The 136,253-nt window shown below is 57.5% G+C and overlaps 7 protein-coding genes across 23 annotated transcripts; 6 read left to right on the top strand and 1 right to left on the bottom strand.

Moving 5' to 3' along the window:
- Positions 1–19,087: 19,087 nt before the first annotated feature.
- DDX25 (DEAD-box helicase 25) lies at positions 19,088–49,808 on the top strand. 3 transcript variants are annotated; one of them, XM_075909606.1, is made up of 12 exons: positions 19,088–19,217; positions 21,341–21,494; positions 23,688–23,738; positions 31,577–31,712; positions 34,009–34,101; positions 34,883–34,985; positions 37,399–37,486; positions 37,797–37,974; positions 40,759–40,996; positions 41,958–42,120; positions 43,718–43,906; positions 49,561–49,808. In XM_075909606.1, exons 1-12 carry the CDS (start codon positions 19,161–19,163, stop codon positions 49,620–49,622), a joined length of 1,512 nt encoding a protein of 503 aa, XP_075765721.1. In that variant the 5' UTR covers positions 19,088–19,160; the 3' UTR covers positions 49,623–49,808. The 3 variants fall into 3 exon arrangements, with proteins under 3 accessions (XP_075765721.1, XP_075765722.1, XP_075765720.1); XM_075909607.1 differs by having other exon boundaries at positions 19,089–19,217; positions 21,341–21,407; positions 37,372–37,486; XM_075909605.1 differs by having other exon boundaries at positions 19,089–19,217; positions 37,372–37,486.
- A 2,722-nt stretch (positions 49,809–52,530) lies between these two features.
- On the top strand, positions 52,531–61,810 carry PUS3 (pseudouridine synthase 3). Of its 5 annotated transcripts, none has more exons than XM_025184262.2 (5): positions 52,531–52,640; positions 57,764–58,162; positions 59,759–60,327; positions 61,167–61,357; positions 61,479–61,810. In XM_025184262.2, the coding sequence occupies exons 2-5, from the start codon at positions 57,773–57,775 to the stop codon at positions 61,808–61,810; spliced, it is 1,482 nt and encodes a 493-aa protein (XP_025040047.2). In that variant the 5' UTR covers positions 52,531–52,640; positions 57,764–57,772. The 5 variants fall into 5 exon arrangements, with proteins under 5 accessions (XP_025040047.2, XP_075765724.1, XP_075765725.1 ...); XM_025184261.2 differs by having other exon boundaries at positions 52,581–52,883; XM_025184260.2 differs by lacking the exon at positions 52,531–52,640 and adding an exon at positions 52,669–52,845.
- HYLS1 (HYLS1 centriolar and ciliogenesis associated) lies at positions 54,601–64,671 on the bottom strand. 10 transcript variants are annotated; one of them, XM_075909622.1, is made up of 3 exons: positions 64,329–64,420; positions 60,179–60,244; positions 54,601–56,079 (listed from the first exon to the last, which is right to left on the bottom strand). In XM_075909622.1, exon 3 carries the CDS (start codon positions 56,032–56,034, stop codon positions 55,114–55,116), a length of 921 nt encoding a protein of 306 aa, XP_075765737.1. In that variant the 5' UTR covers positions 56,035–56,079; positions 60,179–60,244; positions 64,329–64,420; the 3' UTR covers positions 54,601–55,113. The 10 variants fall into 10 exon arrangements, with proteins under 10 accessions (XP_075765737.1, XP_075765731.1, XP_075765736.1 ...); XM_075909616.1 differs by having other exon boundaries at positions 54,601–56,066; positions 64,329–64,419; XM_075909621.1 differs by lacking the exon at positions 60,179–60,244 and adding an exon at positions 57,495–57,597 and having other exon boundaries at positions 54,601–56,066; positions 64,329–64,366.
- Positions 64,672–64,683: 12 nt separating this feature from the next.
- RPUSD4 (RNA pseudouridine synthase D4) lies at positions 64,684–74,482 on the top strand. The gene is made up of 7 exons (XM_075909613.1): positions 64,684–64,901; positions 68,531–68,696; positions 69,632–69,833; positions 70,676–70,769; positions 70,927–71,077; positions 73,505–73,602; positions 74,006–74,482. Exons 1-7 carry the CDS (start codon positions 64,731–64,733, stop codon positions 74,210–74,212), a joined length of 1,089 nt encoding a protein of 362 aa, XP_075765728.1. The 5' UTR covers positions 64,684–64,730; the 3' UTR covers positions 74,213–74,482.
- Positions 74,483–74,637: 155 nt separating this feature from the next.
- On the top strand, positions 74,638–89,857 carry PANX3 (pannexin 3). Its single transcript, XM_075909611.1, has 5 exons — positions 74,638–77,054; positions 79,107–79,249; positions 80,377–80,591; positions 82,275–82,939; positions 85,493–89,857. The coding sequence occupies exons 1-5, from the start codon at positions 76,874–76,876 to the stop codon at positions 85,558–85,560; spliced, it is 1,272 nt and encodes a 423-aa protein (XP_075765726.1). The 5' UTR covers positions 74,638–76,873; the 3' UTR covers positions 85,561–89,857.
- A 105-nt stretch (positions 89,858–89,962) lies between these two features.
- Positions 89,963–96,261, top strand: SPA17 (sperm autoantigenic protein 17). 2 transcript variants are annotated; one of them, XM_075909624.1, is made up of 5 exons: positions 89,963–90,103; positions 91,029–91,197; positions 93,034–93,104; positions 94,840–94,899; positions 95,987–96,261. In XM_075909624.1, exons 2-5 carry the CDS (start codon positions 91,044–91,046, stop codon positions 96,146–96,148), a joined length of 447 nt encoding a protein of 148 aa, XP_075765739.1. In that variant the 5' UTR covers positions 89,963–90,103; positions 91,029–91,043; the 3' UTR covers positions 96,149–96,261. The 2 variants fall into 2 exon arrangements, with proteins under 2 accessions (XP_075765739.1, XP_075765740.1); XM_075909625.1 differs by lacking the exon at positions 89,963–90,103 and adding an exon at positions 92,816–92,944 and having other exon boundaries at positions 91,058–91,197.
- A 16,711-nt stretch (positions 96,262–112,972) lies between these two features.
- Positions 112,973–132,240, top strand: NRGN (neurogranin). The gene is made up of 3 exons (XM_075909627.1): positions 112,973–113,214; positions 123,111–123,324; positions 130,593–132,240. The coding sequence occupies exons 1-2, from the start codon at positions 113,200–113,202 to the stop codon at positions 123,315–123,317; spliced, it is 222 nt and encodes a 73-aa protein (XP_075765742.1). The 5' UTR covers positions 112,973–113,199; the 3' UTR covers positions 123,318–123,324; positions 130,593–132,240.
- The last annotated feature ends 4,013 nt before the right edge of the window (positions 132,241–136,253 follow it).

The raw sequence follows: 136,253 nt of genomic DNA, 5'->3' as shown, positions 1-136,253 counted from the left end.
TAGCCCCAGGGCCCGGGCAGCCTGGGCCACTACGGGGCCCGGGCCCTGATTTCTAAGCAGTCAGACTCCTGCCCGCTCCCCTCCAGGCTCCCCGCCCCCAGCCTGCAGTGCAAAGAGCTTCCAGTAGACGCCTCCACCCACCCTGGGCTGCCCCCCAGCCAAGGGACCACGGAGGGATGGGTGAGAGCAGGGTCAGGCCTGTGAATCTCTGGCTCTTTTCTCTGCCGTGGGGGGAGCAGACGTGGGCGAGGGGCTGAGACCCAGGCTGAGACATTGAGGTGTTCAGCTGGGCCCAGGATCAGGCCTTTCAGGGCGCAGATCCCCCGTGGCTGGGAAGAAAATGGGGGGGCTAATCACAGGAGACCGGGACGTTGCTGCAATGCAGCTGCCCCCCATCACAATCCTACCCCAGCGCTGGGGCCCACCGGGCCCAGACTTGTGCGCTGCCCCGTGCGCAGGCCACGGAGGGGTGGGGCTGCGTGGCACGAGGGCCCTTTGCGGCAGCCGACGCGACAAGGAATGAGGCGCAGACCCCGGCCTGGCCAGCGAGGGCCCTGTGCAGACCGAGCAGCCGTCTGGCAGCACGGAACAGCCGGAACCCGTGGCTCCGTTCCTCCCCTCTTGCCATCGTCCGGTCCGCAAGCCCTCCAGCCGGGAACGGAGGGGAAGCAAACGCCACAGTCCTCACACAGAAAGTGGAAATGAACAGCCCTTCCCGGCCTTCTCCCTGCCGGAGAGAGGCAAGCACAGAGCCCCCCTTCTGTTTCTCCGGGCAGGTCGCCTGGCTTGAAGCTGGGCCGCCAGGCCCCCAGCCATGCTCAGTAGGGGGCAGAGGGAGCCGGCCTGCAGCTGAGTGCAGAGAATGACTTGGGCTGGGCTCCTCCAGCAGCACGTTCTCCAAGGCAGCGGTCGGGTCTCTGGAGACAGCCGATGAGGAATTAGGAAACGTGCAGATAGCACAGGAACCAGTGACGGAGGTCAGAGGCTCTGAAAACGGACATGGCACCAGGGCAGGGACGTGTTCTCGAGTGCGCACAAGAACGGGGGGGACTGGAGAGGTTTGCCGAGGGCTGGCTTCTTCATGGAGCGGTCCCTGAGGACGCGGGAGTGAACTCAGCTCCGTGCCTGCATAAAACAGCATCTGGGGAGGCGGGAGGAAATTACTAACCAGTTGGCTTGGCGGGCTGTGGAAACACCCTCGGAGTTATTTTAAGGCACAGAGCGGAGAAACGCTGGGATGTCAGGAAGGGGAGACTGCATTTCAGGAGCAGATGAGATCCCTAGTGTCGCTATTGGCCCTGGGTGCTCACGGAGGACATGCGAGGCATTCCGATGGCCCGTGGCTAGCCGGGCACATCCACGCTCCGGAAAAGCTCTGCAGCTGATGGATGAAGCTAGCTGGTCTTGGGCGTTCCAGGCAGCCAGCATGCACACAGCAGCTGGAGCTCTGTATTTGGTAGAGATGCTATCGACTCTCAGGTCTCAGGGCTTCAGAGGGGACCCCCCCCCTTCCAATCGTAATCTGGGGGTGCTCTGAAGCATCAAAGCTCTAGAGCCAGAGGGCGCCACTTGGGCCGGGCCCGCGCTCTGAGGTGGCACAGAGCCCTGGCAGAGGCCGGGTTCCTGTCTAGTGCACGTGCTCGGGCTCTAACCGACTGCCAGATTTCAGGGGAGGAAGGAATTTCCCCCAGCTCAGACTGGCAGAGACACTGAAGGGTTTTCACTTTCCTCTGCAGCTTGGATGCCTGGGTGGGACCATCGGGGCGCCTCCCGACTACTCAACTCCCTGGCACTGCCCAAGCCCCAGCCTCGTTCGGGCCTGGGGCGCCAGAAGGAGCCAACTGCTTTGATTCGGCTGCCTCCCATGCGCCTGTCTGCATCCCCTCCGGCTGAGCCGGAAACGTGCCTTCCCTCGTGCTTCCAATCCCCCCCCCTGCCGTGCCATTGATCGTGTGAACTGTCCATTCACATTTCGCCCTTCGCTCGCTCACCTCAAGCTGTGTGAGGGGGTGGGCGCTTCATCAGGAGTGTCCAGTCACGTACGGGAAGTGGGGCGTGTGCCCCGTTTGCTAGTCTCTCTGCCATCGCTGCCTGGTGCCTCCCACCTGCTCCCCTGCCAGCCTCCCTGCCCCTGCAGTCCCCAGGGGGCGCTGGGGCTTGGCTGCAGGGGTGTCATAGGGACAGCCCAGGCACTATGGCAGGATTGGGCCCAATAGGTCAGAATCTGCCCCATCTCGCTTTATCCCAGTGCATGGACCCCCGCATCGGCCAGTTGCTCGCCCCCCGGGCTCAGCTTGCCTGTGCAGATGGGGTAGCAATGCCACACTGAGGCTCACTGAATGCTTGGCCCTTCCAGGACCACAATACACCTGCATCATGTGCCACTACCGAGCCAACCCCCGAGTTCCATCCGCCGGCAAAGCGCCCCTTGGGGCCGTCGGGCTGTGGCCCAGTTACACCTTCTCTCCTGCTTGGCTCACTCCGAGAGCATCCTTGAGCAGGGCCTGAGCCAAGGCAAGGGCCCACCCCTGCCTGAGTGAGGCAGGCCCTTCGGCTCATGCTGCTGCCTTCCCACCTTAGCGAACGAGCCACTCAGAGCCCTGGTCGGCTCCTGGGGCGGGCCCCAGGCGCTGTGCGACCCTGCGCCTTTGCTCGGCTGCTGATCTAAAGGCAAATGCCAGAATCGAGAGGGAGCCGGAAGCCCTGCATGGAGCCATGGCCGCTGTCTGGTCTAAGGATGTAAAGGACGAGTCGACTAGTCGCTCCTCCCCCTGCTGCCCCGGGCTCCGCGTGCATTTCAAAGTGGCTTGGAGCCTGGGATCAGCTGGGGACTCGCCGGCTGCCCCGGCTTGGTGCAGTGCTGCCGCTTTGAAATGCCGGGTGGAGCCAGGGATCAGCTGGGGACTCGCCGGCTGCCCTGGCTCGGTGCAGCGCTGCCACTTTGAAATGCCGGGTGGAGCCTGGGATCAGCTGGGGACTCCCGGCTGCCCCGGCTTGGTGCAGCGCTGCCGCTTTGAAATGCCGGGTGGAGCCTGGGATCAGCTGGGGACTCCCAGCTGCCCCGGCTTGGTGCAGCGCTGCCACTTTGAAATGCCGGGTGGAGCCTGGGATCAGCTGGGGACTCGCCGGCTGCCCCGGCTTGGTGCAGCGCTGCCGCTTTGAAATGCCGCGTGGAGCCTAGGATCAGCTGGGGACTCCCGGCTGCCCCGGCTTGGTGCAGCGCTGCCGCTTTGAAATGCCGGGTGGAGCCGGGGGACTCCCCAGCTGACTCCGGGCTGCACACAGGTGCCAGCCTTGAAGTGTACAAGAGTGCCCAGCGGGGGACTTCCCGCAGGCGGCCTTCCACTGGGGCTCTTGCACGTTTCAAAGGCAGAAGCGCTTATCGACCAGTCAAGTAGTTGAGGAATTTCCATCGACTAGCCGAGTAGTAAATTATTCACCACTTAACATCCCTAGTCTGGTTGCATGGCCGAGGCTTTGTAGGGCTTGGTAGGACGGTGCCTTCCAGGGAAGGGTGCTTTGCTCGCAGCTCAGACACGAGCCAGCCGCGGCTCCACGGGGCTGATCTATGCTGCTCCACGCTGATGGCCGGCTGAGGAAACCCAGGGATGGTCGGAGCGCTCCCGCCTGTATTTCCTGGAGTATTTTCTCAGAGCCTTGCCTGTGACCTTGCCTTGCTGTATGTATTTGGCTTGGCGCGAATGGAGTAACGCCCTGAAAATCTCCAAGTGTCACATTCCAGGCACCAGCCCTGCTCCAAGCTAGTTTTTCTGCCTTTCCCGCCTCTCCCCAAGGTCCCACGTGCACGACGGCCGGGCCTGGGCCATAGCAGTCGGTTCCGACCCCCCCAGAGCTCAGGGCTGTGTCCAGCCGGGGTAGGAGCCGCAGCATTGGGCTCCCTGCGATCCCAGCCCACGTTCTCGTTCACGTCTTGTCCGGGTGCTAATCGTAGGAGGCGTGGAACACGCCAGGCTGGGCCCTTTCCTGGCCCGTGGCTCTCGGACTGAGACTTTCTGCCTTTTCCTCAGGCCTAAGGCTGGGGCAGGGGCTGCTGTGCCAGGCTGGCGAGAGGCCCGGGCTGTTCCTGCTTGGCTGGTGCAGCGGCTGGTGTGGGGGTGGGTGTCCATGGAGCATGCAGGCTTCGAACTCGTGAAGAGGACTAATAGCGACGTCCTCCTGGCCCTGGTCGCATAACCCTCGGCTGCTGCAGCCTCCTGTCCTCTGGCATCGCCCGATTCCAGCGTGCCCAGGACACGGCTGCCTCACCAGGCCTTGCCCCATGCCTCGTCCTACCCCCAGTCCTCCCACTAGCTCCCCCCACTTCTGGACCCACAGCTGAGCACAGGCACCAAAGCCAACCTGCAGGCTGGGACCCTGCTGCCCTAGTGCGCTGGCCAGAGTGGGTCAGCACTGGGCTAACGTCAGCCAGGCCCTGATCCGCCGCGCCCAGGACAGAGGTGCCGAAGAGCAGTCTGCGAGGATGTGGAAGAAAGTTCTTCTCTAGTCCTGTTGCCAAGCATGCAGGGGCCTCAGAGACGGGCACCGGGGAGCCAGGGAACGCGGCTGGGCTGAAGAACCCACCCAGGAGTCTGCATGCGAGCGGGAATGAATGCAAAATAACAGAGCCAGCCTGTCGGGGGCTGGGAGATTTTGGCTACAAGCTGATTACGAGGGGGGAATGGCATGAATCAGGGCTGCAGGAAGGGCCCTCCCCTGGAGCCCCGGGAGCGGGAGGGCTGGCAAGCCCGTGCCAGGACGACATTTGTGGACGGTAAGGGCAGTGGCTAGGAAATAAGGACATTACAACCCAGCTGGTTTTTAATACACAGCGAATAAAAAATCTTAATTGGTACTAAATGAGCAGGCTCCAGTTATAAGCCTCCAAGGTTCTTTTCCACGTCTAGTGGCGTTTTAACGAATGCGTCACTTTTTCCTTTCTAGGCTCGCGTGCAGGCGGCCGGGGCTTGGCGGGTGCCGGGTGCTTGGCCTGGGCGGCCCCATTCGTCCGGGGAGCGGATTCCGTCCCTTCCCCGTTTCAGTTCCTTGTTCCTGACACGCGGGGTCGCCCCAAGCCGTAAGGGGCTCGCGCTCGATTTCCTCGGAGGCGCCCCTCTCCTGACTGCATCCTGCAAAGGCAGCGGCCAGGCAGCCCGGGGCTGGATGCCGGTTTGGTGCCAGACACGCCAGCCTTTGGGGGAAGAGCCTGGGCAACGCCAATCATCCCGAATGCTCCCGTAGCGTTGCCTCAGTGCACCTCAAAGGCGGCAGCATCGCAGCCCCGTGTTCCGGGTGGGGAGCCCCCAACACGTCTCGCCGGGGCAGGGCCAGCAAGGCCACCACAGCTCTGGGCTTGGCCCTCTACCAGCCGCGCCTGCGAAGCCGGAGCTGAACCTGCCCCTAGGGACACTTCCTCCTGCCACCCGGGCAGCCAGGCCTTGGCTCGGCTCCTTCCCCTGGGACCCCAGGGCCCTCGGGCAGTAACCAGAGGCTGCCCCCGGCTTTGGGGCTCTCCCTGGCCAGTGGCGGGCTGGCCCGAGGGCCGGGACCCCAGCTGGGCAGGGCTGGAGCACGCTGCAGTACAGCTCTTCGTGCCCGCCGAAGGCCAAGCGTGACTCAGAGCAGCCCCGAGGCATTTCCTGGAGCAAGCCCAGGCTCTGGGCGGGCAGCCCCGAGGGGCCAGACTGAGAATGGAGCTGGCACTGGGCCCAGGGGCTGGCGGGCGTCCCTCTCACGGGGGTGGCCCAGCAGCAGAGGAGAGGCCCCATGGGCAAAGGCAGATCTACCCCAGGCTCAGCCGGGGCGGGCACCCACCAGCCAGCGGAGATGCCGTGGGGGGACCCCCAGCCCCTCGGGCAGGAGGGAGCAGCAGCTCAGAGGATGAAAATGCCTGGAGAAGAGGCCGAGCCAGACCCACTCCACAGACATCAGCCTCGCTTATACCAGCACCGCCTCAGACCAGGCCCACCGCCGGGGGCAACTGGCCCGGGGCCGCTATTCGAAAGGGCCCAGGGCGCCTGGGCATGGCTGATGCTATTGCTGCCACCAGCACCCCATGCCCCAGAGCCCTGCACTTCGGCCCGCTCTGAGAGCCAGGGGGTGCGCTGGGGGTTACCCAGCCCCACCTATTCCAAGAGTGTGGAGCCAGCCCCCCCGCCCCACATTGCCCAGGGGCCTGGTGAGCCTGTCTGCAGCCCTGCTCCAGCCACACACAAATCCACGTCTAACCATCCCTCTCACCTCCAAAGGGCTCATGTTTTCCACTTCCCTCCCCAGCCCAAGGCAGACAAAAGCTGGCAGAGCCAATCAGCCCCTTGCTGCCATATGCATGGGGCAGCAAGAGCCAGGTCAGCCTCCTGGTCCAATAGACGACATATAGGCCCAGGTGGTGAGGGGAAGGTCAGCGTCCCGGTGCAATGTACCATATATAGGCCAGGGTGGTGGGAGCCAACCTAGCCCCTTGGTCCTACAGAGCAGTGTTTCTCAACCTTTTTTATCAAGTACTCCTTTTTCAAAAAAATATTTATAAGGACCCCAGTACTTACAGTTTTCAGACACACGCAGGTTTTCTTCTACCATTGCAACCCATTTGTTTAAACAACTTAATCGTAGCCAGGTGGGCGATGACATTTTTGGGTGTAAAAAGTACAAACATAAAACGCTGTAAAACGTAACTGAAATTTGAAGAAAACAATGTTTTGTGTTGATGTACTCCCCCCCCAGACGTCTCTCGAGTACCCCTACGGGCACTCGTACCACTGGCTGAGAACCACTGCTCTACAGCGCGTTGGCGTGGGCAGCAAAACCCCAGCAGCGTATCAGCGCCACGCGGGGCAGGTGGGGGCAGCTGAGGGCGTCAAGCGATCCCAGTTCTACAGCCCAGCGCCGTTGGTGGCAGGTTACTGGTGTATCCAGGCTCCACGAGCCCCTTCCTTGGGACTCCATGCGCCTTTGGCTGCATCTCTGCACCAGGCCGCATTCCTCCCGGCCCCGGCCCCACCCGAAAGCAGCAAACAAAAGGCCAACAGCCACCGTGGCGGGTTGGGGAACTGCTGCCGCAGAGCTGGGGCCCAGCCGGGCCAGGGCAGGGGAGTGGTCCTGGGCGGGGCAGCACGTGGAGAACCTGGGGCTGCCTTGGCAGGAGACAGGCGTTTGCAAAGTGCCGTGTTTGAGCTTGCACTGGGAGACTTGGCAATTGGAAAGGATCTGCAGTCACCATAGCAACCAACGACTAAATAATGACAATTAGGTGGAACAGCAGCGGGAGCCCGGCCAAGGCAAACAGCATAAAATTACCTGCAATTTCTCATCGCCAGCGTCAGCTCTCGCCAAACAGCCCATAGTTTAATTAGAATTAATTGCTCGTTACCTAAAAATTGCACTATTAATCCTAAACATGAGCCTACCTGTGAGGAACCCCTTCCAGCTGGAGCCAGAGCCAAGCCAAACAGCCCTGGCCCCGTGTCTTCAGCCCTGGCCCCATTCGCCTGTAACCTGCGGGCCCCCGGGGGCGGGCCCCTGCTGGGAGCTGCTGCCATCCCACCCAGGGTCTTTCGGCAGGTGGGAGCACGAGAACGGCTTCCTGGCGTGGCGCCCCCGTGGGGCCTGCTCCATCTGCCGCCCTTCCACAAGGGCCCCGGAGAGCTGGATGGCTGCAGACTGTAAGGGGCACACTTGTGGGGGGCTACCAAAGTTGGGGTGAGGAATTCCTCCTTCCTGGACACGCTGGGTGCTGGCCTAGGGACGGGCAGTGGGCCCAGGACCCCTCCTCTTCGCAGGGAGAGCTGGCTGCTGGGGGTTTCCCAGTAGGGTCCCAGGCCTTTTAACCACGTTATCCAGGCCTGTCCTGAGCCGTTAGGTGACGCAGTGGGTACGACACCGGCCCCTCGTCTACACTAGGGATCCCATGTCTGCCAATAGTGCTGGTGCAGGGATAGGCTGGAGAAATGGTCGTGAGCAAGAGACTAGGCTAGACACAGCCTGAAAGAAGAGCGAGGGTTTCCCTTAGCCCACCCTTTTGTTGCCCGGGCATAATACAAAATGGAGTCTGAGAGGTTCTTTTTCCCTCAGAGCAGTTTTCCCGCCAAAACAGGTAAAGGAAAGCTGTGCACCCAGCACTAAACCTGTGCACTCAGCACCAAAGGCTGTGCACACCGCCCAACCGTCTGCGTGCGCACCCATTCTTTGCACACGGCACCCAAGTTTTATGCACCCAGCTCTAGTTCTCTGCACCCCGCTCTCTTCATGGTTTTCCCGCCATGAGGTGTTTATATACCCTTGTCAAGGAGCATTCGTGTTCTTTGGCCCCCTTCATGTCCTGTGTGTGCGTCTGTGATCATCATTGTTCCCCGGCGTCATTGTCTACCCGGAGGAGGCCAAGGTTCCAGCCTACAGTCTGACAAGACTACCCACTGCTAGTGACTTTAACTGGAATAAGGGAAGCCTTTTCCGCTCCCACTAAGACTTTGGGACTTATAACACTGTCTCGCTTACGGATACTCGGACAGGATCCGGTGCCCACCAAGCGTCAGCTCGTAGGAGGCGAGAAGCATCCATCGAGGGATCGCTCCGTTTGTCCTCCCTTAAGGCTTTTCACTAGCCACGAGGTTGAAGGTCACGGACATCGAACATCAATCGCCGCTTTGAATGTAATGTATACCCTTGTGTGTGTGGGACTCTTCTATCTTCTTCTTTTCCAGGGTTAGGGTGGGACTGTTGCCAAGTTGTATGCTGTTTGCTGATGTTTGATCCTACATTTAAAATACATGGTTTGGCCCTAAATTCTTGTTATTTGGTGATTTCTAAGCTGTTTCCCTGGTGATTAGATACAGGATACCAGGCCGAATCTGGCTTCTGTGGGAGGGCACCTTAGGCTTTAATTAACTTGCATAGCCCATAGCACAGCAATTGTTTACCCCAGCTCTCCGGGTAACACTTTGTGGAGGAGCGGAACGGCCCCTGCCTTTTCCACTCTTGCAGGATGAATTTGGAGCACAGGAACAGCCAGGGGATTAGCACAGGAGAACCGGGCTGCAGGAATTAAAGAGAACACCATCCTGGAAACGCCGGGCTTCTCACCAGTCCAAACAGGCGCCTGGGCAGAGCGGGCCGTGGCAGTCCCAGTGGTCTCCAGCAGCAATGGATCGAGACCCAGCGGGCTCAGGCTCCTCCACTCAGGGGGCCTCTAAGAGCCAATGCTTCTCCTGCAGTCACTGAGCTTGTGCACCACAGGATACCACAGGGGAGGGAGCCCAGCATTAACCACGGTTCACAAGTGAGCCACGCCCGGCAAACCTCCACCCCTCAGCGCGCCGGACAGTGCTTTTGCCTCAGTTTCCCAGCTTGCGGTGTGAAAGGTCGCCCGAGGAACGTCCTCTAACACCACCGCCTGACGTGCCCCTTTGGGGGTCAGAGGTGAACCCCTGTGAATGCCCCTCCGAACGCTGGGTCTTCGCTGACCAATGGCAGCAGGCGGGAGGGGATGCAGAGGGGGTGGAGAGGGTCCCATGGTCACATGCTTGTGAATTGTGGTTGTGGTGTTTCCCTGGGCCCAGCAAGTCAAGGGGCTACCCCACTGGCGCGTCAGTGAGTGGAGACGGCTCTTTGGGGTGCAGCGATTGCACAGAGGATCGTGCTGTAGCGGACAGGGCTAAGGCAATTGGGTCAGTACGAACGTTTCCTATCCTCGTGGTTAGCTCTTCTACTGCCTCAAAAGGCTGCTAGCCCCCCTCCTTCCTGTTTGCTCCCAAAGCCGAGCCCCAGGGCACTGACAAGGGCTGACTTGTGCCCGCTGCTGCAAGTCAGGAGAATTCCCTCCCCATGGCAATCGCATGGAGCTGGTGCCCGGAGCAGCTGGCTGGCCTGAATTCTAAGCCTGGCTTTGCTGGATGATCCTGGACCAGTCATTTCATTTCTCCCTGTTCCAGCGGCTCCCTCTCAGGTTAGCTGCAGGGCTTGCATTAGGCACGGTCCAAAGACCAGCCCCGCTGCCCGGCGCTCACCTGCTTGCAAAGAGCCCAATTCCGAGCTGAGCGGAGCAGCGTCTGGTGTGCCCGTGCGGCGCCACAGCCCAAGCCTGCTGCCCAAGGGGGATCCCGCTCCCCCCAAGCGGACCCAGCCGGGCCAGCGATGCTGAAAAGCAGCAGCTGTGCCTCTGCTCTCCAAAGGCGGCTTTTCGAACTTCAGACTCACAGAACCCTGAGGCTGGGAGGGATCTCGAGAGGCCACTGAGTCGTCCCTGTCCCCCGCCAAGACAAGGCTCAGTCTGCCCCGACAGGGGTTTGTGCAGCCCGCTCCGCAGAACTCTGCAAAGGGGACTCCATACCCTCCCTTGGAGGCCTGGCGGGTCTCACCCACACGACCCGTGGAAAGTTTTCCCACCACAGACTGAGCCTGTTGCAGCTCGGGAACAACTGACCACGGCCTGTCCGAGACGCTTCTCCGCTCCTACTTCAGTCGACTTTTCTCGGGAGCACGGCCCTTTGTTAACCCTTTCCTCCTAGGGCGGGTTTTCTAACCCTTCCTGTTTCCCAGGTCTCCTCTGGTCTCTCTCCGCTGTGTCCGCATCCTTCCTAAACCGCGCTGGCCAGGCCTGGACACTCCAGCGCCGCCTGGCCAGTGCTGAGCAAAGGGGGCAATTACCTCTGGTCTCACACACAATGCCCCTGTTAACAGACCCCGGCACGTTAGCCCCTTCACAGCTGCATCACGGTGCTGACTTGTACGGGATCTGTGATGACTCTAGCCCACTCCCTCCTAGCAACACTGCCCCCGGGCACATGCTTCACTTCCTTAGCCAAGTCACTAGTGGCCCCGGCCGGACCCCACCGGCTCCCCCGGTTTGACAGCGAGCCCTGGGGAGCCGCGCTTTGCATACAGACTGCACCCACCCTCATGTAATACCCCTGTGCAGCAGGGCTGGAACCAGCTCCTGTCCCCGCGGGGGTACAGCTGGGTGTACTCAGCATTGCCCATGGAACTGCCCCAGAACGCTGCACAACAGAGGGTGCCAGGGCCACAACACGTGTCCCAGGCACATCCCTCGGCTGTGCCAAGGGAGCTGTGGGAGGGAGGCTTGAGAAGAGCTTAGCCAGTGGTTCTTTGGCACAGGAATTGTCTTAGCATCCACCTTGGCCGCGAGGCCCCTTCCCAGCCGTTTCCTTTTACCCGTTAACCTGCGCGCTGTTTCGTGGCGCCTCTGGCTATGGCCTGTGACCCTCTGCAGGGCTAGAGCAAGGGCACACTCCCAGAAGGCCCCAGTGCAGCCAGGACGCCTGAGGGCAGAGTTCCAGCCTCCACTGCGTTGGGGGGTGTAAAGGTTAAACAAGGGGTGGGTACTCGCTTCCGGGGTGATGGGGTGCAGCATGGGCAGGGACTTGTGTTTTCCTCCTTGCTCAGGACAGATCCGCACGCAGCCGTAGCCAGGCTGGAACGTGTCGTGAACGCTCGGTGCTGGCAATGCTACCGGCCCCATTCACTCAGAGACCTTCAAGTCACTTCTCCGGCCCCCGTACCCTGCCGCTTCAGGCAGTGTGTGGCACGAGCCCTGCAGGCACCCAGGGGGAGCGTAACTATTCCTCCCCGGTTCAAGCTCGGCCTTACAGGGGTGGGCCCACTGCTCACCGAGGGGGTGTCACGGACAAGCACGTGTACAAAGATGGAAGGTGACGAGAGCTGATGTGACACCGAGCGAGGCCCTGCACCTAGACGCGGATTCGAGCAGCACCAGGGAAAGCTTGTTACCGTGGAATCACAGCACCCTGCTGCTCACGGAACGGGACAGCGGTGAAGGAGCCAGCCGCCCGCGCCTGGGTAGGGCTGTCAGGGCTTTACGTAGGTTTCACTCAGCACCGAGCCAGAGGCACCTCATTTTATGAGCTCTTCTGGTTTCTGTCAGCCCGGCATCTGGAGCCGGTCGGTGCCAATTGTCAGTGGAATCCTCCCACGGACAGAGCGAGCCATGGAACAAGCTACGGCCGGGAGCACCTCCCAGCCAGTGGGATTATGCAGCCCGAAGACTGGGCCCTGGCAAGAGGCACTCAGAGAGGCATGAGCGCCCCAGCCCGGCCCCGCAGCTGGTTCCAATGTTCTGCACTAACTTTATGGAATGAAAAAACACAGTTTGGCCGCCTCCGGCTTCGTTGCACGGACACCGGCTGGCCCGCAGGGAGAAGGGGAGGCGCGGGGCTGTTCCTGCGCTGAGCGAGGCCCTGCACGGCTGTGACAAGCAGCCCTTGCCCCTCGTAGCAATCAGCAAAGCGCTGGGAGCGGGTGCAGGGCCCGTACCCATCACAGCTTCCAGCCGCCAGGCTGACGGGCCACGAGCCAGGTCCCACGTGCAGTAAGGAAGCCAGTGGACACCATCTGACTTCGCTTTTGGCTGTGACCCAGAGGCGCGTAACACCCTCGCTACGCTCCTGCTGTGACCGAGCGGCCCAAACGCAGCCCTGCTCCGGGCCCACCAGAGGCTCAGGGCCCAGCCACGTTCACACCCTCAAGTCTGGTGAGCAAGGAGAGTCTTTCTGCTTCTCCGGCGGCGACTTCGTCAGTGCGATGAGGTTTATTTAGGGGGGGGTTGCGTCTCACTTTTGTGCAGCCACTGATTTTCTGTGGGACAGTGGCCCCGCCCCAAAAAAGGCCACCCTGGCCTAGAATATGAGTGGGATGGGGTGGATCACAGAGTTCAACCCACACCCTATGACTAGGGCAGAGCCAACTAACCCTCGGCCAGGCGCTGGATGTGTCCAGCCCGTTCCCAAAACCCTCCAGTGAGGGGTCTCAGTCACTCATGGGAGCCCAGTCCAGAATATAACCCCCAGAAGTGCAGAACCCGGCTCCGGCACACTGCAGGCCACGAGGCCCCTGCACCCAGGCTCCAGTAGCATCTACACAAGAACGAACCAGCCCCAGGTCCACAGGCCTGAGCGAGCAGCCGTGGGCCAGCCACAGTGTCGACATCCCTGCCGGCAGGGAGCGCACACACCCTGCTCAGACCGAAACGCACCGCTCAGCTCGCTGCCACAAACAGGGACACTCCAGCCTGGGGCAGGGCCCAGCAGAGAATGGGAAACTTCCGTCGTGAGGGGCAGCTGCATGGAGCGCTTCGGCCGGCCAGGGCCCTTGACCTGGAGTCTACGCAGTAGGGGAAGCTGAGAGCAGAGCTCCAGGCCTGCAGCCCAGCGCCCTCTGAGCGGCAGGCGGGCAGTCTCGCTGAGAGATGGCTTGAGTAGCAGGAGGCGTTACTGTCGCATGGTTTCAGATCACCCACGAGGCGCACGTTAGTGGTGATGAGCACCACAGACGTGACTGCAGCACCAATACTTGCCGTCAGAACAAGCCGTCTGTAGGTGCAGGACAGCAGGCCCTGTGCACTTGGATATTGCACCTGGTTTTCAGCCCTGGTGCCACGGAAGATACGCAGGAGGGAAGGCCTGGGTGCTCTCATTCCGCTCCGCCTGTTTCCCAGGAGCGTGTGCAAGCAGTGAAACGTGCACTCCGAGCTCTTGCTCCACCCAGCAACAAGCAAGGAGTTCTGGTGGGACTCTGCCACTAGCAATGGCGCATGGGGCCCGTTTGTTACGGGACACGGAAGCAGGATTTTCACATTCACGTCTTACACCAAGGCGGGGGAGCAGGCACAAAACCCTGTTTGACGCGGGTTAGAGACTTGGTCCTGCTGACGAGCTTCCTTTTTAACTAGGCCTCTGCTGGAAGAGGGAAACGAAGTCGATCTCAAGGTAAGCGCGGGAGCTACGAGCGCTGCAGCCCGTTCTTTGGGGTCGGAGCAGAGCCAGTTCCCTTTGGACAGCAGAGTGAGATCGTTTACACAGTTGTTTTAGCGAACTTGGTCTGTGCAGAGCTTCCCTGGGCTTTGGAAACGAGACCATAAATCTCCCCAGGTTCACTCTGTGCTGAGCCCGTGCCAGACACCTCCCGTCTAGTTGTCTGCCTGTACAGGTCAGATTTTGGAAAGAAAAAAAAAGCCTAAGTAGGGGGTGTTGGCAGATGCAGCGAATGACAACGTTGTCAACACTCTGACCTAATAAAACACTTCAGCCTGAAAGTCAAAGAGTAAATTATACATTTTAAGGACCTATTTGGCAGCTGAGGAGCAGCAGCATAACTCCCTGGTAATTATTTTTAATTCTACTTCATTGCAGATTGTGTCTGAAGATACCGGTAGTAGAAGGCTGAAACCCACCAAATGGGCTGAAACCGAGCTCAGCCGCGCTTCCTACAGCAGGTTATAGAAAAGGGGGAGGCTTTCTGGTAGCTTAAATGAAGGCAACAGCTATACTCCTCAGCAGGTGTATGTTACTTCGACACTTTCCATGGGACATTTAGCACATTCCTGAACATGGAAGACAGAGACGCAACCACCAACCTCTTCAGCCAGCCCGCACTGACGTGTCAACCTGAGCCCAACAGCCCTGATATGTATTCAGGGTCTCCTCCCTTCTCCCGTCTGCAGAGGCTTTTCAAAGCACCATTCACCACAGAGTTAAGAGGCTGGTTACAGGCTGCGCCGTGATCAGACCTGGTCCCTACCACTGCTGGCATTCATCACACACTCGTCGGTCAACCTGACATCGGACAAGGCACCCGACCTTTGCTGCTGCCATGGACACTTGGCTAACGACTCCTGGACCCACGCAGGCTACTGACCCAACACAAGGGAGGAGGCTAGACATAATGTAGTTGCACTCCAGCCTGGGAAGCCAGGGCCTGCTTTGAAATCCACAGGGTGTGCCAGAAGGTACAGACCCGAGAACCTTATTTGCTGAAGTCCCCCACATGACCACCAGCCAGAAGGCTCTGCAATAGCGACCCGATCCGTCCGTACTGCTCCATCCCACCTGAGCACGCCAGCTCCTGCAGCACCGACAACCTGTGCCATGCGCCCACCACTCCCAAGCTCAGAGCACACAAACCCTCCGGGCTCCTGCACTCGAGCTCCGCTCAGCGGTAAAGGCAGTCAGCACTACGAAGAGGCGGGCCTCAGCAGTGGTCACTAGAGCAAGGCAGAATGGGGTTGGCTGCCCTATCGCCCTGGGCAGGATTTGGCCCAATCGCAGGCCACGGAAGTGCGGAGACACGTGGCCCGCCCAGGGGAATCCTGCCTTAGCCTGCGCAGGGCTGGGGGTGAGTGGCAGACAGAGCCCTGTGCTGTGGCTACCGCTCCCGATTCCAAACGCAGCGCACGGTTCTGTCCGTGTCCCGCCGCCTGCACAGGGCTGCTACGGGTGCAAACGAGTTCTGGGAGCAGGGACAGGGAATTCGACAGTGGAGCTCCTTGTTCACGGACACTTGACATCCCTGTAGTCACTGCGCTTTTCACAACAGCCTCTCTCTGCCGCAGCAGAGAACGGGCCGGTGGAAAGCTGCCAAAGCTCCCACTACAGGCTGGACAGCAGCCCGAGCACAGAAGAGCAGCGCGTGCATCTTGGAGACACACTAGGCCCCGTTGTGGTGCTGGGCACCCATACGCAGAGGCGCTGGGTCTAGACTGAGGTGCACGGCGCATAGCGGAGCAAGCGCGCCATACGCAGCAGCTCCTTGCACTCTGTCTGGCTCTGGAGTCCTGCTTCCCAACGCCATTCTCCTCAGGCCCTTCTGCAGAGCCCAGTGCCGGAGCCTCCGGGCCCATCGCTCTTTGCTGCAGCATTGGCCAGCAGAACAACTGTTACATGAAAACGGAATCTGAGGTACACGGCCCAAGGCCCCACAGCTCTGTGGTGGAACCCACATACCGAGCCCCAAGCTGCTTCCCAAGCCCTGGATCAGGCCTTGCACTGCATCTCCCCAGGCACCGTATTCCTGATTAGAGAAGGGATACATATCAACTAAGAAACTGACTTTGAGGAACTGAATACCCCAGCTTTCCACTGCCGGTACGTCGACCGAGGAGCAGGGCAATCAAACCAGCAGCTAAACATCCCAGTAACACAGTGGATGCAGAGACTAGCTCCAAAAAGCACCCTGGTTGTTCAAGGATCCCTGAGAGACACTGTTGAGGGGAAACACTCCCAAAGCTGACTGGCGCCCCCATCTGCGAGGCAGGTCAGCAGGGAGAGGCTGCTGCGGCTCAGGAATGTGTCTCCTCTGCCCTGAGCTCATCTTGGCTCCGCTACAAAGATTTTCACTTAGGCTCAAAGCAGAACCTCTGCAAGAAAAGAAAACCTGGCTCCCCACGTGAAACGCCCAGCCTGTGCGGGCAGGATTTGCATGTGGCGTAATGCTGCCATCCAGTGGTGAGGAATAAGCACAAGTATGATTGGCCCTGGGATTGCAGCTCACTCCGGCCCAGTGCAGTAACCGCTAGCCCGCGCTGCCCAGGACTGCAGCTCCCTCCAGCCCAGTGCAGTAACCGCTAGCCCGCACTGCCTCCGGCCCAGTGCAGTAACCGCTAGCCCACGCTGCCCCGGGATTGCAGCTCCCTCCGGCCCAGTGCAGTAACCGCTAGCCCGCGCTGCCCGGGATTGCAGCTCCCTCCAGCCCAGTGCAGTAACCGCTAGTCCGCACTGCCCGGGATTGCAGCTCCCTCCGGCCCAGTGCAGTAACCGCTAGTCCGCGCTGCCCGGGATTGCAGCTCCCTCCGGCCCAGTGCAGTAACCGCTAGTCCGCGCTGCCCGGGATTGCAGCTCCCTCCAGCCCAGAGCAGTAACCGCTAGTCCGCGCTGCCCGGGATTGCAGCTCCCTCCAGCCCAGTGCAGTAACCGCTAGCCCGCGCTGCCCCGGGATTGCAGCTCCCTCCGGCCCAGTGCAGTAACCGCTAGCCCGCGCTGCCCGGGATTGCAGCTCCCTCCGGCCCAGTGCAGTAACCGCTAGCCCGCGCTGCCCGGGATTGCAGCTCCCTGCAGCCCAGTGCAGTAACCGCTAGCCCGCACTGCCTGGGATTGCAGCTCCCTCCAGCCCAGTGCAGTAACCGCTAGTCCGCGCTGCCCGGGATTGCAGCTCCCTCCGGCCCAGTGCAGTAACCGCTAGTCCGCGCTGCCCGGGATTGCAGCTCCCTCCGGCCCAGTGCAGTAACCGCTAGCCCGCGCTGCCCGGGATTGCAGCTCCCTCCGGCCCAGTGCAGTAACCGCTAGCCCGCGCTGCCTGGGATTGCAGCTCCCTGCAGCCCAGTGCAGTAACCGCTAGCCCGCACTGCCTGGGATTGCAGCTCCCTCCAGCCCAGTGCAGTAACCGCTAACCCGCGCTGCCTGGGATTGCAGCTCCCTGCAGCCCAGTGCAGTAACCGCTAGTCCGCACTGCCCGGGATTGCAGCTCCCTCCAGCCCAGTGCAGTAACCGCTAGTCCGCACTGCCCGGGATTGCAGCTCCCTCCAGCCCAGTGCAGTAACCGCTAGCCCGCACTGCCTGGGATTGCAGCTCCCTCCAGCCCAGTGCAGTAACCGCTAGTCCACGCTGCCCGGGATTGCAGCTCCCTCCAGCCCAGTGCAGTAACCGCTAGTCCGCACTACCCGGGATTGCAGCTCCCTCCGGCCCAGTGCAGTAACCGCTAGTCCGCGCTGCCCGGGATTGCAGCTCCCTCCGGCCCAGTGCATTAACCGCTAGTCCGCGCTGCCCGGGATTGCAGCTCCCTCCAGTCCAGTGCAGTAACCGCTAGTCCGCACTACCCGGGATTGCAGCTCCCTCCGGCCCAGTGCATTAACCGCTAGTCCGCGCTGCCTGGGATTGCAGCTCCCTCCAGTCCAGTGCAGTAACCGCTAGTCCGCACTACCCGGGATTGCAGCTCCCTCCAGCCCAGTGCAGTAACCGCTAGTCCGCACTACCCGGGATTGCAGCTCCCTCCAGCCCAGTGCAGTAACCGCTAGCCCGCACTGCCTGGGATTGCAGCTCCCTCCAGCCCAGTGCAGTACCCGCTAGCCCGCACTGCCCCGGGATTGCAGCTCCCTCCAGCCCAGTGCAGTAACCGCTAGTCCGCACTACCCGGGATTGCAGCTCCCTCCAGCCCAGTGCAGTAACCGCTAGTCCGCACTACCCGGGATTGCAGCTCCCTCCAGCCCAGTGCAGTAACCGCTAGTCCGCACTGCCCGGGATTGCAGCTCCCTCCAGCCCAGTGCAGTAACCGCTAGCCCGCACTGCCCGGGATTGCAGCTCCCTCCAGCCCAGTGCAGTAACCGCTAGCCCGCACTGCCCGGGATTGCAGCTCCTTCCAGCCCAGAGCAGTAACCGCTAGTCCGCGCTGCCCGGGATTGCAGCTCCCTCCGGCCCAGTGCAGTAACCGCTAGTCCGCACTGCCCGGGATTGCAGCTCCCTCCGGCCCAGTGCAGTAACCGCTAGCCCGCGCTGCCCCGGGATTGCAGCTCCCTCCGGCCCAGTGCAGTAACCGCTAGTCCGCGCTGCCCGGGATTGCAGCTCCCTCCAGCCCAGAGCAGTAACCGCTAGTCCGCGCTGCCCGGGATTGCAGCTCCCTCCAGCCCAGTGCAGTAACCGCTAGCCCGCGCTGCCCCGGGATTGCAGCTCCCTCCGGCCCAGTGCAGTAACCGCTAGCCCGCGCTGCCCGGGATTGCAGCTCCCTCCGGCCCAGTGCAGTAACCGCTAGCCCGCGCTGCCCGGTATTGCAGCTCCCTGCAGCCCAGTGCAGTAACCGCTAGCCCGCACTGCCTGGGATTGCAGCTCCCTCCAGCCCAGTGCAGTAACCGCTAGTCCGCGCTGCCCGGGATTGCAGCTCCCTCCGGCCCAGTGCAGTAACCGCTAGCCCGCGCTGCCCGGGATTGCAGCTCCCTCCGGCCCAGTGCAGTAACCGCTAGCCCGCGCTGCCCGGGATTGCAGCTCCCTCCGGCCCAGTGCAGTAACCGCTAACCCGCACTGCCTGGGATTGCAGCTCCCTGCAGCCCAGTGCAGTAACCGCTAGCCCGCGCTGCCCGGGATTGCAGCTCCCTCCGGCCCAGTGCAGTAACCGCTAGCCCGCGCTGCCCGGGATTGCAGCTCCCTGCAGCCCAGTGCAGTAACCGCTAGCCCGCACTGCCCGGGATTGCAGCTCCCTCCGGGCCGGTGCGGGAGGAGCAGGCGGGTGGGAGCCCGGGGTGGGTGCGGCCGCCTCGTGCTGGGGGAGCTGGCGCAGGAGCCCCGCCCCGCCCCTCATGAATATTCACGAGACTTAAATCCCCCCGCAGCCGTTCTTGGCCGTGGCGCCTGTAACGGGCGGGCGGGGCGGCCATGAGCTCGGCGGGGCGCGGCTGGGCCGAGCCGGACACCGCCCGCCTGGCGCGCAGCGTGAGTGGCCCGGCCCGGCCCCCAGCGCCCCTACACCCCTGTTACCCCCCGCACCCCCGCCTGCCCCCTGTTACCCCCCAGTTCCCCGAGCAGCCCCCGTTACACCCGCCTGGCCCCCATCATCCTGCCCCTTATTACCCCCAGTCTCCCGGGCGGCCCCCGTTACCCCCCCGCCTGCCCCCCGTTACCCCCAGCCCGAGCTCCCTTTAACCCCACCTGCCCCGATACTCCAGACCCTGAGCTCCTCTTACCCCCCATCTGCCCCGTTTCCCCCAGTTCCTGAGCTCCCCTTACCCACGCCTGCCCCCATTACCCTTGAGCTTCCCTTACCCCCGCCTGCCCTGTTACCCCCCAGCCTCTGAGCTCCCCTTACCTACGCCTGCCCCCATTACCCCAACCCCTGAGCTTCCCGTACCCCCGCCTGCCCTCTGTTACCTCCCCAGTCTCTGAGCTTCCCTTACCCCCGCCTGCCCTCTGTTACCCCCCAGCCTCTGAGCTCCCCTTACCCACGCCTGCCCCCATTACCCTTGAGCTTCCCTTACCCCCGCCTGCCCTGTTACCCCCCAGCCTCTGAGCTCCCCTTACCTACGCCTGCCCCCATTACCCCAACCCCTGAGCTTCCCGTACCCCCGCCTGCCCTCTGTTACCCCCCCAGCCCCTGAGCTCCCCTTACCCACGCCTGCCCCATTACCCCCAACCCCTGAGCTTCCCGTACCCCCGCCTGCCCTCTGTTACCTCCCCAGTCCCTGAGCTCCCCTTACGCCCGCCTGCCCTCTGTTACCCCCCCAGCCCCTGAGCTCCCCTTACGCCCGCCTGCCCTCTGTTACCCCCCCAGTCCCTGAGCTCCCCTTACCCCCACCTGCCCTCTGTTACCCCCCCAGTCCCTGAGCTCCCCTTACCCCCGCCTGCCCTCTGTTACCCCCCCAGTCCCTGAGCTCTCCTTACCCCCAACCTGCCCCCTGTTACGCCACCCCTCCTGTTTCCCCCGAACTCCTCTAAGCGGGCCCCGTTACCCGCACCTTCCCACCTGCCCCCTGTTAGTCCCAGCCACTGAGCTCCCCTTATTCCCCACCCCCCTCTGTTACCCTTCCCCCCTTTGCACCTGCCCCCTTTTACTCCGCCCCTCCTGTTACCTCAACCCCTGAGGTCCCCTTACCCCGTCTGCCCTCTGTTACCCCCAGTCCCTGAGCTCCCCTTACCCCCCCGTTACGCCTGCCCCCTGTTGCCCCCAGCCCTCCTGAGTGGCCCCCGTTACGTCCACCTGCTCCCTCTTACCCTGCCCCCCTGTTACCTCCAGCCCTGAGCTCCCCTTACCCCCCCCCCCACCCTCCTGCCTGCCCCCGCTTACTTTGCCCCTCCTGTTACCTACAGCCCTCCTGAGCGGCCCCCGTTACCTCCGGCTGCCCCCTCTTACCCTGCCCTTTTACCCCCCAGCCCCTCTGAGCGGCCCCCATTTCCTCCTGCCCGCCCCCTCTGTTTCCCCCAGCCCCTGAGCTTTCCTTACCCCCACCCCCCGCTTGCCCCCTATTACCCTGCTCCTCCTGTTACTCCCAGCCTCAAAGCTCCCCTTACCCCACCCTTCTGCCTCTCCCTATTACCCCACCCCTTCTGTTACCCCCAGCCCCTAAGCTCCCCTAACCTCCCACCCCATCACCTGTCCCTGTTCCCCCCCAGCGTCCTGAGCTCCCCTTACCCACACCCTATCACCTGCCTCTACCCTCCTCTACCCTGTCTTTCTGTTACCCCCTAAACCCATTACCTGATTGCCTGCACATTGTCCCTGGCCCTCGTGTTGCCCCAACCTCCTGAGCCCGTTACCTCCATTATCCCATTGCCTGCCCCTCATTATGCCCTGACTCCCGTTACTCTGTTTTCCTGTTACCTCTGGCCTCTCTTATCCTGTTACCCCCAAACCCCTGTTGCCTTGTCCTCGAGTTACTCCCATCCCCCTGAATCTGCATCCTGTGGGGCCACCACAATCCCTTTCTTACCCCATCACTTGGCCCCCCCCATGCCCCTGTTACTCTGTTACCCCCACCGTCCCAGTCCCCCTGCCTCTGGTGTCCCTGTTGCCCTCTGCCCCATTGCCCTCCTGTGTGACTCATGTCCCTTCTCCCTTCCAGTTCTCTGGACTCTGCACCCCCCAGAGGAACCTCGGGAGCATCCGGAATGTCAGCTTCCCCAGCGTAGGTAAGGGCCTGGCTGGGGTAGCAACTTCCGTGAGCGCTGGCCTCGTGACTGGGGACCCGCTCCATGGCTCCGCCTGTCCCACGGCAGGTCAGTCAGAGGAAAGGGTCTGGCTTTGCTTTCCCCTGGGTTCCCAGTCAGGGCAGTGACCACTTGTGTAACCAAACCCTGGGAAAGCCAATGCAGAGTAAAACTGAATTGAAAGCAGAACAGCCGGTTTTGAATTCCGGCCCGTGTGCTGAGTCGACTATCTGACAAGCATTTGCTTATCGGATAGTATTTTGACTAGTCGATATCCCCTCCTTTGCTGCCTCTATAAGATAGAGGCAGCGAAGGGGAGGGAGGGGTACTTGGTGCTGCCACTTTGAAACCCCCAGGCAGCTTTTCAAAGGGGCAGCTCCAGCACAGCTGATCCGTGGATCAGCTGTGTGGCAGCTGCCTCTTTAAAATGCCGCCTGTGCACCTTTCAAAGGGGCAGCCGTGGAGCCCGGGAACAGCTGGGGAGTCCCAGCTGACCCCTGGTCCACTGCCCCTTTAAAACGGGCAGAAGCAGCAGTTTCAAAGGGAAGCAGCCGCACAGCTGACCCTGGGCTCTGCGCAGCATTTCCCTGAAAACCAGGGTCACGGGACTCCCCAGTTGATCCCGGCTTCCGGGGAATCGCTGCAGGGAGTCTGGGGTCAGCTGGGGAGTTGACATGCATCTGACGAAGTGGGTCTTTGCCCATGAAAGCTTATGCTGCAACACTTCGGTTAGTCTGTAAGGTGCCACAGGACTCCTCGCCGCTTTTGCAGATTCAGACTAACACGGCTACCCCGCTGATACTCGTTACTAAGGGATAGTTAATCCGAATAATGTCCTGTGTAGACTGCCCCAACAGTGTCCATATATTGAGGAGTAGCTGATCCTGCTCTTTGGATTTGGCTCCTCGTAGACCTTCCACTTCTTGGCAGTGTAAATAGCCTGGCCCACTCTGCAGACGTTCAGCTGATTGCCACATTGTCTGTGCTGTTCCTTAGGTTGGGAACAGCCTTTTCAGAAGCTCAGTCTCTTCTGCGGTAACCGCATCTCTTGAGCTCCACCAGGCGCATCTCCATTCTTGTCCTGTGGACAGTGCATTCTCTCTGACATGCCATCTGGTGCCTGCTTGTTCAGTTCCGTGTTTCTTGTGTGAGGCCTGGTTATTTGCACCACAGCGGTGTGGAGGCAGGGAAAGGGGATTTGTGTGCAGCCACAAGAGTCAGGCTAAGTCTGTGGCCAGACAGCGCGAGAACTGTAAGAAGCGCTGCCTTCACCTCTCGCCTCCATACGGAGATAAGGATGGAATGCTGACTCCATGAGAACCTTGAGATAAAGTAGCATCTGGGAGGAACTAAGAGATAATTGTTAGCCATTGTTGTATGTAATGGGAAAGTATATATATTGCTGCTTTTATTGTTTGTATTCGAAGATCTGTATGAGGAAGGGGGAGGCCACCCTCCCTGTCCGGCTGCAGTCTTCCCTTGCAATTGCTAGTAAAATAAACTGACTCTGACTTGTTGCTTGCAAACGCAGAGTGAGGACTTTCCACAGTGGTAATGTCTGCGTCCTCTCACCTTTCATCAGGTGACTCAGACCCTGCCCTTTGCATTTGATCCTCTATAAGCCACTCTGAAGTGCCCCTGTCTTTTGGTTTGATTTCCCCATATTTATGTTTCTAATTTGTTCATGTAACCATGGGTATTTTCAGTAGGTGTACAACTGTAACCCTTTCGTGCATCTCACTATGCTCTTGGACTAGGGCAGTGACACTTGTGGCAGAGGGTTCTAACAGGTTATGTACTGTGTAAAAATGATCTCCTTCTCCAAATTTCAGTTCATTCTCTTTCAGTTTCATGGGCTGTCCTATTTTCTCTCTCTCTCTCCGTATTAGAACAAAAGAAGTGCTTTTATCTACTCTGTGCCCTAGTCTATAAATTCGTTGTTGCCCTCTTCTTTGTCTCTTTTCTAAAAGAAGTGTCCTGCCCATTTCCGTGTGTCATATGCAAATCTTTCCATTTTCTTTGTTTTTTCAAAGTGTATTATCTATGAGAAGTCCTGTGGCACCTTATAGACTAACAGATTTATTCGAGCATATAGTCTGTGCTGACTTCTGAGTGGCTGTATCTTTTAAAATCTTGGCTTGCGAATAATTGTTGGCTATCCAACAATCAGTGTGGCACATATCATGTGTTGTTTTAAAAATGGATGTATTCTATTGTATGCTTGTACATTCAATGTAAGTTTTGTGATTTTCTTTCCTTAAGGGAAAAAATATGCAAATTATGGAGAAGAGGAGGATAAGGAAGACGATAAAGGTGGGATCACACAACTTTTTTTTAATTGTATCCTTTGGTATATATGGCTGTGACAATTTTCTTCCACTATTTGATCTGAGGAAGTGGGTCTGGCCCACGAAAGCTCATCACCTAATAAACCATCTTGTTAGTCTTTAAAGTGCTACATAGTCCTGTTTTTTGTTACAGCTTTTTCAGGCTCTACTTGATTAAAGGGCCACTGCCAAATCTATGTAGTTTAGAATTAGAATCTTCTGGCTGTGTTTTGGCTTTGTGGATGTGTGTACAATGACTCCACTTGTCCCTGGGAATAACTGGGCAGTTATTCAATAAAACATACAAGAGCTCTGCATTCTCAGTCCTTCAGGTGACAGGGTTCTTGTTTTTTTGATTTGGTGTTTGCTCCCATTCGTAATATGTCTGGAAAGAGTAGTGCGGTGTGGTAATGAATAAACCAGTGTTAGTCACATATGGTGTTATCAAACTATTAAAAAATTACAGTCGTGAGATTTAAATAGTCAGAAACAATCACAATTTGAATCACACTTAAATAATAATAGAATATCAGTTTAAATTTAGCATGGAGGCATGCAGTAAAATATCTGGCACATAAATACCTTGCAATGTTGGCTACAACAGTGCCATACAAGCATCTGTTTTCACTTTCAGATGACTTGGTAAATAAGAACTGAAGGGCATCATCTCCTGTAAATGTAAACGAGCTCCATTGTCTCTACAGGAAGGAGGACTGAATGGACTTATAGTCTCTCAAGTATTACAACATTTTGCTTTTAAATAGCATTATGTTAAAAAAGTCTACATTTGTAAGTTGCGTTCTCATGATAGAAATTGCACTACGAGGTAAAAATACTCTCTCATCCCTTTTACAGTGCAAATATTTGTAATAAAAATAATATAAAATGAGCACTGTACACCTTGTATATCATGTTATATATTGACTCAGTGTGTGTGGAAATGTAGGAAAACAGCCAAAATATAATGAATTTTATTGATATTCTGTTGTTAAACAATGGAATTACAATTGTGATTAATCACAACTTTATCTAGTTAATTTATTTTGCATTAATTGATTGTATTAACATCAATTAATTAACAGCCCCAGTTGCAAGATGTATGTTATATATTTATTACTTCATAAATGTTCATTCTGCTTCAAAAGTTATAGAAACAGCATATTCTCTGCTCCAAAGAGCTTATAGTCCAACACGCAAGACACGTAATGCAAATGAGGCAAAACAACTTAAATTGTATTTTTGCCATGGTTCTTAATTCTAGAGGAGGCTAAGTTTCTGTAACAAAAGTTTATTCTGGTTAATTGGTTAAAATAGATTCTCCTTACTTTTGCTCTCCCATTCTCAAAAGGTATTCTCAGATTCAACAAGATTCTTATTAACTTCCTGTTTTAAACATTTATGTTGCAGAAGTGACGGCTGTTCAGTTGTGAGTAAAGTCATTCCTGTGTACTGTTTGTACAGTCAAGTGTTTAGGGTTTTGTTTAGATGGGAGGTGCGATATAAAAGTGAAATTGACATTGAGATCCGTAGGGGGGGGAAGGGGAAGGGGGAGAGGGAGAGATATGAAGTGGTCAGCCCCACTAGGGCTCTGTATATGGGAATTTGTCTTCGCCACTCCTGGGTTACATGGTTATAGCCCACTTGTTGATGTGGTATATTCGAAACGGAAAATGTTTCTATTTTTCATCATAGCTATTTGTTACAAGTCCCTGCTTTTAGTACCACCCGCTGTCTTTCTATTGTGTCTGTATGGCACCTAGCACAAGGGGGCCCTTGGCCATGACCAGCATTTCTTCCTTGCCGTGGTCACCAACCCGTCGATCGCGAAGCGTTCGGGCAACCCACCCCCCATTTTCCCCCCACCCCCGAGAAGCCCCACTACCTACCTCTAGTGTAGTGCCAGCTTCCCGCGGGGTGGACGGAAGTCCTCTCTGAAGCCCGCGTCACTTCTGGGAGTTCTGGAAGTGCGCGGGCTGCCCCCCCTCCCACAGCTCGGTTGTGTGCTGGGGGAGGAGGCGTTGGCCCTAGAGGAGGAGTGTGGAGGCTTCCCTGCACCGCCGGCGCTGGAGGGGTGAGTCGGGCGCAGGGGTTTGGCCGCGCTGCGGGAGGGGAGGGAGTTGGCCGGGCCGCACCGTGGGAGGGGGGTTTGAGCCCGGGGCAGGTGCCCGCGGGGGTTGGCTGCGCTGCAGGAGGGGAGGGGCCACACCGCGCCACGGAAGGGGGGTTTGGCCCTGCCGCGGGAGGAGTGGGGGTTGCCCCTGAGGCAGGCTTCCACTGCGGTTTGGCCCCGCCGCAGGAGGCAGGGGTTAGCCCCGGGGCAGGCACGCTCAGGGTTTCCCTGCGCCGCGGGGGGCCCGGAGGAGGCATGTCCTGGCTTCCCGCGGGGGGGGGGAGAATCCTGGGAGGAGGCAGATGCAGGTGACTCTGCTGCCACTGGCACCCTGTCCCCGCTTCCCAGACTCCACTCCCCGAACTCTGTCCCCACTGGCACCCTGTCTCCAGTTACAGAACTCTGTCCCCACTCCCGTCCCCACTCCCCGAACTCTGTCCCCACTGGCACCCTGTCCCCAGCTACAGAACTCTGTCCCCACTCCCATCCCCACTCCCCGAACTCTGTCCCCACTGGCACCCAGTCCCCAGCTACAGAACTCTGTCCCCACTCCTGTCCCCACTCCCCGAACTCTGTCCCCACTGGCACCCTGTCCCCAGCTACAGAACTCTGTCCCCACTCCCGTCCCCACTCCCCGAACTCTGTCCCCACTGGCACTCTGTCCCCACTCCCATCCCCACTCCCCGAACTCTGTCCCCACTGGCACCCTGTCTCCAGCTACAGAACTCTGTCCCCACTCCCATCCCCACTCCCCGAACTCTTTCCCCACTGGCACCCTGTCTCCAGCTACAGAACTCTGTCCCCACTCCCGTCCCCACTCCCCGAACTCTGTCCCCACTGGCACCCTGTCCCCTGCTGCAGAACCGAGTCCTCTGCCCTCCCAGTACCCTGTTCCCTCTTCCCTGCCCCCAGCCGCAGAACTCTGTCCCCACAAAATGTATAATTATAAATGCTTCATTTTAGATGTAAATAGCATGAATAAAAAACAGACCATTTCTTTCATAATTATAAACACGTGATTTTAATTTTATATATTGCATAATTTAAAAATAAAGTGTTTATCAGAGTGTGTAAGTAAGGGCTGGGGATAGCAAGTGATGGACAGGAGGAGAATAGAGAGGGCGGGGCTTCAAGGAAGGGGCGGGGCGGTAGATCTTCGCCTGTTCTGAGATTTAAAAAGTGATCTTCGGTGTAAAAAGGTTGGAGCCCACTATGTTACGACAATACAAATAATAAACCTAATCATCAAGGTTGCCTGACACTTCCCAGTATAAGACCTTGTTTTCAAATGGCTATAGCTTAGCCACATTTTAACCATTTGGGCTGAAACTTTCCATGTCAGTATCTGCTTCAGGCTGTGCTGTTTTTGGAAATTTTTAGCCAAAATGGTGTAGCTATTTCTGAGAACAAGGCTATGGAAAATACATTATTGTGCTATATTCTGTTTGCTCTGGTTGAGAAACTTTAGTGCCCCATTCTTTAGAGAAGGGACTAGAAATCTGGCAGGTGGATCGATGGCCTTCGGGTCAGAGCTGTGCCTGTGCTGTTCTAAGAATGTGCGTCCAGATCTGGCGAAGTTAAGAGCCATTCAAAAGTCTCTTTGCATGTGCACAGTAGACTTGCTGGAGTGTCTAAAATCAGTTCTGCCAAGGTTCTGTGTGGACTGAGCACATTCCAGCCCTTCAGTCCCTGTGCTTGGCTGCTGCAGACTGGGCTGGGATCAGGTGGATGTGAGAGCAGGAGATGGATCCGCCACGTGCGCACGGGCAGCCTGGAGAAGGAAAGTGTGTGGCTTGCATCAGAGGAGACAAGAGCCAGAGCAGAGTGGCATGGGATGCAGATTGGGACTAGACATCTTCGGGGAGAAACTAAGATTGTCAGGGTAGGCAGCTGGGGATTGGGCATGGATTGGGGACTGGGGGGAGAACCATCTGATGGGGAGAGGGAGCAGGGAGAGAGCTGGACCCTCTGGGCCAAAAGACAGGGACAGGGAGGGGGTGGAGCACAGAAAAGAGCTGGAGATTGGATGAGGCGCCCGGAGTGGGGGGCAGGGAGGGAGCAGTGGAGGTTGGTGGTAAGACGGGAGAACTGGCACCGTCTGGGCAGAGGAGGCTGAGATGGGGGATGGGACTGTCATGAGGAGCCGGTGTGGGGAAGAAACAGGCCGAGGGGCAGAGCAGAGGGGACATGGCAGAGCTCCAGGGAGAAGGGTCTATGCCCACTAGGGCGGGATTTCTCAATCTTTTTTTTAAAAAAATAAAGTACCCCTTTAAAAAATTATAAGTAACCCCAGACCCCTGTTCTAACCCAGTGCCCCCCCCCCCCACAGAGCCAGGCACCCCCAGCCCCTGCTCTAACCCAGTGCCTTCCCCCTCCCACAGAGCCAGGCACCCCCAACCCCCACGCTCTAACCCAGTGCCCTCTCCCCCCCCCCCCCCCGCAGAGCCAGGCACCCCCAACCCCCCTGCTCTAACCCAGTGCCCTCTCCCCCCACTCGCAGAGCCAGGCACCCCCAACCCCCCCGCTCTAACCCAGTGCCCTCTCCCCCCCCCAAACTGAGTCCTCAAAGCAGCATTTTTCTTTCTTCAAAGTTCAGTGTCGATAGAAATACTTTTGTGGTTTGGTTGCATGCACTGAAATTAGTGTTTACTGATTACAGATCTAATCCTTCTAAGACAAATCATCATTCATATACATAATGGGGGATGGTGACTCAAGGCTTCCTGGCCCCATGAATTCTGGCATTTCCTAAATTTTAAGTGTTTGATTTTGCAACCTTAACAGTCTTTTCGTGCAGGTTTTTGTGTATAATTTTTTTTTTTTAAGAAACTGAACAAAAAATCTATAACGTGCAGACGACATCCACATAGGGCATCAGCAGGGTTGGGACCTTAGAGCTGGTGCACAGAACTCTGGCCTTTGAGCTGAGGTGGTAACTGTTAGTAGTAGGTTGTCATCCTCTCTGTGGACCAGCTCTAGAGAGGGATGGAACGTTTTGCCAGCAGGTTACACAGATAGTTGCTGACAGCAGAGGAATGGAACGACTTGGTTCTCTTTTGGATTCTCAAAGACACAGTCCCCCTGCCTGTTCCCCAAGCTTTTCATTCCTTTTGCCCGATTCACTGCAAGACGTCTTCAGCCTAGTTCTGTTTCTTCCCCACCCCGGCTCCTCGTCCCAGACTGTCCCCTATCCACTCAATCCTACTCTCCTTTTCATGGCTTCCCATCCTAGCCTCAGTTTCTTTTTCCCCTCCCCTTTCCCAGACTCCTTGTCACCAGTCTTCTTCCCCAGTCACTTCCATTCTTTCTCCTGGTTCCTCGCCCAGTCGGTCTCCCCGTTCCTCCCTCCCCTGCCAACACCGAGGCAGAGGCCGTGGCTCGCCTACAAACTTGCTCAAGTCTTGCTGCGTCAGTCAGGTGCTACGAGGTGTTGGGAAAAGCCCTGAGTACAGAGCCAGAAGCACAATATGGTCTCTCAGCTGCACCCACATTGGGAGCACAGACCAGCAGAGCCTTCCAAGTATAGATCCTGGCTACTCTCCCTCCCACGGCTCCTCGCTAGTCTCCCATCCTTGCCCCAGCTGCTTGCCCAGTTTTTGTCCAGTCAGTCCCAGTTCTCCCCCATGCCCCAGGGCATCGGATCTGTCACGGGGGGACTAAGTGCATATTGCACAGGCGTTTCTAACTTAATTCTGGCGTTTTCTAACTTTTGAGCATGTGACTTTACAGCCTCAGTATTTGTACGTATTTTTGTGTAGCTTCAGATCACTTGTCTAGCCACTGAATCGGCTCATTCTCCTTCCTCATGCATGTGTCCAAATAGGAGTGGCGCTTTGGTAGGAGACTGGACCTCTCAGGGTAGGTCCCTCAAAAGCAGAGTTTTGCTGCCATTCTATGCTAGGAATATCGGATTGTACAACATGCTCGTTGCACAGAGCTGTGTCCTAAGCAGAATCCCTGCAAGTAATTGTGGCTGTTAGAAAAAGCTGAGGCTTGGAGTTGGAGTAAAACCCTATTCTGATTGTGGGTCATCTGAACAGCATTCAACTAGAATGACTTAAAATGTTGCCTACACATGGAACTATTCAGGAGCAGCTCTTCCTGAAGAACTCCCTGTGCGAATGCTTTTGTTCTGCACTTTTATTTGTATTGTGGTGTTTGACTTGCCATAGAGCTAGGAGGCCTGGTCATGAACCACGACAAGCGCAGAGCAAGTGACTGACTATGCCCCAGAGTGCTCTCAGAATCGGAGGGTGGGTGTAGATGGAGAGAGTGCGGAGCCGGTCGGATGTGAGGCAGCAGTCTCTCCGCACAGATTGTCAGGAGCCGCTCAGTTTGTAGACGAACTCGAGTAGTGGTCAAGTCCTTTGTGTTGAGGATGAAGGGGGGATCAAACCGTTTCATGCAGTACATAGAGCTCTCCGTGGGTTCTGCATTTCAAAACAGCACCAAGTGCACTGCTGAGAGAAGAAGAAAGGGTAAGATGGGAGAATCTACAGAGGAGCGTCAGGGACAGCACAAGGTCTCTGGGGTGAAAGAGGCAGGGTAGAGCACTTGCTGAGGAGGGCAGAATCTCAGAGCTGGAGTACCAACGAGCAGTCCTGTGACACCTCAGGGTATGTCTACACTACCCCGCTAGTTCAAACTAGGAGGGTAATGTAGGCATACCGCACTTGCAAATGAAGCCCGGGATTTGAATTTCCCGGGCTTCATTAGCATAAGCGGGGAGCCGCCATTTTTAAATCCCCACTGGTTCGAACCCCGTGTAGCGCGGCTACATGGGGCTTGAACTAGGTAGTTCGGACTAGGAGGTGTACCGGTAGTTCGGTACACGGGGCTCGAACTAGGTAGTTCGGACTAGGAGGTGTACCGGTAGTTCAGTACACGGGGCTCGAACTAGGTAGTTCGGACTAGGAGGTGTACCGGTAGTTCGGTACACGGGGCTCGAACTAGGTAGTTCCACGAGGTGTACCGGTAGTTCGGAATAGGAATCCTAGTCCGAACTACCTAGTTCGAGCCCCGTGTAGCCGCGCTGCACAGGGTTCGAACCAGCGGGGATTTAAAAATGGCGGCTCCCTGCTTATGCAAATGAAGCCCGGGAAATTCAAATCCCGGGCTTCATTTGCAAGTGCGGTATGCATACATTACCACCCTAGTGCGAACTAGCGGGGTAGTGTAGACATACCCTCAGAGACTAACACAAATATCCAGTGCTTTGAGCTCAGGTGGGCAAACACATTTCCTGGGATAAGCTGGAGAGGAATAACAGAAAGCGAGTGTTTTGGAACCAAAAAGGCAGCTGTAGGAGGTGTAGTAGCACACTGGTTAGATGGAGTTTGCAAGATGAGCTAGATTGGGCCAGGGAGCCTCTTGTGTTGGCTTGGGCAAGCACAGCAGGTTGACAAGTCCAGATGGGGGCAGATTCCAATGTTTGGCAGGGTTACGGGCCAAGATGGGGTCGATGGAGGGGCAGCAGAGTGGTTTTCTTTATCCTCCAAGGGCGCATGTCCAGGGTTGCATTGTTTGAGGTCGTCCCATCATCCCATCTTGCATGAATTGACTCGATTTGTTTTTCTTTCTGGGACCTTATTTATTTTTTGGTTTTAAAAACTCTCCTTTTGTAGCATTTCAGATGCAAGAGTTAAGCTGTGACTTTTCTACAGCCTGCCAGGTGTGGTGAACTGTTTCCTTTGCTCTTTTTTTCATGCTCACAGTGGATTTAGCAGAAAATTCCCTTTTAAACAAGCTTATCCGGAACTCTCTGGTAGAATCCAGTCATCATGTTGAAGTCCTGCAGCGAGATCCCAGCTCCCCTCTCTTCTCCGTAAAAAGCTTTGAAGAGCTGCACCTGTGAGTACCTGGGGCACACTGAACACGGGCAGTCTCAGAGCTGCGTCCCGCAGTAACTAACCGGGCACCGTAGCCCTCTTCTGTCACTCAACTCCCTTGAATTGCCAGTGATAGTAAATGGCAGCAAAACCCAACTACAGCTAGAATGGGGAAAACACGCAGACCCACAGTAAAGGATCCATCTGTTCTACCGTACTCTGATTTATGCAGCTAACGCATCCTGGGACCATTCCCAAACCCAGGTTGAAATGTGATTGTTCTCCACCTCTGTTTTAACACTGCTGTCTAGTTACCATCGTTATAGACACCTTAAAAAGACCCAAGAGATTGTTTTTCCATTAGCCATAATGGAAACTGTTTTAATGATGGTAAATACATAGGCTAAAATAATTCCTAAACACGATTTAAGCATGTCGAGTCTTTCCACACAACAGCGCAAATCCAGACTTAGTAAGGTTGGATCGTGGATGTTTCATAACCATGTTTAAACAGGGTTAAGGTTAGGCCTAGAAGCAATATTTCCCAGGGAAACCTGGAAGTGTATTGGAAACGATGGGGTTCCGTCAACAGACGAGTCTTCCCTCTGTCTGCTGGATGACAGCCACAGCAAGGAGCGGCTGAACTCATGTCTTCATAAGTTTTAAAACCAAACCTGATCTGCAGCAAAGCATTGTGGGGGACGTCTCTCTCCAGCATGAGTGTGGTGCCTGGCGCAGAGCGCTGGCATTGGTCAGAATTTCATACTAGAAGATGAGTTGGGCAATGATTTGTTTCATAGGGGCCATAGAAGAAGTTGTGAAAGGTGGCACCTAGCTGCCTTCTTCAGCAGGATTGGGGACTGGTTGAATAGAGCCGGGGGCAATATTTGAGCAAAGACATTTAATGTGTAAGAGGCAAGTAGTAACCCTGGTAAAGCATTTTTGCATCCCCGACTTCTAAAGAATTCCTGTCTGTCTGGGCCATCTCTTCAGGATTCAGGGTGTCCCGTGCACCCTCCTGAGTGGGTAGCTGGGTAAAACTGCTTTGGAAGGTGGGGAGGGAACCCCTCAGTTGTGATGGGGGTAGCCCGTGGGTTTGGTAGATGATAGGGATGTGAAAGGTTAACTGGCAAGCATCACCCGAAATGGGCAATACTCACCGGTTCTAGTTAACCACAGGGCCTGGAGCAGCTCCCTGCCTGCCCCAGGCCGGGGCTACTCCAAGCTGCATGGGGCCCACCGCAGGCTGGGCCCAGCTTGTCGTCTGCAGGTTACAGGCTGGCTCCTCTCTGCCAGCCCTGCTCCTGGGAAGCTGGCTGCAGTGCCTGCAGCGAAGCCGCCTTGCAAGTGGGGCCAGCAGGGGCTGCAGACCCACTTCTGGGGGGGCTGCTACACAGTGGCAGCAAAGACCCCTCCGCAGGGGGAACCTGGCGGCTCCGTGGCAGCAAAGCCCCCTCCCCAGGGGGGAAGCCGGCGGCTCCGTGGCAGCAAAGCCCCCGGGAGCGGGGCCGGCGGCTCCGTGGCAGCAAAGCCCCCTCCCCGGGAGCGGGGCCGGCGGCTCCGTGGCAGCAAAGCCCCCTCCCCGGGAGCGGGGCCGGCGGCTCCGTGGCAGCAAAGCCCCCTCCCCGGGAGCGGGGCCGGCGGCTCCGTGGCAGCAAAGCCCCCTCCCCGGGAGCGGGGCCGGCGGCTCCGTGGCAGCAAAGCCCCCTCCCCGGGAGCGGGGCCGGCGGCTCCGTGGCAGCAAAGCCCCCTCCCCGGGAGCGGGGCCGGCAGGATGTGGGTGGCTCTGCGGTGGGCTCTTCCTACTGCAGAGTCCGCCACGCATGTAACCGTGTAGCTGCTGAGATTTTCCCGGTTTAACCGACTTCTCACCTCCCCCGCAGATGAGCGTGTCCCCAGCCTCTCTCTGGACGTGCCCCTGGGGCTGCCTCTGACTAGAGGCTGCCAGGCCAAGTTCTGTGCTCAGACATGAAGCTCTTTTTTCTCGGACTCCGCTGAGACTGCCGTGCCCAGTTCCGCGAGATAGGCTAAGCTAACCGCTGCTGGCGGGGCTGGCTCTTCCCAAATCCTGTAAATGCTTTGGGATCAGTAATTTCACGTGCCTGAACGTCCTGATGCTGGAGCAAAAGACGTGAGACACGTCCCAGAGTGCACATTCCTTAGTAGGCCTTGGGAAGCCGATCAGAGGTACATGATGGCCTATCTCAGATGGGGGTACGTGACACTGGACAGGGGCGCACAGCCTGGCAGGAGTTAAAAGCACTGTCCTAGGGCATCCCAGTCGCTTGCTTGTAAATGGTTTTGTCCTGATTTGACAGGAAGAACGAGTTATTACAAGGGATTTATGCAATGGGCTTCAACAGGCCGTCCAAGATCCAGGAGACAGCCCTTCCTATGATGCTGGCTGACCCGTGAGTACTTGCAAAACAAGGTGTAAACGTGCCATTTGTATTTGCTCCCTATGCTCCTGTCTTTGCCCTTCTGGTCACAGGCGTAGCTTGGCTGCTGGGGGGAGGCAGTGCTTGGGCCGGCTCTGCATGGCGGGACCCAAAGAGGGAGCATTGCTTCTGCCCTCCTCCCCTCCATAGCCCACCCAGCCTGTTTGGGGTGAGGGCGGGGTAGGGGGCAACCGAACATCATACTCGGGGCAGCGCCCCAGGGCTGAGGAGCCGCGGGTGCAGGGGAAAGGCAGCCGAGGGGTAGCTCAGGGTGCTGCTGGGAGGCCCCTCTGCGGTCGCTCTTCAGAGGAGTTTTCTAGGCCCGGAGCTGGGCCCCCTGCCCAGGCACTCTTACTGACTGAGAGCAGCCAGAGGGGCTGGGAGCTGCGGAGGGGGGAGCTCCCATGGCACCAGCCAGAGCAGCAGCAACTGCCCTGCAGGGCCAGGCTCCCATTTCCCATCTCCGACCTGACCAGGAGGGGGGCTGCTTACTCTGGTTCAGGCACTGGAGTTGGGGGGGGGGGCAGACCCTCCGGTGTCCTTCCCAGACTGTCTGTGCTCCTGGTTCTGCACCTCCCTGGCTAATCATAGCCCAGTGTCCAGGCTGCTTCCTCGACTCCTTGTGTCCCACAAGGTTCCCTTCCGTTTCCCTATGGCAGCATGGGGAGGAGCGGGGGACGCACATTTACAACGCAGTCAGTGGTTTGCAGTTACAAAGTCTGTGTGTAACCGAGTGAATTCTTATTGTTCGCAGTCCCCAAAACCTGATTGCGCAGAGCCAGTCAGGGACAGGAAAGACGGCAGCTTTTGTCTTGGCCATGCTGAGCAGAGTCAATGGTGCTGAGAAGTCCCCCCAGGTAATTCCGGCAGAAGGCTAAGGTGATCTGGAAGGAATCGTAATCTATTGTCTGTCCTAAACTCAGAGGGTACGTCTAGACGACAGGCTTTTGTCGACAGAAGTTTTGTCAACAGATACTGTCGACAAAGCTTCTGCGACAAACAGCGTCTAGACTACATCCAGTTCTGTCGACAAAGCAAGCTGCTTTGTCAACGTGACAGTGTAGACGCAAAGGACAGTGTAGATGCCTTAATGCCATCTGTCGACAGAACTCTGTTGACAAAAGGCGTTATTCCTCGTAGAATGAGATTTACAGCCATCGATAAAACTGCTGACGTTATGTTGACAGAACTCAGCGGCAGTGTAGACACAGGTATAGTTTTGTCAACAGAAGTCCACTTTTGTCGACAAAACCCTGTAGTCTAAACACACCCAGAGTGTGGATCTGTTGCTGTGGTCACTGTTGCAGGCAACGTTTTCATTTTCTGTGTGTGAGAGAGCGTACGCTGGGGTAGTGTTTTTCACTGCTTCATGTGGGGAGCCAGTTTCCCCGGTTTGGGCCTGTCGTATAATTACAGGGGGCACTTAAAAAACCCAGGGAGTTAGGACTGTCAAACCCTATGGTAAAGAGGAGACCCAGTGCCAGCTGTGGTTCTCGAAACTACTTTTAACTCCATTTTAAAACATGAATGAGGTTTCTTGTTGAGTGTTTTTGCTTTCTCTTCGGGTGTTGTGATACTGCCAGCACTTGAAGATTTGGGTTACCCAGTCACTTGAGACTTGATACGTAGGCTGGTAGTCTGGATGTGCTTCGTAACAAAAACGTGCTTCCCTCTGAAGTTCTTTGTTAAATGGTTTCAGATAAATGTGGAAAGCTCCAGTGAAAAGCAAAACATACAAAACCAATATGCACGTTCCCTCCCTGTGACGTTAGCCTAGGGCTGTGAATATGTACCTGTGCACACGGTTAACTGATGAGCCTGGTTACATGTGTGCGTCCCCCCCCCCCGGCGTGTAGATGTGTCCCGCTGACCTGTCCAGTGGGTACACGTTCACCTCCACGAACACACTTTCACACCCCGACTCTAGACCCCGTTTGAGGGACCAGCGATGTTTGAAGAGCAGTTCCTGTGAGTCTAGGGTAGCTGTTTGCTGTAGCGTATTTTACACCATTACTACTCTTGCTGGCTGGCGGGTCACTGTTGAGTCAGGCGGGTCTCCTAGGAAACGCCGGAGGGGAAGGGATGCAGATTCCCACCTTTGGACCCACCCCAAGGGCAGACCCATTGGCTGGCTGTGCGCTCAGAGTGTTCGCAGACCAGACTCTCACTGTACAAAGGAGGGACTCTCGGATCCTAGCTGTGAGCCCCCCAAAAGACCCTTGGCTAGGTTTGCAGGAGCGAGCACCCGGCAGGAGTTGGGGTGATCTCTGGTAAGCTGTTTTTCTTCTGTAATGCTTCTCTGTGATGCTTTCACCTTCAGGATCAAGGGGCCTGTGTAGAAAGGGCTGTGTAGTAGCGTGTGCTTGTGGGCCATTGTGCTGTGCATAGCCTCTGAGGAGAGAGCGGGATATGTCTGCCAAGCTCTCGCTGGAGGTAGGGAAAGGTGTATCCTGGAAAAACCCCAGGCAGGAGGGACAGCCGTGGGTCTCCACTCGAGAGGAGATCGCTAAGGAGCTGGGCGACGGAGGCCTATCCTGGGGCAGTTGCTCTGAAGTGTGACGTGTGTGAGTGTGTGTGTGTGTGGTTTGTGTGCTCAGCATCCCTTCCTGTCCGCTGCACTCCCTTTTGCCTTTGAATCATTGCACGTAGTTGAGATGCTGCCACCTTACAAAACTCAGTACATCTTGTCCCGGAGTGCGCACAGCTCTGCAAGCTACTCTGTCAGGGAACTACTTTCCAGACCACGTCCCGTAACATCCCCCTTGCCGAAAAGCTGGAGCAGCCCTGTCTCCTCTAGATCAGACTTCCCTCGTGTTCAGCCTCTTGCTCCTCTTCACATCTGTTCACTGTACTCAGCGTTAGAAAACACCCCCAGTGCACACTTGTCCTTCTGTCCGTGGGAGGGCCTGACGTTTAGCTTCCGTGCCGGTGGCAGTCTCCTTCTGCATATGGCCAGTTGCGTGAGTTTGTCTCTCCTGCGGCAATACCGAGAGCAGCTACGGCCATTGTTTCCCTCTCACCGGTGGGGAGCTGAGTCCAAAACGGGTGGGGCCTGTGAGACTCCGGTACAATGAGATGAGCTTAATTGATTTATTTGTTGCACTGCAGTTTGCTAAGTGCTGCATCAGTTGTACAGTGCCTTCCGTTGCGTCTGCTTAATCTGATTTTAAACAATGCAGCTCATAGATTGCGTCCATATCTGCTGCTGTATCATGTCTTTCTCGCTTCTCTGCTATCTGAAAGTGCCTCTGTTTGTCTCCGACCTATGAGCTGGCCCTGCAGACTGGACGAGTGGTTGAGAAGATGGGAAAACTTTGTGTCAACATCAGAGTTACGTATGCTGTCCGAGGGAATAGAAGTATGTTTGATTTGCCTTTCTCTCTAGATGTAGGAGTAATCAATGTTAGTGTTGTGTTATCCAATATTTATATGCTAGCAGCCCCAGTTAGGACAAGGGACCCCATTTTTGCTCTTGAGGGAATTCTGTTCCAAAAATGAAATTCTGCACACAGTATTTTAAAATTCTGCAAATTATAATTGTCAATCATTAAATGTGGCGGTTCCAGCGTGGCAGTGGGCAGCACAGGCCACCGACTGCGTGTAGGTGGGAGATCACTCTACAGTCCCCCCAAGATAAAGGCTAATTAACTTCTCCCTCCCTCTCTTAGTTCCAAGAGGTACCAAGATTGAAGAACAAATCATCATTGGAACCCCAGGAACTGTCCTAGATTGGTGTTTCAAGCTGAAGCTGCTGGATGCCAAGAAGATCTCTGTGTTTGTACTGGATGAAGCGGATGTCATGATAGACACACAGGGCTTCCTAGACCAGAGTGTCCGCATTCAGAGGTAACACTCTAGTTAGCCATGGGAATGCTGAATGGGCACTGTCATGGCTCCTTCCCCACTCTGGCAGGATAAATGCAGAAGTGGGGGCCAGCAAGTGTACCCCAAAGCCTTATCTACCAGGCTTGGGTATAAAACTTCCCCCCAAGATCTTAAAAACCTAGATCTTGGGAATAAAACTTCTGCTGCCACCACCCAAATGTTGATCAAGAAATCAGGGGAAAGATCATTTGGGAAATCTTACCCCTAAAATAAAAATCAAGGCACACAATTAACCACTGCTAGGTTAATAAAAAGAAAAGAAAGAACTTTTATTATTACAACAAGATTCCTGTTACAAACATAATGACTAGATAGGGAGGTAACAAAATATACTCATGGAGAAACTCCATGGGCCTAGAACTTAGTTACAAAGAAAAGCCAAAACATCTTTTAAGCAGTGCCAGATCTCAGATCCCATACCCAACCCTTAAAACAATAAAACCTAACGAAACTGCCTAAACTTTACCCTACTTACAGAAAATGAAGAATGGTGTCTTGGAGAGAGAGAGAGACATGCTTGTCCCTCTCTGTAGCTGCAGAGAACTCCCCCAGAGAGAAAAAAAAAAGGGAGAAGAGAAAAAAACCCAAATTCCTTTGTCCCAGTTTGAAAAGTCCCACCTACATTCTTATTGGTCCCTCCACCTGGCTAGGTGTAGTTAACCCCTTAATCCCCAGGCTGCTGGCTAACCCTCATAATCATGACAGGCACCTCGTCTCAAAAAAGAGATCTTGGCCAGCGTTCCCTCTAAGCTGTGCAGCAGCATGGCCCCAGCTGCTTAATGAGCCCGCTCAGGACTCGCGGACGGAGCTGCCTGGCCGTGGGAGGGGCACGTGTCCCTACTGGCTAGGAGAGATTTGCAGCTCTGTCCTCAGCAGGGAGCTGCTGCTGCTGCTGAGGGAGAAATGACCCGTCCCCAGCCAGGCGGCTCCATGAGCGAGTCCTGAGCCCCTGGCTGGGAGAGGCCCATTAAGCAGCTGTAGAGCCGTGCTGCCGCGCGGCTTAGAGGGAGCTCTGACCTCAGCATTGGCAAAAGTTCAGAAAAGGGCAACTCAGATGAGGAGGATTTGGAACGGCTGCCAAAGGAAGAGAGATTAATGAGATTGGGACTTTTCAGCTTGGAAAAGACAACTAAGTGGGGAGATGATAGAAGTCTCTATAATCGTGATAGGCATGGAGACAGTAATAAGGAAATTACTTGTTCCCGTAACATAAGAACTGGGGGTCACCAAATGAAATTAATAGGTAGCAGGTTTAAAACAAACAAAAGGACGTTTTTTCAAGCAGTGCACAGTCAACCTGTGGAACAAGGAGCAATGGCCTCAAGTTACAGTGGGGGAGGTCTAGGTTGGAGATTAGGAAAAACTATTTCCCTGGGACAGTGGGGAAGCCCTGGGCTGGGTTCCCTAGGGAGGGGGCAGAATCTCCATCCCCCAAGGTTTTTAAGTCTCGGCTTGACAAAGCCCTGGCTGGGTTGATTGAGTCGGATTGGTCCTGCCTTGGGCAGGGGGCTGGACTCGATGACTCCTGAGGTCTCTTCCAGCCCTAGGGTTCTATGAACTCCTTGCCAGAGGGTGTTGTGAAGGCCAGGACTATAACAGGGTTCAAAAAAAGATCTAGATAAATCCATGGAGGTTGGGTCCATCAATGGCTCTTAGCCAGGATGGGCAGGGGGGTGTCCCTGGCCTCTGTCTGTCGGGCTGGGAATGGGTGACGGGAGGGATCACTCCATGATTCCCCGTTGTGTTCACTCCCTCTGGAGCACCTGGCACTGGCCACTGTCGGCCGACAGGATACTGGCTAAATGGACTTCTGGTCTGAGCCAGTCCGGCCGTTCTTAAGCGAGTTGGGGATGTACATAAAATCCCGTTTAATTGGTTAACTGATTAAACCGGGGCGGATGGAAGCAGGAGGAGCTGGAGCAGCCCACCCTGCCTGCCGTGGGCTGGACTGGAGTGGCCCGTGTGCCACGGCCAGGGACTGCTTTGGCCCAGCTGCTCCCAGCCCTCGTGGTCTGGGGAGTCGGCAGCCTCACGAGGGCAGAGACAGGGCTGCTGCCAGGTAACTGGTTACCTCTGCACGTCCATTTCTATCTGAGTAACCGTTTTAGCTAAAGCCCAGCTGCCCCAGTCAGACGTACTTGAAGGGGAAGCCGGGGGAGGCCTTGTCGAGTCCGCCGCCTTTGTTTGCACGCTCTTCCCGTGGCTGTGGCCTCAGGTTTGCTGGCGTCCGAGCATTTGGTCCAAAGGAAATTGGGGGAAAACGGGCCGTTCGAGAGCCCTTGGTTCAGTATGTAAATCGGCCTGGCACCCGCCACGTCCTCTGAAGGTTGAGACGAGTGCGGAAGGCGAGAGTGCTGGAAAGCTCCCATTTGAGGAACCTCTGACTTGGAACCTCCACGGGCATTTCTCCCCTTTTCTTATAAACGCCATCTAGAACTCACATGGCCTTCCGTGCACCCCTCCCCCCGGCGGGAGAGCCCGAGCTACTGCCCATGCCAGTGTCCCCGCAACGTCTGCACTGCTGCGTGTAGCGTGCCAGCGTGAGCCCTGCTAGTGCCGTCTGGCCCGGGGCTGGGAGGCTGGCTGCCAGAGGCAGGCCAGGCAGTGGAACTTGTGTGATTGCTGTGATCCGTTCTCGGGATGGGGCTCTGCTGCTTCCATGTCACTCGATTGCGTGGAAATGCCCCTCTGATCACTAGAGAGCCTGGGATGAGGCAGGAATGTCGATGAGCCTTTCTCTCCTAGAACACTGTCCAAGGACTGCCAGATGCTCCTCTTCTCAGCAACCTTCGAGGAAGCCGTGTTGCAGTTTGCGGAGCAGATCATTCCGGACCCCAACATCATTAAACTCCGCAGAGAGGAGATGACCCTGACCAATATCAGGCAGTTCTACTTCCTGTGTGAGCACAAAGCCGACAAGTACCGGGCACTGTGCAATGTCTATGGCAGCATCACTGTTGGCCAGGCGATCATCTTCTGCCAGGTAAGGGTCTCCCGGCCCTGGGGCACGTGTGCTAAGGGAGCCAGATGGCTGGTTTCACAGAAGTGAACGGTGCCGACGGGACTTTGTCAAAGGCGCCTTTAAGTTGTGCAGTCATCTTCCTAGGCCAGTTCTCATGGAGCAGGGGCGCCAACCTTTGTAAGCACAAGATCACTCTTTGAATTTGTCAGTCCAGGATCCACCTCAAACCCAAGTACCCCTTTGCCGAGGCCCCGCCCTCCTCACCTGTGAAGAGTGGTACAGGGGAGGGGGACAGTGTCATCAGCACCCCCCGCCTCTGTCTCCCCCACCCCGCACAACAAGGAGGAGGCTCCCGGGGCAGTGGGGGCAGGGGCCACTGAAGTGCCTCCCAGCCCAACCGGTCAGGATCACTTGTCAGAGGCGCCAAGATCTACCGGTAGCTCCTGCTCCACTGGTTGGTGCTTACTGCCCTAGAGCATGGGAGCGTGACTGCGCATGTGCACACAAGTATCCAGGACACTTTCCGTTCTCTAATCTGCATGGAAAGGTGAGGGCTCAGGCTCCCCAACATGAACCACAGAGCCCTGAATGAACGCCTCCCGCTTCAGTGGCATCCGCTGAACAGCTGGCCGGTCTCATGCCCTGCATTCAGCTTGCTCTCTGCTGGGTCGCTAGGCCTGCTCCACAGCTTGCACCTGTCGGGGGTTTCCAGCAGTTACGTTTGCTCTTGTTAGAAAGAGAAACAGCCTAAGCTGTGGACCTCTCCTCCCACCTGCGCCCCACCTGGCCTGGGGGCTGCACGTGTGACTGACTGTGTGCTCTTGGGGGCTTGGCGTGTGTCAAGAGCTAGCCAGACGCTCTTCTGGAAAAGGGGAAGTATGTTGGGGCTGCGGAAGGGTGGAGGTTGCAGGTGTTGCAAGGGGAGGGCGTGTGGTTCCACCACGGGGAGTCTCATGCACTTGCTTCCTGCCTTTGTCCTTAGACGCGCAGAAATGCCAAGTGGCTGTCACTGGAGCTGACTCGGGATGGGCATAAAGTGTCTGTCCTGAGCGGGGAGCTGACAGTGGAGCAGCGGGCAGCGGTAATCCAGCGGTTCCGTGACGGGAAGGAGAAAGTCCTTATCACCACCAATGTCTGCGCCAGAGGTATTGTCTGTAGCCAGTTGTCCCAAAGCCTGCCCCTGCTGGGAACTTTGTTCTCCCAGACCGGGGCCACACGGGGCGTCCTGCCCTGCATACCCTTCCATGCCTCCCACCGTCACTGCAACCCTCTGTGGTGCACAGCAGCTGCGGGCGGCTGCCTGGAATCCTGTAGCCTCTCGCACGTAGAGACCTCGCCCTGAGCTTTTCTTCTCCACTGTGGTCACGTGCAGCGTTGGGTTCCAGTGTCCTATCTGTGGGCTTTTGTGGATTTCTGATTCTACAAACTCTTGGCAGAGCCGATGCCGATTCCTGTAGCTTGCAGGAATGCCACCAGATTTCTTAGTGCAACCAGATCAAGTTCAGAATAATTCTGTGTTTTGACCCTTTTGTATACAGCTCTGTGCCTGCTTCTGCAGGTGGCGCTCGTAGCGCCTTTGAAGCCTTATCTACACTAGCAAACCCTGTCTAGCCACAAATCACAGCTGGTACCACACAGTGGTATGAACCCCCCAGTTCACCAAGGGTGAATTACACTTGTGAAATTGCTAGTGTAGCCTCAGTTCAGCTTGAGCATTTCCAGCCCTCATCTTGGGTGGAGTTACTGAAGTCGGTTCCTGTTTCTTACCCATATGCAGGTAATTAATTGGAGTGGAGCAGGGCTTAGGCATGACACGGGCTCCAGCCCCCGAAAGCTTCTGCCCAAATACATCCGTGAGTCGTTAAGGTGGCCCAGGACTCCTAGCTATGGACCTGACTAGGCTGGCACTGAGGAGGAGTCTGGAACTCTCCCCGGACCCCCACAGCAAGCTCAGTGTATCCCGGTCTCGTGTGCCGAGCCTTTCCTTCCATATGGGTGCCCTGTCCGTGCAGGCGGTGTTGGCTCTGGGAGGCCTCTGTCATGCTGTGCACTGGAAGGTGATGCAGCACAGACCCACGCTGGCTATGTTCGTTGTGGGACCTCCCTTTCTCTGGAAGGAAATGACATTTCTTCCTTGAACACCAGTTTGTTAAATTATTCTCTGGTCCCCAAACGTGCATGAGTATTGGCCAGTATTTCTCTTCGAACCTTTGTCTACTCTGCCCTTTTCCCTGCTTCTGGTGCCGTGTGAGAGTGATGGGGGAAACTCTAGTGTGAACAAGATGATCTTGGCCAGCCACAGTCTTGTTTAGACCTTCCCAGAACAGGGTTAGCAAGCACTGCTGGCCGTTGGAAGCAGCCAGCTAGCAACAACAGACATTTTAGGCAGGGTTGAGGTAGGTGTAATCTGAAGACCCATGTCTTCTCAAATACAGAAGTTTCTGCCCGCACTCTGGGGTCACCGCTTCTCATTACCCTATTTTTCAAGGTAACTTGCTTAGGGTTTTCTGAACACAACTGAAGTGAGCATATTAATTGGGTCCCCTTCCCAGCTGAGTGTCCCAAGCAAGAGAAATGGCTAGTCTCAGGTCCCCATGGGCAGAAAGGAAATTGGACACATTGATCCTATTGCTACTGGGATTCATGGCTGAGGCCTGACATGCAATATAAGGTAACTTTGAAGTTCATCAGTGAGCGCTCTCTCGCTCTCTCTCTCTCTCTCATATATATGTCCTTGCTTAGGCATTGATGTGAAACAGGTCACGATTGTTGTGAATTTCAACCTCCCGACAAACCTGTTGCATTATCTGGACTTTGAGACCTACCTACACCGCATAGGACGAACCGGTCGTTTTGGGAAGAAGGGTCTGGCCTTCAACATGGTGGAGAGACACAACTTACCCCTGATACGCAGCATCGAAGAGCATTTCAGTGAGTACAGCCCGCAAACCTGCCCTGCCCTGCCAGCCATGCTGTGCAGAAGTTGGTCGTAGCAGCAAGGTACAAATCCCTGATGCCACAGTGAGCTGTGTATTGTGTTACTTGCACACGCCTAGGTTAAAAGTACGTTTGCGAAGGTTGCAGAGTCCAGCCCTCGAAAAGGAAGACATGCCAAAGTCAGGGTTGACTAGGCCCAAGGTTGTACGTATATTATGTTACATTTAATTACACGGTTACGTACATTTCTACCCTGGACCTTCCTCATTCAGTGCACGGGGAGACGGTTCTCGCTCCGTCAGTGGCTGTTAAGTGTGTTCTCAGTGTTCGGCGTCTGGCCCCAGGCTCAAAATGGCTTTTCCGTGCTGCTCCTCACTAGTGTCCACATGCTGCATAAGCCTGTGCGCGCGCGCAGATTGCCTGTGAGGTGAATGGGGTATTGGCCCCATTGTACAGGTGGGGAACAGACTAAGGTGAGGCGACCAACGGGTTCCCTGGCAGGGAAGAGGGGAGCGAGAGTGGCAGAGGAAGTGCCATGCCGAAGTAGGAAGTAACGGAGCGAGAGAGCCCGGGGCAGGCGCACGCGCACTGCACCCCGGGGATGTTATCAGCAGGAGCGCGGCGAGGCAGGCTCCTGGAGCTGTAATGCATGCGGGGGCTGGACTGGTGCGAGAGGCCGTTGAAGAGATGGGCGGGTCAGGCGGCTCCCCCTCCCATGCCGTGTGCCATGCTCCAGCTGCGGGTGACGGGCAGTCTTTGCATTCAGCCCACAACGGTTTGGCAAACTGCAGCTGTAGAATGCCCCCAGGCACGCCCTTCCTCCCCGTGGAGCAGTGCTGCCGTAGTGGATCTGGCGTTCGATTTGGCAGGGCTAGGAGGGACCCACCATATCAAACACTGAGGCCCCCCATCGGCACGGGTACTCCTGTTGCTCGTGAGGAGTCAGGGAAGTCAATAGGAGCCTTTCTCACGCTGATGATTTCTATGGTATTAGAAGCTGAGTGGAAGTCATGTAGGATAATCTGGCTTTTCTGCTTTTAGCAACTTTAATGCTGCAAACCGGAGTGTAACTTTGAGATTGAGAAAATTATTGAACAAGGCTAATACTTAGCATGTGCAGTGCTTTATGTTTTAAGTTATCAGAGCGGCCACCAGGGCAACCTGGGGAGGGCTAGCCTCCCACTAGTTCGAATTAAGTGGCTACACAGCCCTTAATTCGAACGACTTAATTCAAACTAGGTGTTAGTCCTCGTAGAATGAGGTTTACCTAGTTCGAATTAAGTTTGAACTAGCGGTTTGTATGTGTAGCGCCTATTAAAGTTCATTTGAACTAACGGCTGTTAGTTCGAAGTAAATTTGTAGTGTAGACATACCCTCAGCGACCAGGGAGCTTGCGAACAGGGGCTGTTAACAGGAGTTTGGAGAGGGAGTTGGGAACGGGGTGAGATACTCTCCGTTCTTTAAAATCTTTTCACTACACTTCTGCCCTTCAAGGAGGCATTTAATAACAACGGAGGAATCTCTCAGAGGGAAGGCAGGTATAGATGGTGATAGGTCTGCTGCTGTTACCTGCACAGCATGTGCATGTTTGTCTTCCTCCCAGAAGAAAGAAGGGATTTCATCTGCACCAAGTGCAAGCTGGTCACCATTTTGGAAGAAAAAATCAGAGGATTTGAGGCCCAAGTTTTGACCCTACGTTCTATCAGAGAGGATGAAGACTTCCTCGACAGAAGGCAGCGTTTAATCCTGCAGGCACAGCAGGCTGAAGAGCCAGTCAGGGCAGAACAGGACAAGGAAGAGAACTGGCAGCACGTAACCTCTAGAAGAAGAAAAAGGCCAACTCAGGTATCTCCTATCCCTGTAGAGGTAAGTAATCGCTTTCAGGCTCTCTCCACAGGCACTGCAGTGGAGAATGCTTTGGCAGGGACCTCTCAGGGAAGAAATCAGAAGGATACACCATCTACCGGAAGGCATGGGATGCATAGTCCTAGGGATGGGGGTTCCACGACCAGCACCCCCAAAAGAAGATGACTGGTGGTGGTGGTCGGGGACTCCCTCCTAAGAGGGACTGAGTCATCCATCTGCCATCCAGACCTGCAATCTTGAGAAGTGTGCTGCTTACCGGAAGTTCACATTCAGGATGTGACTGAGAGTCTTCCGAAAGTGATTAAACCTTCGGATTCCTACCCCTTCCTGCTTCTCCATGTAGGAACTCGCGATATGGCCAAGAATGACCTTGAGCAGGTCACAGCAGATTGTGTAGCGCTGGGAAGAAGGATCAAGGTATTTGAAGCGCAAGTGGTGTTCTCGTCCATCCTTCTGGTTGAAGGAAAAGGTCCAGGTAGGGAGTGTCGAATTGAGGAAGCAAATGCGTGGTTGCACAGGTGGTGTTGGAGAGAAGATTTTGGTTTCTTCGACCATGGGATTCTGTTAAGAAGAGATGGGATCCACCTAACCAAGAGAGGAAAGAGCATCTCCGTGGGCAGGCTTGCAAACCTAGTGAGGAGGCTTTAAACTAGGTTCGTTGGGGGACGGTGACCAAAGCCCTGAGGTAACTGAGGAAGTCGGACACCGGGAAGAATCACAAGGAGGAACGAGCAACAAAGGAGGACCGCTGGTTTGGATGGAGAAGGCAGGGCGATCAACTGGTTATCTGAGGTGTTTGTACACCAATGCGAGAAGCCTGGGGAACTATGATTTGATTGGAATAACAGAGACTTGGTGGGATGACTCGTATGACTGGAGCACTGTCATGGAAGGGTATAAACTGTTCAGGAAGAACAGGCGGGGGAGGAAAAGAGGAGGAGTTGCATTGTATGTAGGAGAGCAGTAGGATTGCTTGGAGCTCCTGTACTTAGAGGGAGAAAAGCCTGTTGAGAGTCTGTGGGTTATGTTTAGAGGTGGAAGCAATAGGGGTGATGTTGTGGTTGGTGTCTGCTATAAACCGGATCAGGTGGATGAGGTAGACGAAGCTTTCTTCAGACAACTGAGAGAAGCTTCCAGATCACAGGCCCTGGTTCTCATGGACGACTAATCACCCTGACATCTGTAGGGAGACCAATACAGCAGGACACAGACAATCTGGGAAGTTTTTGGAGAATGTTGGGGATAACTTCTTGGTGCAAGTGCTGATGGAACCGACCAGGGGCCATGTGCAATTTGACCTGCTGCTCTCAAACAGGGAGGAGCTAGTAGGGAAGTAGAGGTGGGTGACAACCGGGGAAGAAGTGATCAAGAGATGGTAGATTTCAAGATCCTGACCAAAGAAAGAAAATAGAGTAGCAAAATACATACCCTGGACTTCAGAAGAGCAGACTTTGACTCCCTCAAAGAACTGATGGGCAGGATCCCCTGGGATGCTTACATGAAGGGAAAAGGAGTCCAGGGGAACTGGAAGTATTTTAAAGAAGCCTTATTAAAGGCACAGGAAGAAACCATCCGGATGCGCAGTAAGAAAAGCAAATATGGTAGGCGACCAGATTGGCTTACCGGGGACATCCTTGGTGAGCTTAAACACAAAAAGGAAGCTGACAAGAAGTGGCGACTTGGACAGATGACTAGGGAGGAGTATCAATATATTGCTCGAGAATGCAGGGCAGTTATCAGGAAGACAAAAGCACTATTGGAATTGCGACTCGCAAGGGATGTGAAGGGCAACAAGAAAGGTTTCTACAGGCATGTTAGCAATAAGAGGGTGATCAGAGAGGGGGTGAGGCCCTTACTGGATGAAGGAGGTAACCTAGTGACAGATGATGTGGGGAAAGCTGAAGTACTCAATGCTTTCTTTGCCTCTGTCTTCATGGACAAGGTCAGCTCCCAGACAAATGCACAAGGCAACGCAGTATGGGAGGGAGGTGGGCAGCCCTTGGTGGGGAAAGAACAAGTTAGGAACTATTTAGAAAAGCTAAACGTACACAGATCCATGGGCCTGGATTTAATGCATCTGAGGGTACTGAGGGAGTTGACAAGTGTCATTGCAGAGCCTTTGGCCATTATCTTTGAAAACTCGTGGAGATCCGCAGAGATCCCAGATGATTGGAAAAAGGCAAATTTAGTGCCTGTCTTTAAAAAAGGGAAGAAGGACAATCCAGGGACCTACAGACCAGTCAGCCTTACCTCAGTCCCTGGAAAAATCACGAAGAGGATCCTCAAGGAATCCATTTTGAAGCACTTGGAAGAGGAGAAGTGATCAGGAATAGTCAACATGGATTCACGAAGGGCAAGTCCTGCCTGACCAATCTGATTGGCTTCTATGACGAGGTAACCGGCTCTGTGGACATGGGAAAGTCAGTGGATGTGAGATACCTTGACTTTAGCAAAGCTTTTGATACGGTCTCCCACAATATTCTTGCCAGCACGTTAAGGGAATATGGATGGGAGAAATGGACTGTAAGATGGATAGAAAGCTGCCTAGACTGTCGGGCCCAGTGGGTAGTGGTCAACAGTTAGATGTCAGCTTAGCCGTCGGTTTCTAGTGGAGTGCCCCAAGGTTTGGTTCTAGGACCGGTTTTGTTCAACATTTTTATTAATGATCTGGACGAGGGGATGGATTGCACCCTCAGCAAGTTTGCAGATGACACTAAGCTAGGGGGAGAGGTAGATATGCTGGAGGGCCGGGATGGGGTCCAGATTGACCTGGACAGATTAGAGGATTGGGCCAAAAGTAATCTGATGAGGTTCAACAAGGCCAAAGCATTGTTACAGGCTGGGGACCAACTGGCTAAGCAGCAGTTCTGCAGAAAAGGACCTGGGGATGGACAGTTAGAGGAGAAGCTAGATATGAGTCAACAGTGTGCCCTTGTAGCCAAGAAGGCTGATGGCATATTAGGGGCATTAGGAGGAGCATTGCCAGCAGATCTAGAAAAGTGATTATTCCCCTTTATTCAGCACTAGGAGGCCACATCTGGAGTATTGTGTCCAGTTCTGGCCCCCCCCCCCCCCACTATAGAAAGGATGTGGACGCATTGGAGAGGGTCCAGCGGAGGGCGACCAAAATGATTAGGGGGCTGGAGCGTATGACCTACGAGGAGAGGCTGAGGGATTTGGGTCTCTTTAGTCTGCAGAAGAGAAGAGTGAGGGGGGATTTGATAGCAGCCTTCAGCTTCCCGAAGGGAGGTTCTAAAGAGGATGGCGAGAGGCTGTTCTCAGTAGTGACGGATGGCACAAGGAGCAATGGGCTCAACTGGCAGTGGGGGGGGGGGGTCTAGGTTGGATATTAGGAAAAACTCTTTCTCTAGGTGGGTGGTGCAGCACTGGGCTGGGTTCCGTAGGGAGGGGGTGGAGTCTCCATCCCTAGAGCTGTTTGTCTCGGCTTGACAAAGCCCTGGCTGGGTTGATTTAGTTGGGTTGGTCCTGCCTTGGGCAGGGGGCTGGACTCGATGACTCCTGAGGTCTCTTCCAGCTCTATGGTTCTATGATTTGACCAACCCTGCCAGTTACACGGGGCCATATTTGTCTCACTACTGAACTGAGGGTTTGAGTGTGAAATATCCTTCAGATTCTCAAGAGCTTCCTAATCTGCCCCTCTCCACGACAGCTTATAATCTAAGCGGCCCGGTGTCTGCGCTGTGCGTGCTCCAGCCAAGGGAGCTAGTGGAGTGCTGCTTAGAGTGGAGGGTAACCTTTTCCTGGGTCTCTCTTTCCCTTAGAGATCAAGATTAAGCAGCTGGACCCAGATGACATGGATGAGATTGAGAAGATTGATTATTAAATACACTGGAGTATTTGGAATCCAAGGCAGATCTTGCTCTTAATCTTAGACCTCAGTATTATTTTCGGTTTAAAAAATGGAAATAACCATAGTGCTATGTTTGCAAATGGCTCTGGCTTGCCAGGGGACGTTGTATGTTTATGAAAAAGAATTATAGGCAAAGAAATAAAAGTTCTCTTGACCTCAGCCTGGTCCTGGTTTTCCCTTCTTGTTGGCTCCCGTGGTTTTGTCTGGCGTGTCTCATTGCCAGGCTGTTTGGTGGGATTCAGAAAAAGCACACAAGGACGTTCTCCCTTTCCCACACCATTCCCAGGGTCATCTCCATGGCAAGCAGTGACGTAGGGAAGGGGTTGGCAGCTTAACATGGTCCTTTCACCAAACATTAATACAACTAGCCAGGCATGGCAGTGGTCACTGTCACAGTCCTGCGCAAGGCCACGCTGACTCTGCAAAGGAGTAACCAAGAAACGACACCTCCCATTTTAATCCCCAGGCCTCATCTCTGCGCTCCCGTTCGATCACACATTTAAAAGCGCGGGCTAGCGGTTACTGCACTGGGCCGGAGGGAGCTGCAATCCCAGGCAGCGTGGGCTAGCGGTTACGGCACTGGGCTGCAGGGAGCTGCAATCCCGGGCAGCGCAGGCTAGCGGTTACTGCACTGGGCTGGAGGGACCTGCAATACCGGGGCAGCGCGGGCTAGCGGTTACTGCACTGGGCCGGAGGGAGCTGCAATCCCGGGGCAGTGCGGGCTAGCGGTTACTGCACTGGGCCGGAGGGAGCTGCAATTCCGGGCAGTGCGGACTAGCGGTTACTGCACTGGGCCGGAGGGAGCTGCAATCCCAGGCCAGCGCGGGCTAGCGGTTACTGCAGTGTGTTGGAGGGAGCTGCCATCCCTGGCAGTGCGGACTAGCGGTTACTGCACTGGGCCGGAGGGAGCTGCAATCCCGGGCAGCGTGGGCTAGGGGTTACTGCACTGGGCTGGAGGGACCTGCAATACCGGGGCAGCGCAGGCTAGCGGTTACTGCACTGGGCCGGAGGGAGCTGCAATCCCGGGGCAGTGCGGGCTAGCGGTTACTGCACTGGGCCGGAGGGAGCTGCAATCCCAGGCCAGCGCGGGCTAGCGGTTACTGCAGTGTGTTGGAGGGAGCTGCCATCCCTGGCAGTGCAGACTAGCGGTTACTGCACTGGGCCGGAGGGAGCTGCAATCCCGGGCAGCGCAGGCTAGCGGTTACTGCACTGGGCTGGAGGGAGCTGCAATTCCGGGCAGTGCAGACTAGCGGTTACTGCACTGGGCCGGAGGGAGCTGCAATCCCGGGGCAGCGCGGGCTAGCGGTTACTGCACTGGGCTGGAGGGAGCTGCAATCCCGGGCAGTGCGGACTAGCGGTTACTGCACTGGGCCGGAGGGAGCTGCAATCCCGGGGCAGCACGGGCTAGCGGTTACTGCACTGGGCTGCAGGGAGCTGCAATCCCAGGCAGTGCGGGCTAGCGGTTACTGCACTGGGCCGGAGGGAGCTGCAATCCCGGGCAGTGCGGGCTAGCGGTTACTGCACTGGGCTGGAGGGAGCTGCAATCCCGGGCAGCGCGGGCTAGCGGTTACTGCACTGGGCCGGAGGGAGCTGCAATCCCAGGCAGCGCGGGCTAGCGGTTACTGCACTGGGCCGGAGGGAGCTGCAATCCCGGGCAGCGCGGACTAGCGGTTACTACACTGGGCTGGAGGGAGCTGCAATCCCGGGCAGCGCGGGCTAGCGGTTACTGCACTGGGCCGGAGGGAGCTGCAATCCCGGGGCAGCGCGGGCTAGCGGTTACTGCACTGGGCTGGAGGGAGCTGCAATCCCGGGGCAGCGCGGGCTAGCGGTTACTGCACTGGGCTGGAGGGAGCTGCAATCCCGGGCAGTGCGGACTAGCGGTTACTGCACTGGGCCGGAGGGAGCTGCAATCCCGGGCAGCGCGGGCTAGCGGTTACTGCACTGGGCTGGAGGGAGCTGCAATTCCGGGCAGTGCAGACTAGCGGTTACTGCACTGGGCCGGAGGGAGCTGCAATCCCGGGGCAGCGCGGGCTAGCGGTTACTGCACTGGGCTGGAGGGAGCTGCAATCCCGGGCAGTGCGGACTAGCGGTTACTGCACTGGGCCGGAGGGAGCTGCAATCCCGGGGCAGCACGGGCTAGCGGTTACTGCACTGGGCCGGAGGGAGCTGCAATCCCGGGCAGTGCGGGCTAGCGGTTACTGCACTGGGCTGGAGGGAGCTGCAATCCCGGGCAGCGCGGGCTAGCGGTTACTGCACTGGGCCGGAGGGAGCTGCAATCCCAGGCAGCGCGGGCTAGCGGTTACTGCACTGGGCCGGAGGGAGCTGCAATCCCGGGCAGCGCGGACTAGCGGTTACTACACTGGGCTGGAGGGAGCTGCAATCCCGGGCAGCGCGGGCTAGCGGTTACTGCACTGGGCCGGAGGGAGCTGCAATCCCGGGGCAGCGCGGGCTAGCGGTTACTGCACTGGGCTGGAGGGAGCTGCAATCCCGGGCAGTGCGGACTAGCGGTTACTGCACTGGGCCGGAGGGAGCTGCAATCCCGGGGCAGCACGGGCTAGCGGTTACTGCACTGGGCTGGAGGGAGCTGCAATCCCGGGCAGCGCGGGCTAGCGGTTACTGCACTGGGCCGGAGGGAGCTGCAATCCCAGGCAGCGCGGACTAGCGGTTACTACACTGGGCTGGAGGGAGCTGCAATCCCGGGCAGCGCCGGCTAGTGGTTACTGCAGAGGGCTGGGAGCCATCCCGAGCTAGAGTCTGGGCTGTGCGCCCTGGGGCCTGTCGTGCAGAGGCTCCCGCTGGGTTATGGGAACGTGGCCGCCCGTGGGAAGGGCAAAGGGGCGCCCAGCTGCACCTGGCGGAGCCGCGGGGCAGGAGCAGGTTGCTCAGAACTACATTTCCCGGCATCCTCCCGCAGCGGAGGAGGTGAGGTCATTTCCGGCGGGGAGGCAGAAGTAAGCACACGCGGCGGGGTTGGAGCCGGGCGCGGCCTAGGTAGGTGCGCAGGCCGGGTGTCCTTTAGAGTTTGCGGCGCCCCCAACGGGGGAGCATCGAGCACACGGGCCCAGCTTCGCTCCCCCGGCCTCCTGTAGCGGGGCCCGGGCGCAGCAGGGAGCGACTTCCCCCGTCCGAGGACACCACCCCGGCGCGGCTGGAACAAGGCGGCGGGGCTGCGGGCCCAGAGGTCTTTGCTGTCACGGTAGGAGGCGGAGGAAAGCGAGCTCTTTGCTAGCCTAGGTGGGGACTTCTTGAGTGTAGCACATTGGGGATGCACCTTATTTGTAGCAGTGAGTTTTCCCTGGGTGACCCTCACAAGCCCTCTTACAAAATGGGAAACTGAGGCCCAAAGCCATATGCCAGTCAATGGCAGCGCTAGGCCCAAGACCTAGTTTTTCATCACTTTGTCCTATCCTGTGAACCATGCTGTTCCTCAGAGTCTTGGATAGCTGCATCTTATGCAGTGGAATAATCTATGGAACGCCTAACCCCTTCCATCCAGGAGGAGCCTTAAGAGTTGTATAGGCAGAGAAAAAAATCTGGTACTGGGCTGACTAAGGACGCCAGGGCAAATGCATTTGCAGAAAGTGCCTTAGCAACTTCGAGTGGCAGAATCCAATAGAAAAGCTTCACAGAAGATGTAAGGTTCACTTCCCAGGAACTGTATAGTCATACTGAGTGTCAGCCTATTAGAAGACGTGCCAAGCTGACCAGTTAGCAAGTCAAAACAGCAGGGAGTGTATTCACTATCATCACTGCTAAAACTATTCATGTCTTGCAGAGTGGACTAGGAATCTAATCTGAAACAGGCAGGGAGAGCTGAGACTTGGTTGTAATTGTGTGCCATTAGAGCTAAAATTAGAGTGAATTCAAGGTAAGGAAAGGGAAGAACCAGGTGATAGAAAACTCATCTTCAGAGACAGCTGGGTAACCTTTCTTGTTAAAATCTATAGATATTGGCTACAATGTTAGAACTGAAGACTCCACCCAGTGCATAGATCATTAATTGCAATGAGAGGCTTGTATGAAAATCAAGTGGAGAATAAGGCCTGTCTGTAATTGAACTTTATACAGGAACTTACCTGACCCTTTACTAGACCATGAGCACAATGTTGAATTTATGCATAACTTGGGGTAAAGTGGCCAGATAGCAGGAGTGAAAAATGTGGACCAAGGAGGGTGCAATAGATGCCTATAAAAGACAAAAACCTTGACTATTGGACTCCCTATAAAATGGTGATGTATGACCACCCTACCTTGGGGGGGTGGAAGGAAGGAATGCTACAGAACACTTTGACTTTTTGGCCTTTATTTGGTCATTTGTGCCTATATAATTATGCATTTGGCTGCACAGAGCTACACCTAAGTATCCTCAACTCTGATTCTTATTGGCAGACTCCAGAATTCACACTATTGAAGACAATGATATTTCTGTATCCGCTACCTATGGAACTCCTTGCTAGAGGACATGGTGAAGGCTAGAACTTTAACAGGGTTCAAAAAAGAGCTAGATAGATTAATGAAATTTAGGTCCATCAATGGCTATTGGCCAGGATGGATAGGAGTGGTATCCCTAGCCTCTGTTTCTCTGAAAGTGGGTGACAGGGAAGGGATTATGTGAGGATTACTTGTTGTGATTGTTCCCTCTGGTACTGGCCACTGTCGGCAGACCTTTAGTCTGACCCAGTGTGGTCGTTCTTATATTCTGTGTCTCATGGCTTATATTTTTTTGTAATCTTAAAGCCTAAAAATAGTTTACCCCTTATATTCAAAATGTCATGATGGCTGGATAAGTACATCATGCAAAGTAGGCTTTTTTACCTTATATTTAAAGTGATATTAGGAAAAGGCAACTTGATTGACATTAGGAATATGTACAGGCATTGACTAGGTTCTTGCTTTAAACTGGTTAGGAAAGTTCTGTCTTAAGCGAATTAATCCAAAGAACTCCAGCAGATCTTTTCACATACTTTATTAGAAGAAATGTATCTGTCACTCAGAAGCCATAAATAAAACACCATCAGTAGCACAACCGCAATTCATCCACAGGAGCCAGTGCAAATAAAAGGCAAAAAATATACAATTGGTGATATTGGTTATTCCCCTGAGCACAGAAGATTCCAGTAGGTTGACTGTTTACATTATATCCACTTTGTATCAGAAGCTGCTCAATAGTGTCTTCAAAGATAAGCTCTTTGGATTTTGCTAATAGAAAGATAAGTGGCATGCAACTGACATTCCAATGCAAATATTCAGGAAGCTGGCCAGGTAAAGCTGTTTTCTACCATAATCAACCTTCTTTGTCTAGAAGCACAAAGGAGATCATAGAGTCAACTTGATATATTCAGGATCTCTAGAAGGAACAAATAGCTAAATATGATGCACTATTCCTGCGCAGAGCAGGCAGATCTTTGATTGGCACTAAGGGATGGAGAGTTCTGTGGATGGAGGTTGAAGAGACTCTAGATAACTATGAAGAAAAGGAGTTCTTCCTGGGAATGAGGCCATTTGCCAGGTCACAGCGTATCCCCCAGCGCAGGGCAGATCTCTTCTTTTCTGTTGGCACCAGATAGTTGTTGGGGACATAGACGTGTTGAGACCTGGCTGGGAGGTCAGGCTTGTAGAACATTTGTTCCCGGATGCCCCAACGTAATTCTTTCCTTTGATCCTCCCCTGGTATCCGGAATGACTCCCAGTCCCGCTTATACTCAAAGTAGCGGGCCACTCGGTCAATCTTACCACGATTACGACCTTGCTGCTCTAATCTTGGAGGAATGAAGGATTTTGATTGGCCAGTCATAATCAAGTCTTGTTCATAAACTGGAGAACCCCGACTGTGGCATTCCCTAGGAAGAAATGGCGGATCTCCATGAGAGCCACTGCGAGGAGGAAGATCCAAGTAAAGCTTTCCATGGGAATTGTGGATTGGCTCACTTTCTACCTCTGATGCAGTGTCTTCCTGCTGGGGGTGTAAATGGAGCAATCTCTGTTGTAGGTCTGAGATCTCAGGGTCGCTTTCAGCACTGGTTTCTGGTTCGCTGATGACTGACTCATCAGACACATGTACCTCTCCATCTGGCATCCGCCTCAGAACTTTCCTCTTCATTACTGGCTTCCTCATTCCTCTAAGACCCTCTGAGAGAGTCTCTGGTTGCACACTGTGTTCTGCCTGGTGGTGCTGCATCAATAAATGAAGAGATGGCCTGATCCCAGAAGCCACTGATGCTTTAGTGTAAGGGTCATACTGGGTTGGCGCATGGGTTCTTCTCAGGGTATCTCCATCTCCGTGTTCTGCACAAAATTGAGTAAAGGCCATAGCAGCTGCTGCCAGCCTCTCTTTATGGTTCATAGTGGCCCATCTGTACTGATCTGGTCCTGCTAGTGCCTCCATGATTTCACCTGGGCTGGACTTATTGTCTCATTCTGCAAGAATAAACTGTAAATAAGTTCTTAGTACATCTTAAGTGACAGATACAAAACATACTTAAACATTAAAATAAGATCCTAGACCATGTACTAGTGATTATCTGAATGTTAAAAGGGAATTTAATGAGTAAGAGCTAGTGAAACTAAAGAGCAGTGCAATCAGAATCCTTTATGGACTCACACATTAATCCTTCATTTAGAATACTTCGCTACAGATGCTTTTATGCCAGGCCCATACAAACAGCATACAGTGCAGTCTCATGCCCCAATGTACCTTTTGAAGCCAATGTTAGAATTGTGCAATAAAAGAATTTGCAGTGGTATCTGAACAGCGAAGGGGTTAAGTGATAGGGATTAGTTATCTTTGCACAAGGGACAGTTACTGAGGTAATAAGCTAAGTATGAGGCAGAATAAGATTGTTTGGTTTTGTCTAAACTGGGGGAAAGCATTAGTCACATTTTCTGGTGTGATTTTTGCCTGATTAGTACAGTTAGTGGAAAGGCCCACCCCTGGGTCCTCATCTATATACCAGAGTCTTATGAAAGGGCGATTGTTGTTGAATTGCATACATTGTGATAGTCCACAGTAGGGATGTTGCATTTCAGTTAATCAGATAATCGAGTAGTCAATAGAATTTCCATCAACTACTCAATTAGTTGATGGGGGGGGGGCACTTGCTATCCCACTGTGCGTCTCCCATTGAAGTGTACAAGAGCTGCGCACGGCTCATATTTCAAAGGGAGAAACAGTGGTTCCCTCTGCCTCTCTTCCTCTGAAGTGTACAGGAGCCACAGCATCTCCTGTACATTTCAGAGAGAGAGGCAGCGGGAACCCAAGCCAGAAGGGAGCAAAGCAGTTCCTGCTGGCACAGGTTCTCCTCTTTGAAATGTATAAGAGTTGCAGGTGGCTCTTGTACATTCCAAAGGGAAAGAAGTGGCGGTGGGACTGTTTCATTCCCTGCTCACACGGTTTCCCCACTGCCCTGTGCCTCCCCTGCCCCCCACAGAGATGATAAACATTTGCTTATTGGGTAGTAAGTTGCTTATATCCTTAATCTATAGTAGGGGCCAAGAAGGCGAACATTTAGACTGAGATTTTCAGTCAACTTGGGGATTCGGATACCTAATTCATAACTCTAATAGTGATTAGGCACCAAATTCATTACACAGCTTTGGTCTACTCGTGTCAAAGAATCAGTTAAAAAAATTAAAAAAAATTACAACAGATGGGTCTGTAAGACTAATAATAGCAGTAGCAATAGAGATGTAAAATCCCACTTAATCAGTTAACTGGTTAAATGTAATGATTAACTATTAAATTAAGCGGAATCCTTCAGGAGGTGGGTCCTGCCCAGCCAGAACAGCCTTTAGGGCTGCCAGTTAACAGATTGCTGGTAACCATCACTTAGTAAGGGTGATGCTTACCAGGTAACTCATTGCTGTTCACATCCCTAATTAGCAAGCTCCTCACATGTTGATGCTAGTAGAGTGGCAGCTGACAGAAATGAGGATTGCTTGCTTGACAGCTCTGTATGGATTTAAGAGTTAAACTGGTTACCCAATTAAATGGGATTTTACAGCTCTAATTTCTAAACTCTAAAAGGAAGTAAAGAATCACTCAGATTTGCTTATTTCATTAATCTTTCTGCAGCTGCTGAGGCACTAATAACATTTCCCACCTCTGAATTTCACAGAAACTCACTATGGCAGAACTGGGTGTGGAGAAAGATCAAGAAGAGGGACTACTGAAGAGGGTGCAGGAACTGGAGGCAGAAGTGAAGAGACTGCAGGAGAAACTCCTGGAAGGCAAGGAGGGTCCTGAACTAAAAAGCAGTCCTTCAGCATTGGGGAGAACTAAGAAACGCCAGCAACGGCCATTTGATTTTAGTGCCTATGACAGGAAGCATGTGGCACTGAAGATTGCCTACCTGGGTTGGGGATACCAGGGCTTTGCCAGCCAGGAGAACACTAACAACACCATTGAAGAGAAACTGTTTGAGGCACTAAGCAAGACCCGGCTAGTAGACAACAGGCAAACTTCCAATTATCATCGCTGTGGACGAACAGACAAGGGGGTCAGTGCATTTGGACAGGTCAGTACCCCTGGCTGCAAGTTCTCCCCACTCTTGCAGAGAAGTGATTGTCTTAATTATACTATGAAATGTAGGTGGTGGGGTGTAAAGTCTTTTAGGATAGGTTAGCTGGCTTTGACAAAGGCACTGTCAAGCATGGAGATAAAACAGTGGCCTAACATTTAAAAAGATACTAGTTTTTCCCTCTGATGTGAAAATGAACATGGTAAGAAGTGTTTCTAGTGTGTAAAAGGACACTCAGCAGAGACAGCCCATAGTTTTTGTGCTCAGCAATGCAATTGGTCAGCAGTTCACAATGGACATGATGATGGAAGAAATTTAGGGCTTGTCTACATGGGAAAACTATTGTGAAATAAGTGAGGGTATGACTTTAAAGTGCAGTGTTAGGTATATCTCAGAACTGGAAGGGATCTTAAGAGGTCATTGAGTCCAGTCCCCTGCCCTCACGGCAGGACCAAGTACCATCCCTGACAGATTTGCCCCAGATCCTTAAATGGCCCCCTCAAGGATTGAACGCACAATGCTGGGTTTAGCAGGCCAATGCTCAAACCACTGACCTGCGCGCGTGCCCCCTCATCTGTTCTTCCACACTAACTCCCTGCATGGACATACATTCAGCACAAAGACACTCTTATTGTGGAGGGTGTCCAACAGGGAGTTATGGCAGAATTATTCTCTGATATTTACTTATGTAAATGAGCCCTTTAGTAAAGTGCTACACTTGTCTAAACCATGATGTCCTAACCATGTTGATTTGGTAAAATTCTTGTTTTAAAAAAAGCCCTCTTGAAAGTAATCAGAGTTGTCTCCAGTTGACGTAAATCATGTCTACATTCCACTTTTGTACTGGATAACTACATTGGTCAGGTAAAAAAACCCACATCTCTCTAACTAGTAAACATGGCATAAGCCCTAGGGGGAGGCAGAATAGCTATTCTGGTAGAAAAGGTGAGTAGGCATCTTTATTCCAATATGATTACATCAATGCCAGGAGGACATAGTATAGTTAACTATACAACTGTGTTTACACAAACCTTTAGTCCCAATGTACACTTCAGTCAGAACACAGGAGTTAATGTGTTAATGGATAAAAGCCTTGCTGCTTTCAGTGGTCTGAACTCAAACTCTCTAAGGGTCAAAAGCAGTTGTTTGTATATAGATGAGCTATGATCTATCAATAAATTGGATCTGACACCAGTAACTGTGTAAAATGCTACAAATTGGCACCCTTGTTGATGTTAAGGAGTGAGTTTGCCATGGGGACTGAGTTGTCATCTGTGACCATGTTTCCTCCAGGTCAAGGTTGAATGCATTCCAAGATAACCCATGGAATATATAGCTACTAGGATATCCAAGGCTGTTAGTCTATCACCAATTTAATAACAGTGCAGCAAACTTAGCTCCCTCCAACCACCTCCAGCAGCTGCAAATTTACACTTCAGTAAGGAATTACATCTAGGTCTAGATATTAAACAGACCAGAAGATGCAGCTCTTCCAGAGGTCTTGACTTTTTTTTATTTTAAAACAGTCATTAGAAGATTGCTTTGCCTATCCTGAGGGAGTCAGAATGTAATCCCCTTTTTCCAATCCTACAGGTGATCTCCCTGGATCTTCGCTCAGACCTTTCAGAGGGAAAGAAAGTGAATGGTCATGAGAGTGGCTTGAAAGACAAAACTAGTAGTTCTGCCAACGAAATCCGTTACACCCATATCCTAAATCGGGTGCTCCCTCCTGATATACGTGTATTGGCCTGGGCCCCTGTAGAGCCCAGCTTCAGTGCTAGATTCAGCTGCCTCAAGAGGACCTATCGTTATTTTTTCCCACGTGCAGATTTGGACGTGACTCTTATGGATGCTGCAGCACAAAAATACGTGGGGACCCATGACTTCCGTAACTTGTGCAAGATGGATGTAGCCAATGGTGTAACAAATTTCCAAAGGACTATTCTCACAGCACAGGTGCAGCTAGTGGATAGAGGAGGGGAAACTGGGCTACAGGACCCTTTCCAACTGTACCAGTTTGAAGTGACAGGCCAGGCATTCCTCTATCATCAAGTCCGTTGCATGATGGCAATCCTCTTCCTAATTGGGCAGAGGAGGGAAAAGCCAGAGATTATTGATGAGCTATTGGATGTAGAGAAGAATCCTCAAAAACCACAATACAGGCAAGAATTACTAAAACAGCCTCAGAATTTCACTTCAGAGAGTTTACATGTGTTAGTCCCTGTTTCTGAATCTAGTGCTATAAGTGCTGTTGCCACACTTCCTAACAACATCCATGCAGCTGATTGCTATCAGGCCTAGAGTAATCTGGAAGACAGTGCCTCTAGTGGCTGCCAGTTAACATACCCTCTTGAACTTCAAAACATGCCCTTGAGAAGCTACTTTTCCCTGTTGCCTCAGTGTGTAAGCTTTGGTATTTCAGGCAAGGAACATGAAATTATGGCTAGGTCTTATTCCTTTGGACCTAGTAAAAAATGTAAACATTGCTCATAGGCTCAATGAGCTGCTGACTTGACAGTTCTTATGCAGGATAGCAATGAGCTAGTCCAGGGGTGGCCAACCCATTCTGGTCAAAGAGCCAAGATAGCCATGGATCCAGCACGAAGAGTTGAGCTAAAATAAAACGATAGCCCCTTTAAAAGGAGCCCCCCGGTCACATTTGGTCATGCAAAAAAAGCTCTGCCCCTTTAAGAAAACACTTAAACGCATTTTGAGGCTTTTTGGCCACAGGAGGCTCCTGCCGCCATCTTTAATTCTGCATCTTTCATGGCTGCACCCGACGGCTCCCCTGCCCAGGTCAGCACAGGGAGCCAGGAGGACCGGACCGTTTTGGGGGTGCACGGGGGCAGCTTACAAGCCACAGGGGGGACTTTGCGAGCTGCACTGGGGGGAGGGGGGAGAGAAGAGCCGCATGCGGCTCGCAAGCCTCAGATTGGCCATGGCTGATTTAACTTCTTGCTTACTGTGCCTAGTTAGGTAAAATTTCCTTTCTTCTCTGCAGCATGGCAGTGGAATTTCCTCTGGTTCTGTATGACTGCGAGTTTGATAACATCCAATGGCTCTATGACCGAGAAGTTCAGGAGTTCAATGTTACTCACCTGCAGCAACTCTGGGCTAATCATGCAGTCAAAACTCACATATTATATAACATGCTACAGGGGCTAGAGTCTGCTGCCATATCCACAGGGACAGGTAGGAAAATTGTTCTGAGATTTGTTCTAACAAATTAAAGTCTTGTAGGGAAAAAGACTAATTCCTGAAATGAATCTGCATTCTTTGAAAGATTCTCACATCTAACTTGTGTATGTTACAGGCCCAGAGAAGAACAGAATGGTGCCCTGGAGAGAGATGAAGCCCCCAGTCTGTAACCAGGTCAGCAGTTTCATTGAGGGGGTGAAAGCCCGCACTTATAAACCTTTGTTGGCTCGTCCCAAGTGTGAAGGTTTGGAGTCCCGGATCAATCATTTTGTGCGCAGGGGACGTATTGAGCTGCCTCACTGCAGAGAGAAAGAAACTGGAACAGACAAAGAGGAGCACATAGAAACTAAGAGAGGCCACAGTGACTCTGCAGAAAAAGATAGTGTGGCTCCAGGACAAGCTGCCAAGCGAGTTTGTGTGGACACAAGGGCTGAGAGCTCCAATTGAGACATTGCTAGCTGGGGGGCAGAAGCAGGACCATCTTTCAGAGATGGGGTAAATGTGGTCCCCTAGGATTTTAAGAAAAGAAACATTGATGGTGGGGGGGATGGGGTACAGAGGAGAAGACTCCTATTAAAGGTGCAGAATTGTACCTTTATTCTTTTAGTTTCTGGGAGGCTGTAGAGAAAACTATTCTGACAGTGCAGAGGTTCTTACACAGGTCCATGGAACATATGCTGGGAATAAGGTATTTGTTTTGCCTCTTTTTAACCAGCTGCTAAAACGAATTAAAAGTAGCTAATCTTACTATAACATGCAAGCAATTGCTGTATTTGCCACATATCATGTGACTGAATGGGAGAGAGTGAGAAGCAGTGGTCATATTAGCGTGATCCAGATTGGAAAGTGAAAACCCCTACTCAGAGGGGGTAAGCTGCTAGCTTATTTCTAGACTACACTGTTCATTAGTGTAGAGCACTGGTGTGAGAACCACTGTTATTTCCTCATCCCTCAATTTTCTTCAGCCCTTTTGTGCTGCGCTTTTTCTCCTTTTTGCACATTGAAGGAGTAGCTGAGAGAATCAGCTACTCCTTCAATCACCTTGGTCAGGGACCATTTCCAGCCAGGTTTCTGGGTAAAGTGCTGCCTGTCCTGTGTACCACCTAGATGCATTTGATGGGTAGTGCCCACAAGTGGGAAATATGGTGGGTATAAGGATGCATAAGTGCTTTGGAGGAACCCATGGATTTTGTAGATTCCCTCTCCATTTTTGCAGACTGTATTTATTTGAGGAAGGAAATATAATTAGTACCAAAGGTCAGTGAAAGTATAAATGCTTTAGGTAACAGTGCTGATAATGGAGTCTTCATGCTGACATTTTCAAGGTGCCTAGAGGTAATTAGGGAGCAAGAAAGCTTGAAGGGAAGTTAAATAAAATAATCATGTTTGAAATCAGCTCTCTGGAAACATAGGATATGACTTCAGTTGAAACACTTGTCCCAATCAAAGACTTTGGTGGGTGGACAGCAGAGAAGGCTGGAGACACTATTTTTGAAAGGAAGAGTCTATACTGCGAGAGAAGAATTAAAAGATGATGATACAATGCTGCAGCCTGACATGCCCCATGTCTTAATTCTGAATCAGATTAAACAGTTTTCAGTTTTAAACAAAAAGTTGACTAATTTGTCATATTTTACTGGTTTTCTACATGCTTTCCCTCCCACCCCACCCCTTGGCTTGCTCTGAAGCAAACATGAACATTTAACATTATACTTACATTACAATTTTAGATAACTCACAAAGTTACACTAGAAGGCCGTCTCTACGCTGGCCACTTATTCCGGAAAATCAGCCGCTTTTCCGGAATAACTTGCCAGCTGTCTACACTGGCCCCTTGAATTTCCAGAAAAGCACTGACAATCTACTGTAAAATCATCAGTGCTTTTCTGGAAAAACTATGCTGCTCCCGTTCAGGCAAAAGTCCTTTTCCGGAAAAGGGCCAGTGTAGACAGCACAGATTTCTTTTCCGCAAAAAAGCCCCGATCGCGAAAATGACGATCGGGGCTTTTTTGCGGAAAAGTGCGTCTACATTGGCACGGATTCTTTTCCGGAAAAAGTGCATCTACATTAGCAGGATGCTTTTCCAGAAAAGCACTTTTTCCGGAAATACTTATCCGCAAAAAAGCCCCAATCGCGAAAATGACAATCGGGGCTTTTTTGCGGAAAAGTGCATCTACATTGGCACGGATTCTTTTCCTGCAAAAGTGCTTTTCTGGAAAAGCATCCTGCTAATGTAGATGCGCTTTTTCCGGAAATACTTATAACGGAAAACTGTTCCGTTTTAAGCATTTCCGGAAAAGGGTGCCAGTGTAGACGTAGCCGAAATGTATGAACTCTAGAGGAAGTTCTGCCCACACTACCAAAGGAGCACTAATAACTAATGATACGTACAGCCCTCAGTATGGGGAAGGTACCTCATGCAGGCCTTCAACTCAGTAGTCTTGAAACAAACTTAGGCACCAATCGTGTAAGCAGTTTTGCATCTGCTTTGCTTTTTTACACACAACCATTGCAATTGGTAGGACTATGTGGGGGTGGGGAACCTAAGGGCTGAGGGCCACAGGGGAGCCCAGGCTTGCTTGGATCTAGCCACCAAGGCTTAGAGCTCTTCCCTGCCCCAGCAAGGGGAGCACCCACTCGTGCTCCAGCCACCCCACGGAGAGTGAAGCGCCCCCTCTCCGAGCACAGCCCCTCCCCCATGGCTGGGTGCGAAGGGAATGCAGGGGGCGTCTTTCTCCTCAGCAGGGGGCCGGGGCCGTGAGGGTTTGGACTTGACTTCTCGTTTGTGTCCCCCCCCCGACTATGGTCCCTGAGCTGTGACCTCTGCCCCCCTGGGTCAGCCCTGCCCTTGCCGCGGCCCCAGCTAGAGGCCGGCCGACCGCACGCAGGCGAGAAGCGCAGCGGCACAAAGCGGCCCCGACTCCGCGCGGCCGGGCCGAGAGCCTTTCCTTGGCGCCTCTGTTACCTGTCCTGGGCCCGTGCTCGCGCAGCGACCGTTACCGGCTCCTGTCCGATCCCAACGGCCGCCTACGCCGCCGTTTAAATCACGGGGCGGGACTTTCCCCCAAGCTGCCAAATCCAGCGCGCCTATTGGATCGTCCAGCGCTAAAGTCCGCCTACCGTGGTTGTCATTGGGCGCCTCGCCTCAGGGCTGGCTCGGCCTTCTCGCCTCCCATTGGCCACAAGGCTGGCATCCCGTGAGCGCTAGCGAGCCGTTCTCTGTAACCCCGCCCCTTAGCTCATCCCATTGGGCAGTCTCCCGGAAACCTCACGCACGTCCTCTCCTGATTCGGCGCCTCATTGGCGCGCCGGCAGCGCGGGAGGGGGCACGTGGCTCGGCCCCTCCTCTTCCGGCAGCTCCGGAACGATGGCGGCGTTGGGCAGCGTCCGGCTGTGCCTCTGGGGCCCTGCCCCTGCCCTGAACCGGAGCTTCCGGGCCTTCGCCGGCCCCCAGGGCGCGGCAGCCGCGCTCACAGCCGAGGAGCTCGCGGGCAAGCTCCGGGCCCGGAAGAGGCAGGAACAGGAACAGGAACCGCAGGCGAGTGATGCGCGCGCTGCAGCGGGTTCCTCTGGGGCCGCGGCTCCCGGCATGCCCTGCGGCGGGCAGTCCTCTGGGGCCGCGGCTCCCGGCATGCCCTGCGGCGGGCAGTCCTCTGGGGCCGCGGCTCCCGGCATGCCCTGCGGCGGGCAGTCCTCTGGGGCCGCGGCTCCCGGCATGCCCTGCGAGGGCGGGTCTCGGGCTGCACGTGGGGCACTTCGGGGGGGGGCCGTGCTCTCAGTGCCCAATCCCACCGCTCGGTGCTTCTACAGGGCGGAGCCAGCGCTGCTGCCGCCGGTTCTGAGCCCCAGGCGGACGATGGCAGCCCCCTGCCCTGCAGCATCATGTCCATTTAAATCCCAGGCTTCATTTGCAACTTCGATTGCCTACATTAACCACCCTAGTTCGAACCCTCATTTATTAATAACGTCGGTGCCACAGGGGCACATCCAAACAAGCCCCATGAACTCGGTACTGGTGCACAACACAAAATTAATTCTGCTAATGGGAGGAAACTCTTAGAGGGAATACTTCCCCCAGCCTCTCCACGCCCCCCCCCCCCCCCCGCCAAGTTAACGTGACACACATTGGCTTAATGTAATTGCAGGATAGTTGCATGAGGGGGGGTTTGGTGGGGGTCAAACTCATTCCTTTTGGTAGGAGAATGGTGAGAAAAGTCCTTGGGGGGGGGGGGTGTCACATGACACCTTTTACTTTTGGTCGTGTGTTCGTCTTGACCCCAAGAGTGTTACCGGCAGAGGTGTGGTTAACAAGGGGTCAGGAGTGTGGCTAATGTAACCGTAATTTTGGTTCAGAAAATATGGTCACCATAACTGTAATATTCACTGTAATGCTTCTAAGCGTACACAGTGGTTGAATGAGTAAGTGCCGAGGTGCATGCATATTGTAGTTGTTGCTGTCCATACATTCCGCGAGCCTTGCGGTGTGGCGCAGTGTATGACGTCACTGTACACGGTTGTTGTTGATAATATCAGTTGGTGCTTGTACGTAGTTCCGGTTCCAGTTGTGGGTCTGTTGACGTCCTTTGCAGCCACCGCAAACTTCACTACCGTTCCTGTCGACCTGGTGTTCTTTACAAGAAAAATTATAGTAGTATATAAGATAAGTACAACAAAAATAATTTAAAATATGTGAAAAAGAAAAGTGCAAGATGGTTGGGAGAAGTTAAAAAAGAAGAAACAGGCAATCTTACAAGCCGAAGTGAAAAAATGTAAAATTAACGGACATATTTTCGAAAACCACTTCTCAGTCAGATGCTTCTTCCATTGTGGCTGGCCAGTCTTCCCTGTCGCCATCACTGAATGTAAGTTTTGCTACACACATCGTTGGTACTGGTACTTCTCAGTTTGATGAGACACAAACGTTCGATTCTACCACTATATCTGCACAATCTTCATGTTTTGCGTTGCCATCACTGATAAATAAGAATTCAGACTCTACTCTCAAAGTTATTCCCGCCATTCCATCAACTTCAGAATCTCCTGATAATTCCATTCTCGAACCCGAACAATTGTTGAATTTACATCCTTTACTACTGATGATTTTAGGTATTAGAGGGGTAGCCGTGTTAGTCTGAATCTGCAAAAGCGACGAGGAGTCCTGTGGCACCTTATAGACTAACTGAAGTGTAGGAGCATAAGCTTTCGTGGGCAAAGACCCACTTCGTCAGATGCATGCATCTGACGAAGTGGGTCGTTGCCCACGAAAGCTTATGCTCCTACACTTCAGTTAGTCTATAAGGTGCCACAGGACTCCTCGTCGCTTTTACTGATGATTTTGTTTCTGTTGCGCTGTCGACCTCTTCCTCAAATGAATATGGGGATAATGAATCCGAAAGTATTTCTTACGACCAAAACAAGAAAATCTAAATAATTTTCTCAAGTTTCATCCAGAACAACCCAATTTAAATGAAAAAGTAAATTACAAAAAGATTTATTTTTGACAAGATGGTTTAAGTTGACATTGGTTGACGTATAATACTGAAATAGAAAATGTATTTTGTTTTTTTTGCCTTGCATTTAGCAACGATTCGGATAATTCTACATTCATCACTGGATTCGATGTAAATCACATTAAACACATTTACCAAAGAATCTTAGAACATGAAATGTCTGCACTTCATGCAAATTCTACTGAAGCATGTATTTTAAAAACTAACAAAAGAGATCTGTTAAGTTTATTTACAAGAAAGAAATTTGAAAACTCGCAATGCAATTGTCAAATTATGCAAAGGATATTTGAAACGATAAAACTAATTGGAAAGTGAGGGCTCAGCTACAGAGGAAGTGCAAATAAGGCAGCATATACATTACTCAACAAAAATGTTGATCACGGTAACTTCTTGGAGTTACTTTTACTTATTAGTAAATTTGATCCAATATTAAAAGTACTTATTGATGAGGTAGTAGGAAAAAAGCAAAGAACGTCATGACACAAATGTGAATAAAAAGGGTCGAGGAAATGTGCAGATGTTGTTGTCCAAAACAACTGCAAATGCAGTTATTGATTCCATCACACTCACCTTAAAGAAAATGCTAGGTGATGAAATTAGAGATGCAGAAATGTTCAGTATACAAATAGATACAACACAGGATATTAATGTTCACGATCAAGGTTCGATTGTTATAAGATACGTGACAAATACTATCCATGAGCGTTTAGTGGCGGTAGCCAACTGTACATCAACCACTGGAAATGCATTGTGTGATTTAGTTTGCAATGCTTTAAAAACCTGAATATCGATGTAAGAAAATGTATTAGTAACTCTACTGATGGAGCAGCCAATATGCAAGCTGAATATAATGAGTTTTCTGCATGGCTCGACAATGCTGCACCTGGCCAAATACATGTGTGATGCTATACACGTTTTGAATTTAATTGTAAGTGAAATAACACAGATTACGGTGGATACTACTGTATTTCTCTCTTCGGGATTATTAACACCTGTGCAGTTTTTCTCAGAGACTCGCACCTATGCATGAATGTATGACGCAAATTCAGTAAGATGAAGTATATTTCAGTTCTTGGAGATACTCGCTGGTGGGCAAAAACAGAGCTTTAAGAAATTTTTTTGGCCCTTTTAACACGACAGATGTTACATTTTATTACAATATGTTAAAAACTTTTTACGAAATTTCAGAATCCATTAAATTTAACAAATACAACAAATCTATCTTACAGAGGTAGCAATGGGGGTGGGGAGGAGGGATATTGACTAGTCAAAATACTATCCGATGAGCAAATGCTTATCACCTAGTTAGTTGACTAGTCTTTTACATCCTTAGCCTGCATCGAGGGATGATGAAACCTACAGGTTGTGGTGAGGCACTGAGAGCACACTGGAGTTGTCCTAATCCTTGCCCAGCCAGGTGATGTTCCAGTGGGGTGGCTGCTGCAGTAGGACCACTGGGCAGTGTCTGCAGCCCCATCACAGTAGTAACTGTGGGAGAGCTGCTCAGACACCATGGTGCAGTGAGGAGCTACTGAGGCAGAGAGATTAAGTGAACTGCCCAGTGTCTCAAGTCACGAATTGCGCCCTGGTTTCCTAAATCCCTGTTACTCAACCTGAGACCATCCTTCTCCACTGAGAGCGTTTCCTCTCTTCACAGGAACCTAAAAACCCAGTTCTGAGGCGTGTCCAGGAACTGGCTCAGCTCAGCAAGCAGCTGCAGCGGGTTCACCCCAACGTGCTGGCCAAGGCACTGAAACGTGGGATCCTGTACCAGAATGAGGAGATTGTGGTGATTAACAAACCCTATGGCCTCCCTGTGCACGGTGAGAGAAGGACCAGGGAGGCTGTTCTGTGCTAATGCTAGGAGTGTGTCAGCCGATTCTAGTTCCTGTGAGAGCTTGCTACCCTGACGGCGCCTTCTCTTGGTTAGCAGAGTGCTTGGGCACATGTCACGTTAAACATGGCTAACTGATTTGAGCTCCATGTGCTGAAATCACCACGACCATCACTGTAGGTCTGAATTGAGCCTGGGTCAGACTGTGCTCATGAATGAGGCCTGAAGTGGAGCTGGGCCACAGAGAGCCTCCAGTGGGAGCTGCATGGGGAGCAGGGCAGGGGATACAGTGAGCCAAACAAGTGTTCTGTCTGGCATCTCTGGGTGCCATGGGGCTTTTCTGCCTGCATCTGGTCCCCAGGGCCGAGCCGCATGTGTGGTTTAAGGGGCCCAGCTCCATGTGAGGAGAGGGGAATGTTTCACCATGGTGCTGATTGTCTGGTAGGGCAGCCTCTCCCAGCCTGGTGTGCCATGGGGATGAGAGCAGGAGCTGGCCCAGCTGCTCGAGCCTCACCTCGTGGGGACTGCATTTCTGCGGGCAGTGCTGCAAATGAAAAGTGGAAGTTTGCAGCTTGCTGTGGGCACACCTGAAGGACCCTGGCACTAGGCGATGTACCCTAGATCGGCACAGTCTGTGTCCCGAAGCACTTAGTCAGACTTGGAACATGTTTGTGAGATCTTCTGTTGGGGGGCAGATCAGCCGGTCAGGCTTCCTTGGGGAACTCAGTGTGCCTGGCTCCAAGGTGCCTGGTGAGCTCTGACGTCATTTCCTGGGGGAACTTGCAGGCTCTCGCGTGTCCTCATGGCTATAAGTCTTTCCACGGGGCCCCAGCTGAGCCTGTCCTTGCTGGCTCAGGAGCCCACTTCCCTGGGAGCTTGGTCTCTAATCTGCTTCTGTGGTCTTGTTTCCCTTCCAATTGCCAGGGGGTCCTGGTGTCCAGAACTGCATCTCCAACGTGCTGTCCATCTTGGCCAAGATGCTGGATGGCATGAAAGCTGAGCCCCTGCACCTGTGTCACCGGCTGGACAAGGAGACGACGGGCGTGATGGTGCTAGCCCGGGATGAGGACACGGCCCATCGGCTCCAGAGCCTCTTCAAAGTGTGCCAGGTGGAGAAGTGCTACTGGTACGGGGAGAAGGATACAGCTCCCCTGCGGCTTGCAGCATGGGGAGGGCTGAGCTCTGTCCTGCCAGAGCAGGTTGAGGCCCTGGTATGCGGTAGCAGTACAGACTCCTCGCCATGCCTGAAGGGGACCCTCTCTAAGGAGAGGGGAGCTCGGCCACAGCCCATTGGCCTCCCTAGAGACCTTGTAGGGGTGGAGCTCGTGCAGCATCTGCCCACTGGGAACAAGCTGGATACTTGCTAGTTCATTCACAAAGCCCTCAAGTGCCTCTCGCTGCCCCGGGGCCGAGCAGGGAAAGGCCCCCACCCACCTGCTTATGTGCTCTCACCTAGCAGCCATTAGAACTGCTCTGGCTTGGCTGCGCTATGCTTGGGTATCAGGTGTTGAGCAGTTAGCTGCTGGCCCTGGCAGCCTAGTGCTCCTTCCTGTGCTTTAGCCAGAACGATCTTCCATCTCCTGCTCCCCAGGCTGAAGCGGATCTTCTCTCCTCTCCTCTCCTCTCCTCTCCTGGGCATATTGAGGAGAAGGCTTGAGTGGGCAGGGCATCTGCTGCCATTCAACCAGCAGAGAGCTGGGCTCAGAGCCCGGGAAGGGGTGACGGGGATTCTCCTGGTGCTCAGAGCCCCAGGTGTAACTGCTGGCACCCGCGGTCCTGGTAGGTCTTTCTGGGATTTGGCACGAACGGCACGTCCCTGCTTTCTGGAAGTGCTGGTCACATTTGTCCCACTGAAGAGCCTCCTCTAGCAGAGTGTCTGCAGCATTGCTGATGGGATAAGGAGAGAGACCGCTCCCTGCCCGGGGAGACCCGGGGTGGGCCCTGTTGATCTGGGTGTTTTCTTGCCAGGGCGATCAGCGTGGGGCTCCCGGTCCCCTCGGAGGGGCTAGTGGATATTCCCATTGTGGAGAAGAAAGTGCAGAGCCACCAGTCGCACTATAAGGTGAGTGAGCTGCCTCCTCGGCAGGCCCAGTGCTGCTGACCAGGGCTTAGCTCTGTGAGTCTCCAGCCAGGCCCTCAGCATCCTTCCCTTGCCTCCCAGCGCTCAGGGTGTGTTTCTTGTGACTCCATCTTCCTTCTGGGGGCTTCCTGTGCTTCAGATGACACTGGCACCGAACTACCGAGTGTCCCCCGAGGACGGGAAGATGGTGAAGGTGCGCCAGAACCGAGATGCCGACAGCGCGGTGACCCGGTACCGTGTTCTGGCTAGCTCTGCCTCCTGCTCCCTCCTGGAGCTGAAGCCAATCACAGGTCAGGCTCGTTTGGACCCTGCTTTGTTAGGCTGTGCTAGCGACCAGAGCCCCTCGGTAGGGGTCCCTGTAGTGAGGGAAATGGTTCAGGCTGAGCCTGTGTGTGTCCGGGCGCTCAGGGCTTGGCGCTCCAGTCTGGCTGCTGGGTATGATTGCAGTTCGCCCAGGCATTCCTGGGGATCGTTTGCTTCAGCCTTCAGCCAAGAACTGGGCTGCAGGCGGGGCCACAGCTGCTCCTCCTGTGGCAGGCGGGGTGAGCAGCAGAGACGTGCTCCAGCAGTCTGAATGCCTGGTTCTTCTTCGAGTGGTTGCTCATGTCCATTCGAAGTAGGTGTGCGCACCGCGTGCACCGCGTCTTCCGGAGCGTTTTCCCTAGCGGTACCCGTAGCGCCGGCAGGGCGTCCCCTGGAGTGGTGCCGCCATGGCGGGGCATAAGTACCCCTGCCAGCACTGCCCCACCTCAGTTCCTTCTTACCGCAGTGACGGTCGTTGGAGCGTCTCTATATCTCTGTCTTAGTTAGTTAATGGTTCCCGTTCTCACATTGGTTTGTAAATAGTTCTTGCAGTTAGATAGTTAGGTTCTTTGTTTTGTTCCTTCCCCCTTGGGAGTAAGGAATGCCAGGGCCGCAAGGGTTCAAGACATGCGCTGACTGCGGGAAGTTTATGCCCAGGAGCGACCCACACAACAGTTGCCTTAAGTGCTTGGGTGAGGCTCCTCTGGCTATTGCCTATAAGATCTGCAAGTCCTTCAAGCCCCGTACCAGAAAAGAAAGGGTTTCCCGCCTGAAGCTTCTCCTCATGGAGACAGCGCTTCAACTGGTGCCGCCGGAACAGCCTGCGGTGCACAGTGCACCGACCTCCACGCGGGAGGCTCCTCACCGGCACCATGCGTCGGCGTCGAGGTCTCGGCACCGGTCTCACTCTCCTCTGACTCAGGGTATGTCTACACTACCCCCCTAGTTCGAACTAGCGAGGGTAATGTAGTCATTCGTAATTGCAAATGAAGCCTGGGATTTGAATTTCCCGGGCTTCATTTGCATGAAGCCGGCTGGCGCCATTTTTAAATGCTGGCTAGTTCGAACCCCGTGCTGCGTGGCTACACGTGGCACGCTGTAGCTGTACTCATCGTGGAAGCCGAAGGGAGGTACGGCAGGAGTCTCCCTTTTTTCTAACCCGGTGGTTGAAAGGTTTCTTACTGGCTTGGAAAACCGGTATCCCTCGGTGAGGGCCCCGCTTCCCTCCTGGGACCTTAACGTGGTCCTCCACAGGCTTATGCTACCCCCCTTTGAACCGCTGGCCACGTGTTCCCTGCAGCACCTTTCATTGAAGGTTGCTTTCATCGTGGCCATTACATCAGCTCGAAGGGTGTCAGAACTAAGGGCGCTAACAGTAGACCTGCCCTACCTTGTTTTTTCCCATGACAATGTAAGGCTACGGCCTCATCCAGCCTTCCTCCGGAAAGTGGTATCACCATTCCACCTGTCCCAGGAGATTTATCTCCCATTTTTTTCCCCAAAACCTCACGCCTCCTCTAAGGAGCGGGTCCTGCACTCCCTGGACGCCAAGCGGGCGCTGGCGTTCTACATTGATAGGACCAAGCCGTTCCGTAAATCACAACAATTGTTTATTGCGTTTGGGGACAGGGTGAAAGGGTTGCCTATTTCCACACACAGGCTACCAAGATGGGTGGTGCAGTGCATCACGGAATGTTATCAACTGGCTGGTAAAACCCCACCCAGAGTGAAGGCACACTCCACCAGGGCGCAGGCGTCCTCGGTAGCTTTGGTGCCCAGGTACCAATCACAGAAATTTGCAGGGCAGCCACCTGGTCTTCCCTTCACACGTTTGCAACACACTATGCGCTACCTCAGCAGGCCAGGGAGGATGCAAGGGTGGGCTCTGCAGTCCCCGAATCTGTGATGTAAATATATAGATCTGGTTGTCTTTGTTCTTAATTGGTGCCTTGTCAGTGTTGGATTGTTCAAATAAATCTGTTTATTGTTCACCTTCCTTCACGACTCTGGTGGTGTGACTGCTCCAACCCCTCCTCCATGGGGTTAGCTTGGTAGTCACCTACTTCGAATGGACATGAGCAACCACTCGAAAAAGAAAAGAACGGTTACTTACCTGTAACTGTTGTTCTTTGAGATGTGTTGCTCATGTCCATTCGACTCCGACCCTACCTCCCCTTCGTCAGAGTGTCCGGCAAGAAGGAGCTGAGGTGGGGCAGCGCCGGCGGGGTACGTATGCCCCGCCATGGCGGTGCCACTCCAGGGGGCGCCCTGCTGGTGCTACGGGTACCGCTAGGGAAACCGCTCCGGAAGACGCGGTGCGCACACCTACTTCGAATGGACATGAGCAACACATCTCGAAGAACAACAGTTACGGGTAAGTAACCGTTCTTTTCTCTCTCCTGTTGCCTGCACAGGAGTGAAGCACCAGCTCCGTGTCCACCTGGCCTATGGACTGGGGTGCCCGATCCTCGGGGACCACAAATACGCACACTGGAGCAAGCTGGCACCCCAGGTAAGGCTGCTGGGCAGGGGTGGGAGTGGGAGCTACTGTCTCAGCAGGGAACACGGGCCGAGTTATGGGGCCTGTGTCCCCTCTGCACCCCCCCACGGCGGGGAAGGCCCTCTTTGCACCAGCCAGATACTGCACCGTAGGTGAGGCGGGAGAGGAGCTATCCCCTCAGTGCGGATCTCAGGCCCTGGTGTCTGGTCAGCTTAAGTCTTAAGCCCGTGCGCTGAGTGAATCAGGGTTCAGCCCAAAGGCTCCCTGGCAGGTCCCTGCTGGTGTCTGGCTCTGGCCGTTTCTAAGGCTGGAGCCACAGAGGCCCTCTGGCAGCAGGGGCCGGGACGCTGCCTTGCTTGGCAGGGTGTGCATTGGAGCTGCGCACTGACTCTCATCCCTCTCCTCCTTTGAACAGAAGCTTCCTGAGAACACTCTGAAGAGACTGGGCTTGGAGCAGGCCAAGGTGCGTCACCTCCCGCTCCACCTGCACGCCAGCAGGCTCACCCTGCCCGCAGGAGCCAGCGGGGGCCAGCAGCTGCAGCTGGACTGCCGGCCACCCCACTTCTTCACAAACTCGCTGCAGCGGCTGAAGCTGGAGATTCTAGACGTGCCCAAGAAGTGAGGAGGGCGGAGCTGACCGACTGCGTGGGGCATCTGACTGTGGCCTGGAGATCCAGGAGGAGTCCGTGGCCTCAGCCGCTCCAGGAAAGCACACCCACTGGTGACCGTGTCAGCGTGCTGCCCTGCGTGAGTGGCCTGGGTCCATGAGCTGCCTGAGGGAGGCTCTGGCTCTGGGCAGAGCCAGCAGTACAGCAGCCAGCTGAGGTTTGTTAGAGGCAGAGCAGGGCTGGGTCTGGAACTTCTCTAACCAATAAACGGTCTGATCTCGTTCTGTGCGGGAGCAGTCTGGGCTTGTGTAACCAGGGAGAAGCCAGCTTGTCTGGGCCATGGGGCTCCCCGATGTGGTGCCGTCAGCTGGCGCCAGCATGACCCATGTCACGGGGTACTGTGCTGAGCAGCTGTGCCGGGTGTGTGTCCCCGCTACGGCTCAGCTTCCTTCTGAAGCCCCGGGGCTGGATGGCCCGGGGACGGGAGGGCAGTGGAATCCTGCCTCCCAAATGAGGCGTGTTTCCCCAGGGCCCCGCTGAGCCTGGTGTCTGAGGGTTGGGGGGCAGCTCCCAGGGCCCCAGCTGGAGACACGCCCCCTCCTACCCTCCAGATTTTTGGAGCTAAACTCTGATTTCAGCGAGGTGGAGTCGCGTGTCTCCCAGCGGCTCTCCTCTCGTGCAGTCCCATGTGGGGCTGCTCCTTGCTGCTGGGCCCAGTTACACTCTGTACTGCTGGCAGCTTGGTCAGGGCCCCCCCCGTGCATGGGGGTGGGGCAGCACAGCCATTCCATAGGGACCGGGACTCTGAGGGGCTCTGGCTGAGCTGCTGCTGTTCCCGTGGGAAAGTCTATTTGGGGAGTTGGCCACAAGGCGGGTCCCTCTCCGTCACAGCGGGTGTAACGGGTTCGTTTGTGAACCACCCAGTGTAAATACTGCAGTGGTTTGCCTTGGCTAAGGGATCGCACAGACTGCGTGCTGCTCTGTGCTGCAGCCTTCCTCCCCGCTGCGCCCCGGGGCCCCGTGTGGGGCATTCCCCCGGGGGGTTCCCTCCCCGCTGCGCCCCGGGGCCCCGTGTGGGGCATTCCCCCGGGGGGTTCCCTCCCCGCTGCGCCCCGGGGCCCCGTGTGGGGCATTCCCCCGGGGGGTTCCCTCCCCGCTGCGCTCCGGGGCCCCGTGTGGGGCATTCCCCCGGGGGGTTCCCTCCCCGCTGCGCTCCGGGCCCTGTAAGGGGCATTCCCCCGGGGGTTCCCTCCCGTGTCCCCCCAGGTGTTGTCTGGCTGCCCTGCAGGAACCCCAGTGTTGTGCAGCCCAGTTCCTCAGTCACACAACAGGTTCCTCCTAAGGCAAACTGCAAATGCCAAATCCCCAGGAACCCTCAGTTCAGCTCGCAAGGGGCGGGGTCTGGTGTTTTGCCCTGCTCTGCCTGCCTGGCTGTGTCTCGGCACCTCTAGCTCTCGTGCCGAGTCGAAAGGGTCCTGTGATTCCCGCCTTTGTTGCAGTCAGGCTGCGATCGCTGGATGCCTGTCCTCCAGCCCAGGGTGCAGGGCAGGCGTTGCCCACTGCATGGCCCAGCACGTAACCGACCGTTGCCCCTCAGGTGTGCAGGGTGGGAGAGTTCACTAGCTCATGCTGGCTGCGGGGTTCCCTGGCAGGCTTTTGAGTGGGGGCAGGGCTGCTCACTAGCAGGCGGTTTAGCCTGCTCCCTCCATCCCACGCACACACCGCACTTCCCCAGCGGGTTACCGGTACCTGGGGGCTGCTCCGAGCCCCTCGGCCAGGCTGCCAGCTCCCAGCCCACGTGGGGCAGCAGCGCAGTGGGGGGCTGTGTTAAACACTCAACTGTCTAGGCAGTTGGACTCTCAGGGATCTCCTGGCGGGAGATCAGCGCCCTGCTCCATTCTGCCACGCTTGTCTGTGGCCATGGACAAGCAAAGGGGGGCCCAAGTGCCCATTCTGTCCTGTGGGGCTTTAGGGGGTCCTGCCACCTGGCCGGAGGCGCTGGGCCTGCAGATCCCTGCAAGGTTTCCCTGCGCCTAGGAGCTGTTAGCGCTCCCGCTCAGTAGTGTGTGAACAGCAGTCGGTCCCTTCCCGCTGCTGAGCCTGATAAAACGCCAGCCAGGCTCACCTTGCAGCCCTGCAGAGCCTGGGGCGGGGGCAGACTGCAGAAAGGCCTCTCTGTACTGCCTCTGGATGGCTGCCCACAGGGTGGGGGATGCCCTGGCTGAGACTCGCTACCTCCCAGCGAGCGTGGAGTGTCGGAGGCTGTTCCGGCGAGCGCACGTTGTGTCCGTTCCCCCCTCCCTCCCTCCCCTGGCTGGGGGGCTGAGATTGTGCCTCCTGCCAACCTCCCACTCATTACTGGATATGAAAATAGCCCAAGTGCCCCACACCCCTTCACGGGGCTGCTAGAAATAGCTGTTGATGAGAGAGGGCCGTAAAACCACAGGGCCACAGCCCTGCCTGGGGCTGGGTGAGGCACGCAGGGCCCTGCCGCGGGCCTGCTCGACTGGAGGGAAGGAAGGCTATTGGTAACTTCCCTTGTAATTAGCAGTGCACTCCCCGCTGCCCGGTACATAACGCTGGGCACACGCAGCTTCCCACCCCACAAGTGCTCGTGCCTTGCTAGCTCCTGCTCAGCCGGGACCAAACCCTGAGCAGCCTCGGCACCTGGAGCCATGTCTATCGCGCACACAGCTGCCGAGTACATGCTGTCCGATGCACTGCTCCCGGATCCCGCCGGCTCCCGAGCCAAAGGCCTGCGTCTGGAGCTACCAAGCGACCGCGTTGTGAAGTTTGTCACTGTGGGCCTGCCCCTGTTCCTCGTGTCCCTGGCATTCGCACGGGAATTTTCCCTGGGTAAGTTGGAGGGGGGGGTGTTGGGCTGGTTTGAGATCAGTGTTGGGGGGACCCAGGGCAGGAGCTGGGTATGCAGCACCGACCCCATTGGCCTTCCCTGGTGCTGCTTCTGTTTAGTGCTTGTCAGATGCGTTGCAGCAGCGTGGCAGGGCCAAGGAGTGAGGTTGCATATTGGGAACTAGCCAGAGTTCTGGGACGGGAGCTACTTTCAGAACTTACTCCAGCCTTTAACTCCTAAAGCTCACTGTCCTGTGTATGACTCTGCAAGGGTTCTTCTCACAGTCAAAGCCAGAGCACAGGGCTCTGATCCAGGCTGGCAGACGGTGGCGTTTACTATCTGTGGTGCATAGTGCCTTGGCGCCTGGTCCTGGCCCAGGCCCCGTGGTACAAGGTGCTGTACGAAGACCAGAAAGCTGGTCCCTGCCCCAAAGAGCTGAGCCACGCAGGGTTGTGCTGTGGGGGCAGGACTGTTTCTTGCCATCGTTCCGACACAGAGCAGCTGCTGCCCTCTCCCTGGGGTTCCCGGTCCTTGTGCTGATGTGGCTGGCTGCTTGCGGGACTAACATGGACTTGGAGGACGCTCCACTTCTGCCTCCAGAGGCTCCCTTGTTTCTGCCTCCTTCTGTCCATCCTACAGCTACGTGCCTTGTGCTCTTGCTGAGAGAGGTGGTGGCTGGGGTAGATGAGGGGTTATGTTAAGTCTCTCTTAAGCCCCTTTGTTGTTCAGCTGCTGCTCTTGGAAGAGTGAGTGAGCATCTCGGGAAATCAAAAGGGAGATGCCTATTTACACAAGGTGTTGCACCTGGGGGACTTCCCTCCACACGACAGTAGAGAGGGAATGAGCTTCGTAGGTTTCCAAATGGGGTCGGACGTTTCCCCGAGTGTTCAGAGTACGGGTCTCACAAAGAAGCTGTCAGTGGGGTGTTCCGCTAGAGTTCTGTAGGGGGCGGTGTGAGGCTGGATGCTATTCAGCCAAGGGAAGCGGTGGACTCGTCAGTCTTCACGTCATGACGGGATCCCTGGAAGACGCTTTAGCCCAACACAAGTCATTCAGCTCCCTCCAGGGATAACACGCCTGAGGGTGCTGCAGGGGAGCACCCTTAAAAATGGGTGAATCTGAGCTCCTGCGATTGAACGTTCCTGCCAGCCAGCGCTAGTCTGTAGTCACGGGAGCGGTGGGCACTCGGGGGCGTGAGGCTATCTGTGTGGCGGCCCAAGAATGTGAGGGCTCTGGATTTGTTTTCCATCCTGCCTCAGAAATTTATTCTTGGCCTGAATGTTCAGGAGGCCGGGTGGAGCAGAGAACAAAGCAGATGTGTTCTCCCTGGCCAGTTCCTTGCGCGTGACCCAGATTGAGGTGCCACCAGGTAATTAGTCTCCCGAGTGACTGCTGCCCTCCCTAGGCTATTCCCCGTGTGACGCACTGGGGCATGTGGGAAGCACCAGAACGTGGTGTCACCGGAACGAACTCGTCCTCTGCAGAGGCGGGGCCGTCTCCAAAGCCTCCGTCAGCAAGGCTGGTTCCTTGATAGCCCCGACCAAACCGAGGCCCTGATCTGGGGCAAGACAGCAGCTAACTGCCCCTGGCTGGCAGGCCTGGAGCTTGTGTTTACAGCAGCCAAGTCCAGCCCGGTGAGCCCCCTGTGGGTTGTCAGGCAGGCGTCCCGGCTCCTGACCACCCGTAGCCCATTGAGCACAGCTTGGAGTTCCTGCCCCAGCCCCTTCGCTGCCCGCTGCCACAGCCCCCTCCAAAGCTGACAGGCCTGGAACGGGGGTGGGGGCTGCGTTTCTGTTGCACAGCCCCACTGTGCAGCCTGCAACGGACTGGGGCTCTTAATGTGACATGGCAGCTGGAGCCAGCAGGGTTAGCGGAGTCCCTGGGGGCACCGATGGGGCGTATAAAGCAGGCTGGGCATGAGGCTGCACCGAGCCGCTCCTCACGCTGCTAGTGCTGGCCAGCTGGGCACCACATGGGGGGCTACTGGAAGGTGGAGTCCCCACCTACGGGTCTGTCTCCTCCCTCCTGCTGCACCCACTTACACTCTCTTCCAGGGACCCAGATCAGCTGTTTCTCGCCCGCTAACTTCTCAGGGAAGCAAGCTGCCTACGTGGATGCCTCTTGCTGGGACTCCCTGGTCCACTATGAATTTGATGCTGCTGGAAATGCTACAGCCAAGTCCCTCTGGACACTCAAGGTAGCTGGTGCTTGGGGGGAGCTCTGCAAGCAAAGGGGCTGAAAGTCAGCCCCCGTTCCAGCAACTCAGGGCCCAGCATGGCATTCAGGTGGGCCTGGGACCAGCTCGCTACCTCCTTCCAGCGAAGCTACCCCCCTCGCCACGGCGCTTCCTCCCCCCTTCCAGCACAGCTACCCCCCTCGCCACGGCGCTTCCTCCCCCCTTCCAGCGAAGCTACCCCCCTCGCCACGGCGCTTCCTCCCCCCTTCCAGCACAGCTACCCCCCTCGCCACGGCGCTTCCTCCCCCCTTCCAGCAAAGCTACCCCCCTCGCCACGGCGCTTCCTCCCCCCTTCCAGCAAAGCTACCCCCCTCGCCACGGCGCTTCCTCCCCCATTCCAGCAAAGCTACCCCTCGCCATAGTGTTTCCTACCCCCTTCCAGCGAAGGCGAGCAGGCCATGCTGAGCTTTGCACTGCACCCTTAGGGGCTCTGCTGCCTTCATTTGTCCCCAAGCTGCTGCCAGCCCCAGCTGGGGAAATCCCTGCTCATCTCCCCTGGAACCACACTCGAGGGGGGGTGGTAGATTGGTGCCTGAGAGGGACCGGGGCCGTAGCTGGCTCCGGAAGTGAGGGGGGGCCTGCTGTCCCGTGCACCTTGGGGCCAGCTCTGCTGGCTCTCTGGGGGCAGCCCCGGGCAGCGTCCATGGCTCTCACAAAGCAACGACTCAGCACACGGTCTGATCGCAAAGAAACGGTCCCTGGCGAGACTCGAGGCCCCCGTGCCACTGAGCTCCCGGACAAGCCACCTCCGCGGAGAAGCAGGAGCCTCCTTGGAGTCCCTGCCCAGGGTCACGCTACGTGACCCAGAGTCCTTGCTGCAGGGGCTCCTCTGGAGAGCTCTCTGCTGCGAGTGCAGCCTCCCAAGGTGGCCTGGTGGGCAGTGCCCTGGCTGGGGCTCAGCAGAACCGGCTTCAACCTCTCACTCTGGGACCTTGACCCAACGCTGCCCAGAGCCTCAGTTTCCCCATGGGAAGGCAGGAAGTGCTGTGTAATCGCTTGGGGCTGCCTGCCTGGCCCTTAGCTTGCGGAATGGGCAGCTCCACGGCCTGGAGTGTTCTAGCCTCAGCCATTGCATTGTCCTTTGCCAGGCCTTCCCCTATTCCCTGCTGCTCATGGCGGTGGTCATGTACCTGCCCTCCCTGCTGTGGAGATACACGGCCGCGCCTGCGCTCAACTCCGACCTTCTCTTCATCATCGACGAGCTGGACAAGTCCTACAACCGCTCCATCCGCCTGGTGCAGCACATGGTGAAGATCCGCCAGGCCAGCTCCGATGCCCGCCTCTTCTGGGAGGAGCTGGAGAAGTGAGTCCAGGCGAGGGTGGCCAGGTGTCCGGCGTTGCACCGAACAGTCCGGTATTTGCACGCTCTGTCCGGTAAAAACATCGGAAAATACCGCACAGGTGCAAATTTTTCCCAGCTTCACACGGGACAGAAGCCTGGCGGGGGCGGGGGCGGGGGAGTGGCTGGGCGTCCCAGCTGGGAGGAGAGGCCGCGATTGCTGCCGGGAGCCCTCAATGGGTTGAGTGGGAGGGGGAGGGGAAGCCTCCTCGCTCGTGCGTCGCCGGGAGCCTGCGCGGGACGGGCAGCAAGTGCCCAGGTCAGTCCCGCTCCCCACCAGCCAATTTGCTCCCCCCCCCCCCTTCCCGGCAAGCTGGTTCTCCCCCATTTCCCCTGCATCCCTCCCGAGCTGTGCTTCCCGCCGGCCCATTCCTCTTCCTTGTCTCCCATTGGGCAGCGCCACTGCACCTCTCCCCGCCCCCGCTACCTCTGCTTCCTGCTCCCCCTTCCTCCCGGCCAGCCCCGTTCCACCCGCCCCCCCCGACCAGCCCTGCTTCCAGTTGGCCCCCCCGTTAGCTGTTTCCAGCCCCCCCCCTTCCACCCCTAGCAGTGATCCAGGTTCTCGTAGTGTTTGTGGGTTTTTTGCTCAGCAACTTCCCACCTCCCTCCCGTGGGTTTTTTCCTGCAACAACATTTTTTCCCGGTGTGGGGGGAGAGGAGGGGGCGGGGTGTTCGGTATTTTTCTTTCAGCCGTCTGGCAACCCTAGTCCAGGCTCGAGGACTGACCCTGGCTTTTTGGGTCCCTGGTCTTCCCCTCCCAGTGTGCTCAGTCCTGCTGCCACCATCGCACTGGAGGGGATCCAGACCCTTGGAGCCCGGGGCGAGAGCTCTGCGGTGGGCAGGGCAGAGGGATCTCCGTAGGGTCTCCTTGGAGAATGTCCTTAGGCCTGATCCAGGCAGAAAGGGCCTCCAGATCCCCAGGCTGGGTGGGTCTCTGCCCCAGAACCCATCCAGTAACCCAGGCCCCACTCCGCCCTGGATGGAAATCAGCAGGCAGGAACCCGGACCCAGGCCTCTCTTTGGAGCCTGTTGCATTTGCACTTGGAGTTAATTTGCTAAGGAGAGGTTGCCGCTCTGTGGTGGCTGGGCCCGCCAGTCCTGCCTGCACGGACGTCCCAGCCCTCACCCAAAGGTGGAGCCATTTCCTGCTAGCCGGGGGTGACCCGGGTTTTCAGCTCCCGTGTCTCCGGTTTGCTTGCGCGAGCAGAGGGGGCGGGCTGCACGGTGGAGCAGGCAGAGGAGCATTGAATTTCTTCTCGTGACTCGTGTCCTGCTCCGGCTGGGTGGCAGCGGACGCTCCGTGACAGGCACACGAGCAGCATTTGGAAATGGCTCTTTTTCGGCATAAAATGAAATTAAAACGTGTTGGCTGCAGATGAGAAAAACCGGACGAAACCACGTTCTGAGGAGAAACAGACTCCTCAAGACCCCTCCAGCGTGTGCCCTGTCCCTGAGCCCCCATCGCTTCCTTGTGCTCAGGGCCAGGGCATGCAGGGGCTGCCCTAGCTGACCTTTGAGGTCCCTTCTTCCCCCTCTCCCGGCTCTGTGGCCGGTTAAAGCAGGGGCAGGCTCTAACCAGGTGTCAAGCGACTTCAGGAAGCGCCTGATTTACCCTGCTGAGGCTCTGCCCCGCCCGTGTCTCCGCAGGGCCCGCCGGGAGCGGTACTTTGAGTTCCCACTGCTGGAGCGCTACCTGGCCTGCAAGCAGCGCTCACACAGCCTGGTGGGCGCCTACCTGCTGCGCAACCTGCTGCTGCTGCTGCTGCTCGCCGCCGCCTGCCTCTACCTGGGCTTCCTCCTCCTCCGCGTCTTTGTGCAAGACGAGTTCAGCTGCTCCGTCAAGAGTGGGCTCCTCCGGGACGCACCCCAGGTCCCCACAGTCATCCCCTGCAAGCTGGTCGCCTTCTCCGCCTTCCAGCTGATCAGCCTGGCCAACGGGGGGGTCTACGCCCTGCTGGCGCCCGCACTGCTCTACAACGTGCTGCAGCTGCTGCACTGGGACAAGCGCCTGCTGGCCGTCTACGAGATGCTGCCTGCCTTCGACCTGCTCAGCAGGAAGATGCTGACCTGCCCCCTCAACGACCTCAACCTCATCCTCCTCTTCCTGCAGGCCAACATCTCGGAGCTCAAGTCCTTCAGCCGGCTGAGCGCTGTCTGCGCCCTGAGCCAGGCCCCTGCCGGCCCGCACCACATCGACACTGTGGTGGATTTCATGACTCTCCTGGCCGGGCTGGAGACATCCAAACCGCCCCCCCTGGGCTGCGGGGCGAGTGCTGAGGAAAACCCCCCTGCTCCGAGCAGTGAAGTCCTGGGTAAGAGTCAGATGGAGCCTCCCTCTGGGCTGCTTTGAATCAAAGCAGGGAAATCTTGGTGGGAAGCCAATGAAAAATCAGCAGTGCTGGCAAATTGCCCCCATTCCCCGCCAGATCTGGGCACCTGGCTTGGGGTGAGCTTCCCCCGCTGGTCCCCATGCCCTGGGCAGCCCCCTTCCGAGTGTCTTGGGCGGGTGCCCAGCACGTCCAGGAGAGACTTCTCTGGTCTGTCGCCCTGCATTCTCCTTGCTGGCGTCTCCTTACCTCTCCCCCCCACCCCAGGGATCCTGGTGCTGAGCAGTGAACCCCCGTCTGCCAGGGAACTGCCCAGTCCTCGTGTGTCCTGGGAGAAGGCCAAGGGCCAGTGTTCAGAAGCTGGCCTGTAGCTCAGCCGAGCAGGGCCAGGGCGTTGTGTGGGGCACACATGCTGCTGGGGGCCTGCCCCAAGAGCCAGGCCGAGGACTGGCTGCAGGGCATTCCTCAGCCCCTCATTATCGATGAAAAATTCAAAGGGCAGGTTAGTTACATAAGTCATGTGATTTTCTGTCTGTTCCCTGATTGGCTGCCCCAGTAAGTGGCCATGTCGGAGTGTGAGCGCGGTGGATAAACCCTGCGTGGAGTCGTTGTGGAACGCAGACGTGCCAGGGCACAAGTACAGGCACAGCCAACTCCACGGGCGCATCCCCGGCTCTGCCCAGCCTGGTGCGGAGGGGACCTGCCTGCTCCTTGGCCCGTCTCACAACCTCCTCCCCCGCCGCCCCCGGTTCTTTGGCAGCAGCAGTGCCTTGGGCAGGTCACCGGGTGCCGCAGGCCAGCCCGAGAGGGCAGCCGGCCACTGGCGGCAGAAAGGGGCATTCTCCTGGTTGGTGTAGGCACTGACGGGCCCAACCCACCTTTCTGGGGCATTGAGGCTTCCTGGCAGCGTCTGGCTTTTGCATGTGGGCGGGCGGCTGCCATAGTAACGGCTGAACCAGCTTCACTGGCGAGCAGGTAGCTGAGAGCCAGGCCGCCTGCGCGGCGCAGAGGGAGCCGAAGCTCGGCCGTTGGGGGACTTCCCCCCTAGCATTGGCCCTGCAGGCCATGGGGCAGCAGCCAGGAGCCCTGGGCCCTTGCTTCTCTGGGGTCCCCAAAGGCCTCTGGTGGGTGCTGGCGGTCAATTGCTGGGCTGGAAATTTAGGGCTCCCCTGTGCCTGTCTCCTGTTCCCACGCCCTGGCAGCTGCCTGAGCAAACGTTCCCCGCGGGAACTGCCCTACCCCGCCAGGGCTCCAGACCCGGCCTGTCCCCTGCACTCCGGCCTGAGCTCTTTGACTGCCTGGCCCTCTTGCCCCTTGCTCTACATACCCCGTTTTGCCCTGGTTTTTGCCCCTGCCCCATTGTGCTCACTGGCCCTCCCCAGCTCCTGCACTCTGTGGGGTGGCATCCAGCTGGCTGCCTGCTCTCTGGACTGGCTGGGCCCTGCAGAGGGGAGCTGTCTTGTGCCTCATGGCTGCTGCTCTGATCAGTGGACCGGTCTCTCCCCCCCACCCCCCGCAAATGCAATCCTGGGCTGTGGAACTGGGGCCTGGGAGCCAGGACTCCTGGCTCCTCTTCCTTGTTCTGCTATTATTGGCTGTGACACTCCCTCCCCCTCTGCACCTCAGTGTCCCCTTCTGTAAAATGGGAGCAGGATCCTTCTCCCCCTGTGGGTGGTGCCCTGAGATCTCTGGTTGAAAAGCACCTGGGTCATTAACAGCTGTTCCAGCCCCTGGATAGCCTGGGATCCACAACCTGCTTCCTCCCTTTCGCAGAGCTTGGTGCCACGGGGTGGATCCCCTGGATATGGGCATGGGCTGATTGTAGCTGCCACCCCTGCACAGGGCTAGAGATATGCAGGCCCAGCAGCCTGGGAGGTGGGGGACTTGGGTTCGAATCCAGGCCCTGCCTGGTACCCAGCTCTGGTTCTTTCCTCGGCTCAGTGACTCCCCACAGGAGTGACCGAGTTGCTGCTAAGGGGGCGTCCCTGTGTCCCCACAGTAGTGCCAAGGTACAGAGCAACCAGCTGTGCCGGTGGCTAGAGCTCAGAGTGGAGCCAAGGGAGTTGCCAGCCAGGATCCCAGTGCCCAGGCCAGGCAGCTGGAGGGAAGGGAACAGGCGCCCTGAAAACCTGGGGCTGTTTGCTGGAGAGATCCCTGAAGCCTCTCTTAAGAGAGGGAGCCTCCCGGCACCCTGTAGGAGAGGCCAGGCAAGGGCAGTACCTTGGACACAAGGGCGCTGGGCACAACGTACACACGTGGCACTCGCTGCCTGGGGATCGGCTACACGTGAGTAGCCAGCTACGATCAGACACCAAGCCAGGCGCCTTCGTGCATTAGGCTGGTGCTCATTAGCGCCAGGGGAGCGGGACAGAGTTCCCCCCCAGCGTTACCCAGTGGGGGGGCTGAGGCCGAACCCCTCACCGTGTCTTTTGGACAAAGGAGAGTCCTGAGGGAGGCAGGTGCGGCTGGTCTCTCCCTTAGAAATAAAGGGCATACTGCCCCCGCCACTGGTGACTGTCTCCTCTCTCCCTCCTCCAGACGCGGAACCCGCCGCAGGTGCAGAGAGAGAGGCTGGCTGCAAGCCAGGCTTGCCTGGCTCCTCCTGAGGCTGGGCGTGCAGCCCCCACCGCATGCTCACAAGGCATTCTGGGCGACTGAGCAATGGAGCCAAGAATAAATTCCCAGGGCAACTCCAGGCAGCTCACCCAGCCCCCCACTGCGGTAGGATCGGCTCTGCACTCCTGGCGCGTCTCCACGGCTTGATCTGAGCCGGTCCAGTCATCCCCCGGCTGGTCCCTTGCCTCCAGCTGACACAGCACCGCCGTGGGGCCCGGTTCTCATTCTGTAGCAATTACTCCCTGAGCAGCCCCAGCACTCGCTCCTGATCTGCTGGGCAGAACTGAGCTCAGGGCGACTGGCCCCACAGGCACGGAGAGGAGCAGCGGCCCCGGGCACGAGGGCGGAAGGAAAATGGTTCATTTCCAAGTGAGCACTGTGTCTGGCTCATTCTTTACGGGTGCGTCTGGTCCCGGCGCCAGTGAGGGGAGCCGGGCTGGGTGAGTGTGCGTGCTGGTGATTTGCACCTTGCTCTGCCAACTCATACTGGCCCTGCCAGCATGGCCCTGCCATGAAGGGGGTGGGAGGAGAACCCCAGCAGCCCTGGGACACTCAGTTGGGTCAGAGGGGCCGGGTAAACACCAGAGGTGGCCAGTCCCCCAGGGAGAGGGCTGGTCTCCGAGCCTGGACTGGGGAAGAGGGGTTCCTGGGGCCGGGCGATAGCTCTAAGAGCAGGCTACTCAATCCCTTGGAGCCAGGGGGTTCCAGCAGGCGCGCTGGAGGCAGAGTGGGGGCTGGCGTTCACTGCATGAGCAGGCAGCAGTTCTGCCGCCCTCCCTTGGCACTCACGTATGTTGAAGCAAGAGAGTAAAGCGGCATTTCTGCCCAGAGGCTGGGGCCAGTGCTAGGCAGGGAGGAGACAGCACGGGGCGGGAGACATGCTACTTGTAGCTAGCCTTGGGGGCAGTTCTTAAAGCCACCGGCTCCTGGCTGAGGAGGGTCCGGTGGGACACGGGAGCTCTGGATCCAGTGCCTGGCACAGACGGCCTGAGGGACTGTGGAGGCCCCCGGCAGCTCAACTCCCATCTCTGCACTGGAGCTGCCCATGCTGGGTGCTGAGCAGTGGAGAAGCTCCGTGCTCCAGGCCTCCCTCTGTAAGTACTTTCTTCCCCCCAGGTCTGCTTCTCTGCCCCTTGGGACGGGCTGTCCTCTTGTGGATGCATCTAGTGGCTGCGTCACGGCTGGGGCCTCCCCCGCACTGCTATGCAAATCCCTACACTCCCTCGCACCAAGTCAGGGAGATGGTGTCCCCAAGGGCCCAGCAGGCAGCACAGAGCCCAGCGGGTGCAAAAGCATCATCAGCTCCAACTCTGGCCCAGTGCTGGTGGTGTCAGTAATGGGAGTCGCCCTGGACAAGGGCACAGACTGTATTTCCTGCCGGCGCTGGCCTCAGTCCTTACACAGACAGGCTGGCCCAGCCCTTAATCAAACCTGCAGCCAAGAAGCCCTCCTGGCAGAGGGGCTCTGAATGGCCCTATAACTTGGCTTAGCTCAAAAGAACCAGAAGCGGTGTAAATAACGCGGAACGCCTCGTCCGTGATGTTAACACGGGTCTGCTCCAGAGCTTAGGCCGGCACTGGGGGCCCTGGGCATTTACAGTCAAATCTGCCCATGCAGAGACAAAAATATTCTCTGCTTGGTAGCACCTGGAATATCCAATTCCCCTGAACTGTAATGTATCCAAAGCCCGCAGGTGCCTTTGGGAGTCTCCGCCTAACGTGACAAGGTGAAGTGTTTATTGGCTGGAAAGAGCCATGAGCCCCTTGTGAAATCTGGCTATTGTAGGGGCTCGCAGAGTTGCACGTCTGACTGTGGCATTGCATTCAGAGCTGGGCAGCCAAAGAGGAGAGCAGCGGCTGCTGGCTGGACTCCCAGCTCAGAAGGTAGCACTGTCACCAGCAGCAGCCCGGAAGTAAGCAGGGCAGTATTGTGTTTCCACTATTGTAGCCTTGGGGCTTTTTTCCGGAAAAGCACGTCTAGATTGGCATGGACGCTTTTCCGCAAAAACTGCTTTTGCGGAAAAGTGTCCGTGCCAATCTAGACACTCTGTTCCGAAAATGCTTTTAACGGAAAACTTTTCTGTTAAAAGCATTTCTGAAAAATCATGCCAGTCTAGACGTAGCCCATGGGACTGCCGGGTTCAAGCGAAGGGCCGGGTAGCTATCCCACAGTAACCAATTCTCTGGCTCTCCTCTGGAGTGCTGTTCTGCCTCCACGGGCCATAGGCATAAGGAAACTTTCCGGGTCTGTCTGAATGCTCTGAAATATGAACCAAAGCAGCCTGACTTGATAGCAGCAAGCTCAGTCCCCGAATGGCATCAAGCCAGCCACGCCAACTTATTATTGATTTAAATGGGCTTAGTAGTAAATGAAATGGGACATTTCATGTTATGGTGTTTTAACGGGGCCAGTTTTACACAGCTGAAAACAACTATGAGCTGACACTAGGAGGAAGAATAATTAGAAAAATATGTGGAATAATGTGGAATAATTCAAGTACATTTTACCAAGTGCCCAAGAAGCTGCAATCCCACGAATGAGAACAAAAGCTATGGCCCATTAAAAAACTAAACTGGTTTAGAGGGGAAGTGAAGACATCTATAAAAACTTTTATGTATAAATGGAAGAAAGTGTCACACTTTAAATAATCATATATATATAGTAGCCCAATGTCTGTGACTCTAGTGCTGAAATGCTGGCTGTTCCCTCTGGGCGGCACTGCTGCCTCCCACTGTGGCGCTCAGCTGACTTTTGCGCTGCTCAGCTGGGCCGCCGTGCAGGAGCAAGCGGTCATTTGGGGTCCGCGCTCCCCATGCAACACGGGGGTGCTTCATGGAGAGTGCGGGGCCCAAACGGCCGCTTGCACTGCTTGCTCCCACGGGGCGGCGCGCCTGAGCGGCGCAGAAGTCAGCTGAGCACCACGGTGGCTGGCAAAGGGGGACTGGGCGGTGACGTACACACCCATGGGGCCTGGACAAGCGTGCATCCCCGACAGAGACAGAGGAGCGGAGAGAGAGTGAAAGGCAGGAGGCGGAGAAGAGAAAGAGAGAGACAGAAGGCAGAGGAGAGCTGAGAGGGGGGGGGAGGCAGTAGGAGGAGGCGGAGAGAGAGAGAAAGATACACAGAGCGAGAGACCAGAGGCTCAGGAGAGAAGACCAACATGGAGGAGAGACCTGAAAATCCCATCTTATGACAGGCTAATTGGCTAGTATCTGAAGATACACCTATCTCATAGAGCTGGAAGGGACCTTGAGAGGTCACTGAATCCAGTCCCCTGCCCTCATGGCAGGGCCAAGTACCATCCCTGACAGATTTGCCCCAGATCCCTAAGTGGCCCCCTCAAGGATTGAGCTCATAAGGCTGGGTTTAGCAGGCCAATGCACAAACCACTGAGTTATCCCTCCCCTCTAAGTTGATGTTGATCATTAATATAAATCAGAAATTAGGAACTGTAGACAATTGATAAGGGAAGCAAATGGACATAAGGAGACATCTATGACCAGAAGAATTAAAGACAAAAGGAAGGCATTTTTCATACATATTAGGACAAAAAAAATCTGATAATGGTATTGGTTCATTATTAGATGGAAATGGTAGAATTATCAATATCAGTGCAGGAAAGACAGAAGTGTTCAGTAAATATTTCCTTTCTGATATAATCTCATCCTATGGTGATGATAACTTGTTCCATTTCACCAATATGTAAAACAGAATCTACCAAAATTAAACATTTTAAAATCAGCAGGAGCAGATAACCCACAACCAAAAGTTTTAAAAGAGCTGGCTGAGGCACTCAATAGACCATTAATTATTATTTTAAACAAGTCTTGGAGCACTGGGAAAGTTCCAGAAGACTGGGAGAAAGTTAATGTTGTGCCAATTTTTTAAAAAGGGGTAAACAGGCTGACTAAATATAGACCAGTCAGCTTGATATTGATCTCAGTCAAGCTAATGGAGTGGATGATAGGACCCATTAGGAAACTAAAAGGTAAGTCATAAATGCAAATCAAAATGGGTTTAAGGAAAATAGATGGGTCAAAGGAATTTGATAAGGGTACTAGCTTTGATGAAATGCCCTGAGAGGCCTATAAAGCATTTGAGCTGGTACAACCCAACATTTGGAAGTAAACAGTGGAGTGGCATAAAACAAGGGGGCCCCTGGCTCAGGGCCAGGTCCGAACGGGTCGGCCGGCACGCAGGCGGTTTGCTGGGTCTGGCTCCGGGTCCCGTCTTTGTGCCAAGGAGCTGGGTGTCCCGTGCAATCGACGGGTGCTCACAGGTGCTACGCAGAGGGGTGGGCAGGGGAGGAAGAGGGTCCCTGGTTTGGGGGCGGGGCTGGAGGCGGGCCCTCAGGGCCAGGCTCTTCTGTGCCAATGGCCTGGGCAGGGGCGGGGCCTAGCGGGAGATGGGCGGGGCCAAGGTTTGGCTTCGCGTTTGTCCCTCCCCAGCCACCAGCCCCAGCTGGTGGGGGGCGGGGTCTTGTTGCCAGGCAACGGAAGCGTCCGAGAAACTGCGGAGAGCAGCGGCTGAGGGGTAGGGGGGGGCGATCGCTGCCCGCGGGGGGGGGCGGGGGGGGTGTTCGCTGCCCGCGGAGGGGGGCGGGGGGGTGATCGCTGCCCGCGGGGGGGGCGGGGGGGCGATCGCTGCCCGCGGGGGGGGTCGGGGGGGGGTGATCGCTGCCCGCGGGGGGGGGTGGGGGGGCGATCGCTGCCTGCGGGGGGGGTGCGGGGGTGTGATCGCTGCCTGCGGGGGGGGGCGGGGGGGTGTTCGCTGCCCGCGGGGGGGGGCGGGGGGGTGATCGCTGCCCGCAGGGCGGAGGGGCGGGGGGGTGATCGCTGCCTGCGGGGGGGGGGCGGGGGGGTGATCGCTGCCTGCGGGGGGGGGCGGGGGGGGGTGATCGCTGCCCGCGGGGGGGGGCGGGGGGGTGTTCGCTGCCCACGGGGGGGGGTGGGGGGCGATCGCTGCCTGCGGAGGGGGGCGGGGGGGTGATCGCTGCCTGCGGAGGGGGGCGGGGGGGTGATCGCTGCCCGCAGGGCGGAGGGGCGGGGGGGGTGATCGCTGCCCGCGGGGGGGGGGGCGGGGGGGTGTTCGCTGCCCACGGGGGGGGGTGGGGGGCGATCGCTGCCTGCGGAGGGGGGCGGGGGGGTGATCGCTGCCCGCGGGGCGGAGGGGCGGGGGGGTGATCGCTGCCCGCGGGGGGGGGGGGGGGGGGGCGATCGCTGCTTGCGGAGGGGGGGCGGGGGGGTGATCGCTGCCCGCGGGGGGGGGGGGTGGGGGGCGATCGCTGCCTGCGGAGGGGGGGCGGGGGGGTGATCGCTGCCCGCGGGGGGGGGGGGGGGGCGATCGCTGCTTGCGGAGGGGGGGCGGGGGGGTGATCGCTGCCCGCGGGGGGGTGGGGGGCGATCGCTGCCCGCGGGCCCGGCCGGTCTCACAGCCCTGCCCCCCGCTCCCCCCGCAGGTGCCGGGCCGCGCCATGTCCATCCCCTTCTCCAACACCCAGCAGCGCATCCCGTGCGGCTTCGCCAACCTGCTGGAGGGGCTGGCCCGGGAGGTGCTGCGGGAGCAGCCTGCGGACATCCCCGCCTTCGCCGCCCAGCACTTCGAGAAGCTGCTGGACAAGCGGGACAGTGAGTGGCGGGCGGAGCCGGGAGCCCTGAGCTCTGCTCCCGCTGGGTGACCCAGGCGCCCGCCTCCAGCATCCCCACCTGCCCAGCTCTGCCACGGGCGGTGCAGCGAGCCCTGGATCCGCGCTCAGGTCTGGGGTGGCTTGTCCCCCTGGAAGGGCTCTCACTGAGCCCAGGGTTACTGCACAAATGCCCGTGGCTGCTTCCTGGGGTCCCCCGGGGCTCTGGTCTCCCTGTGCCCCATTTCCTTTATCGCCTTTGCCCACGAAAGCTCCTTGTGGGTCCCCCCTGGCCTGCCAGCTGATGCTCTGTCCCAGAGGGAAGGGGCAGGCAGGAGGAGGTTCCTGGGGCTGGTTGGTTCTGGCAGGCTCCAGGCTACTCCTCTCACTTTGACTTCCACCCTATGCTTTGAATGGCTCCTGTGGGTGATGGGGGCCACCCCTCAGGGCTGTAGGAGAACCCCACTAACCTGGGGTGAGGGTCAGCCACTGGGCCTGAGGGTAACTGGCTTACTGCTCCAGGGCAAGCGGTTTCTGGACACGTGAGTCCCTCTAGGATCTGCAGTGGGGCCATTTTCTTGGGTCATCTCCATTTCCCCATGGGAGGCAGCATGGTCACCACAGGCCCCAGTGAATTGTTCAAGCTGGTGCATGCTGTGCCGGCAGGCACGGGCCTCTGCGCACAGCCTGGCCAGCCCAGGGGGTCTCCTGCGCTGAGCTCCCTTGCTGTGCAGCTACCTATTTCACCTGCCAGGTGCTTCAGCAGGTTGGGCAGGGCAGGAACCTGCAGTGGCCAGGGGAGGGCTGATCCATCACTCCAACCATCACCTGGTCTGTACTCCAACTTGCCATAGCCAGGGCCACCTGGCCCAGCCCGACTCTGACACAGCCAGGGCAGTCCAGTCTCGGCCCTGATCCCGACACAGCCAGGGCAGTCCAGTCTCGGCCCTGATCCCGACACAGCCAGGGCAGTCCAGTCTCGGCCCTGATCCCGACACAGCCTGGGCAGCCTGGCCCTGATCTGGAGCCCGTCCATCCCATCCTTGCTGCAGCCTGGGAGGCCCAGCCCTGGAGCTGCCAAGGTGAGGAGCGGTGCTGTCCACGATGCTGCTGTGAGGCGAGAGAGCTGAGGGAGTCAGCGCTCCTTGCAGTAGAGTCCCTGGAGCACCCTCCTTCACCCCAAAGTACTCACCCCCATAGCCTGTACCACCAGATGGAGTCCTTTCTCCCTCGCAACCCCCTGTCCTAGCCTTAAGCTGCTCATCCTTAGCCGCACCCCAGAGCCCGCACCCCCCCAGCCCCAGGCCTGAGTCCCACTCCATACTCAGAACCCCTTGGCCCCCCCACCATATGAACTTTGTTATGTGCCCAATTAGCAAGTGACATGTTATCTCGCTGGTCAGAGAACAACATTGATTCCGCTCAGGGGTGGGAAAAATGAGAGAGGACGCTGTTCCCGTGTGCTTTAATTGTGGCTCTGTCCCGAGATGTTAGATGCTCCTGGGTGTGTTTGCTCCTCTGGGACTGTTCCTAGAACCACCACTGCAAGGCATTCCTTAGCTGGCAGGGCCTTGACTCTCGCCTGGGGGCTGTGCAGAAAACAGCCTTTCTTTTTCTCACAGCCACGCTGCCTCTGTTCTGAGTCTGTCAGTTTTGCTTCAGGATACTGGGCTAGATGGACCTTTGGTCTGACCCAGAATGGCCGTTCTTATGTTCTTCTTATGTTCCCTGTCATCCTGCTGCCACCCACAGTGAGTGTAATTTGACTGGGGAGCTTCCTGTCTTAATTACTCTCTTGACATTTATGTGATCAAACAAGAATGTCGGTTTTTATTTTCAGAATCCAGATCGGACCCAGCAGAATGGGGAGCTAAACTAGAGGACAGATTCTACAACAACAAAGCTTTCGAGGTAGGCTGAGCCGCTGCTCTTCCTTCAGAGCACAGGGCTACCGAGCCAAATCGCCCCTCACCCTTTTGCACCTCCGGTCAGAGGGTGCCGTTGTGATTATTCTGTGCAGCTGAAGAATGGGGTAGGATAACCTCCTTCTGAACACACAAGGCTCCGCATTCAGCTGCATGGAGAGGAAATCCATCTTCTGTACTGTGGCAAGACATGGCTTCCATGGAATGGGCTTGGTCAGAAATAGGGCCAATTTCTCAACCTGGCTCCCCATTCGAAGTCGGCCTGCTGAGGAAGCGTGGGCGCAGAGTAAGACAGATGCCCCCCATGATCCAGATCCAGGAACATGGCTTGTGTTGTCTTAGCACTCTGAGCAAGGCACCCAAGCTCCCCTCCAGGGCATGGACAGCTCCGTGGGGTGTGTGATACAAGTCATATTTCGCTGTGTTGTACAGAGAGGTGATACCCTGCTGCGTGTTTAGAAATGGCCTTGCTAGGGACCTCCCGTGCATGTTGACCACAAAGACATAGGAGTCAAGGTTCTAGCTTGATTTCCAGCCAGTCTCCTGCATTTGCTGCTAACTTAAAAATTAGTCAGTAAACTCCTTTGGGCAGGGGTTTTGTCTAAGCTGCGCCGGGGTGTTTTGCCCACACTCTGGTGCTGTTAAAACAGTTGCCAGTAGTGGCAATCGGATGCCTTGTGAAACCCAGACTTCAGCTCTGCAAATCCCCATTCACGGAAGCTGAGTGAGGGCTTGAAGTGAGAAAGGGGACCAGGAGAAATACAGTGTCACATGGAGGGAGAGAAGCTGAATTTCCATTTGGGAGCCTTTTTCCAGAACAGCCTCTAAGACAGTGAGGGGCAAGCTAGGCTAGTGAGTGGGCCGCACAAGTGGCCCTCCTCCATCTCAGTGGCTGCACGATGTCATAACTAACACTGTCTCCCAGGACGGGGTTGCTGTGCTCCCTGCGCTGGTGTACCTAGAGTGTGCAGCATGAGCCTGTGACGGGTGCAGAGGGAGTGCGCGGCTCTCATGGTCCATGTTGTGTGCAATCAGCCCACACCTCACTTCCCGTGCCCTGGCTTTATGTGCATGTCACTTAGGGTATGTCTACACTACCCCCCTAGTTCGAACTAGGGGGGGTAATGTAGTCATACGGAGTTGCAAATGAAGCCTGGGATTTGAATTTCCCGAGCTTCATTTGCATGAAGCCGGCCGGCGCCATTTTTAAATGCCGGCTAGTTCGGACTCCGTGCCGCGCGGCTACACGCGGCACGAACTAGCTAGTTCGGATTAGGCTTCCTATTAGGCTGTACTAGGTGTACAGCTAGTTCGGATAGGAAGCCTAATCCGAACTAGCTAATCCGTGCCGCGTGTAGCCGCGCGGCACGGAGTCCGAACTAGCCGGCATTTAAAAATGGCGCCGGCCGGCTTCATGCAAATGAAGCTCGGGAAATTCAAATCCCGGGCTTCATTTGCAACTCTGTATGACTACATTACCCCCCCTAGTTCGAACTAGAGGGGTAGTGTAGACATACCCTTTAATAATATGGGTAGGAAAAAACCGACGCGGCCGGAAAGCAGTGGAATCTGGCCACCCTGCACGTGGGCAACAAAATGTCTCATGGGCCACACGTAGAACCCCGACAGGCCCATCTCTGCTCTAAGGAGACCCACTGGCGCTCTCCTCTGGTCTCAAGTCACGGTTGGTTAAACCTTCCTTTTTTTTGATCTTCTTCCAGGAGGCTGCAACTGTGAAAGAAGAGGTTAGGGAGTCAGTGAGAGATCCGGCCATAGAGTCAGTAAGTACTCTCCCGAGGTCTGCCCGGACGTTGGTTCTGTCGGCACTGCTCCCGGCGTCCACGTCCAGATAGCTAGGCCGGAGTTGGAAGTGCTCCATCAGTCCCCAGGCCCAAATCCTTTTAGGAGACACATTTTGCCCCAGCTGGTTTAGGATCCTCCCCTTGCATGTGATTTCCCAGAGTCACACTCAGACTGCAAGGAAGTGTGGAGTCACACCTTCAGCTCTGGGGAGTCTTTTCAGTAGAGTTGCGGGGGGGGAGCAGTGTTCCATCTGCCTTTGTAGTGTGGTTCTGCGTCCCTCCTTCCCCATTCTGAATGCTAATGTCTAGATCACCGAGCTAATGAATCGCTCCCCCAGCTAATGAATCAATAGGCTGCTCTATCTGCAACTTGGTGTTGTAACTGACTCCCTGTCCCAGCTGGGGCACCCCGCTGGAGGTTGGGGAGCCTGATTTGTCTCCCGCTCTCTTTTGCTCCCCCTCTGCCCTGTGCCTCAGTCTCTCTCATGCTCGATAGCGTGTTCACAGTGCTCCGCGTTTTTAACAATCAGCATTTGCCAACAGTTGTCACTCCTGGGAATGTGAGAGGCCGTCATTTGCCCCATGCTCAGTGGGAAATAACTGTGCTGTCACCCCCCGAAGTAGTAAATCTTGGCAAATGCTGCTCGTTTAATGGCATCCTGCGTCTCCCACAAAAGGGAGCTGTGTTCCTGGTGCTCTGGGAGGAGCAGTTGGCATTTAGATAAGGGCCAGATCACAATGTTTTCACTCAGACAAGCCTTCCAGTGAATCAGAGGAAGTTCTGCCTGAGTAAGGGCCCCAGGATTTGGCACTAAAACAACCCCCCCCCCCCCCCCCCGATTATTAGATCTGTGGCGACAACAACAAACAAGTAAAGACGACAAACCACGTTTTGTTTCCCTCTCAGCCTTTGGTTCACACACCGCTTCCAAAGGCCTTTGGGAAGCAGCAGTTTTCAGGGGCTGCCCATTAGGCACATTTACTGCGACTTAGGCATTGGTGTGTGCTGCAAGACAATGAGCAGCCTGTCAGCCGTTCCCTCTGTGGTTTTATTCCCCTCGCGAAGGAGCTTGACACACGTGGACTCTACCAAACAAGCACCCATGAAATAGAGGAGAAAGCTGCCACAAAAATCCAGGCTGCTTACAGGGGATACAGGGTGAGAGAGACAGTGAGGAGAATGAAGGAACTTGCTCGGGATGCAGCGAACCGCAAGGAAGAAAGCTAGTGCAGTCCGACCTGCGCCTGCCCCACCCTGGCTTGCAGACTAGATGCAGGTGACGTTGGTCAGTACTGACTGTAAGTTTATTTTTGTTGACTAAACATCACATTTTCAAACTACCCCCAGCACTGTGCCATTTCATTTCCTCAGGAGTCTGTTTGCAGAGCCGCTGGTTCGATCTGTCATGGGCAAACACTGGGCCCTGGCGAGCTTGCTGTGATCTGGTTCGCCAGAGAACTGTCTTTCTGCAAATGTTCCTTCTCAGAGCAAACATGCCATTGTGGGAAGCAAGTCGCACTGGCTGTGCGCTAGGGTCTCCCCACGGGGCTGTGGGAGTGAACCCAGAGACATGTGCTGCAGCCCATCCCTTCTGCTCTGCTCCACCTCCTCTCCAGCCTCAGGTCTAGGGATTGGCCCCGGGGTCTTTGCCTCCCCAGACCGGACTGGGCAATGGACTGGTCTGTCTCTGGCCCAATCACTAAATGTGGCCACAGCAGAACAGTCATTGAGCCAGGGAGTCGGAGTGGGGGTGACTAATCCGGTGACTTGGGGGGCCAGGCCCTGCTCCGTTCTCTCTCGTTATGTGTACAGCGCGTAGCAGCTTCAACAGGAGGGACCCCCACATCTGACTGCCCCCGAGCTCAGTGGCTAGAGCACTGTCCTGAGGCGGGATCCAAACGGGGCTCCCTTCTCTCCCTCAGCAGCCCGGGGAGTGCCTGAACCGGCGGGCTCGGAGTGGTGAGGTGGGCTGCTGCTCCGGCATCAGCCAGACTGGGCCTGGATTGGGTCCCGCCCTGGCTTAGGCAGCTGGATGCCAGGCTTTGTGAATTGCTCTGGGGCTTCGGCGTGAGCGAGGCAGCAGCTCTGACTCTGCAACGCTAGGTGCTGAGCAAGCTTAGGCACCCGCACGGCGCAGGGGAGGGTTGTGGGTTGCAGTGAAGCTAAAAGTGTGTTTAGGTGCCTAACTCTAGGGGTTTGTGGTTCGCACCCCATCTGCCACAGCTTCCCTCTGTGGTGAGGGTGACTCGAGACGATTAAACCATGTTCATAAAGTGGTTCGATGGCCTGGCTGAAACGGTGCCATGAAAGTGCCTTGTATTAGATTTCTGCCCGGGAAAGCAGAGAAGGGAATCAAGAAGGAAGGGCTCTATGAAATATGAGCTGGAGCAGGACTGGTAATGCCATACACATGCCCGGGTCTGCCTTTCCAGACCGTGTGCTGTCACTGGGCAGGCATGCAAAGCAGCTCTGACGTCACCCGGGGAATGGTGGCATTTTGCACCTGAGAAGGGTGCAAGTCCATGTTCTTTCGGTTCTGCTCAGTAGGCTACTGCGGGCTGGGTGGAGCTGCTAGTGCGTCTCGCTGGTGCCCTTTGTCAGTGGACGGGCTCAGACTCAATCCAGGTCCTGTTAGACCTTTACCTGGCCCGCCAGGCTGATGTCTCCGTTCCCCCTTGTCACGACTTTTACGTGAGTCCCTCTTGAGCACTACGCTTGGGCTGTTTTCGAGGGAACTCTCCTGTCGCGCAAGAAGCTGACAATTCCGCACACAGGCTGTCGCTGTGTCTTGAAGCCACAGTTTAGAAATGTTGTACCACAAAATGGAAAGTTGTGATTGAAGAACAAAAGCCCCTGCCAGCCTCTCCCCGCCCCTGGAGTGGAGGATTGTCTCATCAGTTGGGCTCAAGACACTTTTTAATGAACACTTAATAAATTGGCACCAATAATGGGGAGTTAGTTCCCAAGGTCTCTGCAGTGATTATAATCACTCAGCTGAGATTTCTTACTCACTGCTCGAATTTCCAGGATAACAATGCTCATGCGATCGTCTTGAAAGCCCCTGCCGGAGTGTTTAATGGAGGAAGAAAGGATATGTAAATGTGCACAGCTCCAGATTATTTTTAATGCTCTATTTTTAGGTTTCTTGCAACCCTGAAGGTTGTCAAAATGTAGTGCCGATCCCGGCTTGACGGAGGGAATGTGACATCTGCTACCATTACAAACTCCATCAGGATGCTGGGGGGAGGGGAGGCGCCGCAGTGCTGCAGTTACTATACTCACAGTCTCCAAGTAACTTCTGTCTGTGGCGTAGGCCAGCACCTCACCTGCTGGGAACCCACCTGGTTGGGCTGCGCTGGTGCCTACTTTGGGTAACACATTTCCCAGGGCTGCTTTGCTTCAGTGAAGTGCCAAGGGGGCTTGCATCCATGTGGGTGAACTTAGCCCTTCGGGGATAAACTGGACTGTTTCTAAGGTCACTGTTCACTAGTGGAGGCTCAGCCAGCCTGTGGGGAAAGTCCCCCCGACACTGAGAATTCAGCAGCGGTGTTGAGCCTTTGGGATTCAGGCGTCAGGATGGACGATGGGGAACAAGAGGACAGTGAACTCAGTGGGGCCACTGCTGGCTGTGGAACCGGCCGGCCTGATTCCCCTTGCCTTGCTCCTTCCAGGCTGTAATGCACCACTCAGGCAAGGCTGTGGGACGACTTTCTCCGGGCTTACCTGCTCCCCAGATTCTGCGGTATTTGGCCTCCCCCACCTGTGGGAGGCAGGGTGGTGCGATTATTCCCATTGTGCAGTGGGGAACTGAGGCACAGAGAGCGAGGTCTGGACCCTCCACACCCCATGGGCTCCTCCTTTCACTGGACTCCATAGGAATTAGCTTCCCAGTCCCTCTGAGGCTCTGGGCCTAACAAGTTCCGCTCTGCAAAGGGACTTAGGTGCCAAAGTCCATGCTCAGCTGCCTGAGCCTGGAGCGCTTCTGCCCGGAGCAGGGGCCTAAATCCTGGGCATGACGACTGTGGGGGTTCACAGCAGCCTTGCCTCAGCTGGGAGGCGTTGTCAGAGGTCACCCCAGGAACGGCCCTGCACAGAACACCACGGGCGCGGCCCCCTTGGTGCCTTCCCCCAGGGGCTGAGTCCTTACTGCTCCACGGGAGACGCCTGCGGGATGTGGTGTCAGTACCTTGCTGGCTGCTGTGCTTGGGCTGTGGATGACCCCTCCTGGCTTCTGTCTGTGAGCACAGCCCAGCCTTGAGGGTCCTCATGACAGTGACCGAACTGTCCCACTGGTTAAGGGAAGGGAGGGAACAAAGGAAGTGAGTGTTGGGGGAAGGGTCAGTTTTCGAGCTGGAACCATGAAGGAGACAGACTAAGGAGGGGGGCTGGGAGTCTAGGGGCCCAGGGACCCATCTCAAGGGGTCTGAGGCATCCTGGCCCAGACTCCTGTAGCCACGTCACGTCTGTGCTGGGCTGCACCTGGAGAAGCAATAAACCCCCCCGTTCTACTGCCTGGGGGAGCCTGTTCTTGCTGCTACGGGGCTGCAGGATTGGGGGGACCCCGACTCGCCGTCACAGCCTGTTTCAGATCCGCCCCCCAGGTAAGTGCCCTGGCCACTGAGCTCTGGGATAGTCTGAGGCGGGGGGTTCTCAGTCTCCCCTGCTGGAACAGGGCCTGGAGACTGGGTCCCCCCTGCCCAGTGTGTTGCAGACCCAGGTGCATGCTCTGGGCCCCAGAGATGCGTCCTGCCAAAATGGAGGGTTTCAGCAGGAGAGTTTGAGGGAGCACACCAGAGCCCCGGCTCTGTCCCGAGAGGCGGGTTAGAATCTCTCTGCCACACCAGCCACAGGGCGGAACCCTGCGTCCCCCTTAGACTAGGCGAGGGCCCTGCTAACGGCCTGGGGGGGGGGGGGGGAGGGCTGGGCAGCCTGCCCTGCTGTCATTGCCTCTGAGGTGGGGAGGAGGGAGATGACTGAGCCCCTCCCCTGCTCACTGGCTTAGGCTGCAGCATGCCCAGCTGTGGGCTTTGGAGGGTCCCGTTCTGCGGTGCCCTCCCCCTTTCTCCCCATGCGCGCCCAGGAGAGTGCCCTGAGACGGCACTTTGCCCTGGAGCAAGGGGCTCGCCCGACGCCTGCCCGCAGCGCGTGATGGGCAGTGCCCGGAAGGGGGCGCCGTGGCCGGGAGAGATGCCGGCCCAGGAGTGAAGTGCCCGGGGGGCCTGCACCAGGACGGAGCCAGCTCCCAGGGTGCCCGGCGGGGTGAGTCCATTGTCACGCTCAGTCAAGGGGCTGCTGACGCCGCCTTCCCTTTCCCTGAGAGTCAGCGCCAGCCCGCAGGACCCAGGTCTCCATGCGGCCTCCCGCCCAGCCCCCTGCCACGCGCCAGCCTCCTCCCGGGGTGACGCTGCCATCCAAGGGGCTCTGGGAAAGAATCGGGCCCCCTACTACTCAAAGGTGCCAAACCCGAGCGACACGCACGGCCAGGGCAGTGCTGGTGGCAGGGAGGTGGGACCGACTCCCTTTCTCTCCGCTTCGCCTCCCTTCAATCCCTGCTCTGTAGCCCAGTGCCTCTGACACAGATTTAGTCTGGGAACAGACGGGAGGCTGCGTGGTGAGATTCGCTGCTGCTAGCGTGTGCCTGTGCCCTAGAAAGGAGCCTGGCCCCTGCTGCCATGAGCCCTGCCAGTCCCCGGCTCTCTGCTTGATCAGCACCCACGGCTCTGGGGTTGGGAACTTCTCCCCCGGCGCAGGACAGGGGAAGTCAGCGTCTCATTTAGATGCTCGTTGCTGCTGCACGTAGGCTCTTCCCAGGCCTCACGCCAGCAGAGTCAGTCCCTCGGTTACTGCCTTGCCCTTCACCATGGCTCAGCTGTGAGTTCTGCCTGCTAGGTGCCCGGGGGCCCATTGCCAGCTGGGGTTCTGGCAGGCTACTGGGGAGCAAGTGTCTCACAGGCAGGGCCCAGAACCCTCTGCCTGGTGCTCCCCTCCCTTCCCATTTTGGCCAGGACAGCGCCCTGAGCCTCCTCATCTCTGCCAGCCCCGGGAAAGCGCAGGCTCCCAGGGACGGGCCCACCTTAGCTGGCTCACTGCATCCCGAGTGCCCCATCACCGTGAGTAGGGGTGTGTCCGGCCATTGGGCCGGCAGAGAGCGGGACGGTGCCTCCTTGGGTTTGTGGTGTTGCGTGTGGAGCTCCGGTGCCTCCGGATGCCCTGGCTCTATTCCTGCCTCCCAAGTCAGGCAGGGCCTGTGACCCATTCCCTGGGCAGTGCTAGCGGGGTGCGGCCGGGAAGGGTGCTGGCTTTCATAGCCAGGTAAAATATTCCTGAGCAGCAGGTACCCAGGTTTCAACTAGGAATATTAATGGTTGAGCAGTGAGGGCTGCTCCAGCCCCACAGGGCCCACCACAGTCCCTGTGCACAGCCGTGGGCCCCTCACCGAGTCGGTTAACCAGTGAGACCTAACGTTTCACCAGTTAGCCGATGAAACAGCGCGGCACGTCGGGTACCCCCCGATCCTGCACCCCGTCTGCAGAGAGAATAGAGGGTTTATTGCTCCTCCAGGCTACAGCACAGCAAGTCTGGGCCAGGATGCCTCAGCTCCTTTGGGTTGGGGGGTCCATCGCCCCCCTAGACCTCCAGCCCTCAGTGTAGGCTGACTCCATGTTCCCCAGCCAGCAACTGACCCTTCCCCCTAAGCCTCCTGTTGGTCTCTGCCTCTCTCCCTTTGTCTCTCCCCCTGGGAATCCCCTGTTGTTCCTCAGGCCAGCCCACGTATCTGGGTTAATCCACATGTGGCTGAGTCAGTGGGAATCACACAGCGCAGTGCAGAGGGACCCCGGTTGCAGAGCAGACGGCCCCCCCCCCCCCGCACCACAAACAGGGTTTGACATCCCTAATTGCAACAGAATCTGTCCGACAGAACAGCAGGGTTGAGACCAAGGGGGAGGGGTCACTCCCACAGGCGCCATGAGTAATGCAGTAGGAACAAAACGCGTCTCGGGGAACAGGACCGGCCGTCTATTAAGTACTAGAAGCGCTCTGGCTTTTGATGTCCCTCTGCTACCCAGCAGAGCCAGCGGGATCCTGGCAGGGTTTGCAGGGTTTGGAAGTTCAAGTGTCTGGCATTCAGGGTGGCTGCGTCTAGACTGGCATGATTTTGCAGAAATATTTTAACGGAAACGTTTTTCCATTAAAAGTATTTCTGCAAAAGAGCGTCTAGATTGGCAAGGATGCTTTTGCGCAAATCTAGACGCGCTTTTGTGCAAGAAAGCTCCGATGGCCATTTTAGCCATCAGGCTTTCCTGCGCAAAAAATGAAGGTGCCTGTCCACACTGGCCCTCTTGCACAAGTATTCTTGCGCAAGAGGGCTTATCCCTGAGCGGGAGCGGGAAAATATTACATTACAAAGTACATTACAAAGTCAGTGCTCTTGTGCAAATTCAAGTGGAGGCTTCGTTTGCAGGCTGGGCTGCCATACCTGGGCTGCCTCAGGGGGAGCGCTCTGGAAATAGCAGGGTAGAAGCTGCCCTGTCTGGAACCCTAGAGCTGCGCCCAGCAGCTGCTCCATCCCATCGCTGCTTTACGCTGTTGAGCTAGCACCAGTAAATCGTCTCAGCCTGGAAATTGCACCTTCAGCGCCAGGGTGGACACATCCTTCTAGCTACATAGGAGCTCCCAGACTGGGTCCTTCTAGGCCAGTGTCCCATCTTCTGACAATGAATAGTGCCAGGTGCTTCAGAGGGAATGAACCAGGTCATTTTGAGTGATCCATCCTCTATTATCCCCTATTACTTCCAGCAGTCAGGGTTAGGAACTCCCTGTGCAGAAGGTTGTGTCTCTGACTATCTTGGTTAATAGCTGTTGATGGTCCTACCCTTCATGAATTTAGTTCTTTTTCTTTAACCCAGTTATGCTTTTGGCTTTCAAACAACATCCTCTGGCAAGGAGTTCCACAGGCTGACTGTGCATTGTTTGAAGAAGTACTTCTGTAAGGGTATGTCTACACTACCCCGCTAGTTCGAACTAGGGTGGTAATGTAGGCATACCGCACTTGCAAATGAAGCCCGGGATTTGAATTTCCCAGGCTTCATTTGCATAAGCGGGGCGCCGCCATTTTTAAATCCCCGCTCGTTCGAATCCCGTGCAGCGCGGCTACACGCGGCACGAACTAGGTAGTTCGAACTAGGCTTCCTAGTTCGAACTACTGTTACTCCTCGTGGAACTTTTCCGCCCCAGCCTTTGCCAGTGTAGACACAGCCTACGCGGCAGGCCAGGACGGCGTTCGACCTGTCCTGGGAGGCAAAGGGGTAGCATAGGACTAGTGCTAATGAGGGGTGTGGCAAGGAGAGAGCCCAGAGGGGCAGGAAATCCAAACTTTCTACTTGTACGTAGGGAAGGAGTGCTCTTGGAGTCCCCAAATATGGGACCCCGTGTGGCCCCCACATCTCACCCCCAGGAATGGCCCTGCAGGGGGCTTTTCGGTTTGAACATATTGTGCAAACCATCCTCCCCGCAGCCCTAAATGCCCTCATGGGACACCAGCGAGCCCTACGTGCATTGGGCCCCGCTACGGGACTCTCACTTGCAAGGGAGGTGCACTTTAAATGTTCTTCCTAGCTGGTGAGTGTGTGCAGCAGAATGGCAGAGGCGCCCTGTTCCCACGGGCCTGCCCTGCTCCAGGGAGACAGGCGCCATTTTGTGTTCCAGTCCCCAGTGTCACAGGGTGAGTCACAGGCCTGTGCTCGCCCTCAGGGAGACTTTACTTTTGTTCTTTGTTTGCCTTAAGCTGAAGGCAGAGCTAGCTGTGCAATACAAATGCCTGGGCAAACATCAGACATCTCTGGTGCAAGGGCACCAGGCCCTCGGAGAGGTGCAGTGACTTTCTGACTAAAAAGGAATCACAAGCGAAGGGCATGATGGCTCCCCGCTCAGTGAAAGAGAAGAGCTCGAGCCTTCATGCCGAGGCTGCACGAGGCTTTGACGGTACCCGCTAGTGGAGGCAGTGGCGAGAGAAGAGCTATTTTTCCTCCCGCGGGTGGGAAGAGTGACATTTGCAGGGCTTAGAAGCTGGTGCCTGGCAGGGGAAGCGGGTGCGATGGAGCGTGAGCGCTCAAGAGGTGCTTCGAAAACATTCTGTTCCAGAAACAAACTTTCCACGGAAGTTCCATTGCCGGAACCACGTGGGCGGAGAAGAGGCCTCCAAGTGGCTGCGGGAAAGAGACGCTTCCCTCTACCTGCCTTTCCCCCGACCTTCAGTCTCTAAACACAAGAACTGGGAAGGGCGTGCCGTGGGCACAGCATCCACAGAGCAGCCCGTGGGGAGCTGAGGCCACGACTCAGGGCCCCGCCGAGGAAATGGCAGCTGAAACGCCGCGGGAAAACAGGAACAATTGGGAACTTTTTAAACAAAGTGCACTCAAGTGCCAGATTGGGGAACAGCCGCGACAGGCCCGTCAGTGGCTGTTAGCCCAGGTGGTCCAGCATGCAGCCCTCTCTGCTCCGGATGGCCCTAAAGCTCCAGCTGTCCGGAGCTGGGACTCAATGACAGGGGGAATCTCTCAGTAATTGCCCTGTTCTGTATGTGTCCTTGGGGCACCTGGCATTGGGGCTGCCAGGGCACTGGGCTGGCCGGGCCTTTCGCCATTCCTACGGAGCTTGGGTAGGAAGCATTTCCTCCCCTCTCAGAGCTGTATGTGGGACTGGCATGGGCCCGCAGGCGCCAGAGGGAAGAGGACCGAGATCGGGTGGCCCAGAGCTGAGCCTGCAGGAGAGAATGGAAGGAATCGAATGGCGGCTGGGATCCGACAGGGAGTAGCAGCCCTCAGGCAAGCGGCTCTGGAGTTCCACACCAGATCTGCAGGGGCCAGCAAGGAAGCCGGGCAAAAGCCCCGGGGTTAAGGCCCTGAAGGGGATTCCGACTCCTCGTGTGTCATGTAACCTCTGGGCCTTGCTCTTCTGCCTGCCCCGTTTCACACCTCTTCTCTGCCTTAGGGGCCCTTTGGTGCGGGGCCTGTCCCCTGTTCTGGGTAAGTCCCCCAAGGGCCTGCATCTCAGCTGTGGGCTCCGGCTCTGCACGTAATGCCGGTGCCCCTGAAACCTGGGCCCGAGGGGTCCCAAAAACGCCAGCCCCAGGTGTCCCTGGGCCAAAGGCAGCAGCACATGGGGAAAGAGAACAGGAAGGTTGCCTAGCAACTTCCAAGCCTTACTTTATGGATGAGAAAGCTAATGCAAGCTGGAAGCTGGGGTGGGGGAACTCGGCACAGAATGTGTAGTCAAGCCTAGCTAATTTTCACCCCCTTAGCTCTCAGACACCAATCCCAAAATCCCACCCCCATCCCTCTGCAGAGATCCTGCAACGAGGTCTCCTGTGACTAAGATTCTGTTGCCTTTATTAACATTCCACACAACAAGTGCTGTTAAAAACAGGTGAAGATTGCAAAGCAAAGCACTCGGCAGGCAGGAAACCCCAGAGTAACCTTAACTCTGCCCCATGTGCATATCCATTCTGCCACAGGGCAGCCACTGACGGACAGACGTTGAGAGCTGTTGTCAAAAATCTGACCACTCTGCCTTCTGGGCCTCTGTTCCCCATTGTAATACCAGTCGGCTCAGTAGAAGGGGAACCAATCTCCTTGGGCACTGGCTGGCTAGAGTAATCAGGAAGGGATTACACGAAGAGAGCGTAGGAGAAGGGAAGACGGTGGTTCAGCACTGGAATCGGTTGCCCAGGGAGGCTGTGGAATCTCCGTCACTGGGGCTTTTTAAGAGCAGGTTGGACAAACAGCGTTACCAGGCTTCGGGAAAGCGCTAGCTACGTCCATGGATGATCGGGCCGTCAATGGCTGTTAGCTGGGATGGGCAGGGAGGTCCCTGGCTTCTGTGTCAGAGGCTGGGAATGGGCGACAGGGGACGGATCACTCCATGCTTCCCTGTTCTGTTCACGCCCGCTGGGGCACTTGGCATTGGCCACTGCTGGCAGGCAGGACACTGGTCTGGATGGACTGACCCAGTGTGGCCGTTCTAATGATCTTATATACCTGCCCGGGATGCTCTAGATGGTGCTGGGTCCTGCCGTGAGGGCAGGGGACTGGACTGGATGCCCTGGTGAGACCCCTTCCAGCTCTACGATCTCTGCGATTCCACGAGAACACAAGGAATCAAGGACTCGTAGGGTGTGCAGAGAACAGCGTGAATTGCCCGCAGCAACGCTAGGAGTCCAGGTAACAAGACAACCTGGTATAGCCCATTTGGGGGCAGAAATTCAATCTTGTGGGTATTACTGGGGGTGGGGGAGCCACATGACTGGTCATAATCAATTTAGACACGACTGCGTCAGCCAATGCGGAAGGGGAGCCACTCGGGCTAACAGGCATGACCTGTTTCCAAGGCACCCATAGCTTGGGGGCGTGGATGCTGGGGGTTAGTTGTGTCTGCCACCGACCAAGGGACCCTCCTAGGGACCAGGACGATTGACCCTTTCCGCTCCCCTCTGCCATGCGCAGACACCCTGGGGGGCTGCCCTCTGAGGGGCACACGGCAGAGGTGAACAGCAGGCAGGAGCCGGAGGGCTGGGCGCTCCCGGTTGGGCTGCCTGCTAAGCAGCCAGCAGCCAGGCAGGTTAAAAGGGCCCCAGCCCTGAGCCCCCAGGGGCCACTGAAGGGGCTGAAGCCCCTCCTGAGAGCTGTCCTGGGGCCCTGCTTGCTGCTCCCCTTCCCATCACTGCCAGGGAGTGAGGGGAAAGCTCCCAGCAGGCATCCCTGCATCCCTCTCCCTCCTGGGGCAGAGGAGTGAGTGTCCGTAGGGGAGAGCAAGCAGCATCCTGCTGCGAATCTTGGGGGGGGGGTCTTGAGCTCCCTGCCCTCCCTAAATGGTGCCCTTGACCCCCACTCTGCACCACACACCCCAGCCCCTGCCTAGAGCCCCCCACACTCCCAGCCCAGAGCCTCCTGCACCCCGAACCCCTGCCTAGAGCCCCCTGCACCTCCAGCCCAGAGCCCCCCACTCCCCCAGCCCTTGCGCTGAGCCCCCCCACACCTCCAGCCTCTGTCCAGAGCGCCCCACTCGCCCAGCCCTCGCCCTGAGCCCCCCACACCCCCAGCCCAGAGCCCCCCACTCCCCCAGCCCTTGCGCTGAGCCCCCCACACCTCCAGCCCCTGCCCAGAGCCCCCACTCCCCCAGCCCAGAGCCCCCAACACTCCCAGGCCCTGCCCAGAGCCCCCAACACTCCCAGGCCCTGCCCAGAGCCCCCGTACCTCCATCCCCTGCCCAGAGCCCCCCACACTCCCAAGCCCTGCCCAGAGTCCCCCACTCCCCCAGTCCTTGCCCTGAGCCCCCTGCACCCCCAGCCCCTTCCCAGAGCTCCCTGCACCCCCAACCCTTGCCCTGACTTCTGCACCCCCACATCCTCCCCTGCCTGAGCCTCTCCTCACCCCCCCACTATGATGTGCTCCATCCCACACGTGAATTTCTTGCAAGTACTGTCATATCATAATCCCTGAGCTCCCCTCCCCATGTGTGTGTGTGCGCACGCGGGTGGGTGGGTGGGTATGTGTGGGGTGTGTAACACAGAGGAGTGACCACTGAAGAGAGCTGAGGCACAGGTGCAAGCAGAATCAGTCAGACCAGTCATGTCTCACCTGGTGCTTTAATAGGGCCAAGTCAAAACTAATTCTGAGCCAACTCAGCTGGGAGGAAGAATTTAATCAGAAAGTCTGAATGATAATTGGGAATCACTTCGGAGCCCAAACGCCCCAGTCCCACAGCTGGGGACAGGCTGTGCTGGTTTAGAAAACTGGCCTGGTTTTAGAGGGACGGGCAGGCAGCTATAGGAATAATGTTAAAAGACTGGCAAGCAGTGGAGGAAGGGAAGGGCAGAGCAGAGCACTGAGTGTGCTGAAGGTAAGCACTGTGACTCCAGGGCTAAGGTAAGCAAAGGTACGCAAGGACAAATAGATGCCAGCAGAATTACAGGCACTAAGAAGGAGATTTTTACAGGAACACAAAGAGCCTTGCCAATGGCACCTACCCATTGCGAGAGAGGAAGGGCAAATTGTCAGTGCTACTGCAGGAAAGGCAGCCATGGTGTGCCGGTCCGTCGGGTACCCCCGATCCTGCACCCCCATCCGCAGCAAGATGAGACTCCGCCAGCCAGTAGAACAGGGGGGTTATTGCTTCTCCAGGTACAGCCCAGCACAGCTGTGATGTGTCTACAGGAGTCAGGGCCAGGCAGCCTGGGACCCCTTGGGGTAGGGGTAGGGGGCCTCTGACCTCTCAGTACTCAGCTTCATGTCATCCCAGCAAAAACTGCCTCTCCCAAAACCACGGAACACACATTCCCCAGGTAGCCACACCCCTTCCTTTGTTCAGGTGAGAAGCCCCTGCCGGCCATGGTCTACAGACTCTACATGCTGGAGCTCAGGGGTGACCCCCTGCTGGGCAGTACTTACACACAGGCCAGTGGGGGTCACCCACAGCCCAAGCATAGCGACCAGCGAGTGGCCAGCACCCGCTGCATCACACATGGTCCACAACCATTTCTGTTCTGTGCTTGGGTGGGAGAAATAGTCTCATTCATCTTGGAGCAGTGGCCCTCAATGGGTTGAGAACCCCTGCTCTGGAGGATGTCAACCCAAAGCAGCTCAAGGTATGTGTGCGAGAGACAGAGGGGTGAGGTAACATCTTTTACTGAACCAACTTCTGTTGAGGAAAGAGGCTCTCCCGCTCTACAGAGCTCTGCTTCAGGTCTGGGGCCATGGCTACACTCTGGGGATGATTGATGCTGCTGCGATCCACCTTCCGGAGTTCAATTTAGCAGGTCTAGTTAAGACTCATGAAATCAAACTCAGAGGGTGCCCCTGTTGGTGCTGGTATTCCTGCTCCTGCAAGGAGTAAGGGAAACTGACGAGCATTTGTTCCCATCGGCCTCCCACTGCAAGGTCGGGGGGAAACAGGAATCAAGGCACATTGGCTCCAGCTACATAATTAACATAGCTGGAGTTGTGCATCTTGATTCGACCTTGCCCTGTGGTATAGACCTGGCCAGGGAAAGTCCTCCCAGTGTGGCAGCTAAACACAGGGTGGAAAAGCTTGTTTAGCATGGGCAGTTCGCACATATTCCCAAGGACCACCCGAGGTAGGTAGAGCAGTCCATTGACACCTCTGCGGTCATAGGATACACCTGGAGGCACGGTTGTAATAAACCGTCAATCAAGTGTCTCTGCCAGTCCGTGGTCTTGACTGCCCGTGGAATTGTACATGTCAGTATGGTGGCACATCGGGGTTCCCCTGCCTCCTGCACCCCCGTGGTGGCACGAACAGATTCCACCAGCGAGTAGAACAGAGGGAGTTTATTGCTTCTCCAGGATACAGCACAGCACAGATGTAATCCGGTTACAGGGCAGGCCTAGGATGCCTCAGCCCCCCTTGAGATGGAGGAGACTTGACCCCTAAATCCCAGCCCCTTGCTTAGGCTGCTTCCTCCATGATACCTGCCTCCCCTCCTTCCTTTATTTCTCTCCCTGGGAGGCAACTGGTCGGACAGGTTGGGAGCCCCTTGTATAATGGCTACAAACAGCTGCCAGTGGAGGTCACCCACAGTCAAAGCCCTGGCTGGGTTGATTTAGTTGGGATTGGTCCTGCCTAGAGCAGGGGGCTGGACTTGACCTTCTGGGGTCTCTTCCAGTTCGATGGTTCTATGATTCTACAGCCCACTGCCCAGCATAGCAACCAGCAAGGTACCCCCCACTAGTCACAGTCAGCTCCCAGGTTTGCCTTTTGAAAGGATGTGCAGGGTTCCTTTGAGGGTGTGGGTGGAGAGGCCAGATCTGGAGCCATTGCCTTGTGAACGGGGTTCACCCACGGGTGACAGGGTGCTTTTGCCTTTTATCATTGTCCTGTGAGAGTTCCTCTGAGCGCTCGGTCCCAAAGCCGCTCCTCTGTAACTCTCTCCTGGAGGCCATGTGCCTGGGATGGGGGCAGCAGAGACTCCGGGAGGGGCGTGGGGTGCTGTGGAGAGCCAGCTCAAGATGGGCTCCTCGTGTGCGCGTTGGCCAAAGGCTCTCATGAGATCCTGGGGCGAATAAACCGGGCAATCCCCCAGAGAAGCCAAGGGGTGATTTCACACCTGTCTTTGGCACTGATGCAGCTGCTGCTGGAATCTGGTGCAAGGGCCAGGTGCCCACAATCCAGAGCGGATGGTGATGAATTTCACAGCGTCCAAAGAAACGCCGTGAGCAGGGTGAAGGGTTGGAAAACCTGCCTGCCAGCGACAGACTCCCAGAGCTCCCTCGCCTTAGCTCAGCAACGAGAAAGCTAACGGGGGACTTGGCCTGCGAGTATCCAGGTGGGAAACAAATATTCAGCAATCAGCTCTTCAGTCTCCGTGCGACACTGATCACATGGTCCAGTGGGTGGGGGTTGAAGCTAGGCAAACTTCCACTAGAATTAAGGCAGACACTGGCCCGCATTTTTAACAGGGGAGTAATTAGCTATTGGAACAATTTACCCAGCGTTGCGGTGGATTCTCAATCACTGGCAATTTTTAAATCAAGATGGGCTGTTTCTCTAAAAGCTCCCCTCCCCCTCAGATCCTGTGACTGTTCGCACCCCGGGCTTCACACCTGGCACACGACCGTACTCATCTCTGTACAAAATCGGCCGCGTGAGCTAACATTTGAAACTGCTAACTTGCTGGCCAACAGTCTTGTTACATGTAAAGTTCTGAACACAGTCTGCAATCCCAACAGACACGTCTGGGAAGGGGAAAACTTGTTTCTCAAAGACAAAGGGCAGGCAGACGCCCCAGTCAGCAAAAGGGATGGGTCATCACCTGTCCAGTGACCATTCTTTGGCAAGGAAGGGGGGCAGGAGTGAACATCTGCCTCTTAGCAAACAGCTGTGAAAACCCTCTCCCCCACCAAACTCCATGTCCCCTTGCTCTGGGCTGAAAAGAACTTGGGCTAGGGAAACGCTACAGAGAGCTAAGGACGTGAGGGACAACCACCCCCACCCCAGCTCTGCCTATCCGCCTCAGAAGACAGAGGAACCAGCTGTTGGACTTTGGGAGCCACGTTTGGACACGTGGCAAGGGACTTCACTGTGAGCCGCTGGAGTGTTACGGTCAGAACTCCTTTTACCCCTGCTGCCCTGCCACCATTCCTGCCTTCGACGCCTGCTTACAACCCCCTCTCCTGGAGCTGGACTCAGAACTGAGCCAGTGCTGGGAGCTGGGGGAAGCGCCATGTGATGTGCCAAGCTGTTGTGTGTTCCCCTTTGAGGGGCAATAGACCTAGTATCTCTGCGCTGCCCAGGAGAGGGCTGGGCCCTGCAGGATACGTGGGGTTGGGGGCCAACCCAGGCCCAGGAGTGTGTAAGCAAGGCTGGCAGAAGCTGATGTTTGGGAGGGGCTGGGCCATGGTGCGGCTTTCCCAGACCCTCAGGGTAGGGAAGTGGCAAAGATCGGCTGGGGGAAGGTCCTGAGGCGGGGGAGTCTGTTCCTGGGGCTTGGGAGGGGCGTGTCTACAGCAAGGCCTCAGTGAGTGACGGGCCGGGTTCAAGAATTTCGGGGCCTTCTTCGCAATGGCAATAGAGGGGGCCCCTCTTCTCTGGCAGGTCCTGCCTCAGGGCGGAGGGGGGGGGGAGGAGGACAGGCATGGGGTAAGGTGGCCCTGGGGTCAGGGCCTGTTGGATTCGTGTCCTGATGCAGCGGGGCAGGCATGGCTCCTCACTCTGGCCACAGAGCACAGATGGGGCCTTGTTCTGCCCCCTTCCTGCCCGTGGGGGCAGGTCCTTGGGGGGGGAGTCACAGTGTGTAGCAAAGTGCACAGGAGCTTGTGTCTCCCCGTGTGTCTGTCTGGCCCTGAGGGGTGTCCTGGGGGCTCGGCGAGTGGCGGGAGGGCCGGGCGTACTGAGAGGCACGGTGTCTGTACTCTGTCTAGCACACCGGGGGGCATCGCTCGGCGTGGCAGATTCGGGGGCAGCGCCCCATGGCCTGACCTGATCCCATCGGATCCAGGGGTTCCCGTTCGGTTCTGTGGCTCCCGGCCCTGGGGCTCCACGCGCACGTGGGTGTCTGTGTAAGTAGGTCAGAGGCAGCTTGCTGAGCTGCACTGTGTGGGCACGGCTCAGCTGCACAAGGCTGGTTGCAGGGGGTGTTTGTCCTGATTTCCTGGTTTCCACCCACCCAAGGCTCCGATGCTCGGTGGAGTTTAAAAAGCACAGTTGTGGGAAAGGCCCGTGTCCCTCTGCCAAGGACCTGCCTGGCAGGGCAGGACGCACCTCCCGTGGCCCCCATGCCCAGCTCTTCTTTCACCCTTTGCGAGCAGCCCCTCGGGACCTGCCGGCCTTGTGGCTCGGGGGTGAAACTGGTGCTCGATAGCCAGGCATGTCGCACCCGCCGAGGGCAGGAAAAGTACAGGCCATGTGCAAGATGCCCCTTATGGATGGGAGTAACACCCCTCCTGGGGCCCTGCCCCTTAGAACAAGCGTGGGCCCGCTTGGAGCATGGCTGTGCTCTGGAAGGGTGATTCCTGTGTCCCATAGCGATGTATGGGCAGCCACATTGTGTACACCCACCCCTCACCCGCTGTCACCAGTCGGATCTGTGGGGCTGCTCTTCCACTCGCCCACCTGGGTCAGGCCACCAAAGGCCTGTGGTTACTAGGGGGGGGGCGATGCCCTGCTTTTAGGGGCCCAGTCCTGATCTCTAAGGGGTCACATAGACGCCTATTGCCCCCACCCCTGTCATGATTTTTCCCACTTGTCGGCTGGCCAGGGCAGTGTCACACCGACCCGGGGAGGAGAGGAGACTGGCTCTGGCTACTGTCTGCTTTTCTCTCCCAGAGATCTTGTACAGCCCATGGGGGCAGGGTGCAAGAGGCTGAGAGCAGAGACACTCCGGCAAACCTGCTCCTGCCCCCAGGACGGAGACCCCCAGAACTCGCCACCTGGCTCGAGATGCTGGCTGCTGTTTGCTCCCCAGGTGCAGGCACAGCGCTGGAGCCTCCTTGCAGGGCCTGCGCCTTTAAGTGCTTGAGCGCGTTGGGAGCGAGGGGAGTTGCTGAGAAGCTGGAGAGGAGGCAAAGGCTGGAGAGAGGGGAGCGCTGTGAGCGGGCGTGACAGGCTCGGCTGCCAGAGGAGCTGGGGTCCGTGGGCAAGAGGCTCTGTCCCGCTTGAGCACCTGCAGGAGAGGCAGGGCCGGGCCAAGTTCCAGGCGGAGCGGAAGGGCAGAGCCTCCCCGTCCGACGGCTGAAGTCTCGCTCGGGCTGGAAGCGGCCTCCGGGATGGACTGCTGCAATGTACGTGCGCGCCGCTCGCTCCTGACTCCAGCGGGAGCCCCGGGGCAGAGCGGGGGCAGGGGGCAGGGCTTGTCGCCTCCGGGTCTCCGGGCGCGGTACGGGGCCCTGGGGAAGGCAGGCGGCCGGGGACCGAAGCGGCTTCGCAGGCGGGTTGTTCCAGCAGCGCCCCGGGGCTGGACACGAACTCGCGAGCGAGCGAGGGGGTGTCTCTGCTCCGCGCTCGGGGAAGGGGCGGCCCGGCCCGGCCGCTGCCTGGTGTCGGGGAAGCCGAACCCCGAAACTCGGCACGTCGGGCGAGAGGCTCCTGCCGCCCGTTCCCGGGGCCCGCGGCTGCGACCCCCGCCTCGCCCCGGCGGCCCCGCTCACTCGGGGCGCTGCGCCCGGCCAGTGCCCGCGGGAGGGACAGAGGCGGGCAGCGGCGCAGCCCGGCGGGGGGGGGGGGTCCAGCCCCCCAGGGACACTCGTTCGCCCGGGAGCAGCCGCCGCGCGTGGAGGAGTCTCGGTCCGGGCCACGCGGGACTCGAGCTGGGCGCGTTTTCTCGGAACCGCTTGGGCGCAGCTCAGCCCGGGTGATCACAGTGGTGCCGTCTGGCCTCGGCATCTGCGAACTTTGCGTGGTGCCAGGAAGCCCGGCCGTCCGCGCAGCTTGGGGCCGTGGGCAGTGCGAGGAGCCCCCTTGTCCCGTCCGCGCAGCTTGGGGCCGTGGGGCAGTGCGAGGAGCCCCCTTGTCCCGTCCGCGCAGCTTGGGGCCGTGGGGCCGTGCGAGGAGCCCCCTTGTCCTGTCCACGCAGCTAGGCGCTGTGGGGCAGTGCGAGGAGCCCCCTTGTCCTGTCCTCGCAGCTGGGTGCCGTGGGGCCGTGGGGCAGTGTGAGGAGCCCCCTTGTCCTGTCCTCGCAGCTGGGGGCCGTGGGGCAGTGCGAGGAGCCCCCTTGTCCTGTCCTCGCAGCTGGGTGCCGTGGGGCAGTGCGAGGAGCCCCCTTGTCCTGTCCACGCAGCTGGGTGCCGTGGGGCCATGGGGCAGTGCAAGGAGCCCCCTTGTCCTGTCCTCGCAGCTGGGCGCCGTGGGGCAGTGCGAGGAGCCCCCTTGTCCTGTCCACGCAGCTGGGTGCCGTGGGGCCATGGGGCAGTGCAAGGAGCCCCCTTGTCCTGTCCTCGCAGCTGGGCGCCGTGGGGCAGTGCGAGGAGCCCCCTTGTCCTGTCCACGCAGCTGGGTGCCGTGGGGCCATGGGGCAGTGCAAGGAGCCCCCTTGTCCTGTCCTCGCAGCTGGGTGCCGTGGGGCAGTGCGAGGAGCCCCCTTGTCCTGTCCACGCAGCTGGGCACCGTGGGGCCGTGGGCAGTGCGAGGAGCCCCCTTGTCCTGTCTGCGCAGCTAGGCGCTGTGGGGCAGTGTGAGGAGCCCCCTTGTCCTGTCTGCGCAGCTAGGCGCTGTGGGGCAGTGCAAGGAGCCCCCTTTGTCCTGTGTGACGGCGCGTTGGGGTTTTCCCGTCTCCTGCACCCCCGTAATGGCCCGGACAGACTCCACCAGCCAGTAGAACAGAGGGAGTTTATTGCTGCTCCAGGATACAGCACAGCACAGATGTCATCTGGTTACAGGGCAGGCCTAGGATGCCTCAGCCCCCCTTGAGATGGGGGAGCCTGGGCCCCTAAATCCCAGCCCCTTTCCCTAGGCTGCTTCCTCCATGATCCCAGACAGAAACTAACACACTCACTTTCAGCCCTGCCCCCAGCCAGGGCTCCGCTCCCCTTCCTCCCATTCTTCCGCTCCCTGGGAGATAACTGATCAGACAGGTTTGGAGCCCCCTTGCATAATGACTCATCCCCCGCCCTGCTGGGCCGTGCTGCAGCCAGCAGCCAGTGGAGGTCACCCACAACCCAAGCCTAGCAACCAGCAAGGTACCCCCCACTACGTCACATCCTGTCCGCATAGCTGGGGGCCGTGGGGCAGTGCGAGGAGCCCCCTTGTCCGTCCACGCAGCTGGCGATGCTGGGCTGACGTGCTGACCTTTCCCACCCAACCGGCGCTGTTCAGCACCTGCAGCTGTCGGAGCTGGCGGGTTCGTCTTTGACTGGACTAACCCGGATCAGACCCCGATGTGCTTGTCGGAGCAGCTCCCCTGCCCCTTCGAAAGCCCCAGCCGTTGGGCTAAGCTGCCAAGTGGAGGGACGGTTCCTAGAGCCTGGGCCCGCGGCAGCGTTGGGCGCCTGGGGCAGCGCAAGTGGGAGGGGTAACGCTGCGCCTCTGCGGGGGGGGGGGGAGAGTTGCCTGTGTGCGGGCTGGTCTCAGAGCTGATGCCAAGTGGGCAGGGGCCTGGCCTTCCCCTCCACCAGGGGCTTCTTGTCTGCGCTCCACTGGGCGCGTTCGGGGAGCGCGTAGCGAGTCTGGCAGGCGAAGCAGCTCCGTGGCCCGCAGCACATCGGGAAGGCTGCTTGGGGAACGAGCTGGCAGGTCACGGCCGCTGCGGCTTGGGAGGCCCAGGAGGGCCCAGCTGGCTGGAGCGGAAGCGCTCCCTGCTCGCTGCTCTCGCCAAGCCACTAGCAATGGGCGGCTGAACGGGGGCCAGGGGGCTTGCCTAAGAGATGAGAGGGGATTGGGTGGGGTCCGGCTGGGAAGGCAGGATCCCAGGGACCCGGCCCTGGGCTGACGCCAGACGCCCTGGCACCCCAGTAAGTAGCACCGGCTGGATTGGGGGCTCTGCCCCAGGGCCTCTGGCCTCGCTCCGGGTATCAGGAGCAGACCCCTCCAAGGCCAGCCCCTGGACAAGACACGAGCTCAAGCACCACTAGGCAAGTCCTCCAGCAGTCGGGTCAGAGCCTCGGTTCCGTACAGCCCCAGGCACTCAGACCCCGGGGCACCCTGGGCCAGGCTGACAGGAGCAGCGCCCTAGGGAAGGGTGCGGAGGAGCCGCTCAGAGGCAGGGGCCAGGGAGCGCGGATGTGCCCAGATGAGACTGGTCGCTGAGACAGGAGATGCAGGGCAGTGGCTCCCCGCGCTGGGAACGTGGGAAGAGACACTTGCATACCAGGGGCTGCTTGGGATGGGGGAAGAGGCTGGTGAGGCGCCGGAGGAGAAGGGGGAGCAGCCAAGATCCAGGAGGCAAATCCAGAGGGCGTCTGAGTGCAGGTGGCACCATGGTTCTCTTGGCGTTTCTGGAGTGCCAGGCGGCAGCGTGTGCAGCACCCGGAGAGCTGGGCTGGGGAGGTGCCCAGGCCTGGTGGTGCCTTGCAGTTGGTGGAAGGGGACGTGGCATGGGTGGATTGCTCTGGGACGGGACAAAACGAATGTCAGGATCTGGGCTGGGAAGGCAGCTGAGAAAATGGAGCTGGGAGGGAGGGAGGGGATGGAGGAGGCTGAGAAGATGGAGCAGGGGGGGAGGAGGGAGAAGAGGCTGAAAAGATGGATCTGGGGGCCCAGAGGAGGTTGAGAAGATGGAGCTGGGGGGCCCAGAGGAAGCTGAGACGGTGGGGGTGGGGAGGAGAAGAGGTTGAGAAGATGGAGCTGGGGGGGGAGGTAGAGAGGTTAAGAAGATGGAGCTGGGGAGTGGGGCAGAGGAGGCTGAGAAGATGGAGCTGGGGGGCCCAGAGGAGGCTGAGAAGATGGAGGGGGAGGGGAAGAGGAGGCTGAGAAGATGCAGCTGGGAGCCCAGAGGAGGCTGAGAAGATGGAGCTTGAGGGGCCAGAGGAGACTGAGAAGCACAGAGCACAGCTGCTCACCTGAGGGAGCCTGAGAAGCAGGGCAGGACCTTGGGTCCTGGCTTCTTCCCGATCTCCTTGGCTCCCGGTCCCGGCCTTTCTGCACCAAAGCAGAGGGCTGCCTGGAGCACAGGCCAGCAACTGGAGCATAGAGCAGTGCAGAGAGGGGCCTTTCCTTCGGGTCAGGGCCCCTTGTGTCGACAGGGCACGGTGAGCACTTCAGCAAGGCGCCGTGCTAACAAAATAAACAGCCAACGGCCTGGTAGCACTTTCTAGGCAACCAAACATGTCGATGGGATCATGAGCTTCCGTGGGCACAGCCCCCTCCTTCAGATGGGTTCTTAGCCGCTGAGGGACCTCCAGTGCCCCGTGCTCAGCTGGGACGGTGGCGGGCAACAGCCAGAGATCTGAGAGCATGGGGCTCGGAGGGCGGTGAGGCCTGGTGAACTCGGTGGCTACCGACTGCGTGAGCTACCGCAGACCAGACGGTGGAGCTGGTGACGCATGCAGCGGGGCTGGGCTGTGCCCTTTGCAGCGTGACCGCGCACGGGGTAACTGGCCTGCTGGCTCTGCAAGGTCCTGCCGCAGGGATGTGGGATTCAAGTGGTATGTGAGCAAGATGCTCCAGCAAAGGGGCCGATCACCGCACGGAGCCCTCCGGCACCGCGGGACAGGGTGTGGCACGGGAAGGGGATGCTGAGCAGCGCACGCGTGGCAGAACCGGGGGACTCGTGTCGCAGCCCCTTTGGAGCAGTTCTGGGGATGCTCCTTGGGCGAGGTGCGTGGCAGAGACATTATGGTGTTTCAGACGCGTCCCTTCAGTCTTGTCTTGCTCTCAGTCAGCAACGGCACAGAGCGAATCAGAGCCTGAGGTCACGCTTCCTGTGCCGTGCTCACTCCGGCGTGGTCTGCAGTCACTGGAAATGCCCGTCCCTGGGGCAAGACTGCTGGGGACGGACAGGCCCGTGGCTTGCACCGTCCTCGCTTGGGTCTGCACTTTCCTCGGGACGGCCTGTTTTGGCGGAAGTTCTCCATTTGCCTGCTGCTCAGGACAGTAAGGGCTTCCTTCACCAGTGGATCTGCTTTCTCAGGCTATGTCTACACTGCAAGGCTTTTGCGCAAAACCCCTGGAGTGCCCACAGCTCAAATGCACTTTTGCGCAAGGAAATGACCAGTAAAACGGCAGGCGGGAGGGCTTTTTCTGGCGGCGGTAAACCTCCTTTTACGAGGCAGAGCTCCTTTTTGCGCTACAGCTATTGTGCGGAAGGGCAAGTGTGGGTGCTCCAGAGGGGTTTCTTGTGCAAGAAAGCCCCATGGGAAAAAGCACAGGTGCTCTGATGGCCATTCGTAGACTGGCAATCAGAGCTTTCTTGCGCAAGAGCGTCCGTGCAGGTGCTTTGAGGTGTGGACGTGCTCTTGCGCAAGAATTTGTTGCACAAAAACACTTGCACAAGAAGCATGTAGTGTAGACGTAGCCTGAGGCGCGTGGCTCTCAGTCAGCATCTCAGAGCCTCTTGTTGGACTCATCCGGTCCCTGACGTGCCCAGGCTCGGTTAGGTGGGACCCCTCTCCTGGGGTACTGATAAACCCTCGCCAGTTCTTGGGAGAACCGCTCCTCCCTTACAGCTGGTCAAATAATGCAACAGTTTTCAGACCCTCTCAGTTGTTGGCCACTAGAAGGACTTCCAGGGCTCCCTTCCTGCTGAATCTACTTTCCATGCTACGTCTACACGACATGCTTCTTGCGCAAGAGCACGTTCACACCTCAAAGCACATGGCAAAAGAGATGTGCTTTTGCACAAGAGAGTGTCTGCACTGCATGGATGCTCTTGCACAAGAAAGCTCTTATGGCCATTCACAGAATGGAGTTATGCCTCGTAAAAGGAGGTTTATCAACGGCGGAAAAAGCCCTCTGTTCTGCCGTTTTACTCTTGATTTCCTTGCGCAAAAACCTTGCAGTGTAGACGTAACCCCTGTGTCACAAAGGCTGGCCGCCGCTTTTCCCAACGGAGCCTCTGCCTGGGGGAGACCCCTCCCCACGTAGGACTTCCTGCTACCAGACAGTCAAGCAGCTGTTCTAGTGTCGGAAGCGTTTGCTACTCTGCCCCGTGGGGGACACTCGCCGTGGGGCCTGTCCAAGAAGGGTGCAGTCTTCCACCTCTTTCTTGTGCAGTAGCTAGGTGCTCCTGTGGGAGGGGTGTTTCTCACAGGGGCAGCCTGCTTTTCCCTCCGAGCTTTTTCATTCTGCTCAGACTGAGAAAGCCCTTTCCTGTCCCCCTCCTGGGCCGGCCATTGGAGCCACCTTGGCCCCGGAGCTCGGGGAGGGCGGAGGGCACGTGGCCCCAGCCACCTTGGCCCTGGAGCTCGGGGAGGGCAGAGTGCACGTGGCCCCAACAGCACGGGGAGGGCGGAGGGCACGTGGCCCCAGCCGCCCTGGCCCTAGAGCTCGGGGAGGGCAGAGTGCACGTGGCCCCAACAGCACGGGGAGGGCGGAGGGCACGTGGCCCCAGCCGTCCTGGCCCCGGAGCTCGGGTAGGGCGGAGGGCATGTGACCCCAACAGCACGGGGAGAGCGGGCACCAGGGCAGCAACACTCTGCCCCAGTGCCCCTACAGCAGACGCTCTGGGGGCGGAGCGTGGGCGGGGCCAGGCAAGGCCTTCCCCTGCCTATGAGACCCGCCCCCCGTGGTGAGGGCTGTAGACGGGGTGTCAGCCCAGCTGCTGACAGTGTGGGTGAGAGGTGGCCACAGGCCTCCCTCCCGTGCAGCACGGTGGCTTGAGCCATGCAGCTGCCGAGCGTGAGCCCCATTGAAGTTTAGCCTGAGTACGGCAATGCAGGCCAGTTACAGCCAGGCAGGCTCCCTGGTCTGTAGCATTCGGCGCCCTGGAGCCAGACGCTGGCACGGGACTGGTGATTTCAAGCTGCTGCTTCTCTCTTCCGCCGGCTCTTTCCTGTTGTCTGGGCCCCCCCACAGCGTAGGTTTGAGGCCACAGAGCTTAAGGCTGGAAGGGACCACAGACCAGCTAGTCTGACCTCCTGTGCCCAGGGGAAGGGGAGGCCGGGCTGTGTGGCGGGAGGAGAGCCAGGCTGGCTGAGGGGAAGCGGAAGGAGGCGGGAGGGAAGCGCTGGCCTTGAGGGGGTTTCCTGCAGAATGTGGCTTTCGGGTCTCGTGGGGACACATGAACGGGGCGTGTGCCAGCATCCCCCACGGCGCCCGCCTGCCGGAAGAGTTGGCAAGGGAGGGATCTCAGCCGTGCTGTGCGGGGGAGGGCCTGGCTCCCGGTGTTCGGAGCCTGGTGACAGGAGGCAGGAAGGGCTAGAGCGAGCACGCGGAGCCCTGGCCCATCACCCGTTATGCGAGGGTCTGTACGAACACAGAGCCAGGGCCTGGCACCTGCCCCAAGGACGTAGGGACCAGTGGCCAGCAGCTGTCAGTGCTGCTCCCCATGCAGCCGTGACTCCCACAAAGAGAATCCAGGCCCCATCCACGTTGAAAGGCTCCCATGCAGCCTGCCCGCCAGTCCCTCAACCAGTCCATCCGCATGGGGAGCAGCAGCCGGGCCACCGGCCCCTACGCTCTTTGGGGCAGGGGCCCTGTCCTTGCTCCGTCTTTGCACGGACTCAGCGTAATGGGGTGATGCTCCACAGCGCAAGTAAGGAATGCAAACACCAGCTGGAGCACGCGCTTTCTTCCAAGCCCCGGCAGCTAGTGTGCCCTGAACGGGGAGGGCAGTGCAGGTTCTGTGCCCGGTCTAGCACAGCCCCGCCCGCTGGTTATTGCTGCCAGCCCGCTTCTCTAGGCAGTTTCTTTGACCCACGGCACATTTGCGTCGCGCCGCCCCTCGCAGTTCTTTGGGACGGGCGGCCTGAGCACAGGGGGGCTGAGCGGCTGTCAGCTGCCACCGACATGTTCGTAGGAGGCGAGACTGGTTCGCCAGGCTCCTGGTCTGGTTCAGAGGGACCAGGAGAGCGACAGCCCTGGGGACGCAGCTCCCCCCGCCCCCAGTCGCTGCCGTTTGAACCAGCCAGGCTGCTCCGAGACTGTGTCAGCCCCTCAGGCAAACCAAACCAAAAGAGGCTGCGCCCACTGAGCACCGCAGCCCAGAGGGTGGGTGGGCTGAAGCAAGTCCCACTGCCGTTAGCGCGGCACAACACCTTCTGGGGGCGTCCGCAAACAATGGTTCATTTCCGCCTTGCCCCTGGCCAGTGGCCCATGGAGGAGCAGAGCCGCAGCCAGGCCAGCGCCAGGATGGGAACCGGGTCAGAGCAGCCTGCCCTAGGAGAGAGACCGGGGTCCACGCCAGCGGCTCTCAAACTTCTTTGCACCAGAACCATGTCCCCAGGAGGGGGGACCTGAAGCCTGAGCCCATCCCAGCCCCACTGCCCGGGAAGAAGGGGGGAGACTGTAACCTGAGCCCGGCTGCCCCAGGCTTCAGCTAGTCTAATGCCAGCTTTGTGAGCCTATTAAAACAGGGTCCCAACGCACCAGTGTTCCCTGTAAGCCGTGCGCTTCTGCAGCCACTCCGGAGAATTTCACATGCCGCCCAGCTGATGAGCAGAGAGCCCACAGCTAGGTTTGTGTTTCTCCTGGTGGTGCACATTCACACATGCCTCAGTGCACAGAACAAAATGTATCCCACACAGCTGGAAAAGATTCGAGGGAACATTGGTCCCGCCCCTAGGCTGAGAATTGCTGGTCTGCATGGTTCTAGCTGTCACGGGGGGCAGGCCTGCTGAGGGCAGTGGGACCATACTGTGAAGGCAGGAGGAATTGCACAAGTGTCTCAGAGGGAGGCCCTAGCGTGCAGACCAGCCCCGGGCAACCAGGCTAGTGAGTGGGCTGCAGGAGCGGTGTGACGTAGTGGGGGTACCTTGCTGGTTGCTAGGCTTGGGCTGTGGGTGACCCCCACTGGCTGCTGTCTGTACCACGGCCCAGCCGAGTAGCTGATGGGACAGGGAGGTGACCTGTTCTACCAGTTACCCCCTAGGGAGAGGAACAAAGGAAGGTGGGATGCCGCCCCTGGCTGGGGGGCAGGACTGGAAGGGACGGTCTTTAGTTTCTGTCTGGGAAGCAGGGGAGAAGGAGCTGGGGAGGGGGCTGGGATTGGAGGCCCCAGCCACCCCCCATCTCAAGGGGGGGCACTGAGGCCTCTTAGCCCCAGTTCCTGTAACCAGATTCCATCTGTGCTGTATCCTGGAGAAGCAATAAACTCCCTCTGTTCTACGGGCTGGCGGAGTCTGTTCGTGCCACCATGGGGGTGCAGGAGGCGGGAACCCCGATGCGCCGCCACAAGCGGCTCCTTCATCTCCAGGCTGCAAGATGGTTGTCACCAAGGGGCTTTCCCGGGATCGGGCGGTTGTGCTCACGGCCCTTGCGGGCGGTGCCAGTGGAACTGTAGCAGCCTGCGAGCGCGCGGCTCTCCCAGTGCAAGCGGTGTGCGGTCAGCACCCACCTCCCTTCCTGTGCCCTGGCTTTCCGTGCCTGTCACCTTAGCAACACCGGTAGGAGAAAACCGACACGGATAGGAGCCAGCGGACTCCGGCCACCCTGTGCGTGGACGTGGGTAGCAAAATGCCTTGTGGGCCACACACAAAGCCCCAAGAGGCCACGTGGGGCCCACGGGCCGCGGGTTACCCACCACGGCTGCTGATTCCATAGCGCTAGTGGGGGGCAGCCTGGCGGGACGCTGAGCTCCCAGGGAGCTGGCAGAGCTGGCATGGAGAAGTACAAGGGTTTGGCGAGAAGTCCAGTGCCCAAGGAGGACGCCCATGGGGCCGGCGACGGAGCCCCCCTCAGGGCAGGACTGCCTGTCCAGGCTCTGCCTTGCTCACTTGCTAGCACTGGCTGGGCCGAGCAGTGCGGAGCCCGGCCCTGGAGCACGGGGGAGCTCCGCGGGCTGGCCAGAGGCTCCTGGGCGTGAGAGCAGCAGGGCCCGAGGTGGGCTCCAGGGCTGGTACCATGGAAGGAAGGAAGCCAGCCGAGTGCCTAGGGTTAAGGGGGGAGCTGTATTCACACTATTGTTCAGGCACTTCCTTGCTCCCCGCTCCTGCTGTTGTCGCTCTCCCACCCCTGCCCAGCTACGTGGTACTCGCGGCCCCTCCCCTCAGACTTCCCACCCTGCGCCCCCGGCTCCTCTGGCACTTGAGCCCCCGGGAGCGCCGGCTGGCGGGCGCTCGCGCTGACTCCAGCTCTGCCTCTGTTCCAGGAAGGGGCCTGCACCAAGCTGGACGAGGACATCCTGGACATCCCCCTGGACGACCCCGACGCCAACGCAGCCGCCGCTAAAATCCAGGCCAGTTTCCGTGGCCACATGACCCGGAAGAAGATCAAAGGGGGCGAAATGGAGCGCAAGAGCAAGGCCCCTGAGTGTGCGAGCAGCACCCGCGGGGGGGACCTGCGCAACGGAGACTAGGCGCCAGGTGAGCCCCCTCTGCCTGCCTGGCCTGCGCCTCCCAGGGCCCCCCCAGACAGCCTCGCTCGAGTCCCTGGACTAACCAGCCCGTGGGCTGGACCGGGAGTTAAGGTGCACGGCACTCAGCCCCAGCAGAAAACACGCTCAACCTCCTACCCCCGCCTGTTTTCTTTGGAGCCGGGGGGGAGGAGTCTTCAGCTTTGTGGGGGCCGCAGAGCTCCATTCTCTGGCCCTTGGACAGCCTGTTCCCTCCAGTGCTCCATGGGAGGGCCAAGGTCAGTATCCTCGTGTGCCAGAGGCGCAGTGACATGCCCGAGGTCACCCACCGGATCAGTGGCAGAGCTGGGAATAGCACTAGATGCTCTCCGGCTGGGGTGGAGACGTCTGTTTGGGCAGTGTCAGCTGGGCACTGACCCGTACGAGAGCTCCCAGCCTGGGAGAAAGGGCAGCCTGGCATCGCCCTGGTGCCCAGGCACACACGGGGCAGAGGCAGAGTCTCCATGGGATGTCAGGCACATCCTGGAGAGGGGCTCTGGGAACAGCAGCAGAGACATTGGGGAAGCAGCGGGGCTGGTGTGCAAGGCGCCCCCAGCTCTGAGCTTGGCCCGGGCTGAGCTGGGGATAAGGGATGCGAGTCTCTGGTCAGTGGAGACGCTGAGAGAGGCGCAGATGCGAATGCAGCTAGAGCGAGTGCACTAGTGAGAGCAACGAGGCTGGAGCAGCACAGGCCAGCCGCCCGAGCCCACGCCTGCCCCGTCTCCAGGCTCCACGGGCCGGTGGCTGGACCAAGCCACCAAGTGGACACCAGGGATGGAAAATCCTGTTTCACTGGTTAACCAGTTAATTGATGAAGCCCCCCACCCACTGCAGCCAGACTGGAGTGGCCCCCCTGCGACAGGCAGAGGCTGCTCCAGCCTGGACAGAGCATCCCTGGTCTGCAGCCCGCCCCGTCCGCAGTGGACCCCACAGGCCTGGATTCGATGAGGGGGGCTCTGTGGCTAGAGGCAGGGGGCAGGATGAGGAATGAGACCCCTGATGTGGGTGGGGGACCAGCCCTGGGGAAGCGGCGGGGACTGGCGCAGCCGGTCGAGGGCTTCCGAGAGGGGGGATGCGATGTAGTCTGATTGGCAGCTGCCTCCTGCAAGCGCCTTTCACTCCGCCCTTCTCCCAGGCTCCTGGCATGCAGGACCTGAGTGTGTTGCATGCTGTGATGGGCGTTGGGGAGCCCCCCGAGCCTGCACCCCCATCCGCAGCACGCTGTGACTCCGCCAGCCAGTGGAATAGAGAGGGGTTTTGCTGTTCCGAGATACAGCCCAGCACAGGACGGATGCAGGCATAAGAGGATAGGCCGACAGCCCTAGTTCCCCTGGAGGAAGAGGTTACAGGCCCCTGAGCCCCCCTACACTGGTTAGTCTGCTTTGTCCATGCTCCCCCCCCCCGCTCTCCCTGCCCCTCCCCAAGCCACACCCTCCCTTTGTCCAAACCCCTTCCCTGGTCAGGTGAGACCCGGTTGGGGCATTGTCTAGGGGACACGAGGGCCCTCAGGGCGACCCCTGCTGGGCAGTGCTCACAGACAGAGGCCAGTGGGGTCAGCCACAGCACACACAGAGCCAGTGAATGCCCAACAGAGCGGGCCCAAGGCCACTGGAGTAGACAGCACATCCCCAGCGTCACACCTGCCATGGAAAACAACACACCTGTGCCCCCTGGGCAGTGGCTAGCGGAGCTCTGGGGGAGCCCAGGCCAGCAGCCTCCCCCCAGGGTGTCTGTTGTGTCTCCTGGAGCAGCGCGCCGGCTGTCCCCGCCCCGCCCTGTTCCTGGTGTGTCCCGAGCCTGCGATGCCCGTGGGGTCCCCCCCGGGTCCCCTCAGGCAGACTCGGCTGGGGGGCTGTCGCACTTGTGCTGTGTCTGACGTAACACGCCTGCCCTCCGAGGGCTGAAGGAACCCGCACGGCAGGTCTGACGGGCTGTCTGAACGCGCGGTGTGGACGATGCGTACGCGGGACAATGAACTGCCTCCACCCCCCGCATCTCCGCACATGGAGCCTTCCGGCGGCACTGCCTGCTCCCGCCTGCCAGGTCCACCCGCCCACGTAGCGCCTCGGCCAGCTGCTCCTCCCGGCTCCCCGGGCTGCAGCGTCTCCCCCCGACCTCAGCACCTTGGCTCCCACTAGGGCCAGCCTGCGCCCGAGTCTCCAGCCGCTGGGCACTTGGAGTGAGTGCTGCCTCCCCATCCTCTGGCACTGGGGTCACTGGCTGGAGGACGCGGGCAGAGCCCAGACCCCACGGGGCATGCAGGCAGCCAGGGCAGCCCTGAGCCCGACAGCGAGAGAACGGGGGGCTCATGAGAACCAGGGAACCCACCTCACTCCTGCGTCTCACACCCGCCCAGCCAACCTGGGCTGCTCTGTGCCACGGCCAACACCCAGGAGGGACTGAGAGCCTTGCGTGGGCCAGACACGCCCATACTCCTGGCACTCGCATGTCCTGCACCGTGACCCTGCTCTAAGGTCACTGACCCTACACTTGGCGACGGTTTGACCTGGGGCGTGTGAGCTGGAGCCAGCCAGGCAGCAGGGAGAGTACCCGGGGCCACTGCCCCCTCGCCAGGGCCCATTGGAAACCCCGATGAGGGAGCAGTGAGGCACAGGAAACATCCATCTCGCCAGCTCTGGGGCTAGCCCTGTGCTCCACTGTCCAGCTGCCGACGGGCGAGTGCCGGGTCAGCTCCTTTCCCAGCTCCCAGGGCTTGATGCCCACAGCAAGGGGCCCAGCGCTAATAATGGTCTGATTAGGGGTGTGGAGGCCTCTGGAGCAGCATCACCAGGCGCCAGGCCAGAATACCCGGCATGGAGCAGGAGCGGAATCCAGGCCAGTGGCCCCAGCAGCACACAGGACAGCGCAGGAGCGAAAGCCAGGCCAGTGGCCCCAGTAGGGTGCAGGACTGCACAGGAGCAGAAGCCAGACCAGCATTCCAGGCAGCGTGTGGGACGGCGCGGGAGCGGAATCCAGGCCAGTATCCCTGGCCGGGCGTGGCACGGCGCGGGAGCAGAATCCAGGCCAGTATCCCTGGCCGGGCGTGGCATGGCGTGGGAGCAGAATCCAGGCCAGTATCCCTGGCAGGATGCAGGATGGCACAGGAGCGGAATCCAGGCCATTATCCCTGGCTGGGCACGGCACAGCGCGGGAGCGGAATCCAGGCCGTTATCCCTGGCTGGGTGCGGGACGGCGCGGGAGCGGAATCCAGGCCGTTATCCCTGGCCGGACGCAGGACGGCGCGGGAGCAGAATCCAGACCAGCGGGGGTGCTTTGCTGCGTCGGTAGGAACACGTTTCTGTGCACAGCCTGGGCAGGTGAATGGCACGTGAAGGGAGATTTCCAGAAGCTCAAACCCTGCTAAGCTGCAGAGAAGTTGCGGTTTGCTTGGCTCCCGTAGCCTCCAGCCAAGCCCTTGTGACGTGTTTGATTCACTGGCACGGCTCCCGCCCGTTCACCCCGGTTGGGGCACAGTTCTCCTGCGGCCGTGTGGCCAACCTCAGCGGGTTGGCAGGAGCCAGCTGGGCACAGGGGAGACGCCCAGCCTGGCCATGGGCTGGCAGCAAGATCGGGACCCTGGAGACCTGGGAGTGTCTTGTGATTTTACTACTGCCCGCGTGGGGGTGAACTCTGCAGCCAGACGCCCAGGCACTGAATGCAGCAATTGCATGGGCCTTCTTCGTGTGGCTTTAGGGACAGATCTTCCAAGGTATTTAGGCACCTAATGCCTCTGGATTCCCATGGGAGTTAGGCACCAACGAATCTGTGAGGCCCTGGGCCTTAGAGCCCTGTGGTGGAAACAGGGGCGGGACATTGATGAGCCGGCCGGGGGCATGTTCTGACTTTGTGCCGGAGGAAGCCTGTCAGCGCAGCAGTGGGGCTGTGACCAGGCCAGCCTGGGCAATGGGAGCCACAGTGGCTGCTTGGCTCCTGCACGCCACAGCTGTGCAAGGAGCAAGACACAAGCCGCCCTGTTGGCAAGGGGGTGGCTGCGCAGCGGAGTCTGGGCACGCACAGCCAGTTTCCAGAGGACGCACTGGGGCATTTGTACCCCCAGCGTGAACCGGCACGGACACAGCAGCACACAGGACAGTGGCTCCAAAGCATTGCCGGGGGGCCGCAGCTCACAGGCCAGATCTGCAGGCTGAGAGAGGCTGGGGCTGCAAGGCCCAAGTCCCCATCCCCGCACTCGGTGCTTCGGTGCCATGAGAAGGCCAGTGTGGCCCCCCAAGCCCTGCTGCCTCAGCCTCCCCATTGCCCGCGGCTGGGGAAATCCGGGTGGGGATCTGCTGCGGTCCCCTGTACCTCGGGGCTGTGGCATGGGGGGCAGGGCAGCTGCCTGCTGCAGGCGGGTTTTGGGGGGGTGTCCCGCCGCGCCGGCAGGCGAACCGAGGAGGTGGCACAGCTGGGCGCCCTCGTTTTGCTGTGCACGGAGCAGCAGTTCACATGGAAACCCACAGGAACCCCGAGAGGCAGCACAGGGCCTAGACTGGCATTTAACGTTGCCGTAGCAACGCGGCCCAACTGCCTCCCCTCGGCACATGCTATTTTTAAGAGCTGCAAGGATGGGAACTCGAACGCAGACGGGGAGGGCCCGATCCTGCAGCTCCCCGGGGCGTGGCCAGGCCAGCTGGGCGCCGCACGGGCCGGGTCGCTCTGCTGCGCCGCGGGACCCTCCGGGTGCTGCGCCCGGATCTGCTCGCGCGGGATGCAATAGTGAGGGAGGCCCCCGGCCCGCGCACTGCTGATCAGGCCCCCCCGTGGGCTGGGGCAGACTCATGCCCAGTCCCCAGCCTGCCCGAGAGCCCCGGGCCGGCTGCTGCGTCTCACTACCCTGTTACACAAAGCGGCCGCGCCGACAGGAGACCAGCTGGCGCGGTGGCCAGGCTCACCGGGGCTGCGGGTGGCTCCAGCCCCAAAGCCGGCCAGAGCTCCCGACCAGGCTCTTCACGCTCCCATGGTGCAGCGAGGGCTCCGGCCGTGCTGAGGTCAGCCCCAGTCGCTGCAGCGCGCAGGCCGGCTGCCTGGACCTGGGCCAAGACACTGATGCCTCAATCGGCCATCGGGCTCAGCGAGCGTGGGGCTCCCGCCTGGCACTGGCTGTCGGGAGCAATCCGGCCGCCTGGGGCCATAGGGAGGGCACTGTGGAGCGATGCCTCCATGCACCCGAGTGCTCCTGGCCCTGCCATGGCCAGCGAATTCCTGGAGGCTCTCAGCACCAGGGGCCCAGGGCTCTACCTGGCAGGCGCTGAGGGGACGCTGCGCCGGGCGAGGCACCGTCACCGCTGCCGTGACGGAGCGACGCCGGCAATGTCGGTGGAGCTCCGTCCAGCCTGGAGCTCCGTCCAGCACCTCGGCCGGGAGCCCGTGCCGCTCCAGGGACGGGGGGCTGGGTTTCACAGCGAGGATCTGGCCTGCCTGGAATGTGTCCCACGCCTGCCAGGCAGAGCTGGCAGCAGGGGGCTGGAGGAACGCGAGCAGCACCCTGCCAGCAGCCATCTGGAGCCAGAGTCTCTGCCCACGCAGCCTCCGTGAGAACGGAACCCATTGCACCCGCCGCTGCTACCTCCGGAGGGAAAACCAGCGTGGCTCCCGCCACGCTCGTCCCCTTGGTTACAGCCCAGCTCTGAGGAGCACAGGCCACCCCCCCCCAGCCTCAGCTCCGTGTCTGGGCCGTGGCTGTGGGCTGAGCCGCTGGCACGCAAAGACCCCAGCGGGCCCCAACGCAGCACTGTGCAGTGCCAGGCTCTGCTCACCAGGGGCGGTAGCTCCACCTAGCACCCCCGGGCCTGGGGCCTCTTTAAGGCCCAGCGCTAGCTGCAGGCCATGATCGGGCAGGTGGACCTATCAGAGGGGGGCTGCCTAGCTCTTCTGGCGGTGCCTGCCCTGGTCTATGCCCCCCGCCCCCGATGCCCTTCTCGCTAGGGCCCATGTTCCCGCAGGGTCGCTCACTGCCTGGCTGGCTGCAGCTCGCACCTCCATCCTGCGAGCCCCTCGAGTGACATTCCTACCCCGCTCGCCTCCTGCCTGCCCCGGCCCGACTGCAGCCCTGTCCCGGGGCCACTGCGGGCTCTGTCCATTGTGCAGGGGTGGGGGCTCGGCCCTGGAACGGGGGATCCAAGGGGCAGGGCGAGCACAAGGAGAAGCCAGCTGCTCCGTGGCTTTATGCAGAAACCAAACCCAGCCCCAGTTCTAGGGCACGTGCCCCCCCAGGAGCGTGTACAACACCTGCTGGCAGGTCCCAGGGGACTTCATTACGCTCGGCCGAATGGCAGCTTGTGCCTTCCAGAACAGATTTGTAGGTGCCAGGGAAGAGACGCAAACAGGATGGATGCGCAGCGATTGCCAATAGCAACGGCTCCCAAGGGAGCTGGGTGGGGGTGCGTGTGCATGGTGTGTACATGTGTGTGCGCGTGGTGTGCATGTATGCACGTGTGTGTGTGCATGCACATCCATGTACAAATGTCACCTACTTACTGACTTCGCAAGAAGCGACCCCCATGCCCGCCCCGTGCTGTGGCTCTAACACGGGGAGGTTGGCTCCAGCTGGGAGTGTTTCACGTAGCAGCGGCAGTAGGCAGACGATTGTCCCCGTCGCGCGGTGATGTGCTGGATTTGGGGCGACGATGCTCAGGTATCAGCCCCACATGGGTGCTGCAATAGCCACCGTGGCGGTGGGACGGAGAGCCTGTGGTGGTTGCTGGTAATTAATACAGCCCTTCGCTAAGAGTGACAGAGCCGCACTCACAGGGGAGGGGGCAAGTCCCCAGAGGCCGTGGGGGACGGGAAGGCGACACGGGCAGGCCTGGAGCGGGGAGAGACTTGCTTCCCGCCTGTGTCTGGCAAGCCAGGGGCCGTCATCCCCACGTGCAAGCGAAGGGCCGTGCCCTTGGAAAGCCTGTGGGGACCAGGCTTCTCCCGGATGGGCTGGCCCAGGGAACCAGCTGGAGTGTGGCCGATGGGGAGCAAATAGGCTGATGCTGACGGGCTGCAGGAAAGCAGCAGCCCCTGAAAGGGGTCAGCTCCCAGATGCCCTGCAGGTCCAGCACAGCTGGCTGGGCCCCAGGGACAGAGGGCTCCTGGGGTGGCTGCGCTCTAGCCCTAAACACTTTTGTTGACAGCGGCCTCCCTGCCTGAGCCAGGCTCTGCAAGAGGAGTGGGGGCTGCCTGGGGTTTCCTTCGCCCCCGCGGGAGGCCGCAGCTGAGTCCCCAGGCCTCATGCTCTGTTTTCCCTTGCAGGGGCTGAGACAGAATAGATGGAGCATCCCCTTTGCAGAGAACACTCCGCCAGCCCCTGACTGACGCCCATCGCCATTCAGAAGAAACATTGTCCCGTGGAGACGTGCTGCTCTCCGGCCCCCGGGAGACCCCTGGATTCCAGTGTCCCCTTCACATCTGCTTAGCCTGGCCGTGTGACGTCCTGCCTCCTCCCAGAACATAGACAATACCCCTGCTGCAGCTCCCCCGCCCCCCGCAGCTCCCACTCCCCCCGCAGCTCCCACACCCGCTGCAGCTCCCACATACACTTTAGCTCCCACACCCCTGCAGTTCCCGCAGCTCTGACATGCCCTGCAGCTCCCACACCCGCCACAGCTCCCACGCCCCCTGCAGCTCCCACACCCACTGCAGCTCCCACATACCCTTTTTCTCCCACACCCCCCGCAGCTCCGACATGCCCTGCAGCTCCCACACACGCCACAGCTCCCACGCTCCCTGCAGCTCCCACACCCGCCGCAGCTCTCACACCCGCTGCAGCTCCCACATACCCTTTTTCTCCCACACCCACCACAGCTCCCACATGCCCTGCAGCTCCCACATGCCCTGCAGCTCCCACTTCTGTCACAGCTGCCACACCCACTGCAGCTCCCACTCCTCCTGCAGCTCCCATACCTCCTGCAGCTCCCACTCCCCCTGGCAGGTCCCACACCCACCACAGCTCCCACATGCCCTGCAGCTCCCACATGCCCTGCAGCTCCCACTTCTGTCACAGCTGCCACACCCACTGCAGCTCCCACTCCTCCTGCAGCTCCCATCCCCCCACAGCTCCTACAGCTACCACAGCTCGTTCCTCTCACAGCTCCCACATCCGCCACAGTCCCCAAAGCTCCTACTCCCACACCCTCTGTGGTACTCACTCCTCCCACAGCTCCCACTCTCTCCCCCCGCCCACTTGCCCTGCAGCTCTGACCCCCCCAGCCTTGTGCATACTCCCCCTCAGCCCCAGTGCACGCTGGCATTCCAGCCTTTCAGGACCTGGCTGTACAGCAAGAGAGTACCCCGGCTGGCCTATGCAGCTGATTTGGGTTTGTCTTTGCCATGCAGCCCTGGCTGGGGCAGCCCGTGCTTTGGGCCCCCCTTGGCGGGCTCCACCCGCAGGCCCCCGACGCTCCCCGAGCTGAAATGCCAAGACTGCCAGTGGCAGCCAGCTTTGGCAGGGCCCCCGGCATGCTGCGTGGCTCTCGATTCCTTGCACTCCCCTTCCTGGACCCGGGGCTGCCCAGCCCCACTCTGCGCCCGGCCTCCCGTCAGGGCTTTGGAACGACTCAGCTGTTGGGGGCTTCTGGCCTCCCTTGAATTCCTCACTGCAGACGCTGCCCTGTGCCCTCTTACTTCAGAATCCTGGCAGCCCGGCTGCCTGGTGCACATGGGGACAGCTGCCTGCCAAACTGCACCCTCTGACCATAGCCCTCCACGCCCCTTCACCAGGCCCTGGCCATGCACCCCCCACTCCCAGCTTGCGCCTGCCTCAGTCCCTGCCCCCTCTGCACGTCCCCAGCATCCGCACAGCCGGACGGAGCTCGAGCCCAGCGGGCTTCCAGCCTTCTCTGTGGTCTGCATGTGATTTCTCCAGCCAAGATGGAATTTCAATAAAGGAATGTTGCTCTAATTCCTGGGCCTGGCTGGGGTCTCCGTTCTCAGGGAGATGGAGCGTCTCCACCCCACCTCCCTCTCCTGCATGCAAGGAGCCCCGCCCCAGCCCCCATCCACAGCTGGCTCGTTCTCACTCCCCATGCAGACACCCCGTGTGGGGCCCGCAGTGTCCAGGGAGCAGCCTTCCTCTAGCAGCCATGGCCAGCCAGGAGCGTGGGGGCACAGTGGGGCACACCCTGCCCCCTTGGCTGGGCGCTGCCAGACCTTCTCTTCCCCTTGCTGGGGTGGGGCAGCCTTGGGTGGGTGCTGATCCTGGAATGGTCCATCTCTCCCACCTCACCACCTGGGGGGCCTTTGTGCCAAGCTCTCAAGCACTGACCCAAATCCTTTGCCTGCAGCCCTGCGCCTGTTACGGGCATAGCTCCCCGGCGGTGCCAGGCACTAGCTGCGCCCTGGGTGGGCTAAGAGCAGCAGGGGGCTCAGACCTGCAAGCCACTGACAGGGTCCCCCGTCCTTGCTGCACCGGAGCGTCTCCAGGGGCCACACGGGAGCAGGGGAGGGTGTTAATGATTCTTCAGCCTCACTCCCCGTTCCTAGAGGAATACCACCTAATTCCATTTAGGGCTTTATTCCGGAATCCCGTTTCACTGCCACGTGTAGACGCGGGCAGTTACTTTGGGCTAGTCAATTTCTAAAATGGCGACCGGCCGGGAACATGCAAATCAAGCGCTGGATATTTAAATCCCGGGCTTGATTTGCAATTCTGGTCACCCTCATTAGCCTCCCTAGATTGATCTAGGGGGCTAGTGTAGACGTACCCAGAGAGAGTGAGAGAAAAGCTGCTGAACGCCCGTCTACGTGGCTGTACCGAGCTAGTGCTGCACCCCGTGTGACAGACTGTCCCCCGAGTGTTGGACCTGCCGGACGGGTGTGTGTGTCACCAGCAATCACTGACTGTAGAGGAGAACGTTCCCTTCCTCCTCTAACAAGGGTCACATGGAGTGCAGCTCCGGAGCATCTCAGCGCGTTGGCCGGCAGCGGGGCGGGGAGGGAGTGCAGGGAGAGCAGAGGGAAGGTGGTAATCTCTTGTGGCTGGGTGCATGGATGACTGCACCATGATGGCTTAGTTTGCGATATGGAACTCAGCCTTTCCCTGGCAGGAGCCTTAGCCCCGTCATCTTAATCCGGCTCTGCACACAAGGGCCCAGCGTAGGGCCCCGGAGCTTCCTACCTAGAGGGGCCGGCCCACGCCCCTGCGGAGAAGAGCGTCTGGGAGGGGCACTAGAGCCACCCCCAGGGCTCTTCCATGGCCTCTGAAATGAGCAGTTCAGTTTCTGGGCGACAAGGGCCCAAGGCACCAAACCAAGCCCGTGCCAGGGACCAGCTGCCGTGGGCGGCCTGGCAGAGAAGTGAAGCGCTGGCCCATCTCCCCTCTGCACATGGGGGCGGGAGGGATGGGTTTTGGGCTGCTGCCGCCTGAGGCAGATTTTGCCCTGTGGGGTTCTCGAGCCGGGGCCTTTCAGGAATTCTCGTGGGATCTGAAAATGAGCCACGTCCAGAGGTCCCCCTGCCGCCTTCGCACCGCTGGGCTGGGGAAGGCGGAGCACAGAGCTGGCCAAGTGGCTCCTTTCTAGGCTGACCCACGCAGGGGAGGCTTTGGGCCGGGCTCTGACCGGATGTCGTTCCCGGCGTAGCTGGGCTGCGTAACTCCTTGTGCTGCTTTCTGGCCCAGAACGGAGGGAGCAGAGCTGCCCCGCGCAGGAAAAGCGCAGCAGTAGGCCCAGCCCAGCGCCTGCGATGGCACCAGCCTCGCAGAGCCCGTGGGGGAGGCTGGTTCAGCTGGTAACGCTGGGCGTCCATTCCCGGCTCGCTTTCTGGGACCAGCAGTCAACAGCCAGCCACAAAGTGGCTCTGAGTAGTGACTCATGCAAGAGCCCGGTGGGGGGGGAGGGACGACAGACAAAGGAAAGCTGGAGAGAAGCGTCTGGAAGAGCCAGGCAACAGGGCGACTGAGTCAGACCAGGGAGGGGACAGGCAGCAGATGAAGCTTGAGCAGCCCAACTTTGCTAATCCCCATAGCTCTGCCCCTGGAGCAAAGGCGTCGTCTCCTTTGGTTGGTTCTGCCACCATTACATCCACTCTCTGCAGCCGAGCCGGGTGGCCCTGCTCCCATGCATCCCAGCACACCACGAGTTAAAGAGGGTGGTGCTGGCGCCAGCAGACAGGTCAGCGCCAGCTGCTCTCCCCTGGACCAAGCTGAGCCTCAGGGGAAACTGAGGCAGCAAGAGGCCAGGGATTTGCCTAAGGTCACAGAGTGACTCAGAGCCAGGATTAGAGCTCCAGGCTCCTCCAGCCCTTCACCGTCAGATGTTTTGCTTGGATGGGCCGGGAGCAGGTGTTTGGTGGGAAGCAGTCTCCCAAACTGGAGCTAGATAAGCCCTGTCAGGTCACCGGGGACTGGCAGGGGCATTTTCTATGGCTCTGCCCTTTGAAAGGGGCCTGGGAAAGAGCCCCCACCCCTCCTTCGGGAGAGACTCCCACTGTCACTCCCTGGGCTCTCGGAACCTGATTTCCTGCCTGCTTCCCTCCCAGCTGGGCCACTTCTGCCCTGCCCACGCAGCTGCCTGCTGCCCTGTGCCGCTGGCTCAAGCTGTGCACTGGGGAGCACGCGCTGAGCCTGGCCAGAGTGGGAGCCCCGTGGTGAGCGGGGTAGTGGGTGTGCGGCTGGCACTAACAGCCACGCCTGGGCTACAAGCCCTAGGGTTGCCAGATGGTTGAAACAAAAATACTGACCCCTCCCGCCCCCCCAAAAAAACACAGGGGAAAAATTCTCTTGAAGGAAAAAAAAGGGAGGGGGGGGGAGAGACCAAAGTTGTTGAGCAAAAAAAAATTAAAATAAAACAAACAGCATTAAAACAGCATGTCCCCTTTAAGAGTGAGTGCAGGGATAGGGACAGGGGAGCGGCTGAGCACTAAGACCCAGGGAAAGCAGCTTCCCCTTAGTCAGCAACCATTTTGTGCCGGCAGCCTTGCGGAACCAGGTAAGCATGGGGGCTGGGGTCAGGGGGGCGGGGAGGCCAGACGCTGTGTGTGCGTAGGGTTGCCAGGTGTGACGTAGTGGGGGTACCTGGCTGGTTTCTATGCTGCTGGCTCTGGGGTAACCCCCACTGGCTGCCGTGGGTACCACGACCCAGCAAAACAGGATGAGTCACTATGCAAACCAGTATGGCCAGACACCCCCAATGGAACAAAGGAAGGTGGAATGCTGCCCTGGCTGGGGGCAGGGCTGGAGGAGAGGTGGTTAGTTCCTGTCTGGAAAGCAGGGGAGAAGGAGCTGGGGAGGGGGGCTGGGACTCCCCTATCTCAAGGGGAGCACTGAGGCTTCTTAGCCCTAGTTCCTGTAACCAGATTACATCTGTGCTATGCTGTATCCTGGAGGAGCAATAAACCACCCTCAATTCCACTGGCTGGTGGAGTCTGTTTGTGCCATTTTGGGGTGCAGGAGACGGGGGACCCCCAACGATCCGTCACACCAGGTGCCTGGCATTTTCGCCTCTTAGCTGGGAAAAAAAATCAGAAAATACCCGACATTTTAGACGTCCCATATTCTCGGAGTGTTTGTACCGGACAGGAGGCGATAATACCGGCCTGTCCGGTGAATAGCGGACCCCGGCGACTCTAAGGTCGAGCCCTGCCTGGGAGCGAGGGGCGCGGGCGAGCAGAGGCCTTGCCCTCGCCATCGCCAAGGGAGGCTTCCTTGGTCTTGAGCTCTAGCGCCGGCATGGTCGGAGCGGGTAACGCGTTGGAAAGGAGGCCCAGGGCGCGGGCAAGTCTCCGCTCCAGAAGTGGCACCGCAGGGATTTGCACCTGCCGGGTGGGTGCACGGGGCTGCTGGCTGCTTGGGGCAGGGCTCCCTGTGCCTCTGGCTCACCGCCTGCTGCACACTCGGGTTTGTTCTCTCCTGGGATGAAAGTGGAGGTCGGAACCTGGGAATTCTGGCTCCCAAGCAGCCCTCGGGCATTCCGGGCC

Source organism: Pelodiscus sinensis, chromosome 26 (genome assembly GCF_049634645.1).
Source record: "Pelodiscus sinensis isolate JC-2024 chromosome 26, ASM4963464v1, whole genome shotgun sequence".
NCBI lineage: Eukaryota > Metazoa > Chordata > Testudines > Trionychidae > Pelodiscus > Pelodiscus sinensis.
This window is presented reverse-complemented; position numbering and strand designations above follow the sequence as displayed.

Coding starts and splice junctions, on each gene's coding strand:
- PANX3 (XM_075909611.1), top strand. CDS start 76,874: ATGTCTATCGCGCACACAGCTGCCGAGTACATGCTGTCCGATGCACTG. Junction 79,250..80,376: donor AGTCCCTCTGGACACTCAAG/GTAGCTGGTGCT, acceptor GTCCTTTGCCAG/GCCTTCCCCTATTCCCTGCT. Junction 80,592..82,274: donor TTCTGGGAGGAGCTGGAGAA/GTGAGTCCAGGC, acceptor GTGTCTCCGCAG/GGCCCGCCGGGAGCGGTACT.
- SPA17 (XM_075909624.1), top strand. CDS start 91,044: ATGTCCATCCCCTTCTCCAACACCCAGCAGCGCATCCCGTGCGGCTTC. Junction 91,198..93,033: donor GCTGCTGGACAAGCGGGACA/GTGAGTGGCGGG, acceptor TTTTATTTTCAG/AATCCAGATCGGACCCAGCA. Junction 93,105..94,839: donor ACAACAACAAAGCTTTCGAG/GTAGGCTGAGCC, acceptor ATCTTCTTCCAG/GAGGCTGCAACTGTGAAAGA.
- DDX25 (XM_075909605.1), top strand. CDS start 19,161: ATGAGCTCGGCGGGGCGCGGCTGGGCCGAGCCGGACACCGCCCGCCTG. Junction 23,739..31,576: donor GGATAAGGAAGACGATAAAG/GTGGGATCACAC, acceptor TCATGCTCACAG/TGGATTTAGCAGAAAATTCC. Junction 40,997..41,957: donor AGGCGATCATCTTCTGCCAG/GTAAGGGTCTCC, acceptor CTTTGTCCTTAG/ACGCGCAGAAATGCCAAGTG.
- HYLS1 (XM_075909623.1), bottom strand. CDS start 56,034: ATGGAGGCACTAGCAGGACCAGATCAGTACAGATGGGCCACTATGAAC.
- RPUSD4 (XM_075909613.1), top strand. CDS start 64,731: ATGGCGGCGTTGGGCAGCGTCCGGCTGTGCCTCTGGGGCCCTGCCCCT. Junction 70,770..70,926: donor GCCACCAGTCGCACTATAAG/GTGAGTGAGCTG, acceptor CCTGTGCTTCAG/ATGACACTGGCACCGAACTA. Junction 73,603..74,005: donor GGAGCAAGCTGGCACCCCAG/GTAAGGCTGCTG, acceptor TCCTTTGAACAG/AAGCTTCCTGAGAACACTCT.
- PUS3 (XM_025184262.2), top strand. CDS start 57,773: ATGGCAGAACTGGGTGTGGAGAAAGATCAAGAAGAGGGACTACTGAAG. Junction 58,163..59,758: donor GGGTCAGTGCATTTGGACAG/GTCAGTACCCCT, acceptor CCAATCCTACAG/GTGATCTCCCTGGATCTTCG. Junction 61,358..61,478: donor TGCCATATCCACAGGGACAG/GTAGGAAAATTG, acceptor TGTATGTTACAG/GCCCAGAGAAGAACAGAATG.